General features: G+C 45.3%; 1 protein-coding gene and 1 pseudogene across 3 annotated transcripts; one reads left to right on the plus strand and one right to left on the minus strand.

Annotated features, from left to right (window-relative positions):
- Positions 1 to 20,135: 20,135 nt before the first annotated feature.
- Positions 20,136 to 26,028, minus strand: LOC146805487 (vesicle-fusing ATPase pseudogene; annotated as a pseudogene). Its single transcript, XR_014967847.1, has one exon. The product of XR_014967847.1 is annotated as a vesicle-fusing ATPase pseudogene (transcript).
- Positions 26,029 to 26,409: 381 nt separating this feature from the next.
- Positions 26,410 to 117,660, plus strand: RNF149 (ring finger protein 149). Of its 2 annotated transcripts, XM_085622757.1 has the most exons (8): positions 26,410 to 27,218; positions 37,095 to 37,229; positions 67,073 to 67,323; positions 77,254 to 77,322; positions 81,395 to 81,477; positions 93,054 to 93,150; positions 97,329 to 97,521; positions 116,902 to 117,660. In XM_085622757.1, exons 1-8 carry the CDS (start codon positions 26,414 to 26,416, stop codon positions 116,967 to 116,969), a joined length of 1,701 nt encoding a protein of 566 aa, XP_085478883.1. In that variant the 5' UTR covers positions 26,410 to 26,413; the 3' UTR covers positions 116,970 to 117,660. The 2 variants fall into 2 exon arrangements, with proteins under 2 accessions (XP_085478883.1, XP_085478884.1); XM_085622758.1 differs by lacking the exon at positions 37,095 to 37,229 and having other exon boundaries at positions 26,418 to 27,218.
- The last annotated feature ends 26,519 nt before the right edge of the window (positions 117,661 to 144,179 follow it).

The raw sequence follows: 144,179 nt of genomic DNA on the forward strand, positions 1-144,179 counted from the left end.
ATTCTTTTCTTTGCCTCTGTGTAGGAGTTCCAGACTTTTCACCTTCAGGTTTCACAGCTGGGCTCACATTATCAAATAACCAACTACCTTCAGTACTAAGACTATTGTACAAGAGTGCAGTTTTACGTTCAGCACTGTATTCCAGTCCATCTATTGCCACCTAAAAAATCTCAAAACTTGTAATCCATTGGTCCCATCTCGCTCTAGGAGCACCCAGTATTTCCAGGAAATGAGCTTGCTTATAAATGGCATTCATTATCCCTGCCATCTAGATGAACTGGGTACAAGGTGTAGTAATAATAAGAAACCAGAGGCAAAAATCATTGGTGGGATTCCTACACCTTACTTTAATGAACTTAGTACTGCAATTTTAACATGTCTATCTACAATTATAACATGCTCCTGCAACTTTCTCAATTGGAAAAATGTGTGGGACATACGTAGATTATATAAAGTATTTTGTTTAAGCCAGAATGGTCATGAAACGCTAATATTAGGTGCTTTGTTTTATACTTGCAGGCAATTCGAAGTCTATTGCTGCATTAGCACTGTGCAGTAATATAAGGTGCCAGGAGGGGGTGAAGCTTGTAGCCGAACAACCAGGGATGGCAGGCCAATGCAGAAACTTTGTGCATTGTTGGGCGGGGAAAACCCACTGAAAACACATGTCAGACTCCGCTCTGACGGGACAGCTGACTGTCATGCTTCATCGCCGCCGAAGAGAGCCACCCTCTGGCCAGGCCGCGTTACTGCATTAAAGAACAGTTACACTGACCAGGACTACGTCTCCCACAACTCCCTGGGAGAAGGACCTGGTAGTCAAACGGGAACACGGGCTATAAAGGCCCCGCCTTCCCGTCCTCAGGTGCTTGGCAATCCAGATCAAGCACGGACTTCGTGTTGGACTCTCTTCCTGTTTTCCTCAGTTTATCGCGCTATACGCACTGCGCTATCCTCACCTTGTTCCCGCTGAGGTTCCGCGGGACAGGGCGAGAAAGGCGCTACAAGACCGTTGGTTTCACGAACTACCTCAACGCCTGACGAGCGGCTCCCCCGCACCCTAGACTTCCGAGCTGGGATGCGGAGCGACGCCTGAACAACACCCAGTAAGGACCCGCCTGAAGCGAGCCACAACCTTGGGGGCAATTCTTTTGTTTTCCAAACTTCTGCCTGCTGAGTGACAGGGACTCCTGCCAGGGTTCCTTCCTGAGGCACACCGAGATTACGGTGTGGTCACCAAGACGCACACAACGTCCTGGTTGGACATTTGTTTTCCTTTACGTTGTTATGGCTGCAGAGTACTAGGGGCTTCCTGGAGCTGCCACGGAAGGGCCCTTGCTGGACCCGCCCTATCCTCTCCGCGGAACGCTTGGAGCCGCCTGAAAGGCTCGGAGAGCGTACCCGCGTCCTCAGCACCAGAAGCTTGGAGCCGGTTGAAAGGCTCGGAGAGCAACGCTATCTAGCCTCATGGGATGCGACTAGTTCTCCCCTGAACTTCGTCGAGGTGATTCACCGCAAGGGCAACCACGACATCAAGTGCCTGTAAGGGGAGACATCGTCTACTTCTCAGGAACGGAACGGCGGCAGGACCTCGCCTGTAGTTTACATGAGTGTTGCTGAAGTACTAGACACCGCGCCTCCTCTTTCCGTGTGTTAGCTTAGGGAACGACACTACAATGCGCTGTGCTCTTCTCTTCCAGGGCTCTCGAGGGATACGCAACTAGAGTGGGGCTTAAACTCTAGACTCGCTCTGCTAAGGGTCCGCAGCTACATCCTCCTGAGTTCTTCTGTTCCCTTTCCCCTGTAGTGGTGTTGCCCGCTGAGCGCTATTTGGCGGCTCTCGAGTGTTTCCATCAAGGGGGAGAGTGTGACCGAGCAACCAGCATCGCTCCTGCTGTATCCGGCTTATGAGGTTAGTGACTAACCTATCTGTACCTGACACCGACAGAGCGCTGAATGTGGAAACTTCTTGTAGCGATGAGTGGGGAAAACTCACTAGAACATGCGTCAGACTCCAGTCTGACGGGACACACCCAGCTGACAGGGTGTCGAAGGCGGAGTTGCATGCAGCGCTGGATGGCAAAAACCCAACAGTCCGCTTTCTTTCCGGTCGGAGTCTTAAAGGTAATTAGACATTTCACACTTTACTTGTGTAGTGATGACAGGACGCAATGTAGAGGAACCCAAGTTTACTCTTCATACATGCACATACTTCCACAGAATAACCTCCACCTGTTCCCCAACTATTAAATCCTCCCCCAACATTCCACTCATGGGGCGTGATCCCACACGCTTAACAATAGGGGTGGAAAGAGAAAAGGGACATGATAATGACTACAACATTTCTACTAATGAGTAATCTTTATATTAACTTATCAGACACTAAACTCAAGCCAGTGCTTATTTTGTGTTAATGGGTGGGAAGGCACTCATTTTGTGGCCTGGGATTTATTTTTCATGATCAGGCTTTGACTTAGCGCAAGAAAGGGCAAGAAAAAAAACTGGAGAATGAAGGAGGAAGAGAAACATAGAAAAGGAGGGGCAAGGGGAAAACGCAGTAATAAAATATACCCAAGAGTGAGATAAAGCAACAGGAAGTGTAGAATGGTGGGAAAAAAGATGCATGAACGTCAAATCAAGACCAGGCATCGGGGTATTTGCGAACCCTGGCATAAAAAAAATAATACAGAAACATTGGCAAGCAGTCTCCTTCTTAAATCCTCTCAAATATATGCCACTGTTTGCTTTGAAGAGGAATGAAAACCTTAGAGACAAATTGGTTCATTCGAACACAGAGATGCAATGTCTACAGAGAAATGTGCGAACTCTTCTCGGTCTACCACCCATAGTGGGTCATCATAAATGTGCAACATGCTTGGCATGTGTGTTCACAATAGAAGGTTCTACAATTAAATACAATACCATTTCAATACAACACAATGAATTTACTAACTGTAAATAATAAAATGTAATTTATGGAATCGTATGTCCATGTGGGAAAGCATATGTAGGCAAAACAAGCCAAGAGGTTCGACAGCAAATTTGCCAACATAAATCGCGCATACATTGTCGAAACATGTCAGCACCACTAGTCCAACATGTTTTTTACAAATGAATCATAATATTGGAAATCTAAAATGGACTGTTTTAAGACAGGTAATTTCAAAATATGGTGATGACTCTCAATTGATATGTCAGGAGGCCCTATTGATACTGAAATTAAAAACTGCAGAAACAGGTCTGAATGAACTATCAGAGATTTCGAATGTCTTTACACGCACAGAAGGATACTCTAACATCTAGATGTTTATGGTATAAGAACTGTATAGAGGCCTAATAGTTTTGGTCATCTATGAGATCTTGCTATACGTTTCTTGAGTAGTTATTCTACAATGAGCAGGAACTCAATAACATTGTGTATCTTACATTAGGTACGCCCTCATATAACTGGTTTGACACCTTAAGATCAATCTTAAGGGTACTATAAATTGGGGACGTTGCATCTCACGCTTGAATAAATACATTTCTCTACCAACATTAGGGTGATCGAGTAATATGCTCCTGTTGCTTTATTTTTTATTTTTTAATATTATGCGTATAACTTTTTGTTGACAATCGAGTGTTATATCTTGAATCAGATTACGTGACCCACCCAGCTTTTCTTCCAATTGGTTTTACGACCTAGGAAGCCATTTCACTTTCCGAAGCCGTTTCATATATTACTGATTTTATATAGAAGAACATGAATACTCCAGGCCACTATATATATATATATATATATATTTAAACTCTGGATTGCTTTAGTAAGCCGTCATCTGTACAATACTTACATGATATATGAGCAAACTACATCTCCCACTTCGCAACGCTACGAATTAGACATTTGATCTAAGAAGTAGTTATCTTCCGTGTTGAACAGTTTGTTTTTGTTTAAAATAACAAACTTATAGAGCACACAACAGGTAAAATATGTATTACCACTTTTTAGAACCAAGATTCGTAAAGACGCTAGTTGGGCAATTTATGCACAAGCGCTTTTCAAACTACATTTACCACTAAGCACTGCCACCAACCAGCAATACGATTTAGGAAGTCACTTCCTGTGTAACATACACTTACGAAAAAAATCGGCCCCAGGATTGAGGAATAGGTTAGCTATACACCAGAGGTACTTGACATTTTAGTGAACCGGGAGGGCTTTCATTTTTCGACTGCAGAAAAAACGCTTTTCATGTACATTTCTTTATAAGAGCGAGATGTTAAGTTTAAATTTTTAGTTTATCTCCTAGCGATTCCTCAACCCTGAAACTTGTTTTATCTTGCTTCTTTTTTCAATAGTTGAAGAGTATATTTGGGAATTGAACAAAACTTTGTTTGGCTTCGTGTTACCTGGGTGAGAGTCTTGAATATATTTTTACAGCAAGCGTCACTTTGTTTTAACATCGACGCATGACTTTGTTCACTTTTATATAAAATCACCAAGCCACACTAATTAGGGAGATGTTCAACCTTCCAGCTTAACATGCGCACACATCCGCAATTTTTTTTTTAAACGCATGCATATCTTCACTATCACTCTTGTGAATAATGAACAATGGACCTTTTTTAACTGAATGGGAGCGAAGAGGCACTAATGCAGCAGGCACTGCCCCATTAGATGGGTATAATATAGCGTGCTCGCTTTAGATATAGTTAAACTAAACAATCATAAAGAGACTTTTTATCCATTTCTTTGCTTTGCTTTTGTGTTTTGATTGAATGTAGCACCCTGATGATGACCTCTTAATAAGTCCATGTATACCCCACAAAGATAGAGGTTGAAACGCGTTGGCATTTATTCTGGGGAAGAAGACTGGGAATCTTCTCTATATGTAAACTAAGTGTATCATGTGGTGATACTTAAGAGCTGTTCATGTGAACTAAACATAAATACTTAGTTAGGTCAAATAGAGAAGGAACCACAGAAATGCATCTCTATCCCCAGAGGGATAACACATTGATCGTAGCATTTCAAAATTATTGCTTGGATGCTGTATAACCCCACGAACCTTAAGCATCCTTGGATTTTGTATAAAAAGCTACTTGAATTGTTGTGAAATTTCCTTTTCAATGATCGTTTATGTGTATGTAGTGTTGTCATTTGTGATGAATGTCCTGTCTGTTGTACTATATGTTGTTTATATTCGTAATGTATTTTGGACTGCAGACGAAGAGACTGATATAAAATGAACACACCTTTGTAAAAAAGTATATAAAATAAAACATGAGATAAATACTCGAACACAATAGATTAAAGTGGATGTTGTGTTTTGAAAATTGTTGCATATTGATGGCCATATGAGGTTTATAAACATTATATTACAACACAGACAATGTGCAGGAGGGGGCAAGCAACAACACAAACAGCAGGAGGGGGAGGAGTACATGAGAGAGCCAGCTAAAAAAGACCCACTCCAGTAGAGTGCTTAAACCTAGAGAAAAAAGTAGCACCAAATAAAATGAGCAGTGGAAAGACACAAGTAATGTATCAATACTCCAGGGGAGGGACATACACACGAAGTGGAAGGAAACCTACGCCGGATGACCAATGTCATGCAAGCAAATGAGAGTGACAATGAAGCCAACCATTGGTAAGTAATAGGTGGCCTTCAAGCCCACTTTATATAAAAATTAAAGATCTTGCATGCGCTGTCTTAGGCAAGACCTAAAAAAGGGTAACATTTTCTGGTGCTTATATAAAGTGCTCCAAGGCCCTTGGACCAGGTTGATACTTTATAAAATTGATGAACGAAAAATGTTTCCAAGTGTCTTAGCTCAAATGATCAACCCATGTAAACCAAGACCACAAATCCTAGACTGCACAGGGTTGTTAAATGCAAATCCAACTTTCAGCATATTAATGGGATCTACAGAATTTGGAAACTGTGGTCATGGAAGCCAGAAAGGGCTAACAAGAACAAGAACCTTATATGCAAAGGCATTTTGTTTTCACAAAATGTCTGACTCGCAATATTGGGCTGTTTGCGACCTAAAAAATGCTCTTTGGAATGTAACAAACCTAATATATAGTAAACGTTACTAAATCGCAATTTTGGTTTGCAACTAAATACCAAATGCGCAGTTGTAATAACCTTCCAAATACCAATTTAGACAGGAATGCTATAATGTTTTGTGATAGAAAGCAGGTTGCAAAACATTAATATTTTACAGACTACACAAATGTTGCTATAACCCCTTCCCCTTTGTGAATGTTGACAAAACACAGTGATCCCATCCCTACTCTTGAAAAAATGTTACACAAACTATAGATTTTTTTTTGTTAAACGTGTCCCATTTTCCTTCAGGTAAATGGGCTGCATTAAAAAAAATTGCTTTATTCAAAAGCAATCACAGGCATAGTGAACTTCTGACCCCTGCAGACCACTATCCCTGTGATGGCTGTGAATCATAGTGGCTCGCATTTTGTGACCTACCTTATTAGTATTCATGAGGTGGGTTGAATTGTGACCCACTACCATTTCTTATTTTGCGGACCGACCTATTAGTACATAGGTGGGTTCTCAAAATACCACACTGGTTGTAAAAATACTGGTCGCAAAATGCTACCAGTATTTTGTGACCAGTGCGTTGTACATCTGGACCAAGATTTTTTGTGAAAGTACTTTTTGGTGTAATTTTACTGCCATCAGTTGTGCGTGGCGCATTGTTTCCCAAACCTTTTAGAACCATGACCCACTTTTTAGTATGACACAGTTTTGTGACCCTCCTAGCTTTAATGGGCATGCGGCGGGCGATTTTCTTAATGTAACAAAAGCATGGTGTGTTAGTGCATTGTCATATACCGAGAGCACATCTCCATTGAAACGGTCACTACATTTTTATAGACATACAATTTTAAACTTAATTGCACACAAATGATAATGTGTGGAAATCAGGTGGGGAAAGGATGTAGCCTAACGGCCAGGGCAGTTGACTTCAAACCTGGGAAACCGGGTTTGAGTCTCGGCAGTGGCGCTCAACATCCTGTGATTCTGTGCAAATCACTTAATCTCCCTGTGCCTAAAAAAAATGAATGTGTCCTCATGTAATGCAACTGATGCTCATGTAATGCGCTCTGATACCAGATCTCGGGCCAAGTTTGCGCTATATAAAACTTCGGGGGAAAGAAAAGGTTTCAATTAATATTTATTATTTGTGCATCACCGAGTAAAGTGTCTTGATTTGTTCTGATCCTATTAAAATCTTTGTTTCAGTCACACTTCATAATTATATAGACATGTGCTTCGTTTTTGCTTTCCTAACTGCTGAATTTGTACACTTTATTTACAAGTAATTACATTTTGTTGGATTTTACTAGAAAATGGCATCCTACAGCCTTTCCTTTTTCCACACTTGATATACCCCAGCAAGTTTGGCATTTAATTCACTATAATTTCCTTTCGTCGACTGCAAAGTGGGAAGGATTTGTGAACTTAATTCCTGTTTAAAAAAAAAAAGCAGCAGAAGTCATAGGCTGACTTTTGACCTATGTGTTTGAAGCTCACATCAAACGTGACAAGATAAATACAGAATTTAAAGGCATCTTTATTTATAGCTTGGATATACTATCTTTTGGGAAACACTAGTATAGTGCTAAAATTAAAGGAGTGTCTGTAAACTGTAAAAGGTAGAAACAGAATACAATGTATGCTGAAAAAGATGCCTCTCTTTGAGATGTGTTTATACTTTAGATTTACAGTACTCTGATTATTGGATTCTAGACTTATCTGTAGCACAAAAGATAATTGCCACAAAAGTAGCATCCCACAGTAATCTGCCTCCAAAAGGGTGAAATTGGTCTATTATGCTTTGCTCTAACTAATGAGAGACAGTTAACCCTGCCCTGTGTTGTTCTTTTTATTGCTGGTGACCCTGTCTTTGTTGGTTTTCAGATGCCTGTAAAGAGCTCTCTTGCTGATCAGCAGAAGGACCCTTTGTTATGCACGCTCTGGAGAGCCCTCTGCGTGGCCATAAATGACCATGTGCACGGCCGCCCAGACTCCCACTCTAGAGGGAACAGTGGCTGCTGTTCCACCTGAGCCTTTTCAGACCTGCCCATACTGAGGGTCTCTAAGTCATCTGTATAGGGTAACTTGTTACCTCCATGTCATTCGGACACTTTGCTCTCTTCTTTGTCATCCATGTAACAAGTCACTGCATTCTGGAAATTGTGGGCTTGGCCAATTCAATTGAATTGATAGGACCAATACACATGAAAACAATTTTAAAAAATAGCCTTGGAGTGGAAAATCTGTGTCCCAGTAAAGCTTTGGTGCGGTAAGGTGATGCTGGGAAATGTCTTTGACCACCTGTTTGCTTACAGTCTATATGAGGTAGAACAGCTTCAGACTGGTGAGTGAAAGTGCATGCAATAAGTGATTCCTAATGGCTTGGCAGGAGTCTCCGGTCCTTCTCTCAAGTAAATATTCTGGAGACATCTGTGTTACTTAGACGTATAATCAGCTTGTGCAAGGCATACCTTTCAGTTCAGGGTGGGATCCAAGGTTTCCAGGTGTATTGTTAACCTAACACAGAATGGTCCTTGTCAGAATATATCCATGAGCAAACAGGTGATATTGGGCCCAACCGTGGCGGTTGAGGTCATTTGCTATTGGTGTGTCGGGGCCTGCCCTACTACGGCTCTGCAGACTGGGCCAAGTACAGACCTTTCTGGGCTTCTCAGAGTGGAACTCAAAAATCAACCAACAGCTGCAATAATTTCACTGTCAAGCATAGTGCTTGTCTCTTTAGGAGACGAAAGTACTTTTTAATCTCACAGCACTCCTAATGCACATTTCAAGCCAGTATAGAGGGCAGTGATCCTGACTATGATTCTCCCTACACCCACTGATTTACCTCATGCTAATCCTGAATTTGTTTTCAGGTACTCTAGTTGTCTGGGTGTCTCTTAGTCCATGGAACCATCTGGACCTTTCTCTCTGGATAGTCACTCCCCCTGCAGGGCCCAGCAGACTCCGTCCCTCTCTCACCAGATAGGCAGGCTTCTAGACACCATGCAGCTCCTCTTCTCTTCTAGCAGAAAATTCAGACTTCAGGTGATCCGGCCCTCACATCTGGGAGACTTGCTGTCAGGTAAACACAAGCCCTGGTCACACAGCAGTCCTTTGGGTACTCTCCAGAGCACTCCCATCCATGGTTATAAAGGACTTGTAAATGGAACAAAGTGGGGCAGTTTGGATCAGCAAACGGAAGATGTTTCCCTGGTTCAGATTTTTGGGGAATTCTGCTGAAGCCTCCAATACACCATACTCAAGTGGTGACACATGTAGGAGGTTGAGGGACTTTCCAATCCCTGTTGTACAATCAGCCAGTCCCACTGGTATTTCATACATTGTAGATTTAGAAGCCATGTGCTGTTGAAACATTTTGTATAAGCCTCTTCGCGAACGGTCTTGCCTCAGAAACATTTTGATTTGTTTCAAGCTCACGGAAAAGAAGGGACACTTGTTCCTTGATTTACTGTTTCCCATCCTATCTTCTATCTGCTTCTTTTTTCTGAAAACCAAAGTGGCAAAGCTGGGTTTGAGTGTAATGCAGTTGTCAGAAGACTTGGATCTGTAGTTCACATAAGTGGCAGTGCCTCCTGTGGGGAGTCTACAATTAATATCCAGCCATTGGGGTTCCAGCAGAATTGATTCTCTGATTTATCTGTCACGTTTTAGCTCTTTGCCCCCCACACCTGCTCCTCTGCCCATAGCCACTCCTTATCTCCTTTCTTTCCCATCCATCTTCCCATGCCCTCATGTCCTTCTTCTATCGTCTAAATTTCCTTATCTGCCCACATCCCCTCATAATCCTTTCTCACCCATATAAATAAAAGAACCAGTATCTGTAGAACACACGTTCACTCCAAAAGAGGTCTCTTGCTTCTAATGATATAAGGGATATTTAAAGTTACTCAGTTCAATGCTACTCATTATATCAACCTCAAATGTATAAAAGGGTAAAATGCTGAGTAACCTGCCAGGGAGTCAAACCTCTGGACATGGGGTCAAACATGAATCCCTGGAGTGGATGCATTAGTACATCAGACACCAGACCCATCTCTCTCCAATACACTGTGCATCCAAAACACTTCACCTCTCATCATCTGCACATATGTATATCCTCCCTCTCTTCAGCGGCGGCTCCTCCGTTATGGCCAAGGAGCGCCACCTCACTGCCAGCAGATGAAAACATGTCACATGTAAAATAAAATGATAATAAAGTAGTTCATAAAACTGCTTTATTATCATTTTATTTTCTAATAGGAGCTGGGCCAGAGTCTTGATGGCGGGGCCAGAGTCTTGATGGCGGGGCCATCCTCTGACAGCAGCAGGGGTAGTGGTGGGCACAGGGCACTGCAAGTGCGCATGACGGTTTGGCTGACTGTCGAAGGATGGCCAACCGTCATGCGCACTTAACTATTTGCATGCTGGTGCATGGGAAGCAGGAGGCTCCTTGTTGGAGTGTAAAACCAGCCTGCTCTGCCCAATCCTGGCACATCTCTAATGCTGGGTAATTCCAGCATGAGAGGAGTGTCTGGATTGGTACAGGGAAGTCTGGGAGCCTGTGCATTGGGAGCTGCAGAACAGCGAGGCGGTGAGGCGGCAGGTACGTTTTCTTTTCAGTTTTTTAATTCTTATCTCCCATGCAGGCTCACCACTTTTCTATGCTAGCAGCCGCCACTGCTTCTCTTCCTCACATATCTGATCACTTGCCAGCAGATATACATACTCTGTATCAGCTGACTGAGAGAATGGCATCTTTTATCACAGACTCACTCCTTGCTAGTCTCAGTGGCCCAGTTGAAAGGGTTTATATTTTACATGTGGATTCTCTGCCAGTCCACCCCTTTATACAGCGCCAGGACAAAATACACTTTTATTCTATCAAAAGCTTTAGAAACTTAAATGAATTGCTGTCTTTCAGGTTGGAAATGGTCTGTTCTCTTCCAGGGGTATGAAACTGGCTGTGTATTGTCAATGGAAACAGAGATTTCTTACCAAAAGTCCCTTTTTATAAGGTTTCCCAAAATGCACGGTAGTACGATAGTGATGTCTCCTTTCATTTTTGCATATAGTACTTTTTAATTCCAAAATGCAGACCAAAGAACCCTTTTTTGCCGCTGAGTCCGTCTAGTTAAGCAACGCCGAAAAAATATAACTAAACACAAGAAAGAAAGGCAATGTGCATAAAAATCCCATTAGAATGTTGAATGCTTTTAACCATAATAATGGTATTTTTTTATCACTTGCTGAGAATTCTAACCTGAACAATGCTAGAAAATATTCTTTTGATCACATTTGCTATGAAACCTAGGCATCATACATTTTTTTTAAACTTTTTTTCGGTTGTGTGGCCTGACAGTTCCAGTTACTCTAATTTTTGACACAGCCGCCTCTCTTGACACAGCCGACTATGTCAAGAGATCTCGGATGTGGCCTAAATTGTTATAACTATGAACCCTCACAATCTTATCTTCAATCTTGTCACAATCTTATTCAGCAATCTTAATTGCTGAATCATATTCTGAGTCCTTGCAAGTCATATTGTCAAGCGATCTGTTCCCAGCTGAGGTGTTGTCGATCATGGGCCTGCCATTGACTGGTCCTTGCACTTAACTTGTTTAATGTAGCTCTGAATGGAGTTGAGACATCCCTTGCATTGGCGTCAATGGATCCACCTATGTTAAGCTATCATCAGATATGAGCCCTTTATTAAAAAACCCATCTCCTGATCCTCAATTAAACTGCAGTCGGCATGAAGGAGGCCCTCAATGCTCTCGTCACCTATACACCAGCTTGTGATCTCCAGGTTCATATTAGAAAAACATCAGATGTTATCATTCAATATAACTCGATTTAAGGGTCAATTGTTTATGTCCTATGGACGACAATTGCCTGAAGTCAATTTAAAGTTATTGTTAGAAAGGAATGTAATTCTATTACACATTCTTCTGGAACTCAATATGGCAGTTTACATGGAAATCTGTGGGTATAATTTCTGGTGGTTTATCAAGATTTCAGGGTGTTTTAACGTCTGTTCCTATGGATTAGAGTTTACAAACCAGGAGCAGCTTCTATACTAATTTTCAGTAGCTGTAATTGGTCCCCTGGCATTAAATTTCCATTTGCCCGATTTGAAGGATATATATGGCATAGATTCTTAGGCATCAGAAATTTGAAGACTCTTGAAGTGATATACCCAGATACTGGCCAATGGTCCTCCTGGGCTTTACCCTAGAAGTGACCTGCATTTGGTATTTTCCTCTACTGCATGCTTCAAGTTTATTTGTTCTGCTTGGTTGCTTGCAGGTTTAAAAAATTCACTTGTGGCTACATTTTACGAATTTATGCCATTTTGTATTACCGTACTGAAGTTTCCAGGCCTTTTTGAGGTCTTTATTGATCGTGCAACCACTGCTAATTGAGTAACGATCAAATTGTGTCATGTAATTAACACAAAGGACATCTCGTCCGACCAGATCAATTTGCAAAGAATGTCTTCCTAGACTTTGTATTGTGCATTGTACATTGCATCATATGAAATCCTTTCGTTTTAAGGTTTATTTCATAGCAGCAGAATTATCGCATTCGTGTGCAGTCTACTCCGGCATGTCCGCACACTAGACAGACTTTTCAAATTGGGGCCTTGGATATATACACATGTATTGAGCCACTTCTGCAAGGTTGATATCCTTCACAAATAATTTTCTACAGTGCAAGTCGCTTGCCACTATGCTCAGCAAGCAGTTGGCTAATATTTGTTTATTTTTAATGGTTTTCCTTGTTGTTAAATTATGAGAATCACACTATTCTTAACTCTTAATCTTGCTACGCACAATTCTTTAATTGGTTTTTTTTCTCCGGCAAAGTCAAAAATCTTTATTTTTTTAATTAAATGAATTAATGTATTGTTCTATTTGGATTCATTTAATTATGTTAATTGTATGAGTGGGCCAAAAAGCATTGATTGTTTTAATGGTTTTGTACATGAACCAAATTTAAAAAGCTATCTCTTGGCCACATAACAAGTCGCCAATCAGCGTCCTGTGAATATTGCGTGCCTCCAACCCACACTGTCCGAGGAACTGCGCTCCTCCTCAGTCCAGCTGCATAGATAAGACTTGGCCAAACAGGGTTGGAGAGGACAGCAAAGACTGGAGAAACTCTCATTGTAGGTCTTTCTTACTGGTCTTTCTATTGGCAGCACAGCGCCTTTGTTTGAGTTCATGATATAGAGATCTGTGTAAGAACGTGAACGCCCAATTCGACCTTGGGCTGAGATGGCTCTACCTTTCATCCTTGCCTGGTGGCTAGAATTAAGTTCAATAGAGCCATGAATGTATCTCTTGTCCTCTTTCTTATCTCTCGTCCCCGCCCTCGAGCTCACTTAAGAGTAGTGCTTTGAAGAAGCCTAACATTAGCGTTAAGTGGTATATATAAGCAGCCAACTAACCAACTAAGCAATAAAGGATGAGTGATTGAGCATTGAAATCCCAGGCAACACAGGAATAGGTGAATGCCTTGGCCAGCCTTTAGCACCCTGTGCTGGGTCCCTATGACCTCTGGATTCTGAGATTTGAATACCTCCCTCCCAGCTCTCCATCTGCCTCTTCGGCAGTGGGGTTATAAGTAAAGGTATTTATCATGGAGAGGCTTGCATGCGACGTTTGACCTTTGACATTCTGAAGTGGGCAGAGGAAGCAGTGTCTCACAATACACTTTTCCGCTGACTGTTGATATACCAATGTTATGGAAAGGTCACGTACACAAGGCACATCCCTCCTTCTCTCTCTCTTGTCCCATCTGTTTCACTCACTTGGGCTTTTCTTTATATCTCTCCTGTCAGGCCTATAGGGCAACCTCAGGATAGCTTAAAGTGCCATTCAATTAATGAACACAACATAACAGATATGCAGGGCCTTTGCAATCTGTTTCCTGATAGGCTGTTCCCCACCTTGTGTGCTTGCTCCACCTCTCTTACTTCTGCACATCTACTGAATAGCAATATATATTCTTGTTACTTCTCTTAAGAGTGCCTGTGCCGCACCGTGATGCATTTTGGAAAGTAGTGTTGTGGCTGAACTGCGCCGGAAACCAAAGAGAGCACACGAAATGCCTACATTTCAAAGTCATCCTTTTCCAGAATCCTGCTTTTGATATGTACCTCAAGTAAAACAGTATACTTTAATGTTATACTTACACAGTGCATGTAACTGTTTTACAGATAATCTTACACAGATTATAAAATGGACGTCACCCAAGCCAGGAAGCAGAACTGATGACATCGCTTAAGCAAACTTTAAGAAAATTTAAAGATAAGATGTTACTGCATATGCCGTGTTGGCACGAGGGGACCTAATTCGAGGACAGAGCACTCTGATGCATCCGAAACAGGAGGAGCGGCGCAGGTAATACCACATCCACTGGGGCCTTGGTGATCACCGATACGCTGAGCTTTGATCCGTCAGAATCCAGGAATCTTGGTCCCAGCCGGGACAGATGGGTCAAAGAATTTGATTTTTTTTTACCCTGAAAAGGCATTGACTGCTCTGCATCCTGCCCATGGGGGTACCTTGGGCCTAAATTAGGGGTGCCTTACATGTAAGAAAAAGGAAGGTTTGGGCCTGGCAAGTGGGTGCACTTGTCAGGACAACATGGCAGTTTAGAACTGCGTGAGCAGACACTACAGTGGTAGGTCTGAGATACATTTACAGGGCTACTCATGTGGGTGGCACAACCCACTAGTAGCATTTGATTTAAAGGCCCTGTCACACACTGTGCACTTTACTAAGGACTTACCAGTAAAACAAATATGCCAATTATGGATAACCAATCATTGTCACAATTTATACAGAGAGCATATGCACTTTAGCACTGATTAGCAGTGGTAAATTGCTCAGAATCCTATAGCCAATGAAAACAGGGTCAGGAAATAGGAGGCAAACGGCAAAAGTTTAGGGATAAACCTGTAAAAAAGGGCCAGGTCTAACATGAAGTATTGTGAAATTCACATAAACAAAAACTATTCCCTCAAGTCCCAAGCCATTGAAGGCTGTGAGTGTCTTCTTTCCACCAGATGTGTCAAACCGCTGGGGTAAGATTTAGCAAATTGAGACCTACCAAATTGGTGTTATGCTGTTGTCGTAGCCAAAATAATAGATGTGGGGTGAATTTCCTTTCGCAACATAGTCTCTTTTTTACCCTGAAATGGCACGTCTAGGTCAGGAAGATGCCTCATTATGTAAACTATAAAGAACACAGATCTCTTGCATCGACAGAAAGTAATAGGCGTGCGGGGGGGGGGTGAGGACAGCAAGGTAACACAAGGCAAGCTGATTCTCTCCTGCACTGCCAGGGCAGTGCCTATCTATCCCTTCATCTCTCATCGACACATGTGCAGGGTGCCTCTCTAGCTGGGGTCTGACCTACGAACCTACTATGGCTCCTCCGACTGGGGCTTGTCCACCTTTGAGAGCCATCAAGAGCCTGAGAGGGGCTTGGGGAGTGAAACCCTGCTCAGCTTTTGGCTTCCTTAGTCCTTGCAGGGGTATTGGAACCTGGGTCTTTCAAGGTCTGTGTTGTTGTTATTCAATTTTCCAGAGTTGACAGCTCTTCCACATCTTTCCCCCTTCAAGGGTTGTACCTTGTACAGCAGTAGATAGTTTCAAATAAAATGGAATGGTGCACAGCTACGGCTTTTGCCACCAATTCCCATTCTTGCACTTTTGGTATCATTTTACTCAGTTGACAGTCTGTTTAGCACATGTCACTGAATTGAAAAACAAAAAAGTATTTATATTCAATTTTCGTTGGTGGGTCAACAGGCAGTACAGCAATCAAGAACACCACATGATACATGAAAAAATGGAATACAAGTGTTGTTAGTTTACAGACATATAGCCCAAATACCCTTCCATTCCCCTTGTCCGGTCTCCAGAAGCATACCGCCCTCAGACATTGAACTGCCCTACACATAGTTCAACTACAAACTCATAATGATAAAACAACACCCCCACATTACATTATCAATAAACAAGGATACAGATTCATTAAGGTCTCAATACACTCTGGAGAGACATTCAAGCACCAGCAGCCCCAGCTGGGCCAAGGATGGGTGACCGTCCACCCCCACCCGCTCAGACCACAGTGTCTGATGCGCTATCCTCCTCCAGAGGTTCTACAAATAATGATGAAATGCCTCCCCAGGCTAACAGAGCCCCAGCAGTCCTCTCATCTTGGCCTATCTTTTTCATGTGCGCCTCTTCAGAACCAGACCACTTGATGAGGTCTGTTTTCCAGGCAGTGGTCTCCGATGGCCGATGACCAGACAAGTCAACGCCGTCTCCTCATCGTGCTTCAACACCCTACGCATGCTCCGCAAGATCTTCCGATGGATCCCGACCGAGACCAGGAAGACGATCACCCAGGCACTCGTCACCAGCCGACTGGACTACGGAAACGCCCTCTACGCCGGAACTACAGCCAAGATACAGAAAAGACTCCAACGCATCCAGAACGCCTCCGCCCGTCTCATCCTGAACATCCCCCGACGCAGCCACATCTCCGGCCACCTGAAGGACCTGCACTGGCTCCCCGTCAGCAAGAGGATCACGTTCAGGCTCCTCACACATGCACACAAATCTCTCCACAACCTGGGACCCAAGTACCTCAACGACCGCCTGACCTTCTACACGCCCACCCGCCAGCTACGTTCGACAAGCCTCGCCTTCGTCGCCATACCACGCATCCGAAGAGCCACCGCTGGTGGCAGATCCTTCTCCTACCTGGTGGCCAAGACATGGAACTCCCTCCCCATCCATCTTCAGCTGACCCAGGACCATCTCGCCTTCAGGAGACAACTCAAGACCTGGCTGTTCGAGCAATAGCAGACCCCTTCCCCCAAGCGCCTTGAGACCCTGCCGGGTGAGTAGCGCGCTATACAAGTGTTATGATTGATTGATTGATTGATGGCCGGGGACTAATCCAACTGATTGCAATGCGTCTCCAGGCCACTATGAGACCCAGGACAATGTGTACCTCCAACTCAGGGTTTTCCTTGGAAAATCAGGAAGCTGCTCCATTATGCACTAGAGAATCTGCCTAGGGACATCCCACCCCGTGAAATATTGAATAGTGGAAAGAAACTTCATCCAGAAAGGCACAATGACAGCACAGAACCATAACAAGTGTAGGAACTCTGTAGACAAGCTCCCGCAACGCGGTCACCCAGGCTCCCTAGCTGGATATACGGAATGCAATCTCTGTCACTAAATGCATTACTAGGCATTCTCTGATTACCCACATTTTTGATGTAGGGGAAACAGCACCCCACTGCCCCTGTGGCTAAGCGGGTTAGTCCTTATTATAACTACAATTTGCAGGTCTGTCTCTCACATACCCTCACCCATCACACTGCCAGGCACTACGTCCCATGGTACGATAACCACACCTCGGTTGTCATCATATACTGACAACATTTCCCATATAGGCTCAAAACAAAAACAACATCCTCCCAAGCACACACCCAACAGCTTTCTATACATGTGGGTAGGTGCTTCAGCGCCCTATATCGGGGCAGTAAGTACTGTACAAAATTCTAAAATACAAAATAAAAGCAAATATCAGAGTAATAGCATATACGACTCACCTTGAAGAGGAGAGGCAATATCAACTTTAAAAGAAACACGTCAAGGCCTACTCTCCCAGGAGGAGAAAGATAACTTTATCTAGTCTTTGCCAGAGAAACTTAGTTGTTGTGAGTCAAAAATGTTACATTCGAACCCATGTGACCCACGCGTTTAAAAAGTGACCGAGGGTAATGGGACTGTGATTATTGGTTTTAAACAGTACATCCCAAGAAACTGTTTCTTGAGAGTTGTATATAGCGACTGTACAGCAGTGTAGATGTAGATGAACTGCAGAAGGAAAGTTCCCGTGCTAGTGAGCTGGGAGAGACATTGACGTCACTTCCCAGGTTATGAAAGGTCCTGCATTTTAAATGTATTGCTTTCTCCGACCGCTCCTGCCTTTTCAGACACTTTAGTTAAACAATACATGTTGACAGTTTTCTGAGGGCGCGTTTTTTTTTTTTGCATTTATCTGTTCTTCTTTTATTGCAACCAATCAGCTCCAGTAATCCAGATATGTATACATATGTCAGAATAGCTTTGGACCAAAATACAATAAAAAGTTTTACATCATTATATCCAAAGAGATACATTAATACAATGTTGTATTGCATTCTGTGTTGGTGTCACTTTTGCAGACTGGGAAAGAAATTTGCAGTTACATACACAATTGAGGAAAGAATAAGAGCACTAGTCACTTAAAAAACAACGCACGTCACTTACAACATCAAAGAAAAACCTTTCAAACTGGAACAAAGGAGAATGAAACCACAGTTGTGACACGTCAGCTCAACACGCGTGGCAAAGATAGGAGCAGCTTTTGCGTTTTGGGCTCACAGGAGGGGTGAGACTCGCCAATGGGGCTCCCATCAGCTTGTGGCTCCGAGTTCGTGGAGATGGCTTTAGATCCTCTCGGCCAAGAGGTGATCAGGAGGCTTGGAAAGTGGAGGTATACATGAGGACCTTTGCAGCAAAGCAAGTGAGCTGGGTTAGCAGGTGAGTAACATTCACACTTGGTTACTAGCAGCTAGGAACGCATTCCCCTCATCTGGGAATTTCGGCCCATAGAATTTGAAAAAGCGTGTGCACATATGTGGATCTGTTGAGCAGAACCAACAATGCATTTAGTAGCCATGCTCTTCTAAATGAAAGCCAAGCCATCTGCGATTGTCTTTACTGAGCATGTGGGGTACATCTTCAGAAAGAGTACACTGAAGCAAAAGCAGAGCACAGGAGTTTTGCTGTAGTGCAGTTCTCCAGCTCTCATTAGTCGAAAGCTGTAACTATATTGGTCAGCAGATCACAAGTGACTTGAGAGAGGGCCAGGCTACACTTGTAACTATCTACATAGCGACGTAGCACCTGATAATGGAAAAAGTACTGTCTATGCTAAATCCATGCGTGTTTACAATGGGCTACCTCCGAATATAGGTTGCATTTAGTGATCAAAGAGTTTATGTAGCAGATTTCCTATATGTGATCTTTTCTTCATAAAACACTTTCCATAGTCTTTGTAATAATATTCGCAGGTGTGATAGATTCTTCTAATCTGTATCAAAACACACTTGCATCGTTTAAGTAATAAAAGAAACCCTGAAAGTCTCCTGTTCAGTTTTTCAATACCCTTTTATAGACAGCTGATGATGATGTGACTTGTTCACTGCTACGCAACAACTCATTCAAAATAAGTTGACATAAAACGTGTGATGGAAATTACATTTTCAAAGAATAAGAAATAAACCATACTAGAAATCCATTGAAATCCTCGCACTCAGGCCATGTGCCAACAGCCCCGAAACAGTTTGCAAGAGTAAAAGTAAGGAAGGCAAGGAAAAAAATAAAACAGATTTAAAAAGATTAATTCCCCAAACAATCCTTGAGACTCGAAGCTAAACTACAGTTGGCTAGAGGCGCTGAAAACAGAAGGACTAAAATCAGACAGGAATACATACACCTAAAGATAGCATCTCGTGCCATACTGTTGGGGAGATAATTACATAGGCGGGCTCACACAGGGCGCTAAGCAGGCAGCTCGCATCCTGTGGAACACACCAGGTATTTAAGAACAGAGGGGAAAGACCCCTGCCTTTGGATGGCAGGGAAGGGTGAAGGATATCCTAAACAATACAACTCTACCAACAATGAAATGCTGCTCTAAAGCTCTCCTAAGTAATGCCGCTTCCTCTGCGAATCTGGTGTTTTGTAATCTTCATCAGAGGTCGTTTTGGGCCAGAACTTCACTGCAGCTGGTCTGCCTTTTCATTGGACATGCAATAATACATCAACGACAGGGATAATACCATGGGGGTCCTCTAGCACCACATAAACACCACACACTGTGGAACATTAGAGCCAACACTTTAACACCACTTTGTCCCGACTGTAGCCGCAGATCACGTTAGTACCCACAGGACCCATCAAATGAAGCACTGCCCAGGCGCCCAAGCCTGGAGAGAAGAAATTAACACACAATATAACCTTTATTTTACTTTATAAAATCTAGTAAAGGACACGACTAGTGTAAACTTCATTGGTATGGACATTTTTCTTAAACATAAAAAGAACCACCTAAGCCACGATTAAAAGGAGCGGACACCAACACTGCTCTTCTGGTCCTGGATAGGAGCCGCCCCCCTGCTCATATCGGAAGCAGAAATACACAAACTTAAAGGGAGGTGTAGAGCAGCATTTGTTTGAGACCTTCTTTAGGATAAGTGAGTGTAGGGTGGGAATGGATACTAGCTGTGTGGGTCCTGCCAACACCACACATTGAGGCACACTGCCGAGATTGCCCATGGCACTGCATGCGAATACCAATCTACCCCACTGGAGGCAAAGCATGGCATGATTTCTCCCAGCCGAGTGAAGGTGTGAAGATGTCTCTGCTGCAAGAGAACGGGCACTGGTGGTTTAGGAGAAACCTTTGAGTGACGTATGGTACCCCCCCCCCCGCCCCCCAAACTTGTTTCAAGTCGACAGGATGAAGGGGTTCCCTCATCCTCTACTAAACTGTAACCAAGTGAGAATGTCCATTGTGTGCCAAACAAGCAAAAGATTTTACAGAAGAACATCTGTCAGACAACACCAGAATATTACAGACATGAGTAAACGAGGGGCTGGGCTATAGCACTAAACATTATGATAATCAATGAGGAGGGAGAAGGAAGAGGTTTCGATCCACTCGACTTCCTTGTTTCAAGTATTCAAAAATCAATGGGGAGTGGATCACTAGTCCCAAAGAACCAGGGTGTGCACGGACAGTATAAGGTACTGTAAAAAACCCTCAATCACGTTATTCTGGGATCGATGTTAGCGGTATATTTTCGTTCTCCGCTTCGTTATATGTAACGTGACAGCATCATCATTGGGTTTTGCTGTAATGCTTTCTCCACCTGGAGAACATACCACTGGTTATACTGGTAGTGATCGTAAATGAAAAAATAGGAGGAGAGGGTGAGTCTTAGTGAAGTGATTAGTGGTGAAAAGATTGTACTTTAAAAACCCACAGCGCCAGTAAAAAAAATGTTTAATCGTACTGGATGTTGGGGGATTCGTAGGTCGTTGGTGTGCACTCATGGGTGAGTTAGGACCCTGTGCATGCTAAAAAAGTGTCCATAAAAAGGTTGACATGTTTCAGCCCTTGTTCTGCCCCTGTCTTGTAGGTCTACGAATAGATAACACATGACAATGTGGTAGAATACCTTCTCCATCATATGATCTATCGTGCACTGTCAACAACCATGAGACACACAAGAGACACTGATCAAGTACTCTATCAACAACGATATGGTTAAAATGAGGTAACACACCTCCACACGTGGACTTAACCTCCTTTTTTGCCAAACTTCAATTTTTTCTATTTTTCTATTTACAAAACGAGGCACTGCAGTTTACTCCACACTTTAATGTTTGGTCAGTCCACCTTTTATCTCTATGCCTTGCTCACCCCTTATAACGTCAGCGCCGAGACTCCCCGCCCAGTACCGGGTCATCGAGGGCAGAGTCAGCACAGAACCGAAGTTCGGCGCCGAAGAGGTCAGCGAGACGACGCTTAACACCACGGAGCAACCGTAACGTATTACAAGAAACTATACCTGTTAAATCTTCCCTCCCTTTGTCTCTTTTTATGTTTAAAGAGCGCTTGCGACCGCCCAAACAAAACCCGCTGTTGCCCGCAATCAAGGGAAACAGGTACGGTCTTTCTTCGTTGTTTCAGGTATTATGAAAACGCTTTAGAGTACCGTGTTTGTTTTGCTCCAGTCCTTTCTGCATAGCCACCCAACAGTTGGCACTCATGTTGAAATTTCATGTTATTTACCTTGTATAACATCTTTTTCCGGCACCAAATGTTTAGAGCCTTCTAACAATAATTGTGTCATGTATTAATTTGTTATAAGCACACTGAAGTTCCCGTGTGACACTACATTTACCTGATCTGCGCGACTACTTATATGGGCTGTTTAAGACAATTTTTCGATAATTTTTTCAACAGCCACATGTGAACTGACACATTTCCACATAGCCTGGAGCTTTTCACCTTAACTCCGGTTTGATTTACGCCACTAACACTCTTGGCACGTATACCGTTTGATCTACCTACCCCGTACAGCCTCCATCTTAGCACCACAACAACTCGAGGTTGCCTGATAACAACTTGTGCCATACAAAGAACCATGAACAAGCACGATAGAGCTTACCTCGTGCGACCTCCCTCTTAGCACCAAAACGACTCGAGGTTGTGCGACAATAACACGTGCAATGTATAGAACTGTGAACAAACGCGAAAAAGTCCCCCTGTGACACAACATTTCTGTACAAGAAATTACTTATATGGGTTGTTCTACACATATATTTTTTAACATCAAAATGTGAATCAGCATGTTGTCCCATATCGTGGGGATTATCGCCTTAACTTCAGATGAACTCATGCCACCCACATTCTAAACCCTACTGCGTGTTGTCTTGTTTACGCTTCCAATACAATAGAATAGCACTATTGCAACAACTACTAAGTGCACAACGTATGACAAGATGGAATGTCTTTACTCTTACTAGTACTGAAAGGAGGGACGAATTTTGCCATAGAGAGTGTAGAAACCTCAGCGTTTCACCTCAAAACAAAAGAATTGCCATTTTTTAGTTGTTATAGATGAAAATACATCTAAGGTAAAATTAGCAATGTCCTTTTTGCCTGCTTTCTATAGAGTAATTCCTATTTTAACTTTTAACTTTTAATTTTTCACTTTGTTCTAATAAGGTCTGTTTTCTTTCCCCATCACAACTTTTTTTCCAATACTGTTCGGAACAATAAATTATAGGTTCTATGGAACGGTTACTTTCTGGGACCATTTAACCCAACTATTTTCACCATAGAGACCTTGTGAATATACAGGTCTTTCACCACCTAGGTCCTGAAGAAAGCCCACCTGCCCCCCCGGGGCAGAACAAGGGCTGAAACATGTCGACCTTTTTATGGACACTTTTTTAGCATGCACAGGGTCCTAACTCACCCATGAGTGCACACCAACGACCTACGAATCCCCCAACATCCAGTACGATTAAAAATTTTTTTACTGGCGCTGTGGGTTTTTAAAGTACAATCTTTTCACCACTAATCACTTCACTAAGACTCACCCTCTCCTATTTTTTCATTTACGATCACTACCAGTATAACCAGTGGTATGTTCTCCAGGTGGAGAAAGCATTACAGCAAAACCCAATGATGATGCTGTCACGTTACATATAACGAAGCGGAGAACGAAAATATACTGCTAACATCGATCCCAGAATAACGTGATTGAGGGTTTTTTACAGTACCTTATACTAGTGATCCACTCCCCATTGATTTTTGTATAGCACTAAACATGCACAAGTCCGAGTGCTTGTTAACAGTAGATGAGAGTTTCACTTTGTCCTCTGAGGGGCGCCCACAGGCAAAGATCTTCCCACGTTCTGCGCATCAGTCACCACCTCCTTCTGCCACTGGGAGGCTCCCAACTATGGCAGCAATGGCTTTACCCTCAATCATAGCCACGGCGACTCGCGCCCTCTTCTTTCAGCAGTGCCAGGAACTTGCTCACACGATACTCAGGATCCATCTGCAGGGACATCTCGATGAGCATCAGCAGCTTCTTGATCCCAATGTTAACCTTGGTGTCTTTGACATGCTGTGCGATCACAGCACGCTCTTTGTCCTTGAAGTTACCCAGGAGCTCCAATGCCTCCATGAGTTGCTCGCCAGTGGAGATGTTATTCACAGTGATGGTGGTGCTGAATGCATCCAGCATTTCCATCTCTTGCAGGACATCCTTGCGGCTGGTGGTCCCAATTATCAGCAGCTTGCGACCCTGTGGGGGTGCTTTTTTCAACAACACCAAAAGAGCCTGCAGAACCAGGTTCGAGAAGCGAGGTCCGATAGGAACATAATCTAAGAGCCGTTCTATGTCATCCACCACCACACAACTGAGCTGGGATTTGTATGCATCTTCAAAGATCTTCTTTATGGCCTGACACTTGGCTGTCTCAGAAAATCCAATCATCTTCTCAGGTGAGCAGATCTTGATGAATGGAAAGTTGGATTCTTCAGAAATCTTTGCTGCCAGGGCAGTTTTTCCACTGTGTGGAGGGCCTTCCAGAAGGACGCTGACCAGTGGAGTACGGTCGCTGTTCTTGGTCTGCTGCACCAGCAGCTCCCCATCCTCCATGACACGGGTAACAGGGTCTCCCCACATGATGATGCCATTCATGATGTAAGAAGCGTAGTCCTCCTGGTTTGTACCGAAGGCAGGTTTAATATCATTCTCCAGTGATGTTAGGAAGTCACCTCTTGTGACCTGCAGACTCTGTGCCTTCTCTGTGTCCACTTCCACTTTGACGCTAGCCTTAATGTGCCGGTTCATGGCCGTAGACTGGGCTGCTCGGACCAAGCCCTCCAGCTCAGCACCACTGAAGTTCTTCGTCTCCGTGGCCAGTTCATTAATATCTACTTCTGGGGCTAACAATTTGTGATCTCTCATCTTTGTTGTGTGAATATTAAGGATCTGAAAACGGCCCTTTTCATCCGGTAAACCTATTTCCATTTTCACCTCCAACCTTCCAGGTCTGAGTAAGGCTTCATCTATCAAGTCTGGCCTATTGGTCATGCCAATAACAAGGATGTTGTTGAGCTGCTCCACTCCATCGATTTTGGAAAGCAACTGGTTGACAACAGTGTCATGGACGCCGGTGCTTCCTGCCATGCTACCTCTCTGCTTGCAAATGGCATCAATTTCATCAAATATAATGATGTGAAGTCCACTGTTTGCTCCAAGCCTCTTCTGCTCATCCTCTGCGTCTGCAAAGAGCTTGCGGATGTTGGCCTCAGACTCACCAACATATTTGTTAAGGATTTCGGGCCCATTTACCACCTTGGGCTCTCGAGCATTCAGCATCTTTCCAATCTGACGAGCCATCAGCGTCTTACCACATCCAGGGGGTCCAAAGAGTAGGATACCTTTTACATGCTTGCACCCCATCTGTTCCACGATATCTGGGGGGAAAACACGGGAGGCAAATGCACGCCGAAAGATGTCAGAAAACTCCTTGTCCAGACCACCTATGCCCATCCGCTCAAAGTTCCAGTCTGGGTTGATGATTGATTGTCGACCTTGCTTGGTCTTTGATTTACCAATTAAGGTGAGGGAAGAGCTGTCTACCTTTTCAAACACAACTTGGCTGTTTCCAACGACAAGGCCTGCTTCAATCTTAGGTTGCTTGCCAGTGGCGCTCTCTCCTTTCAGGATGCTAGGATCCATACCCTCAATGTCCTTTACCACCAGACCGAAAAGCTTATCACAGAAGTGGAAGACGAACTGCTGCCCCACGGAGAAGGCCTGGTTGTTGAACTGCTGAATAAATTCTCCCGCCATCTTGTCCGAGTCATAGGGGTTGGAATCAACACTTTTCTTCTGCAGGAAGTCTATCTCGATGGTCATGGTGCCGATGCACTGCTTGGTCTTGTCAAAATTATACAGGCAGACTTCAACCTCCTGCCCGATGGAGAGCCCGGCCCATTTCCGCTGTGGAAGGCTGAAGGCGATACTGCCAGGAAGCACAGAGAGATGGGTTTTTAAAGTGAATATGAATTTGTGGTTGCCAGCGGTTCGCACTGTAACATGCAGGCCTGACTGGAATTCCTTCTCGTTGACTACTGCACAGTTGCTTAAGGATAGTTCATCTGTAGGACACCTCGCCGCTTGCATAGACCGCGCCGCCATCTTTCACTCCCGATCTGACCGGTCCGCTTCTGATTCTGAGCCTGCCCTGCACTGACAGAGCGCGTTCTCGAATCAGCCGCTCGCCCGTTTCTCCGCGCACCCGCGTCCCAGACTGCGCATTGAGGCGTGATTAGTATGACCCATCCACTGCCATCTTACAGTCAGGCAGACGTCAGCGTGTCGCGCGTTTGTATCTTAATGACAAATTTACACCGTGTGACACAAGAAAGCTTTACTGGAATTACTAAATATGTTTTCTGACGGATGGGTTACATAGTAGATGATTCATTTATAATTAGTTATAATTTGCATACAAAGCAAGCTATGCATGTGATGAACTCGGTTAAGACACAAGGTAGATTATTTTATGTTCGATCTGTCAGGCCATTTTAGGTCTATTTTCTGTGTGCCTTAAATGTTCCCTTATGCCAGATAGTCCACAGCTTGTTCTACTTATCAGTGAAAACGTTCAGGCCCCCCTTGCATGTCTCCTCCTCCCCTCTGCTCCCCCTCCCTCTCAGCCCGTGCAAGCCTGCTTCCAGGCCTGTACACCGGCCTCCCCCTCTTCACGTCTCCTCCCCCTGCGCGCTGTGTGTTTGTTCTGACAGCAGGAAGCTTCCTGTTCAGGCTTTCAGTTTGGGCTGCCGGTGCCCGGCTTCTGCGGTGCTTGGCTGTGTCTCCTGCTCCCTTTCGACCTGTACTGCTCTCCCTGTGCCTCACAGTTCCGGCGGTTTCCTCCCACCATCGTCTGCCTGTTACCCGGCTCGCCGCTTCTCTTCACCCCGAGCCCCGGCCCTTCACCGAGGCCATGACGGGGGTGCGGGCTGCCCTGGCCGCTGTGCTGCTTATACTGGGCTGCTCGGCGCCCTGTCTGGGCCGCTCCCTGGAGTGGTACACGGCGCTGGTGAACACGGCCTACACGGACCCGGTCAGTAACCTGACGGTGCTGGGGAGCACGGAGAGCGGCCGCTACGGGGACAGCTCGCCCAAGGAGAGCGTGCAGGGCCTGGTGGGGGTCCCGAGGGCCGCGCTGGCCCCAGAGGCGCCCCCCGAAGCCCTGGAGGGCTGTGCTGCAGACACGGAGTACTATGTGCCGGGGGCCGCCGCCTGGCCGCATCCCCCCGGCGATGGAGAGGAGGGCGTCGCCGGGTCGTGGATCGCGCTGGTGGCCCGAGGGGGCTGCACTTTTAAGGAAAAGGTCTTCAACGCCGCCCGCAGGAACGCCGCCGCTGTGGTCATCTACAACGAGCCCAAGGCGGGCAACGCCACCGTGTCCATGTCTCACATAGGTAAGTCTTCCGTCGCCCCCTCATACACACGTAACCCCCACATGCAAAACCCTTGCCGTACCCATGACCCACATCTCTATGCGCCCCTCACCACCCAGTTCGACGTGTGTAAAGAGGTTCACTACCAACAAAGGCAAAAGACATCTCGCCAACTAGGAGTGCCGCCTCTCTCCCCCCCCCCCCCCCCCAACCTCCACAGCCCCAGGTACCACCCTGTTCATCTAGAAGAGGTTGCCAACCAACGTAAGAATGGGTACCTCACCAACTAGGCTGGCACCATAGTCGGCCTCCATACCACGTCCACACACGCCCTCCCCCATACCACCGTGTTTACTTTTACCTCTCTGTAAGAGGCTTTTTCACGAACATAGATACCTCGTCAACAAGAAGTGCCCATCCCTGAAATCCTGTCTCCAGCCCACCTACACACACAGCTCCTGGTATCACCGTGTTCTACCTCTGTGAGAGACTCCCTCCCAACAGGAACATAGACATGGCTCCAGCGAGCAGTGCCCCAAGCTTTACATATTCTATCAGGATCAGCTCAACACGCAGCCCTTCCCCAGAGTCCCTTCCCCACAACTGCCTACTGACCCCCGCCCCCTCAACACACCATCTCCTTAGAGAAGCCACCCCACATTACTGATGTCTCTCAGCTCTAGAGTAGGCGCGCACACTACCTTTCACACCAAGCTACCCACAATGATCCACACAATATGCAGGCCAACTACCGTCCCTGTCAACACCGCTTATTGCTTTTGAGTAAAACCTCTAACACCAGCTCGGGGGCCCTTTGTGTTCTAATTTCCTACTGCAGACACACTCGTGTTGTTAACACTCTAACACCAGCAGGCATTAGGGACTCAAAGATCCATGTGTCGGTGGAAAAAAACCAAGGTCTTAATAATACAGTCTGTTTTTTGGGGTGTTTTTTTTAAATCTACTTCATCTTGGGGCAAAGAGGGTTATTAAAGCGCTAGTAACATTAGAGACTTCTTGAAAGCACGAACATGTAATGCAAGATAGGGTTCGCATGGCACAGGCAAGAATTCTGATGTTGGTGAAGCACTGTCATTTCTTTTTTTTATTATAATATCTTAATTGGTTATAACGCGCTGGCCTAATTACTGTGGGCGTTCAGCCTACCTACGGTAACATCATCTGTTTCCTCCACGTTGGAATACAGGAGGTTAAATCGGATAAAATACTCTCTTGTGGACAGAGTTTGGAGAGTGTTTTTTAACTTAAACTTGGTTGGTCGAGTGGCATTAGGTTGTGTTTGGCCGGCCTTGGGTCCCTGTCATGATCTTTGTGCCCCCCTAAGGGGACTGTTTCGCACACAAATCTTCCTGAAGCACACTTGTACCCCCGACAGCCACAATACCACACAATCCATACCCACATAAAGCCTGCGCCTTGACCACCTGTGATGGAACTAGGCTACCATTAAAGAAGTATCCTACATGAACCAATGGACCCCTGTACTTCTTTATAACACAACACAATCGTAGAGCTCGGTAGTAAACTCTGGCAAAGACCCCAAGGCCACATTCACAAACGGCAACAGACTCCTACCTCCCCCACCCCGCTATTATCCCTACGTCTGCATCTTCTTGTTCTTTAGCTACATTTGCATACCTATACAACATTTAATTGACCTCGGTGACCTTATTTCCACCCTTCCCCATTCATCATCCAGTTACCACAAAGAGCACCTGCCCAGAATGTTAAAAGGTGCCGACCCCGTACTTTGAAGTTTATACCTGTACCAGTCAACCATAATGGCCTCTAATGCTCTCTTAATGGCCTCAGTTGGTTTGACTCATTTGACGTGTCTTTCTTTCCCCCGAAATAGCCCCCCCCCGAACTCTGACACCAACAAGAAGCATGCGCGAGCTAACCATTGTTGGGGACCAGGAAGGAGCATACAGAGAGGGCGTTTCTTTGTCTTTCAGAGGCATCGGTTCCCTAAGGAGGGGCACTTTAGGGGGTCCATCCCAGAACTGCCACTATCCTTACCCGAAGGGGTGGGGAGGACGACTCCTAATTATTGCTTTGACTCGTAGCCCCCCCCGTTGTAGCCGGTGACTTTAAATGTGTATTTATGGCCACCAATCACCCACCTCCTCTCGATAATTAGGAATGTAATTATGCAGCAGCCAGAGGCGGGACCACCGAGGGCTTGCCCCCACCCTGGGCAAGATTTGGGTCTGCATGCACTATACAAACCGCCGCACCCCGTGACTGTGATTGAGGTGAAGTGATTAAGTGTACTGATTAAGTCGTCTTTATGCAGGTAAACGTGTTTGCGTGTTGCAGCCGAGTAGAGAGCTCTGACCCAACGAATTCAACTGTGTCCCATGTTCTCTACTTATAAGTAATGCCAGCGAAAAAACGCAGTTTATGACTGATCTTTTATTTTTGTGAAACGTTCTGCAAAACAAAGGCCTGGCTGTTGCTCTTAAGTGTATATCTTCTGCTTTTATCCTGGGGCAAAACCGCAACGGCTCAGAAGGGCCTATTCTTGTGCAGTTGCCAAGTACACCCTGAGGTGCCTAGAAATGTGCGATATCTTCAGAACTTTTTGTTTGACACGTGAGTTTGACCTTGAGGCTGCAGCTAAAGTATTGTGTGCTCTGCCCATCTGCCCTCACCATGCAATTGAAGGGGAATAATCCTGTCGGTATGCAGTGCCCACCTCACGCTCTCTTGGCAGTGTTCATTTGTCGGTCTCGTTGCTTGATGTTGGCACAAGAATTTCGCGTGAACATGCATGCCAGTGTTGAATGCAGAGAGTTTCCCTGGCTTGAACTACTTTTCCCGGAAACCTCCTTATTTTTTCCGTTGACACTATAGCGGCGTTTTTTTGGTAGCATGGCATTGAGAAACAATGCGTTTTTATGGATGCTTTCCAGCCCTCTGTGTGTGTGTGTGTGTGTGTGTGTGTGTGTGTGTGTGTGTGTGTTCTTGGGCGGGGGGGGGAACAATTCCAGTGGAATGCAATGCGCACCTGGGACAGTTTTGTGAATCGATGTTTAGTCGCCCATCTCACCCCCCCCCCCCCTGCAGACGAAACGTAAGTCATTTTTAAAGGCAAGCATACGTACAGCCCCCCCCCCCCCCAAAAAAAAGCTTTAGCATCTGCGTCGCCTTTTAAATTCAGCAATCACAGATGGGTATGCTGGCCGTCGCACAGACGCTACTTTAATTTCAGCAGCTCTGAATGTAACCATGCTCACGGAAATATGAAGAAAGGTCAAAATATAAATAATGCGTGGTAATATTCGCTTATCTGCCTCACATACGCTTGGTGGAAGGCGGGCAATTTTGTTTAAGGGTTAGACCCAGAAAAGTTTCAATTGAAATTTTGATTCTGCGTGTTTCAGAGCTGGTTCTTGGGCGACATTATGTTAATGGTAAAAGAACAAAGAAACCTTTGGCTTCTAAGAGCCATCTCCGCCTGATCACGATGGAATCACTGCTGACTGAACTGCCTTAGCCCTCTCGGAAGTAGAGGTGGGCGAGACAAAAAATTAACACGGCGAGCCAAGGATCTGACTTGGCTCTTAAAGTCGTGTACGAGCCGAGCCCTGAGAATGTTTGCCCTGTAAACCATACAACAAACATCACGTACAATATGATAAAGTCGCTTCAGTATAAAAAAAAAAGTTTATTTCTTTTAACCTGTTGAAGCTGTGACATTAGCACATCACGTTACATCACTGCACCGAGAAGTGCTTATTAAAAGTGGTAGTTTTTAAACATGAACTTAAACTATTCTTGCCCCGGCGACACTAATATTAGTGAACTAGCAGGCAGACAATTGTCAGGTGAATCCTGTGTGTGGCTAGATTCTTATAAACAGAGCAACTTTATAGTCTATTAAATCAAACACAATAGGGTTTGTACAGCTGGTATTCTGAATTTACATATTTGAAGATGCTTTAATATGCAGTAGTGAAAAAGAGAGGATTGATAAAAATAAAACGTTTGCCTAAGATCACACAATTTGGTTAAGTAGGGCACTCTAGAATAATCCAGATTTTCTAGTTTCACTATATACAAATCAGCCACTAACTGTCTATTTGTCCCTCGTTTTTTACCTCAAATGTTAATGATGTGTTTTTACCACTGTGCATGAGGGTGACAGGCAGAAGCCACATGATAGCTCTGCCCCAGGTTTCAACAGGCTCTCGAACTGACCCAGAGCCAGGCTTCAGCATCAAGCCTGGCTCCAGCGTTCATCGGCTGGCCCATCTCTACCAGGAAGTTCTCTGTATTGAATGATTTCTGGCTAGTGTGGTATGGCTGACCGGCCTCTTCAGCAGTTGGTAATGATTATTTTCTGTTCTACGTGCTCTCTGGAAGCATTGTGGAGGTAGTTGCTAGGTTTTATAGAAAGTGGAAACTGAAAATCGGGGTGAAAGTGGTGCAGTCCTAGGCTAGGCACTCCTATTAGAAACAAAAGTGGGACTAGTTGAAAACCACCGTTCTCTATTCAGTATTACACTTCCACTTACCATATGCTACATGGTCCCTGTCTTAACCACTGCCACACATATGTGTCCCATGTATTTTGAATTGTTATTTTATTGATAGAATTTGTTAGGCTCATTATAAATGAATCTCCAGGCATCTACAAAAAACTGAGAAATAGCCTAGAATAAGGCAATTGTTGGGATAGTTAATGTCTTCGCTTTTTATGGAAGAGTAGCAGATCTTGGATTTCTTACAGAAGATAAGGGCTCCAGAAGATTGCACCTGTGTCTGTAAATCCTTTATGGAGTGTAGCAAAGGTTGTTAAGATAGGGTTCAGAGTTAACATTTAGTACTTGATTGTTTTGTTTTTGTTTGTTTTTTAGCTGTGTAGTGCCCTTGTCCGGTGCTGCAATGGTTCTGTGTTGGTGTGAGCAGTATTTGAGTGACAGTTCTGGCGCTGAAAATTAAACATTTCATGGAAATTTCCTGTTTAATTCTGTATGCTGATATGGGGTTAGAAGAAGAATTGAAGGTCATGAGTAACTGTAAGACTTTTTTTTTATCGAAGAAAACGTGACTTATAATTGTGGAGCGGTACAGGAGAGGAGGATTGAAAAGAGAATATCGATCCGGTGATCCAATAGTTACTGTTTTTATGACGTTGAAGCAAAGTGATGTTTGAGATCGTCCAAGCTTTGGTGCATTTCACAGTCTGTGAATTGGATAGTTTGATGTTTTGTTTATGTCCTGGTAGGCCTACATGGGCTTGAGTGCCAGCAACATAGATGTGGAACACAACAATTGACGGTTAGCGTATCTCCTGGGGTTAGATGCAGATTTTGAAGCTACAGTCCATCTGGCAGGATGCAGTATTCCACATAAGCCTCACGAATGGCATGTATTTCACAAGCTCTATTTTCTGCTCAAAATATTTATCTATGAGCACTTACACATTTTTTCTGCTTTCTCCCTATGCCCTCGTCAAATTGTTTGCCCATTTTACATTTTTTATCTTTGCTCACCAATATATGTTCTCTATTTGATGGAGTTAAGACCCTTGCATCCTTAAATCGTTTGATTAAGTAGATGTGCTTATAGTGTAAGTTATTTGTAAGTTCTCTTCAAGTGCAAAAAGGACCATAGCTTGTATAGTGTCATTGTATCTGAGCTACACAGACAATTGCGCTGCAATCCTCTCGAACTTTATAACGTTTTTTGTTTGTGTTTGTTTGATCTGGCCCAGAATCAGCTTTTGCAGTCTAATCGGCCTCATTTCATAAAAGAAAAATACATATATTGATTAGTCTGTTCAACTGCCATCCACATTTTACTCCCACCAGCTGCAACATACAAGATAGTATAACGGTCAGTGCTTCAGCCTTTGGCTCTCTTGCACAGAATGTGACAACATTGTGTCTGATCTGATGTGCACATCTGCCTAAAAAGAAGTGCCCTTCGCAACCAGGACTGGTGAAGTAGTAATTTTTTTCTGTGATTTTCTTTATTCCTTTTTAGGTTTCAACCACAGACAGTTGTCAAGACCTATTATTTCTAGTACATTACTCATTAATTTTTAATTTCAGCTCTTAGCTTATGATTGAATGGTTTTGTTTTCTGTCTTACATCCCTGTTCCTGATTCAACGGCTTTCCTCCGTACTGGTGTTTATTTTGAGCACTCCATCCGAGTGCATCTTTTCTTGCTCTCTACCTGTTTTTCTGGTCTTACATATACCTGTCTTCCACTCTTCCTTGCTCCCAATGCTACCACCACGTGGCCACCCTGCTCTACATGTTCAATGTAAATTTATTTTATCTTTATCTTTATTTTTTAATTTCTTTTTACCACTCCAACAGAGTGCATGTTTCCTTGCTCTGTCCCCCTGGTTTGTCTACCCCTGTGCGCTCTTTCCCTTCTCTCACCAATAGTCCCTGCTCCCCTCCTAGTCCTCATGTTAATGGATCAATTTTACAGGAGTCTGGTGGCTTGAAAGAGCTGCTATGCCACTTGCATCCCTTTTCACGCTTTGCGTGTATTATTTGTTTTCATATTTTAATTTATCTTTCCAACGTGGCCACTTACTATATTGGAAATGTTCACATGCTACGCAACATATGCTTCATGAAGCATTGCTTCGTTGTGACACATATATGCATATCAGTGGCCATCTTGGAATGGATGGTGGTAAATGCAAAACGCACTTCAAGAATGCTAGCCAGGCGAAGCGATGCACCTTGATGCATGCACACTTGTGCAAGCTGCAAAAATCATTTGCAAAGCAAATAGCTCAGCCAAGACCCATTTGCTTTGCCAGTGCTTGTGACTGTTTAGACATCTGTTTGTGTTTAAACTGTGAATTTAGGTGTGTTACGCATCAGCCGAACTACTTAGTATGAAACTATGTATTGAGAATTGCTGCTATCTCCTATTTAGTAGGACGAGAGGATGAGATGAGTCTGCGCTCAAGCGTGGAAGACGTAAACCTTATCGGAAGCAAGCATTCTGGAGTCACACAATTTTTGGAAATGTCTTCAGACAGTTGATGAATTTGGGGAGCATTGAAATGTTTTTTTCACCGTATTTCTGGCTTATGAAGTGGTGCTTGTTAATACACCGGCCACATTGAGGGAGTTTCACCTCCTCTTGTTTTTCTTTTTAAATCATTCCTGTCATCTTAATGCCACACAGGTGTCTTCAATGGATTCCATCAATAGTTATCTGGACTATTGGTCAAGATGGAGACAATGCCCTTCAGTAGAAGGGCAGTAAATACATTTTGCTCCCATTCAGCAGAGCTGATGGGGTCAAAGCAAGGAACACTATCTCAAGCCTTGAACAAAAGAGAGTGATGGGTGCAGTGACTGCAAGAACCAGTGAGACTGAATGAGTTTAAGTGCCAGTGGTATTGCAGCTGGAGGAGAAATCGGTAGACTGAATGGCCCTGCCAGCATTCGCACTTCCATCAGTGTCTATACATAGACCAACTTCCAAGTAGTGTGAACTTTTCGGAGAGGACTTTTCACAGAAGAATAAGTCATGTAGGCTTTAATTTGAGACCGATTGTACAGCGAATGGAGAAAGGACTCTGGATTGTCAAACCACTGTGATTCTTTTGTTTTTAAATAGGGATGTAAAACCAGCTTCATTCAGTTTTAGAATTAAAGTGTGTGCAGAACCAAGCTTGCAGACCATTTGTTTATGATTATTCATCTCACTTTTCAGACCCTTTATTGACAGTCATTTTGTGGATGTAGTAAGGAACCTAGAATTTAAAGTTCCATCATAAACCGCTTCCCCCGCCAGTACCCTCCCATTCCTCAAGGAACCTGCATTTGCCATTGCTCAGTCTTGCCTCTGTGTGGGATTTTTTTTCAAAATTGTTTTTGTTAATTCAACAATTTTACTTGGAATTTGTTATTTGCCACTGAACTGAAGCCCGAGCACCAAAGCTAGATGCCCACAATGCACCACTCCTTTATCTGGCTAACGTTTTGAGAAAGATGACTCCATCCATATTCCCTTTCACCCTTTCCCCCTGACCTGGTTCCTAATTTACATGTCATCAGTGAACTGTTCGACTTTACGGTTGTCTAAAGCTTCATACCACTAACAAACCATCCCTTTCTTCTTTTTAATCACATATCATGTCTTCTAAGTATCGCAGATCAGCTGAAAATAACAGTAACCGACTGGATTGTTTATTTTTACCCTTTGCATTTAATTGTCTCGCACTTCCTCCCTCACTGCGTATTCTCCAGAGAACGCATGCTTTAATTCCTAACCTTGTGCTAATATTCATGTGGTATAAACCATTTACCTTTTTGTAGACTCTAGTTCTCCTTGTCAACCCTTTTTATGATCATTACACACTCTTATCTTACGGTAACCTGATGTAATTTACTATTCTGAGCATCCCTTGATAGAACCTTTTGGGATTGGAAGGTGTTTGAGTAAGAAGACCAGCTAAAATTAGTTTTGTTAGTTTAAACAAAACATTATAACACGGTACTTCATAATTGCAACAACTGGGTATATATTTAATTTATCTTTAAGTAGTGCTCTCATAAATAATTTCACCCATCTGTCAGTTTTAGAAGACCTAGTTCTTAATGTCAGTTAAACATGTTTACATTTTTTTTTTTAAATTAATATAACTAGATGCATCCCCTTACGATCGGGGTTAAAAACTACATTGCACTGGCATACAAATTGCACAAGAGTTCCCAGATAGAAAAACTGACTAAATAGAGAGAGACCTGTTAGATATGTGGAAGATGTGATATTAAGAACGTTTGGAAAGAAGGTTGCAGAAGCCTGTGCTTGAAAGTGGTTTAGTATAGGACAGTGTGTGAACGACTACTAGGTTGGGGACTGTGATAACTTTACTAATAGTTTGCGAGCTGGTGTGGATAGGGAAGGACCTCTAGCTTGCAGCGCTTCGTTCGGGCTCAGATTGTTTTCCAGTCTTGTATGAGGAGGGCCTGATGGGATTGGTATATTGATGCCCTTTTGTTGTAGAGCATGAAAAAAAGGACTGTTAAGATGGAAACATGCACAGTGCTGGAGCCTCGTAATCTTTACCATAAAGTCTCCGTGATAATGTTGGTGTTGAGCAAGATCCAATCTGTACATATTTTCACTAACCACGTTCACATTCATTTTAACATTTGTGGTTTAAAAAATAGCTAAGTGAGATCAGATGCAGTTGTTTCCTTCAAAGTATTTCTTTTGCTGAGTACTAGCATTTTATCTTGTACTCAATGTGGAGCAATAGAACTGCCTGTTTAGAGTAGCTGTATTAGTATTTTCAGGCGGATTGTGTGGATACCTGAAGGATTTTGTATTTATTACAAAAAATATAAAGCACAAGATGTTCTTTGGATTATCTTAGAGCGCATCAGAATGTAGTAAATTTACAGATTGATGAAAGAGTAGGGAAGATGGAGTCCGATGTGATGGGTGAGTACACATGTCTGATATTTTTCCATCACGTCCTCTATCAGTAGTTCAATTAGAAAGCAAGCTTAAATTGTTTAGCTTTCAGGAGTTTGCTGAATCTCTTGTGATTTTGTCAAGATTTCAATGATTGGCCGGTCCGTAACACCTGATTGAGTGTTTGAGTGTACAGTGTGATGGAAAGTAGGCAGGTCAGGGGGCTCAAGTATGCGTTCCAGTTACATAACCTCTGTATTCAACCTAATGACTAGTTGCATGTGAAGAGTATTTTTTTGGGATTTGAATGACATGGTGGGAATAGTCGTGCTAAGGTTATCTAGAATTCAAAGGCTTTATTAAATTACGGGTAATACCTCTGCTGTTATCGCAATACTGGGTTGAGCATTCAAGTCAATGGCCATATACCCTAATTTTCTTATATCCCTTTTTTGTTTAAATAAAGGACAAATGCAGCAACTTAAACAAATGATGAGTTGGCATATCTCCCTGGTCTGTAGTGCCCCCCTGACTGGATACTCCGGTACACGCCTGTGGCTAAAAGTCAGAAAATGCAGAGAGAAAAAATACCCTTCCCGAGGTAGGAAAATATGCCCATCACTTTTGAATTTAAATAGGTGCAGTTGAGTAAATAGGTCTTCTTCATTTCTGAAGTTTATGCCTCTTTCTATTTCCTTGTTTTTTTTCCCCCATTTGTCAACTGAATTTAAAGTAGTCGGAGATTTGAAAGAGGTGCATGAGTGTAAGTTTTAAAACGGCATGTACATATGAAATTGGCAAACTGGGTCTTACTGATGTCGAGGAGGCACGATCCTTTGGCAATGTCTTGGAGATTTCTGCATTGTAGCATGAAGTCCTAACACTGAGAATGCTCTGAAATCTACGCATCAACTGTGATAGAATAGCATTTGCTGCAAGGCTGGAAATTAAGTGGAATACAAATTAAAAATGCCCTGATGGCAGTAATATTCACATTGAAGTTCTATCTGGAAAGAAGCATATCTACCATACAGTAAGCGAGAAAACGCCTTTGATGAAGCCAGAAATTTGCTAAGATTAGTAGTTTTATTGCAGTTCTCACTGAACCATCTTGTATTGTCACTGTATGGATAGTGAGTCTGGATATGCTACACAATTTAATTTTGGATCTCTCTGGTCATCAAAAGGTGTTGTTCTGTGAGGAATTTAAAACCCAGTTCACCAAGTCCCACTCTAATTGGATCTAGATTAATAAGAACTCTGTACAAGTCATCAAAATGTGAGCTTTGTGCATTAGTATGAGACTAAGTGTTAATTTTTCGCTCATGAGAGTGAAGATAAGACTATAAAGCAATAAATTACACCAAAATAGATAATGCATTTCCCTAGCAAATAAATAATAAGAATGTATTAAAAGAAAGCCTGGTTAACACTCTTAGCTAGATTCCAATAATTAAAATAGAAACAAATTAATTCCAGAATTGACAACATTTTCCTCTTGGACAGTGCTTCCTGCTGGGGTTGAAATGTACATATTTTGCCTAAATTAGCCAAAACACAATACATTTTCCTGATTGGCTTTTCTTGCCCAAAACAGTATCCAAAGGCCCTCTGATGGGGTTTCCTCTCATAGGACCTAGAAATGCTCTTGGGTATTCATTGTTTATACTCCCTCAACCGGTCTTTTCTAGGGGGCAGTCGATTGGTGATCTCTCGGCTGCAGACTGACCACTTTTCACACAGTTTCTCTCTTGCTTGCAACCAGAGGTAGGTAAATGTGATGAAAAACAGTAACAGCACGTGTGGCTTAGGTGAGACCTAAAAAGGAAGTTGTAGCACAAGGTTAAGTTGGGAACCCAAGACCCAGCTCCTTGTGGAGTATGTTGAGCTTCTTTAAGTTACTGATGCCCATCTTCCCTTTCAATAAATTTAGAAAGGGTTTCATCAGTAACTGAAATACTATTGGCAGTGGGGCAGAGGAAGCGTACACTTATTTATTATTATTATTATTATTATTATTATTATTATATTTGGGTTTGTAAAGCGCACAGATACCCAGGGGTTTCCCGGCGCTGACAGAGGAAAAGAAGCAGGGAGACAAAAGATGGGAGAAGATTAAGCAGAGAAAAGCCAGGTTTTCAGGCCTTTCCTGAATTTCAGGTAGCAAGTTTCAAAGCGCAAAGAAATGGGGAGTGTGTTCCAGAGTGATGGCGCCAGATAGGAGAAGGAGCGACCACCAACTCTGGTGCGTTTGAAACGGGGCACGGAGAAGGTGCCAAAAGAGGAGGATCTGAGGGTGCGCACTGGACAGTACGGTTGAACCAAAATGGAAAGGTAGGGGGGGGGGGTTGCCTGTTTTAATCCGGTGCATATAGCAGAGGGCTTTGAATTTTGCTCTTGATTCGATGCGCAGCCAGTGAAGGCTGCGCAGGGAAACGGTGGCAGAGGCAGTTCTGGGCAGGTTGCAGAGCAGGCGAGCTGCCATGTTTTGCACCACCTGTAATTTACGTGTTACCTCCTTGCTAGCCCCAAGGAGGAGCACGTTACCGTAGTCTAACCTGGAGGTTACTAAAGCCTGGACCACAGTTCTTTGGGTGTCTGGCGGAAGCATCCATGCTATTTTTCTCAGCCACCGCATGATATTAGTACAGGTGGCTGAGACTTTCACAACATGCTGCTTCATGGACAGTTGGTTGTCAAATGTAACTCCCAGGTTGCGAGCCTTGGTGGATGGAACCGGCAGGGGACCCATTTGCTGAGGCCAATGCTTAGGGCCCCAGAGAGAGGTGTCAGGACCGAATAGAAGGAGTTCGCTTTTGTCGCCGTTAAGTTTTAGTTTATTGGTCTGCATCCAGTTGGCAATATTAATGAGCCCAGATCGGAGAGATGAAATGGGGGCGTGTTTATTAGAAGAGAGAGAAAAAATGATTTAGGTGTCGTCCGCGTATGAAAATATAGAGAGACCAGATTGTTCTGCCAGAGAGGCGAGAGGACTGACATAAATATTGAAGAAAAGGGGGCTCAAGATAGAGCCCTGGGGTACACCGTGTGGGGACGGGAGGGCAGTGGAGGCAGAAGTGGAGGAAAAGACCTGAAAAGTGCGTGCGGACAGAAAACTGGCGATCCAGGCTAGAGCAGTGCCATGGATACCAGCGGCCTTTAGGGTGGAGAGGAGGATGTCATGGGAGACTGTGTCGAACGCAGCGCTTAAGTCCAACAGGATAAGCGCCACCGTCTCCCCTCTGTCCACCTGCTGTCTGATAGCCTCTGTGACACCTAGGAGGGTGGATTCGGTGGAGAATCCAGCCCTGAAGCCAGACTGGGATGGGTGTAGGAATTTCGTGTCCTCAATGTGAGAGGAGAGGCAGAGGTTGATGTGTTTTTCTAATACCTTGGACAGGCAAGGGAGTAGAGATATGGGTCGGAAATTAGAAGGGTTGTTGGGATCGGCGTTAGTTTTTTTGAGAAGGGGAACCACCATGGCGTGTTTCCAAACTGCAGGAACGGTGGCTTCCGACAGAGATGCGTTCAGGAGGGCTAGGATAGGTAAAAGAGCGGGAGTGTCAAGGGTGCTTAGAATTTGAGGGGGCATGGCATCAAGTGGGGAGCCAGATTTGATTTTAGCCATGAGTTTAAAGAAGAGTTCTAGAGAGATCGGATCCCATTTGTCAATGGAAGTGTGAGGGGCAAGGGTAGTAGTATCCTGGGGGAAGGTGGTGTCAGGATCTGTACTGGGGGGGGTTGTCCAATGCTCGTGGGGAGGCATCAAAACCGGCATAGATGCGGTCTATTTTCTCCGTGAAAAATTCAGCAAGTGTATTGCATTGGACTGTGTCCAAACAGGGGGCTTTTGGCAAGTTTGATTGTCCAGAAAGTTCTTGGGCTACTCTAAAAAGAGCTTTTGGACGGTGTTGGGCTGATAGAATAGAGGTGTTTACATAGTTTGCCCTGGCAAATTTGCACAGGGAGTGGTAGTATCGAAGTTCCGTTTTATAAATTTCTTTATCATTGGGGGAATACTCAGATCTCCATATGCGTTCAAGTTTCTTGCACTTGGATTTGGCGCATTTGAGTTGGTCATTAAACCAGGGGGCAGGGGGGTGGGTAAAGTTTTGTTTTCCGTTTCGGGCCGGGAGACAGATGTCAATGGCTGAAGAAAGCCATGTGTTAATTAAACTTTCATCTTTGGTAGTGATATTGTTGGGTAGAGAGGGTAGGGTTGTGACAAGCTGGCGATTCGGTTGTGGCAGATTGAGTTTTTTCCAGTTTCTATTCGGTCTGAGGGTCTGAATGTGAACTGGTGGACCGACAATAGCACTAGTCAAGATGTTAAATTCGACAATGTAGTGGTCGGACCAGGTAATAGGTTTGGAAGGGAGGCAGGTGATGACGTCAAGGTTCGAAAAGATGGGGTCAAGTAGATTACCTGCCTTGTGTGTAGGGCCAGTGTTGTGTAGATTAAGAGCGGCCAAATCTTTTTTTTTTTTTTTTTTTTTTTTTTTTTTTGAAAAACCTTTATTGATGTTTCAATCATTTACACGTGTGGGCCTACAACCCCCCGGGGCCGGCCGCTAAATAAGCAGGATAATAAAAGCAAATGTCAACACAGGCGGCACCTCGGAGAGCAAAGTCTTCAATCCAATATAGTCCGGCCAATGAGCCGCGCAGGTAGGACACCAGGAGAGAAAGGGTTTTTCATTTTATGATAAGACAAAACAGTAGGATCAGGTGCCAAACAATTTCCCAACAGCGAGAAGGGGCAAGGATAAGAGACGTAAACAATAAGCAGCAATATATTGAAACAATGGCGCAGGCGCGAAAAAGTACGGATGTGGAAAAATATCAAAAATAATTGCGCCTGCAGGTCCCCGTACCTAGAGCCCAGCGAACCCCCCGGAAACTGTGGCACACATGAAGAGCAAACGATTCACAATCAGGGTAGTGTATCGCACTGATCCCAGAAAAAATAAGCAAAAAGGAACAGAGAAAAAAGAGGAGGCCATGGAAAAAGAGATAAAGACTAAAGAGTCCCCTCCCCCATCCCCCCACCCTGCACCTCTGCGAATGAGTATGGCCCCACCCCCCAGCAGTGTGCCTGTCGCCCTGGAACTAGACCCGAAATATAGAAGAGACAGGGAAAAAAGAGAGTGAGAAAGAGCCCCCCCAGACGGGGGGGCGGAAAGAATATAATAAACTGGAGGAGGGCCTTAAAAAACATACCCCCGGCTTCTCCCTCCCGCACGGTGAAATCTCCCCCCAGCAAGCAATTAGCAGCACCAAGTCGACATATCAAAAAAAAGGGGGGGGGGGGGATGGGGAGCATTATACACCAATTATGCGAATAACCACGAGAGCGCGCAACCATGAGTCCGCCTGTCTACTAGGTGACCACCCCCGAAGGATCGGCCTCAGCCTTGACCGCTTTTTGCGATTCTGCCCATGCCTGCCCCTCGACCCAGCACCATGTCCGATGTCCCAAGGTACAGGAGTGTCCAAAAACAGTCGGGAAGCGCCGCACACGGGTGGGGTGGAAGTCTCTGAGCATCCGCACAGACCGCTTTATGGAGGGGTGTCTTTTCCAGTGCCGCCCCAGGATCTGCGCTGCACACAAGGTCCAGACAGGCTGAATCAGCCAAATGAGACACACGTTGCCGGAATTGTCCCCGGGCCGCCGGAGACCGCGCACGGGACAAGGCCACCATCTTCCGCTCAGGTCCAATACCTCCGGAACAGATCAAGTCCACAGTTAGCCGACCACACGGTAGCATACCGTCCGGAGTGTCCGGCTGTACACTAATCGCGGGGGGGGCCGCAACATCTTCCTCTTGTGTGCAGTGTAAAAAGCCACTGTGTACCTGTGGACCAGCATGCCGCCACTGTCCCAACGCTGTCACCACATCATCTAGCTTCCCCCCCAGGATCCCGGCGCCATGAGCCAAGGAGTAATGAAGGGCACCAAGGGCCTCCAGGAGGTCGCCGTACCCCAGAGCAGCTCCCTCCGATCGCTCCGCCACACTCCCGAAAGTCACACACCCCCTGTCTCGCTGCGTCCCAGCGGAGAGGATAGTAGGCTGCATCGTGACAAAATGGCCGCTGGGAAGGCCCGACTCGTATTGGGGCCAGGACCCCGGGAACAACGCCTCAAGGTCCACGTCGCTGAAGACAGGGATCCTGGGGCAGGCACAGATTCAGCCGTTGCGCGGGCACGGGCAACAGTAGTCTCCGCCACGGACCAGCTCCCGCAGAAAGCCGGGAGCAGCCCCCAAGGATCAGGGCTAGCCAGGGACGGCGTCCGGGCAGCTCACCGTCAAAGGCAGGGGCAATCGCCACAGAATCCGAGAATTGTACACCCGGGCATGTCATCAGTCCGCAACAGCACACAGGCCGAGGGGAGCTTCGCTTCGGTGGACCGACTCCACCCAGTCACCACAGGCCGCTGTTGTTCAACTGACACCCGGCGAAGGCGTCCTCTCGAGGTCCCGGCTTCGGGACCGCACGGGCCGCAAAGTTCAACCGCTGATTTCTCCGGTTGTACGGCAGTCAGAAACCTCGGAGTCACACGATCGGTTGCCACTTTCGTTCACGAACACGATTTCGTAGCGCAGAGTAAGGATCTCATGCAGGACAGCCGTGCGGGATGCGGAGGTTCACGGAGCCGGGAATCTACGCTGCCGTCCCGGTCGCCATCTTGGCTCCTCCCCCAAGAGCGGCCAAATCTTGAAGAAGGTGTGTACAGATAGGACAGAGTGTGTTGTTAAAGTGGATATTAAGATCGCCAAGGAGAAGAAAGTTCGAGGTTTGCATCAATGGAGGAGCTATATTTTCCGATAAAGAAGAGGCCCATGTGCCAGCAGCGCCCGGAGGACGATAGAGTAAAACGCCCGACAGGGTGTAGTTAGGATTCAATAATAGTTTGAAGCAACCAGCTTCGCAGTTGGGTATGGCTAAATCTTCCCACTTACATGAGTAAGTCCGTTTGTATATAATGGCAATGCCACCTCCCTCCTTGCCCGGTCTGTTACGGCTCACATAGGTGTAGTTGTTAGGGAGAGCTGTGGCAATGTCAGGTCCCGTGCAGTCGTTCAGCCAGGTTTCTGTCAAGAACAGGGCCGCCGGACTGTCGGAAACCAAAAGATCAAAAATGTCCCTCTTATGCTTAGGCAGGGACCTGCAATTCAAGCTCAGAAAAGTAAAATCGGTGGAATGATGTGTGGGGGAGGGGATGACTTGACATGGGGAGGGCTTCCAAAACGTAGAACTGGGGATATGGGTAAGTGAGGGTACTGAGATTAGAGCCAGGGAGCAAACCTGGCAAGATGTAGGGGCGTCCATAGCCCGTAGACAGGGGCAAGTGTTGTTTATAGGGGGACGAAGAGATCGCAAGGCATGGCTAGAGTAGTAAAGCCTGGGGTTAGTGGGGTGCGGAGCAGGGGGGGTGGCCCCTGGTCGCGGACGGGCGCAGACGGGCTTAACTTAGGCGCAACTTCGGCGCGAAGTCGGCGCCCCCGCTCCGCCCGTTCGCTGCGCCTCCGCCACTCCCCCATATTAAATAGTCCGCTGTAGAGGGTGGCTAGTCCAATCACCTTCCCCGTAGCGCTGAGGGCGGAAGTGCCGCTTCCAGGGACTCGCCGCTCTAGCGGCACAAAGCCGAGGCGGATCGAGTCCGAGCGGGATGAAGAACACAGACAAGTAATCTCTTAATCAGATTTTCAGTAAAAACACAGTATGCAATTTTAAAATATCAGCTTAAAATGTCAGCTTCCTAGGAGCGAAGTAGCATGGCAGCCTGCGCTGCTTCTTAATCTCTAGATGTGCCCGGTCACGATCACGTGACTTAAATAGCCTATGGGAAGCCACGAGGCGAGGGCGGCTAGTCCAATCACCTTCCCCGTAGCGCTGAGGGCGGAAGTGCCGCTTCCAGGGACTCGCCGCTCTAACGGCACAAAGCCAAGGCGGATCGAGTCCGAGCGGGATGAAGAACACAGACAAGTAATCTCTTAATCAGATTTTCAGTAAAAACACAGTATGCAATTTTAAAATATCAGCTTCCTAGGAGCGAAGTAGCATGGCAGCCTGCGCTGCTTCTTAATCTCTTGAAATGGTGGCTTTGTGGAGCAGGTACCATTTTGATGGCCTTAATGTACGTTGCTAGGTTAGCTGCAATGGGTCTGCGATTTACCGAAGTCTGGGCAGGAAAAGGATGACACTCTTAGACAAGCACGTTTATTACCTTAATGGGCAACTATTTAAGAGCCACCATCGATGTTAATTTAGGTTCCAGAAATGCCAAGTGCCACCAGGAGGACTCGTTGAGTAGGCCAACCTGCAAAGGTATCCAGTAGGCAGACTCACAAAAATAAACCCATATCTTGAGAATGACTATTGGGCTCGGCACTTTAAAATCCTCTATTATTTGTACAGCTTATAAAACCAATACCCTGGCAAAATTCAATAAACAAATATTAAAAAAAAATATATATCCCGTTAATAAAAATGAAAGCACTTTTGAATTCTTATTTTAAAAACATAAAATGCAGTGGTGTTGCAAACAAAGTTAAGCAGCGTAACCAATTTGATGCGTTCCTAGATGTCTTGTTATAACTTTTAAACCTGGAGCACAAACATGTTGAATTGTTTGCAAGAGAAACCATTCCTATCAATCAAACCTTGGTTAAATGGGACTTTAAGCTGAAGGAACCAGAGTAGTTGCTTATAAGTTTTGTAAGAAATATATTGGGTGTTTATATTCTGTTAATACAACCCATCTTCAGGGTAGTATGGTATTGTATTTTAACATTTGTACAGTGTTTCAGACCCCTGTCAATCCCTGGTGGAAAGCTAACTTGTTTTGTTGTGCATGGTTGGTGGTGTGTGTGCACTATTGTAACGTGGCCTTCATGGAACGTGCTGTTATCCGTGAGGTTCTGAGGCAGTGTATTGCATGAGTTTTGAAGGTACCTTCTATTTTAATCTAGTTAAATCTGTAGCTGTGTTTAGACATGTTGTGTAGCAGAAAGGAGTACGATGGAGTCAAGACTTGTGGCCACACAACCTCTTCCTATATTCTGCCCTGCTACAAAGCTGGTGATGTATTTAGAAATAACTTGAGTTTTACCATTGTCTGGAATTCAAGGTGGTTATAGGTGATGGTTATTCTGGCTATGAGAGTGATCCAAAGACTCGCCATCTGAACAGAATAAAAAAAAATATATATATTGCAAACACTGGACTTTCTGAAGGATGTGGTTATTAGGAGTAAGGCCTTTGTGCATCGGACCTCCCTATTTTGCCAGCAAGTGCAGTGTTTGAGCTGAAGGAAGATCTGTCCTGTGCCATGGATGGCTTGGTAAGAGGTGCAGTGAGCTTTGAATACAGTGGTGTAATATTAGCCCACGGTGCGAGGGATGCCCGAGCGCCAGGCCCCCAACACTGTCCACAGGTGGTTGGCCCTTGCTCTGAGCTCCTGACTGGGTCGGGAGGTCAGTCTCTGTGTTCTTTGCAGAGGGGCCCCCCTCCCTCAAGTTTTGTTATGCCACTGCTTGAATTAGCTATATATCCCCCCTGCAATCCAGTATAACTTATTCTTTACATGCAAAAGTGGCTTCGCACAAGTGAAGGGTGTAATGAATCATCTTAGCCTTTTGGATTGCGTTTTTGTAGATTGTTTTGCGAATTTTGAGACAACCTCATGTAAAGGATATTTGTATTTTACATGGATTTCCTACTTTTCTGTTAACTACTGTCTATCTTCACATCTATGTAGGATCAGCGGTCTTCTATTGATTTTGTGGGTATAAGTTTGGCGAAGGAGAGGCAGGTGTAGAACTGCTGAACTAACATCACAGAGTTGCTAGGCATCAAGCCCACTAACTCTAGTTTCTTCCATGGTCTGCTGAAGATCTTGTTTTTTTTAAGGATGGCGATGTGAAGGAAGCAGAAGAGAGGTTAAGGTCTCATTGAATGGCTGAAGGAGGGACTCCATAAAATGGACTGATTTCTTGTCATGTTGAAATGTCCTGGTAGGGTGAATATTATATTGAAGGAGTGTCGGGCTGAATGCGGGGGACCATAGATATTGAATAGAAGTTCTAGGTTTGAAATAGATCATGATTTGTGGCCCGCCTGGTTGGCGGAACCAGGTTTTTAAGTTTTCCAGCATACAAAGGTTGGTATACTTGATGGCAATGTTAACTATGACCTCTGAGAAGGCTGAGAGTTATTATGAGGTGTTTTGTAGATCAGCAGTTACTAAACTGATGACAGCAGGTTAGTAGCAATTGAAATTTTGAAGATGAGAAATCTTAGAAGCTGTCAGGGGTAAGAAGTTCTTAAATGCCTGCTTCTAGCCTGTATTTCCGAAAGGACTGGCAGTCTCTAATCAGGGTGTAATAGTCTGGTGGAATGGCCTCCTGTAGTGTCAGGGCTGCATCATTGCCTAACCAGGTTTCTGTCATGAAGGAAACGTCCAGGAATTTTTTTTGTTCATTGATCTTCCATTATTGAGGGTACAGGACTGTGGTTAGGGGAGTGAAGTTGGGTATTGGTTAATGGTAAGGAGACAGTCGAAGGAGAAGGGGGGGTATACGTGATAGGCTCACCCTTGTACCACAGAAAGATGAGTGATTTGGTTGTGTTTGAACAAACCAAAGGAGTAAGTATTCTTACTTAAGTTGGGAAGAGCAGACAGGCACTTGGAGTAAGAGGGTAACAAGTGAAGCGTGCAAAAAGGCATTGTATTGTGGCGGCGAAGAACAAGAACTGGTGAAGGGACCAAGCTGGAATGTCCTAGATAGATGAAAAAGTATTCCTAGTTTTTTTTTGCCCTGAGCTGCGCCCTTAGAGCAGCACTTTATGCAATTTAGAATTGCTGATTTTCAACCCTTCCTAAAAACACTTGGGAAATATATAACTTTCCCAAAAATATGCCAGTATTGGCGATCGAATATTAAATAAGCCTCCAGGAATATTTGAGGAAAAGTTGCTCTTTCCTCGAATATTATAGGACTAGAGTTAGAATAGTAAATTTGACCTTCTAGTGTCTTCCATGACACTGCTGCTCTGAGGGCATAGTTTGGGGCAAGAAACACGAATGAGCTATTAAAAATGGGGAGGAGAGGGAGATGATTTTTGTCTCTTGTGGCTTAGTTCCTGAGATTGTGCAGTGGCAAGCAGAGATGAGCTAGCTTCAACTTGGGTATGAAATGAGTGGGGGAAAAGTAGCACGAGTAGAGCAAGCCAGGAGAGGGCTCATGGTTCAGAGGGTAACAGGACGAATAAGGAGTAGAAGAAATGATCTGGTGAGAAGAATATGGTTTGGTTAATGTAGGAGCAAAGAGTGAATATGAGGAAGGAAGAGATTTATTAGAAATTTAGCGAAGAGAGTCATCCCGTGAGGTCAAGCAGAATGGTTTAAGCCATTGGTCAGAATATCACACAACGTTAAGTTCCAAATGTGTTATAACTTGGGGTGTTACAGAGAGGTAGGAGTACATCTTTGGATATGTGTAGGATTGGCTTTACTTGTGTGAGGGGTGGAAACAGCGGACACCTCAAACATAGGTTCCAAGATCTCCAGGTCTCATAATTCAGAAAATATCATATGGAAAGGAGGGTATTCTTCTCACAGCAGGAAAACTGCTCTCATAGCAGTACTGTGGCTGGCTCCGAGTTGGAGCATTCACAGCATGGGCAAACTGTAGTGCGAAATCTCTGGACCTGGCTGGGTCATCCTTTCTAATGCAGCAATGGGGGACAGAAAACAGGATGGGCCTGACCTAGGAATTTCCTCACCTTGAAAAACAGAAAATACAGTCCAGGCCCTTACCCCTGTCATCTACCACATGGCGGTATTCAAGAAGACTAATCTGCATCTCATTGTTAAACAAAAGGACGAATGGAATTTCTGACATTAAGTCTCTCCGTCTCTACATCAGTCCCCGGGACGACTCCTTCCAGCTACAGGCATGCCGGCAAGACACTTTCACTGTCTGGGAAGATATTTCCACCTCACCCACCCCCATGTAGACCGGAGGTATTCAAATGTGCTTAACTTTGCTTTGGTAATTAATACTGTGAGACTTCAAAAAAAGATCCGCTTCAGCATTCACAGGATCTCCTTTTCGCTGTTTGCATTAGATATTTGCTTAGCTTACCCTGCATAGTCTCTAATGTTGCTTTGATCATGTGATTACTACTTCAGACAAGCACAGCCTAAATTTCAGAATATTTCCCCCATATGTATGGCCGGCCATACAATTGTTAAACATTGGCTTTGCTAATGCCTAAATTTATTATCGGTGTTGATCTCTATTACATTTGCAACATTCTTCAGCCACAGCTTACTGTTGTAAATGAATTAGCCCTCTGCCATTTTCTTTTGTTGCTCCGATAGGATTTTACTGTAAATAAATGAAAATACAAGAGGCATTTGGCAAAACAGGAAGAAGTTGGTTTAATTAAATGCAGCGGTTAGGTGAGTCCCGACAGAGTGCGTCTGAGGAATGTCTCCCTTTGTACAGGGTTCGGCTAACAATATGTACATCTCGTGAGGTAGAATGAAACCATTTCTACATTCTTGAAAAAGCATCTCAGTCATAAATTAATAAGTGTGGGCATCTGATAAGGACACAGATGGCTTTCAACCTCGGGGAGAGCGTGTGTGTCTGTCTGTCCCGCATAATCACTACGTGTGATGTGCATGTTGTCTCTTGATTGGCTGAGCGTAACTGAAAATAAAAGGGCAGTCATTGATATCATTTTTACCGACATTCTCAACATCGTGCGTACAGTTGTCACAGCGCACATCGATATTATGTATGCTTATATTGACATAGTTATGCTGGCCTAGATCATGGCGTACGTACATCAGCATTGTTTCACGTATGCGTAACAGTGTTATACATGACTGCGTTATTGCATACATTGACATTGTTACTGTTGGTATCGGCACTGTTGTGTGGGCATAGATTAAACATTGAGATTGCATTTATGGGTTTTGACGTTTCTATGGGAGCACAGGTTATGGCATACATTGACTTAGCTTTTATTGGTATTGACGTTGTCGGGTCTGCACATATCATGGTATTCATTGACATTGTGTTCACCCATTCCAACACTTTTCTGCAAATGTCTGGCTAACTTGTTATACACATGATCGGCAAATATTTGCTCAGCAATTCCTCCATTTAATTTCTGCACATTTTTCCGCCGTCATTCAGCTTTGCACATCTTTCCCTTTAAGATATCCTGATGCTGCCATTTCTAATTCATCTTATATCATCAGCTATCGTTTTTATTTTGTTTGTACCCCGACCCCTTCCCAAATCTATTTTGTCGCACCCCTTTCTTTTGCAATTATATTGTTTTTACCCTTGACGTTTGTACCACCTCTGGTATTCATGGTCATTTTTTTTGCTCTTTCTTTCTCTCTGTATTGACTCCTACTGCAGAAAATACCCTTATCTTTATACAGATAATCTGTTTTTCTCTCTGATGGCGGTGCCGGCTCAGACGTCGTATCGCTGGCTCATAATGAAATAGAAGAAAGCTCTCTTTGAGAGTGTTTGTTTCGAGCCTGAAAGGTCACCTCTAAGTATTCAGGAGTTGCTGGGGATTAGCCGTCCATTGTTTCAGAGAGTGGATGTTCCATTCTTTTGGTTTGTAGGAGTCTGAACTGATGTTTACTGGAGGCGAGCCGTGACTGGCTGTGCCTCCGTTAGGGTGAAAGGTCAGGCCTACCATAGCACCAACACATATCCAATTCAGCCTTTTCACCGGCGTTTAGTGGTGTTGCAATAGTGTGAGTCCATTATTTGTGTTTCTATGGTGACCCGAACACTGTTTCATCAGTACCCCTTTTCAGTTGTTACGGACAGGGAAGATGTGGTGGCTGTGGGTAAGGGGCTACTCATTATTTATACAGCATCTGGTACAAACGAAATCAAAGTATTTCCAAGCATATGGAAAGCATTGTACGCTGTAGACAAAATCAGTAAAGTGAAAATGAGGGCTGATTTCACCTCACCCCTCAAGCATATTAGAGGCATAGTTTGGGTAAAGAGATGAAATGCTGGAATATATGGGAATGACTGAATTCAAATATTACTACTCATTCACGTCTTCTGCACTGTATATATTTGTTGCCCTGTTAAAGTATTTTTGGGGGATTGTGTTCCCAAGGGTGTGCATTTTTTTTTAACTTTTGATTTGATTGCAAACAATATAAAATTGATTTTTAGTTACCACAGCAACAAACACACAAACGCACTGATAGTTTTCTCTAGATAATGCTTCATGATTCACAGTCTTGGTCCCGGTCAGTACATTGAAAAGCATACCCAGGCGATGCACACCCCCAAAGACCCTTGGATCCTTTCACACACGTAAATAAAGTGTAACAATATTGCAGTCAGTAAATGCAGATACCGCCTATGTTTTAAATATAGCTTATCCTCGTACTGCGTGTCCCATTTTAAGAACAGTGTTAGCAAAATGTGGGGTGGGCTCCCACCTCTCTTAAGGTCTCACTCCGTCTTTCAGGGGGTCACACAAGATGAGGGTGGAAATCCTCCACAGAGCCATATTACAAGTTCATGGATACATTTGGATTCCTGTGTTCAGTGATGGTAATTATCACACCCTTGCAGTTTTCCCTGATAACTTTCGCCACATTTGACCTGCCAGAATCCATCAGTAGTATGGGCCCAGGAAAAAGACAAATCTACAGAATTTCGTGTTATTCCCGGGGGAAAACGCGTAATAGCTGTTTACCAAACCTTGGTAAATGCCTTCACCTGAGATAATGATAATTACCGTGTGTGGTAAATACCTCCCCCCCCCCCCTCCCCCCCCGTAATGCAGGCCCTTTTGAGTTCCTGAAATAACGTTGAACAAAATATACCTCCCTGTGATTACAAAGGAGGGACGACAAGGTACTGGACTGGTTAAAAGGAATAAATCCCAGAATGGAACTCCATACACTAATGTGATTATTTAAATAAGTACAGACCTACACAATAAATGCTTGTTTTCCCCTTGCTAGCGTGTTTCCCCCACCTTTTCAGGGAAGCATTGGTCACCTGAATCCCTGATAGGGTGACCAGACGTCCCGGAATCCCCCTGACAGTCCAGATTTCCAAAGGACTGTCCCGGTGCCGCAACACTTTTGTTAATTTTAAATAAAATGCCCCAGTTTTTGGGACAAAAGTCAGGTCAGCCTGCGAATCAGAAGTGAAAGGTATGCTCTCCTTTCACATGCACCTCTAAAGTCTTAAATAATTGAAGAATGTTATTGGTTTATGCCCAGCAGCATACACACATTTACAAGGCTTTGAAAAAAACGGGCAGGCCAAATATAAAAGTGAGACCAAAGTCTTTAGTCCTACTTTTTATGTCAGACTTGGCCTGGTTTTTGCTTCTGTAAATCTGGTCACCCTAATCTCTAACCTAGAGAAAACGGAAATTGCGAAGCTCCACCACGAAGTCCCTAGCTACAAGGTTGTTGCCTTCTTAAACCACAGTCAGTAAAGCTAAGTGGCATTTGTTGCAACAAAAACCAAATGTCTCTATTCTCTGGAAAGTAGAAACCATGAAGCTCCAACCTTTACGTCAAATTGACAATAGCCTCTTTATACCAATGATTCAAGGCATGGAAGTCCCACTTTCCCACCTCCAGTTTTTGGATGGGTACCATCGGGCAATTTGAGTAGATGAGGAATAGTTACTGTCAGACAGGCTGAACCCGAAAAAAAGAACAGGAGCAGGCCTAGAGAGCCTGTCTCGGCAGACTAAAATACTACAGCTCTTGTCTAGAACTTCATCCGCTCAGGCAGTGGGTCAAAAACAGAATCCCATTTTCCTCTTCTCAGATACTCCTGTGATTATCATTTGCTAAAAAAACCTTGCTCCGGACGGTTCTTGGGAGTATACTGAATGCACAAATGATCCTTCAGGAGGCCCCTCTCATAGCATCTTGGACACTTGGATACACCAGGTGGCAGGGAGCATATAATCCATATGCATTTTGAAACATTTCATCATGTGCCGTCTTTCTTCTAGACAGAGTACAAAAACCAGGACATACGGTGTGATACTATAATGCTTTATAGAGCATTCCTGGTCCATGGCCACGCGTAATCCATTACCCATGCGCTACCTGTGCCTTTCATACCCTCCGAATGTCAACATTTAAAATTGTATTCACACCCCTTCATTCACCCATGACTTATTAGTCACTGATTTGCTTATAGGGGTTTTGTAAGCCTAGAAACAAAAATATTAGTATACAGCTTTGAAATACTTTACAATTTTTAACATTAGTCATGCATGACTACAAAGCAACACTGTATCTAGTTATCTGGGGTGTTTGAAAGTGTTAACCTCTGAGTCCATATAAAATTGATTGTACTGCCATTATGAATGCGTAAAGTACATTTTTAAATTTCCGCAAGGATATTCCATTGAGGTGACTTGAACGCCACAGTTTCTTAGATTAATGATTTGTTTGATAGGAGGGCTGATTTCAGGTAACATGGAGTTGACGGTGTAGCATTAAATGTAATTTATGTCTTCACCACGCAAGTCATTTGTGTGGAAGTCTGACTCCTCTGAGCGTGCTTCTTCCAAGCAAATATAAATAAAATCACATGAAATAAATATCCCATTACTTCTTTCCCACGTCATAGTTATTCTTTTCAGCTTTGTGTACAAAATGTATTTTCTTGCTTTGCTTTTTTTTTTTCTCTTTCTTGCTATTTTGTTCAATTAATTTTTTAGACCATGATTGGTGACTTTGTTAAAATTTCCCGTAGGCCATCAGATTTAGTTAACTTTTTGACGCTCGAACGAAGTGGTGATTTCTTTCAGACTGTTCTAGAAAAATGAGATGGTATTGTTCTGTTAATATACCCCAGGGTTGGATTAGCACCATCTCTTTTACGCTTTGTGTTTTTTTTGTTGTTGTTTTTTTTTAGGTTTTTTTTTTACTTCAAGTTTACTTAACCATAACCTGAGTGAGAGAGTATATTTCATATTGATTTCTCAAGAAAACCGCTCCAAGCGAATGTTTTAAAGATGTATTGTATATATGAAGTTGAACAAAGTACAGTTTGCTTTTTGTTACCGTTGTTGAGTGTGGGGAGCTACCATGGCTCAGACGGCAAAGACTTGAGTGGGTCATAACGCCCACCTCAAGAATGGTATTAAATGTCATATTACAGTCTGCATATCTACAGTGATTTATGCCCTGCCGTGTTGTGTAGTAGTCCTAAACGCATTTATTCAGCTAGAGTAGGATACAATAGGTTAAACCTGTACATTGACCTAAAATCACACTGAATAGTCTCTTGACCACTAACCGAGTTGTTTTCCTCAGTCAGGTCTTTGTGACATGCTTTCCGTAAGTAGTTTTGTAATGTCCATATTATTGCTGACCTGGCTTGGCAGTTCAGGGTAGACTGGTCCTATGAGGAACTGGGTCAGCACTAATTTGCATATGGCTGGGTCTGAATTTGGGTGGCGAAGTTAGCTAAAAAACGATCATGGATTCAACCCAGATCTGTGACTGGGGGTGAGTGTCTGAAAAGTTTCAGCGCTCCATCTATCATCTCCTTGTGTTTGCTTCATATCTTTGCTGTTCCGATCTTGCTTTGGTATTTGCACCCTCAAGGCTTCCATAAAAGTTTCCGTCTGGACTTCTTTACAAGTGCTCTGAGTTAGGCATCATTTGATCTGAATGAGGTACAGTGGTGAAAAAAAAAAACCTGAATGGACATCTGTCCTTATTTTATTAGTCCTTGAAGGCATAAATGTTCTTTCCAACTCTGTGTTGAATTTGCGTTTTTTTTTTTAGTAGTATGGTCTTGAATCTGAAGTTAGTGAGGATGCACTGTTAACAGACTTCGTCATCCTCAGCAGTTAAGATTGAGTCTTGCACTTCCTCAGTCTTCGGATGAGCCTAGTAAATGCAGTCCCTTTTAACAACTCCCAGTGGAGTTAGGATCATTTTCTTTAATGAGAGGAAAACTACATTTCCTGTGTGATGCACCGCAGTCCGTACAGCTCCTGCAATGAATCTATCTCAACCAAGAGATACTGAGTTCAAAGTGCTAATTGTGATAAATAAGGCTTTGTGGCTTCCTGTGGATGCCACCCTGACCATACCAACATCACAGTACCTTGTGGTGGGGAAATGTCCTCTGGTTTAGTTACAGGATGACTTTGAGTGCTGTGCTACTGCTGCAGATCAAGTGTCATGTCTTGATGCGTTGGACTTTCAGACTAAAATATCCAATGCTTGCCTCGAGAAGGTTCCGTCCTAGTTTTTGCTTGTTCCTTCCTTTGAGGTGGGACTGCATTATATGGCAGAGTCTATGTTGAGTGCCTACTAGTATTGACCCTTGTAGAAGCTAAGCTTTTTGGATCTGCATTTATGAAATATGATGGTTAATTTGTTACTTCTCATCAGTTCAGCCTGTATGGTTGAAGAATTCGGGATATAATGAACATCGTCAGTTTTTATAAATAAGACTTTTCCCATGTGTCTGCGGCTAGGCCCTGACAAACTGCTTGTCTTACGTGATAAATGGATGACTGTGCTCATCCTTGCAGTGGATGGCTTTTAATCATGGCTGTTTTTCCTCAACTTACAATGAACACCACTGTCAAACTGTCTTAACCACTTGTGGCGTCCAGTTTCTACATAAACCATCTCAGTAAAAACTCAACGAGCCAAAATCCCAGGAGGTTCCAGTACTAAGATAGGACATTCACTGTCCCAGTAAAATCAGACAATGCCACCTTCCACCACTTCCCCCACTTCCTCAAATTCGAGGAGCTCCCTTCTCCGCAAATGACGAACTGATAATAGTGAGGTTGTGTCACCACTCTTAATGTGAGAAATCCTGTCTCCATCCTATGTAGAATGATGCAGCTAGACTGGTACCCAGAATGAAAATCCCATGACACCATTGGACTCGGGACACTAAATTGGCACTCAGTGAACATCCAGTTCATCTGAGAATTCTGCCTCCGCATATAAGGATCCATGAACAAGCACCCAAATCTCTCAGTGAAATTAGACGCTTGCCCACTCACAACATACAAATCTGCTGTATGTCCTTCAGCATGTTGTAGCTCAGAAGGCTGACGCCTCTTTGCAGTTTAAAGGTGCAAACTTTGAAAGCCCTCCCTGCCAACATCTGTTTTTAGCAGAACCAACTGGTCTTCAGAAAGAGGCTGAGAATACATTGCTTGTAACTCATTTGTCCCACATCTTTCAGGAAGTATCATTTAGAAGTCAGTTGAGTTTCCTACATCTTCAATGTCATTCACTCATACGGTGACCAGATTAACAAGGTCCATTGGGTAGGTACCATAGATCATAATTGTGTTTTCTATGACTGGATGCTGACGGTGCAGACAAGCACAAAAAAGAGAAACGTGCCGAGTACTTGTGGTTAGGACTTTCACTAAGGATGTCGCAACCCAGTTTCAGCTGAACTGGCGAACCAGGTGAATTTCTTACATAAAGTGTATGATAAAGTGGTCATTTTATCAAACAAAGTTTGCCGTTAACAACTCTTCCAATACAAACATTTTCTCCTGTGGAATGTTTGCTCGAGTACAGTGTTTCAGACATCAGCTTTTTAGCTTTGGATTGAAGGTTCTCAGTAGCTTCATATGATTAAACGAAATCCTAAATAAACACTGCATGGAGGTGCTTTGCAACACCCCATTTGATCCATTGGTCTGTTCAGCTGTCCTTCACATTTTGCCTCTGCCCACAACAGCATAGAGTGTAGGGCAGTGGGACCGCCTCCTTGAGCCACTGGCCCTCTTGCACAGTGAGTAACCGCATTTTCCCACCTCATAAGTGCACATCTGACTGTCAAGAAGGGCACTTAAGTGGTGTCCAGCGGGAGGTGGGTGGCAGGGTTCCAATACTTTTACTATGACTTACTTTTTATCCTGTTTTTAGTGCACTTATGATACGTCTTCTCGTTGCAGGAATACAAAGCTTTTCGTACCTTTTTTGTGGTAATATGAATCGTACTCTCCTATGTGCATTAAAATTAAAAACCTTTTCTATACCTGTTCTTTGTACACTTTCCTGCTAATAAGCAGCCCTACTGTTCAGTTAAAGTTCTATGTGATTTTTCATTTTTCTTTTTAATGTATTTAATTACAAGGCTATGCAGCTAGGTTTTTGCTTATTTTGGTGCATAGTCTTGCAATGAAACAATTTAACATCTCTATTGCACCAGCCTGCAAGACCAGACGTAGTTGCTTCACCAATGCTTGTTAACAAATAGTTATTTTTCATCAGCGTGTTAGCTTGTGCAAGGTGATCTTTAGCTCAGAGTTTGATTGCATTTCCTGAAAACTGGTTATACAATGTTTTCCTCTGTGTCTTGGGAAATGTCTTTGTCTGCATTTGGTAATTGAGTGTTTGGTCTGACTTGCACCCATTAATTTAGGTAAACCTTAGCAAGCTGTCAAGAGAAGTTTTAGGTGCTATGTGTTTGATGCTTGGTAATTTATGACTGTTATCTGTTCGACAGGCAGTAGTGCATTGGGAGTTTGGTACATTCCTTAGTTTGTAGAAAACTGGAATGTGCTTTTGAATGTACATATGTATGTTTTGTGCCATTTTTAATAATTATTTTGAAAAATGTCCTCCACAATCGACTATGGTTAAGTGTTCTTCCTCAGGCGTGCTTTGAAATGGGTAAGTGCGTCCCACGTCTTTCTGTTGACTCTACATTGATTGTCCATCCGCAAACAAATTGAAGCAACTTCGCTTCTTAGCGATTAGCGAAATATGTGCAATATATTGGGTTGCTTTGTGCACGACAAGCTGTCCTTAAGCCTACGCCTTACTCTGTTCTTTTAGCTTCTTCGCGTTAATTTGAGATGAAGAGGCTGCTGTTCTGAAGTCTGTCGCTGTCTGGGCCTATCAAGAAAGGCGCCTGGATGAGAGGAACTGGTTATCAGGCCAAGCCTTTTATCTCTGCATACCTTGAAGCTTTGAGAGTTCTGCAGGTGCCAAAGATAACACGGAGCTAAATAGCAATCCCAGAAGCACTTGGAGCTCTGTGAAAGAGCCTGTGATTTGTGTTTGCAGTGTAGCTGCCACGTCACTCTATTTAGCTACTCCCTGCTGCTGTTTTTAGTGCGGAAAATGGAATCTTCCAAGTTTTTTGTGCCTCCCTGTTTTTTTTTAGATCTACTCATTTCTTATAATACCCTCCTCTCCCTTCAAAGTGTACCATTAGTTGTTTTGGAATTTGTATTCTAAGATATTGCCCCATCCTCCAGTACCACCAATAAGTGTTCTGTTTGGTCAGCGTATGCTTATATTTCCCCCATTTCTGTTTATGCATTGCCAATCAACGCCCATAATTATGCACACCTAGATAACCTTCCTATTTAAACTATATAAGATGCAGTTGTTTGAATCCATAATATTTAATGTTCACCATGTTGCTTTATATTTATGGGTTACATATCCTGTTATACAGAGCGCTCAAGGTCAGTGCTATAATAAACAAAATTGAAATAAAGACTAGAAAGTTCAAAATTTGGCGTTCTTATGGATTATAGTGACACTTAAGATCACAACAGGTAAAAGGCAGTTATCGTGAGCAGCCAAAGTGAGACCGTTAAAAGTGGGATAGAACTTAAAGGTTGAACTCTCGAGTTTCCCATAAGTAAAGCATTCATGGTTCTAAGTAAAGAAGACTAACAGTCTGGATCTCAATCTGCCATGGAGACTTATTAACTGCACTGATGAGACCCTGAATACCCCCCCAAAAAAGACCATAGCACTCAGCAAGGTCGTCTACTAGGAAGCCCGTGCTGAGAGGCTTACCAGGAATTTCAGGCATTTGTTATGCAACAAAACCCACCAATAGTGCAAATGCCCCCAGTTGCAGTCTCTTTGCAATGGGTTCCTAGCATACATCTTTTGGCATCAAACCTCTATATCCAAGTGCTGCTGAAAATGGCTTGCTCATTCCAGGATTCCATGTGCTCCAACCACCAGTGAATCTGGTCTTCCCCAATAGACTAAGCAACTCTAAATGAACAGCTTAGAAGCTTGGGGAACTGGAGCCTTTTCAAGTGCTGGATGTTGGTGCTGTGCTGCAAGAGACTGTAGAAGATTATTTGGATTATCTATACCAGGAGGAATATTACCTGACCAACACCCAGACAGAAACCCTGTGGTTCTTCAGAATCTGTTTCAGCTCAGTGTTGATCTCCTGAGTCTTTGAGCTAGATGGGTGCCACTGTAGAGTCTGATGTGAAGGCCAAAAAGATCCATGGGAACAGCGCCCAATTTACAAGGAAGTCCAGGTTCCCGAGGAGATTCACTCCCAGTCTGACCTGCAAATGTACCCCTCTCCTTTCTGCAATGTTAATACGGTGTTGTCTTGGTACTCGATAATCATAACATGAGCTCTCAGTGCCACCACCAGGGGCTTCAGTGACTTGGTGAAGTACCACAGGGCAAATAGTAAACCAAACATTCATACTTCAAACTCGTGTACCAGCCCCATGCCAAGCAAAACTGCAGCAATTTCCTATCTGGGTTGATGACGGAAACTGCTTATTGGGGAATCCTTTATGTCGACCTACGCAGCCCAGTCCTCGAGGAGGTGAATTCCCTCCATTCTGAAATTCTGTGTGTCTGAAACCTAAAACAATATCTGGGGAAACTTCTCTGATGAAGAAAATGTATGGCAGCTTTCTGTTCAAGCTGGTGAGCATTGGGCCAGTTCAGCATTGTAACCTTATCTAAAACATGCTCTCATCAGATGTCGGTTTCAAATGGACAGTATTATTGTGCAGTCACAGTCTTCGGCATGCCAGTAAACCCCGCTGTGCGTGGGCAGGCAGCATTCTGAATTACACCCCAGCAAATTCCTTTCAATACATAAAAGCTTTATTTATGCACTTTTTGTAACAGACCCTTCTCTTTGAACATAGACTGTCCCCTAACGCATTGGAGCAAGAACCTGTGGGGTGAACAGCTGACGGGTAATTTTTTAGTTCAATCCCACAAAGATCAGAAATTCTCCCCCCTTTTTTTGTTGCATTTTGAGCATTTTCTAGAAACGTTGACTTTTGGCAAGTTCCGAATAGGGCCAGCCTTGTGGGACTGCCCAGTGTCAACATTTCTGTGTATGTATTCATAGAACTAATTGCCTGGATTCACTCCCATTATTGCGCTTCTCCACCTTACTGTATGTGACACCTTGCTGGGTAATCCATAAATTAAATTTGTTGTGTTGAAAAGTAATCCCGGCAAAGGTAATATTGTCTCATTTGGAGATAAAAACGGAACAATGCGCGAGTCTAAACAGGCTACATTTGTGCCTGTCTTTCAATAAATGGAGCATTGAGGTTTTAAAGTGCGTCAGCAAATATTTTTGTCAGTCAGGCCTTGCAAACGTCACAGCTCTGAAACAAAGGGTACTGCTGTAGCCAGGGCATGTGCCGCCAGCAGATGAGTTTCATGCTTTTGAAAAGCTATTCGGCAAAACCTCTCGAGCAAATATCAAAAGATAAAAATTATAAGGCCACATAAAAAAAACTGTTAGAATCGAGCAGCCTTACTGTGGATCCAAGGTTTAAAGAAGTGGATGAACAGAGCTGTGTCACCACTTGTGGAGGGGCCATCATGAGGTCTTCTTTATGAAGATTGTTAAGGAATAGTTAACATGGGAGTGTACTGTCCCATAAGTGTGGTGACCAGAGGAGAAAGCTCAGACATTACTTTACAAGCATAGTGGTGTCACATACTCGTAATGTGCCCTCCTATAGCCTGATAACTCGCAACTTTCTCAAATAGCCTTGTTTAAAATTTGCCGTCTAATGTTGGGCATTGATGTGTTCAAGTTGCTTCTCTTTGAAGAAATCATTGATCTTAAGATGCTTTGTGACTCCTCCCTAAAATCCTCAATGTACCATTTTGGTTTGGACATTCATCTAGAGTTCTGGGGTCTTTGAGCTACAAGCAAGAACCGTTAGACTCCAGACACTTGATTTCCAACAGAGGGCATCGAAGTACTATCATTGCTTCAAATTTGACCTGGACAGGAGGACTTTGGCAAATGATCAGGTCGTATAAGAGTGACTCTTGAGGATTGGGTGATGGGGAGTATGCCCTTCCAATTCTTCTCCAAATAAGACTCCGTTCCCATGCTTAGACCATCATTGAGTGTGCAAACTCTGTTTAACCTAAGACCATGAGGAACTAAGTTACTTGACCTGTAAGGCCTTCAAGAACAAAAAGGCAATTCGACACAGGAGGCAGCTTCGTAGGGCTCATAATAGGATAGAGCGACAAGACCCACCTGAATCAATGTTGTTCTTAGACCTCGAGCATATCAAGGGACATTACTCGTTGGAGGAGAGTCCTTTTAGCGTTCTTCCAGGACAGACGGAGTCCCCAAACCCTTTCTTAGTAGGGCACTGATGTTGGGGGAAGGACATTGTGGGATAGAGAGCGAACCAAAGGCAAAGACTTTTCCTGCATACAAGGATCAACCATCCAGGGCATGACCTTAAAAAAAAAAAAAAAAAAGTTTGTCATCGGAGACAGAGCACCACTCTTGATGGAGTCGAGCATCGAAACCCAGGCAGCCCCAATAAAGGATTTTGAGACTGTGCTTTGTCATGGTCACCAAGCCTGCTCTCCACTGAATCCCCCTCTCCTCTGGAGAAACTTTGTACCTCAATTTAGACTCCATACCAGCAAAGCACAGAGGTGCTGAAATCCGTGCCAAAAATGATTGACACAGATTTCAACATCAGAGGCATCACTACAACCAATTGAGCTCTAAGAGGATGTTAAACAGAGGAAACACTATATGCAGCAAACATCATGGAAAATACGGCCCGTCCTCTACCAGCACAGAGGCCTTATCTCACAACCCACAAAAAGAAAAGGTAGACATGTGAGGAGGAAATATTTGAGGAATAACAAGAATATCCAATTCCCAAGAAAGGAAGCATGAGCACTCCGGCCCCGTATCTCGGCTCAATATCCCAGGCCACCAGCATCAAGCCCAACTACACCTTCACTGCATTCCCCACACAGGTCACCATCCCCCACAAGATTTACCTCATGCACCTTTCAACTCGGACCATGACAGCCAAGAGAATACTCTGGATTCTTACTATGACCCACTAATATCATATAATGGGGAGGTACAGTACAGGTCTTCAAGATGATACCAGCTTAGAGGTGTTCCCTGTTAAGGCCTTTCCGCCAAATGACAACAGAGCATGCCACGCTGTTATTCAGAGAGCGCCACACCTCAACACAGTGGTCAATGCTACCAGTTCCATGTGACGTTCTTTCATTTCCGTATCTGGACGATCCGCTGACCGCAATGCCTAGAACACTCTTAAGCAACAGTATCACCCCTACACTAATTAGGATTTACAGTAAATAATAAAAAGTTTCATCTCTGTCCAGAGCAGATTCATCCATTTCTGGAAGCAGTATTAAACTCCGTCAAAGGCAAAGTCTACCCGAATTGAGAGAGGTATTTAAAGGCTGCTACCTTTTTTTTCATACATCACATTCTCTACCCGTGAGTACACTAATGAAATTGTTGGGGATGGTGGTCTCATGCTTAGCCATAGTGCTTTGTGCTCGCCTGAACATGCACCTGTTTGTTACAAGAGTGTCTGTCCTGGCAATGGTCTCTAGTGATGGGTCAATTTTAAGATCTGTTGTTGATGGAACCCATGGTTCAGCACAGTCTCAAATGATGGAATAACAATTTGCCACTGGATAGACATTTCTGGTCCCTCAGCCGCAGGTGACCATTAAAGACTCCTTATAGGGTGGGAAGCATATCTGAACAACATAACTGTTCAGGGTACCTGATTCAAGAACGGTGATTAAGGTCATATCATCCTCCTCCAAGCTGACAGCAATCCATTTGGTACTCTGGGCGTTTTATACACTCATTCAGAGCAAGGCAGTCCAGGAAAGGGCAAACAACATTACGGCCATGTATTACATTAAAGAACGGGTACTCATTCACCTAAAGGTGTCCGCATTGGCCCAAATAATCGATCAGTGGACCGTTCACATTCATATCCAGCCCCTGGCAGATTATCTACCTGGAGTGGAACAGTACTAAGCAGGACTCCTCAAGTACACAAATGATTCCCCAAGTACTTCAGCATTGCTTCCAAAAATAGGCAACGCCCAGGGTCAGTCTTTGCCACCCAAGGATATGCAAATGCTTAAGCTCTGTCTCCAGCTACTCATGGTCCATGGGTAATGCACTGTGGTGAGCTGGTTGAGGTTACGCTATTCCTCCACTGCCTCGGATTACATATGTAGGGAGAAAGCTTAAGCAAGCTTCTGTGATTCACACTAGTTGTGCCTACTTGGGTAGTGCAGGCCTGGTTCCCAATGCTTCTGGATATGTCTGTTCATCAGCATGAGAAATTGCCCATCAGATCAGATAGTCTAACTCTGCATCGTGGTCAAATTAGTGATCCAAAAGTCCAGGAAAATAACTGAGCCATTTGACACCTGAGGTCACGTAATTTAACCATTTTATATTACTTTAGGATTGTAGGTTAATTCTGAGGAAGGTACATAAGCCATTCATGCATGCATCCATGCTATGCATCAAAGTTCAAGTGCTTTGTTCATTGCCTATACAAATAAGGAGAGTCACTTGGGTATTGGTGCTAGACATCATCTATTTGTTGCCCCTTCAGATGGCATGGTTGGATTACACATTCATTCTGTTGCATGCAGCAGCAGTGGCCGCTTACAGGCAAAACAGACTGCACACTTCTTTAGTTTATATTCTAGGCATCAAAGCATTCATGGAGGGACTTTAGAGAGAGTAGTCTCGAAGAACACTATTGGTTCTCACATGGGACCTTACTGTTGCACTCTGAAAGTACATTAGGACTCATTTTGACCCACTACACTTTTGTGGTATGCAATGCAGCTCGTCAAAAGTAGCATTTCTTGTGCCATTAACTTCTTTAAGAAGAGTTAATGACTTATAAATATTGACAGTAGAATAAACATTAATTCAAGTTCACAGGGATAGAGTTGTCTTGAAAACAAAACCCGTTTTCTTTCCGAAGTAGTTTCCCCTTTTCATGTGAACCAAACTATTGAGTTGCCAGTTTTCTTACTATGTTTTGAGAGAACAGTGGAAAAGGGATTACACCAAATAGATGTTAAGAGAGGATTTAAGTTTTACACGGACAGAAAAAAATACATTCGTAAAACCGAGCCACTCTTTGATGAATTTGTAAAGCCTCACTTGGAAAGCCCATTTCTAAGTCGGTTTTAGAAGGTAGGTAGGTCATTTAAGTGGGTTTTGCAAAGGCAAAACAAATTCTACATGCTATGTCAAAAGCACACTCTTATGAGGAAGAAAGGATATACATTGGCCTTTTTAGCAGACATATGTAAGACCACACACCTTCACTAGACATTACTGAGTGGGCGTCTAAGCCTGGCAAGAGGCTCAAGTTGGCCAAACTGCACTGAAATTTATTTCACATATCTGCCTCAACCATTCGCTAGCCTCTACTTCGGGGGTAGGGAAATTGTGGTGGTGGGGGGATAGGGGGTTGTACTGCTTTGTAGTTTATGCAAAACATGTAATCCACAGCAGTACATGCTACAAACGGAAAATGTTACACTGTAACTAGGGATTGAAGCTTGCAATGTCATAGATTCACATGCACCCTCCCACATCCCTGGTTGGAAGCTGACCTGAGGTGGAGTCTTTGTTCTGGTGCATTGCGGGCCTCAGGGAGGAGTCACAAGACCTCTCGGGATCAAAGACTTATTTGAAGGAAACCAACTTCTAAACATCCCCGCCCAGCTCTTGATGGTAGGAGAATGCAAAGCATGTGACAATGCAGAGCAACAAACTGATAGTTATAGATAGAGTATAGTTTTGCTTACTGTATATTAAACAGTACATTATTTTGTTTTGTTATTTTGTTTTTATATAAGTACACTTGATTGAAAGCAGTTGGTGTGGAGCTCAATTTAGAACTATTCATAAAAAAGCCATCGCGATCCATTTTATTCTACTGAAATTATATCAAACTACTATGTATCTAAAATATTATGCCTTGAAGCTGCATACAAACTACAGTTATTTATTTTGTGACTGCTTATGAGCTGCATGCCAATCGCAGCCAGTCTCTTGGCACACACAGTATAATAACCTATTTTTACATTACTGAATATGCCTATTGTGGTTATGTGAAGAAGTTTTAAATGTGAAAAGCAGTTTGTGTTTGGGCACGGAGTGATAACGTGATTTGCCCGTAATCCCAAGCGGCTGAACTGAGGCTAAGGATGTGATTCTGCTACATAAAACTCCTAAAAAATAAAATTTGGTCCCAAAGGTCTTTATGTCTATCAAAACCTGGGTGTTTTAAAGCACAATAAATTAACAACTCAGCTACGAGCCCTAGGCCAACCACACCTCCTCAAACAGCTCAACGCTTCAGATGCACACTTGTTTAGTTTGATATTGCAGTTACCATTACATTCAGAAGTCATGTATGTAGTGGTAGTATGACATGCTGATTGACACGTAATACACAAACTGGAAACAATTAAGTCTACCCAGGGACATCTTAAGGATTTTGGGGGCCCTTGGCCAAACGCATTTTGGGGACCCCTGTTTAGAACAGTTTTGATTTTATGATCCAGTTTCATCTCGTTTAATGCCCTCTTTGTCCAGGTCACTGACAGAGCTCAGGCACACACCTCCAAGTTCTGACGTGTTTTCAATATTATAACACAGCAGCAGCTCACTAATATTACTATAAATAATCTCTGTGACATCCTCCCATTTCTCATATGTGAGGTCCTGTTTTGATCCAAAAGAAACTTTTTTTTTTTTTTTATGGTTGCATAAAATATAAACATAAAATATAAACACATTTCTCTGTGTAATGTCTGTAATAGACTCACACATCATCCACAATAAAAGTAAATTAAAAGAAAACCGTATTTAAAAAATCTGTTTAAGGATTATTCAAGGTCATCAGGGCAAGACTCTGCAGAACAGAGCTGGCTCTATCTGGCTCTATCTGGGGCACCCTGAATGACAGGTGCCCCCTGAATGACAGGGGCCTTGGGCCAGAGCCCACTTTGCTCATGCCTTAAAACATCTCTGAGTCTACCTTGCACCAACTGAAACGCCTCAAAAGAACTCTGCTTGTCCTCTAAACAAGCACCCTATCCCTCTATTGAAATCCTACCTACACTATGGCATTGCCCTTTAGCGTGGTCTAGCAACGAGCAACAAGAAGAAAACTAAATGCAGCAGTACGCCTCACTTTTTGGAGGAAATAACTATTCTACTTCCTCACAACTTGGATCTATACGCTGAACGCTCATAGATGCCTTGATTAAATTAAAAATACTTTCCATTAACTACAAAGGCCTGGAATGCACAATAAATTAACATACCTGCAGGGAAAAAACACCCACTGCCAACTTGACAGCCTACTGTTGTGCCGGATTTCTATTTCCAGCACCAAATGTAAATCAAATCTAGAGTGGGTGGGTGGGTCATGGAATAACCTCTCCACCAACACTGGTAGCGTCCCCAACATCCTGGAATTCAGGGCAAAACTAAAAGCTCATCTGTTAACCTCAGACATGCTTGACTCAAGATGCAACGGAGGAAGTGAATGCAGTGTGGTCCCTCTTCAACAGCACACAACACAAACTTTGTTTCACCATTAAATATAATGTTTACAGAATGTTATCCTTCGAATGATGTGTAATCTGCTAATTTCCAAATCACCCCTCTCAGTAGAGCATAGAAACAATTGAGCCATGAGTGATTTACTAAAAGTAAACTTTAGCAGTACTGGAGGGGTCAGTTTTGGTGCACAGACGGCATATGTGGTCTACTTGCTGTGACAGTTTTGCACAGCTAGTGATTGATTTTGTTACCTTTACATTAAAATCGAGGAAGAGTAAATGAAGTAATAGTTTATTCTTCCAGTACCTCAAATGTATACTGCCCGACTCTACAAACTAACTCTTTATTGCATATCCACTGAAGTATTAGTAACTAAAGGTGAGGTGCTCAGATGATTATTGAGGGTTTACTAAGATTGAGGGGTGTTCCATTGGCGAGATGACTGTGATGCAGGTGCCTGGCTCCCTTATGTTGTGATTTTTACATCAACGTGTAATGGTATTACCACTTCTGGGCTGTTATCTAAAAGAACTACAGTTAAGATTGACTACATATCTTTTCTTTGTATTGCCAGTCTGATTGATTTCTTATCGCATCGCATTGCTTTGTTTTTTTTTAAAATGGAAAGAACGAAAACCCAAACAACGAAGGCAGCTGTTAACTGTTATGTACATTAATTCTTCTCTTTCTTCTTTCCTTTCTCTCGCAGGGACTGGAAGTACAGTGGTGATCATGGTAGGGTATCCAAAAGGAATGGAGATTTTTGAACCCGTACGAAGTAGAATTCCGGTGAAGATGATGATTACTGTTGGCACGCGACATGTCCAGGAGTACATCAGCGGTCAGTCAGTGGTTTTTGTAGCAATAGCCTTCATCACAATGATGATCATCTCTTTGGCCTGGCTGATATTCTACTACATCCAGCGGTTCCTCTACACTGGGGCACAGTATGGAAATCAAGTAAGGGTTTTGTGGTCGATGATTATTTTTATTTATTTTTTTTGCATACAGTGTGGGTGTGTCAGTACATGGCTCCAGTGTTGTGATTTATTTTCAGGGCTAATGCCTGCCAGTTGACTCCTTTTGAAAACTATCAATACATTCATTTGTGACAGATGTTTTCATATACCTTTGTTTCTTTGATGTTCACTGTTGTCCAGCACGTTTTGTATCGGAACATGACATTCTCAAGACAATGTTTATGAAAGACATTGCACTAACTTTACAATAAGATTATATTTTAATCATGACAGAATGACCAGAATTTCCTATTAAACGTCCTCTGCAATCCTCACAGGACTCGTGGACTGGGATACCTTCTAATATTAAAAACGCACTGTTTAATCGGGTCCATTTCGTATTTAAGAGTTTTGAGTTTACTTCGTCTACAATCATGTCAGTCTGTAAACTCTCTTCCTGTAGTCAACATGACTAGTCATCTAGTCCAGATGAGCATTCCATACCCTTCACATCTGGAGTAACCACAGATAATTACTTTTCAGTGGCGGGCTCAAATAACAATATATTTAATATATCAAGAGCTGTTCATTATTGTGAAGAATTTAAATGAGATATGCAGTTTTGCTCCCTTTTTTTTTTTTGTTTTTTTTTTTTTTAAACCGTTTATTACAATCTCGAATATATACAGGTATGGGCCTACAACCTTCCGGCCGGCCGCTAAAGTGACAGCAATTAGTGACATATATACAATCAGGCACTTGGCGTTGCAGAGACGCTAAAGCAGGAGGTATCAACAACGTGGGCCACATGACTCTGAGCCCACAATACGGTTTCGTTTTATACAACACTAACAACATAAAACCACACCCGCAAGGCAACCCGAGAGCAAGAGAGACAACATATGCTCCTCAAATGGGGGGACCCCAACCATATACTAAAATCGAAGGAGGGGAAGGGAAATAGGTCCGGGACTGGGAAAACACTGTGCCCGGGCTTGGGGGAGGGGGTCATCTAGGGGGACGGAGCTGGTGAAGCGGGAGGCAACAATGGCGGCTCGCAAATACCCCCGCGGTAGGCGTTCCAGGGGCCCCACACCTTCAGCCACGCCCCAGGCTTACCCCGCGCCACATACACAACCTTCTCTCGGAACATGCACCAATCCATGTGTTCTTTCCAGGCCGACACTGCCGGGGGCCTCTGGGATCCCCACAGTTGAGCGATGTCACGTTTAGCAATCATATAACCCAGCGTCACCCATCGCGTCTGTGGAACCGAGTAGTCGGTTGGTTCCCACACATTCAGCAGGCATCTCCTTGCTTCAGGCACCAGCACGACATGCGTAACCGCTCGCAGGACCTCATGCACACCACGCCAGAATCGCTCCACCCTCGGACATTCCCACAGAATATGTAAGAAAGTCGCCAATGCACCGCACCCACGCCTACACAGTCCATCCTCGGCATAGCCCATACGCAGAAGCCCGGGCCCCGTCATGTACACCCGGTGAAGTATCTTAAGCTGGACGAAGCGAAGGCGAGCCGGGATGGCCACCTCCTTCGGGGAGGCCACCGCGGAAATCCAGTCCTCGTCGTCCAGCTCCAACCCATCGGCAACCCAAGCCTCGCGGAGCCCAGTCAGTAAGCCCGAGCGGTCATTAATCAACTTCTTGTAGATGAGGGAGATCGTGCTGTCCGGAACGTGGCCATCTAGCACTCTATCCTCCAATGGGGAGGACTCCGGGATGGTGGCCACGTCTGGGAAGACTGAACCCAGAGCGTGACGGACCTGCAGGTATCGAAAGTATTCACTGCCCTGCAGCGGAAACTCCGCCTGCAGTGTCTCAAATGTTTTGAATCCTCCCCTCGTCCAGAGGTCCCCCACTGTACTAATGCCTATCGTGTCCCACCTATCGAAGCCCCTCGAGGTCCATAGGGAGCCCAACCTCTCAGACGCATACAACGGTGACGCCCGTGTCAAGCGGTCCTTCCATCCCATAGCTGCATTGGCCGCGTGCCATACTTGCACCATGACACGCGTGGGTCCCGTAAGGCGGGAATCGGGCACGCTAGTGTAGAGCGCTCGATTATAATCGCCACCGGGCAGGAGCATCTTGTCCATTTCAAATGCCGGGTTTAAGGCGGGCCCGTAAAGGCCATGATTAATTGCAGCTAATTGGGAGGCCCAGTAATACCGCTTAATATCCGGGAGGGCAATCCCTCCGTCATACCACGGGAGCGTCAACTTTGCCAGGGCTATACGCGGCCTCCCGTCCCAGAACAGGCGGCGCTGCAAACTCTCCACCTCACGGAAGTAACGCGCCGGGACCAGATCCATAGAGTTCTGGAGAGCATACAAAAAACGCGGCAAGGACATCATCTTGAACAATGCCGCCCGGCCGAGCGGTGAAAGCGGCAAGCGCCGCCAGCGCGCGACGTCCTCCTTCAAGCGCTGGAGGGGGGGGAAGCAAATTCCGCTCGTAGCGGGCCACCGGGTCCAGCGTAATATAGACGCCCAGGTAGCGAAACCCCTGCGAGGCAATCTGGATCGAGCAGCCCCGCGGGAGAACAGGAGCCTCCCCGGAAAGAACATAGATACAGGATTTAGCCCAGTTGATGACAAGACCTGAGTTACGGCCGAAGGAGCGCAGAACATCGACCAGGACAATCAGTGATTTACGCGGGGAGGCTAAGTACAACAGGATGTCGTCGGCGTAGAGGGACACGCGGTCCTCATACTCAGGGGTCCAACGGAGACCACGGATAGAAGGGTGCCACCGCAGCCACTCCGCCAGGGGTTCCAAGGCCAGTGCAAATAGGAGCGGTGACAGGGGGCAACCCTGTCGCGTGCCCCGTCCCAGCACGAATGGGGCCGAGACCCGACCATTCACCACCACCTGCGCCAATGGGTCGGAGTACAACAATTTGACCCAGCTGATGAATCCCGGGCCAAATCCAAATTTCGCCAACATCGCCCAGATGTACGGCCACTCGAGCGTGTCGAACGCCATGGTGGCGTCCAAGGACGCCAAGATGGCCGGCTCCCGCACGAATGGAACACGCGCGAGCACCCCGTGCAAGCGCCGCAAGTTAAGAGCCGTGTTGCGATGGGGAATGAAGCCGGACTGGTCTTGGTGGACCAGATCGCCCACCACGCCGACCAGCCGGTTGGCAAGCACCTTGGCGAGGATTTTAGGCTCCGCATTCAAGAGCGAGATCGGCCGATAGGATGTAACACGGTCTCGCGGTCTCCCCTCCTTGTGGATAACCACGATGGTAGCTAGACGTTGGTCCGGCGGGAGGGAGCCCCGCGAGTGGGCCGCAAGGAACATCGCACGAAGGTGAGGTGCCAGTACATCCGGTCGCAGCTTATACAATTCTATAGGAAGGCCATTCGGGCCCATGGCCTTGCCCGAGGCGACCGAGCGTATGGCGAGGGCGATTTCATCCGAGGTGGGAGCGGCATCCAACGAATCCCTGTCCTCCACTGAAAGCGAGGGCAGCGCGATGTCCCGCAGCAGGGCATGGGAGTCCTCCTCCGAGCAGGGAGAGACCGGAGAATATACCTCGCGGAAATAATCCGCGAAGCAAGAAACAATGCCTTCCGGCTCAGTAATTCGTACACCATCCATCCTCTCAATCAGCGGGACCACACGACTAGCTCTCTCCTTCTTATCCAACCACGCAATCAGTTTGCCAGCCTTATCACCCACATCATACAGTCGCCCCTGTTGCTCTCTGCTAAGGCCCCTGGCCGCCTCCGTGACGAGGGCCCTATAGGCCGCCTGTTTAAGGTGTAGAACATGCAGCGCCGCGTCAGTCACCCCACTCCCCAGATCCCCCTCCAATTCAGTAATTTCGGCCTCCACCCGGGTCACCTCCTCCTGTGCGCGTCTGCGGGCATGGGAGATAAAGGAGAGGGCCTCCCCTCTGAGAACTGTTTTAAAGGCTTCCCACAGGGAGATAGCCGACGGAACGGACCCCACATTCTCCTCAAAATACCGTTGCAATGATTTAATCAGGTCAGCGCGAATAGTGGGGTCACGCAGGTACCAAGCATTGATTGGGGCTACCCTGCCCTCTCCCCTCGGGAAGACACCCAAGTGCAACAGGAGCGGGGAATGATCTGAAATACCCCGCGCCAGATGGCGCACCTCTCCCACCCTCCCAGCATAGGCCGCAGGGACAAGGACATAATCAAGCCGCGAGAGGCTACCATGGGCACCCGAATGGAAGGTGTACTGCAGCTGGGTGGGATGCTTTAAACGCCAGCAGTCCACCAATCCCAGTGTGTCCAAAAGGCCCGCTAACCACGCCTGTGCCCGGGGGAGGTCCCTAGGGGGATGACGATCCATAGTCCCAGAAGCCACCGCATTGAAATCCCCCCCAACCACCAGAAGCCCCCCCGGGAGGGCAAGAAGGAGGCGTCCCAGATCTGCAAAGGTGGTGGACTGTAGCCCCGGTGGGACGTACACAGAGACAAAAACAACTACCCTGCCCTCCATCCTCCCCACCAAGACAGTGTAGCGTCCCCTCTCATCATGGCGCACCTCGTCTATTTCTAGCGGGAGCGAGGTCTTGATCATGATGCCCACCCCCCTCGAGCCTGATGTGAAGCCCGAGTGGGCCACCAAGCGAAAGCCACGGCGATTCATGGCACAAAAGGAGTTACCAATAAGGTGTGTCTCCTGCAGAAAGACCACATCAGGCGAAATCCGTTTCAAGTACTGCAGGACCACACCCCGCTTGATCCTATCACCCAGTCCGTTAACATTCCAGGACAACAAAGTCAAATCCCTACCCCCCATCACATAACGAAGCCATCATTTGTCCCCCCCAGAGCATCTCAAAAACAACAATACAATAACGGGTTTGCCTTGCGGTAGAAACGAACCACACCCCACCCAACCCAACAGAACTCCCCCCACCCTGCACCCCTGCATGAGCCCAAACAGCCCCCCCAAAGTGCAGTGTGCCTGTCGCCCCATAGATAAGAAAACTAACTAGTCCCCCAGAGGAGGAGGGAGATCCCCCAAGAAACCCCACACGACCTCCACAGGAGGGGAACTTACCCTAACAGTCAATAGTGACAACAACGCAGTCCAGAGCAAGGCCTACCATTAGTCCCTCAGTCCTGATCCGGCGGGCCCTCCCCACCAACCGCACCCCCCCACCCCCCCTGTCCCGACCTCCGGGCAAAGTGTCTAGCCAGTCCCCGGCCACATCGGGTCGATCAAAAAAGTGCGTGTGGCCATCCACCTCCACTCTCAGCTTGGCTGGAAAAAGCATCGCATATTTGAGATTCAGGTCCCTTAGGCGACGTTTAACACCGAGAAAGCTCAGTCTCTGCTTTTGGACTGCCGGAGTGAAGTCAGGATAGAAATTGATGTCCATATTGTCAAGTTTGACCGGCCCTTGTAGCCTGGAAGTCTGTAGGATAGCGTCTCTGTCCCGAAAATTGAAGATCCGGGCGATGAGAGGCCTCGGAGGGGCTCCAACCTTAGGCCTACCCCCGGGGACCCTGTGGGCACGCTCCACCGCAAAGAATTTACTCAGCCCCCGAGGCTGGAGATGGGTGAGAACCAGGTCCTCAACAAATAGATCCGCTGCCTCCGCCTCGCGTCCCTCCGGCACCCCGATAATGCGGACGTTGTTCCTCCGGGCCCGACCCTCGGAATCCTCCAGCCGACGATTCATCAGGGCGCTCGCCTGGCCAAGCCTGCGCACCTCCTGTTGGAGGGCCGCTACGTCCGTTGTGAGGCCCGTGGTAGAGTGGGCCAAAGAGTCGACCCGGTCGTTGGTTTTAGACAAATCAGCCCTCACGAGGCCCACATCCACGAGGACCGAGTCAATCTTCTGCGCCAGAGTGTCGAAGCGCTGGTCCACCGAGGCCTTCATCTCGGCGATGGCACCCATGACGTCTCGGAGGGTCAGGTCCGTGGGCAGAGCGGAAGCATCAGTCGGGCCCGTGGGGGACCTACGCGGCGCCTCTGGGGATCCCTTCTGGAGGGTGTAGCGGTCCATACTGTTGGATTGCTGGGCCGCGCCACGGCGGGTCGATTTTATCTTAGCCCGATCGCCATCTTGTTTTGTGGACATGGTTTCAATCCCCAAGACGAGTCAATCTCCTCAAGAAACGGGGGGCCGACAATCCAGTTCAGGAGGTCCAGGGGGGAGCGACCACCGCTCCGCAGGACGGACCGCAGCTGGCGGACCGGCAGGGCACCCCAGCGAGACCACACCACCGCACACCGCCCCGCAACCCAACCTCACCTGGCAGCAAGGAGGGCGGAAAAGCGAAAGTGAAAGTGCGGGGTACGCAAGTCACCCAGCCTTGCCCGCCGCTGTTGTTCACTTTGTGTCCGGATCGCCCCACAACTCCAGTACGGGGGGCCGGCGTGGAGAAGGCCGCAAACCTCAATCGATGCTTCTGACGGTGTCCGAGGTCCGATTTAAAAACGGAAAACGGGCGTCACCTCTGCTCGGGCTCACAAATACAGTCCCCTCATCTGGGACAGGATTCTGTCAGGATTTATGCAGGAGGTCGCGGAGGTCCTCGGGAGCCTCGCACCTACGCGGCCATCTTGGTTGCGCGCTAGGCTCCTCCTCCTTTGCTCCCTTTTTGATGAGTCATTTCAGCTGTTTAGAAATGCCCTAAAATGTCAGTTTAGGTGCTGTTCAAATTACAGACTTTCTGTGCAGGGAGCCCACGGAAAATGGTACTGCTGTGGTGTGGCTAGCGTGTTGTGGAATTAGAAGCGGTGAAAGGTTATTTTTTTCAAAAAGGAAAGATCTTTAGCTGTGCTTTTGAGGACCTACAAGAGAGACCAAGCTCGGATAAATTGGTGTGCATTTGAGTCATTTTGTCATTCAGGTTTGCTTTTGCTGGTATTTTTTCTTAACACTGCAGGCTTAAGAGCATTCAAGTAATGTTTGCACATTGTGATATTGCCATGTAGTGTTGCACCAAGATTAGATATTTCCTGTGAAGAAATCTGTGAAGGTTGAAAAACAGCGTGGAGTTTAAAATGACCACTTGCACGCTGTAGATTTTCAGATGGGTCTTATGTAATATCCGAACAAGTGGTTTGCCTATGAACCACCCCAGTCTGGCTTAAAATGTTTAAGTACATTGCTAGAGCTAAAATTGGTTTAAGAGTGCGGTCTCTGCCATACTTCCTTTTTTCACTAGTGTTTGGCAAAGTGTTTTTTTAGAACTGGAAATAGCCATCAACCTTGGAAGATAAACTTCACCAGAGCAAGTGCGAATTTCTGTGTCAAAAAGTATGGCCAACTGTCTTCGTTCCATTCGGACTTGACAACCGACTTTAGAGGTTTGGGCACTCATCTCACAAACCTGGAACAAGTATTGTCATGGTGTTTGCCTTTGTGTAGTTAAAATATTACTCTCTCTCTAAAGATGACTTAATTTCAACTTTCTACATCCAGTGCAGGATCACAGGTTTCTACCAGTCAAAGTTGCTAAAGTATCCTGAAAGTGTAAACACTTGAGTGAAATGAGACTTAACAGTAAATCTTGATTATTTGTGAGATGTACATTAAATATGTCAGTACCATCTGTTTCCTCATAAGAAAACTTCGACTGCTTAGGCATATGGACTAAATGTACGAGTTGCTGTTTCAGGGTACTGTGATGCCCACTTATCCTATTCCTTGCCCTGGTTGCTTCTGCGATTGGTACTGGTGGCAGGGGGCAGCCTTTTGACTGGTAGGAGGGTGGAGCCAAGCAGCAGGAGTAACTTTAGGGTGAGGAAGAGCAGATTGCGTGAAGGAAGGAATAGATGATGGAGAAGACCAAGAGACTTAGAAGAGATCTCAAGTGAGAAGGCTCAAGTGAGTGGTAGAAAGATGTTGGGGGGGGCTTCTAGGGGAAGAGCTCGTAATGGGAAGTGAAATGAGCAACGTAAGTGAATAATGCAATAGAAATCTGGTAAAGAGGAAATACTAAGAGTAATGGTATTGGAAAGAAGTGTGGGAGAAATTGAATTCAGGTAAGATGTTGCTTGCAGAGAAAATCATGGAGCTGGCAGGCACTGTCATGGCCACTTTTCCACATAGCTCTGAACTGCTGGTTTCTAAAGCAGTGGTGCACCTGGTGCTTATGGCTCTGGTTAGCATGCCAGGACTAGACATCACAATGGTGTGAGACCTGTCCATACTGTAGCTTGAATCGAAAACTAAAATGCTTATGGAATGCCACAGGGACAACCAAAGTGAGAGCACTGAGGCTCCGCCCGTTTCTAAAAGCAAACATTAGTCACAGCCGAGGTAAGTTGAGGTTCTAACCCCATACCGACTAAAGTATGAAAAATCAACAGAATAGTCAGTAGGGGTTTGAGAAGCAATCCGGTCAAAGCAAGTACCATCGCTGTAAACTGGACTCCACGAAACTAAGAAAAGAGCAGACTAGAGCTACAGCTAACAAAGAAAATATTGTCCCTGAAAAACATTAAAATACATGTCTGGTACCTTTGTAAATTGGGAGTGGAGAGGGGAAAAGACTAAACATTCTCTGGACCAGAGGCAGCTCAAGGATTTTCAAGTTGATCAAGTAATCACAGTCCCTCAACCTGAATTCTTTCATCTATGAATTGTTTCTCTGTTAAGTGATTTTTCTTATGGTTTCATGTAATTTTAGTTTCTTGTATAGCAGGGATCCCTTTGAGACTTATTTGTGAGTTATAATTAGACCCTGAAACCTACCCATACACCAGTCACCATCCACACACATTCCCTATTCTTTCCACCCCTTCCCACAATTCTCTTCTGAAAATTGAAAGGATCTAAAGGCAAGCTTTAATAGATTAGCCCTTAGTTTTCACATTGTTCACACCAGTGATGCGTTATGCAATGGGTGAGAAAATTCACATTTTAATTGGATACCGACCCGTATGTTTCTCTTTGTGCTTACACGCCACACAACAGATCAGAAGCATAGCTTGCATGCCTTAGGCCCTGGTGCAAGCAAGGAATATGACCCCATTGCTGTTGTGGTATTAAACACAGTAATTATTAGGATTCTGTGGATCCCTTAGGGCTCTGGGTTCTGCTGCCAATGCACCTGCTGCAGAAATAGTGGCTACGCCCCTGCGGCAGGTGCAAAAATGAGAGGCGCTGTTTATTTTTCTGCATTGCGTTTTGTATAGCTTGAAGTTAGTTTCGTGGATAAAAACATTGAGAAATAATGTTTGATATTCTTTATTATGGTACGTGAAAATTGGTTTGCTTCGTATTCTGAGGTCCATTGTCTTCAGACAATACTGGCAATAGTAAATTCCCCCCCCCCCTCCCCCCTCTCTCCAGTTTCACTAGATACAATGTGGGCTGCTCTGACTTTCTGCTGTTCTGTGTTTTCTAATTCTACATTCTGAAATGCCTTGTGGAATACACTTATGCATGTTTAGGGATTGTGATAAAGATACGCTGTCGTATTGATGCTAAGACCATGCCAGAGTTGAATATCCTAAATGTTTGGACACCAGTGTCCTCAACGCTCGCTAAGACTAATGTGCATTGTGACCTGTCTGACAACAGTGGAAGTGGTCTATATATGTGAAACAGTCTCTGAATTCTCCACTAAAAGCCCATTTTCTTGTAAATACCAGTGAAAAAGTTGCTTCATAGTGGTGCCAAATGCAAAACATGCAAAGGGCCTAGGAGTCGAAAACAAAGGGGAAATAAGGAGATGAAAGGATAATATGGCGCTAGGGAAACTGAGAAATTATACTTCATGACCCAAAGCTGTAATTGCAGAACATTAAGCTGTGTGTGTCAGTCCATACTTGGGGAGAGTCCCACAAAGGCAAATTGTAGTTGCTTTAATCACTGTGTCCCATCATGTGCACTGTCCTTCAGACTCTTAAGCAATATAGGCTTCTAATGGTGACACTTTTTTTTCCCCCCTCATCTAAAGAATAACCGGAAGGAAACTAAGAAGGCCATCAGCCAGCTTCAACTTCACACTGTAAAGCGAGGCGAGAAGGTAAGTGGTTACTTTGCGGAATATTTTGTGCTCTGCCCACGTTGGTTGTCATTCTAACTTTGTTTCATGAGTAAGGATTTGGGACTAAAGTGCCCCTTTACCCCTGAGGTTTAGCTCTACATGAGAAACTTAAACATTGGATTCGGGTAGGCCGGATTTGAATTGTTGGCATGTGGAAGTAGTAAGGCAGCAATATATGACAAATCATGGGTATTTAGCACGACTACTCACTCCCTGACTTAGTATATTGAATGTTGCATGATACTGCTGTCCATTTGCGTGTCGTAGAGTGACTTTGAGTCAAAGCTAGATCTTGTAGGCAAGGATCTAGATTGCTTTCGGTGCATTGATCTTTTATTTTCATCTTTAATCAATATTGATCCGTGGGTGCGTACTGCTGCTCCTGCTCCTATGTAACCGTAATATTGAAAGCTGATTTATACCACCAAGATCCCCCTCCTCTGAATATGTGGAGCCCACGCTTCTATCGCTTGTTTGAAATTACCCACATTTAACATTGTCGCACCCGCTGCTACCAGTTTACATTATCCAGTGAGTGGTTGACGCCTTCTCCTGTCTGTACTTTATTTCAGATGAAACCTCCTTTTAACCACTGAATTTTGTGAGGTTAAAGTCCTCGATTTACCAGTCAACAGCAGTCTCCATGTGTGAATTTTTCCCAAGGTGCATTTTAAACATGAACTATACTGGGTCTTGTTAGGGCAAACATAATCATTTACTTTCAAATGTTTCCAATCCCTCCTTTGCTACGAGCAGTATATGATCGATTTGTAAAGTGTTTCAAAAGTGTTGAGTTTTCAAAATTAAGGACATTGAATAAAAAATGAATGCCTCCTGTGCCTGGCTCTTACTTCACTGGCTTATGATGGGCAAGTGTTGCCTGGACTGAGAAACCCATGAAAGAATTCCTCTGAACTGATCATTTTATGCATCAGCCTGGGACGGGTTCTCAAGTGAGCATAGGACTGCAAATCGGGTTCCTTGTGTTTCCAACCCACCCGTCAACGTAAACAAGTAAAAGTGCTTTTTTGAGAAGCTCTTGGAAGGGAATGATTCTTCTGCCAAAATTCCAAACGCCGCAGTTTAAAAACATATATATATATATATATACATATGTCTCTGTCTCTGTCTCACTAGAAAATGTGTAGCTGGCACAAGGCATACGTTGGTTTAGCACCACATTCCCTGATAGTGTTTCTATAATTGGGAGGATTTGAAGTTGCTTGGAACATCATTTTTGCAGCGTGAATCTTTTCTGTATTTATATGCTGTGCATCATTCCACTGTTCACAATTGGCCTTGCTTGCTCAAAAATAAAACTTACAAAGAGAACTAGAACACTGCTGTTTGCATGGTGGACTGAGTAAAGCCGAATGCCTGTTCACAATTCCAACATTAATGATAGCAGTTGCAGTACTGTATACAGCAGGTACATGAAATAAAGGTCTGACTAAATGACGTTCAACAGACCTAGTTCAACAAGAATTTGTTCTCAACCAAGGTCGGAGCATCTATTGTATTTTAGAAATTCCATTGTAGCAAGTGAGGCTCCAAGGCTCATGTGATCTAAATCTATCATGGGGCATTCTGGAAAGCCCATAGGCTTGCACTGGTGAACTACAGCCATAGTAATGCTCTTTAGAGCTACAGCGGATTAACAGGGTATATTCCTCAATAGGGTTAGTCTCGGAGACAGTGGGGTATCCCACAGCATGCATTAGTTGGAAGCAGCTAGGATACATCTCCCACTTTACCAAATCTACCTCAGTCTACCGCACTCCAATCTACTAAACCAAACAGTGTACCCCCTATCCACCCCTCTCTGATCTATCCCAATCTTCTCTATCCCACTCTACTCAAATCGGCCTCACTTTACTCTACCCCACTCCCCTCTACCCCACCCCGCTCTACCCAACTCTGCGCCAATCTACCCCACTCCATTCCAATTTACCCCACTCCACACCAATTTACCCCACTCCACACCACTTCATCGCAATCTACAACAGTCTACCCCACTCAACTCCAATATACCCCTTTCCAATCTACCCCACTCCAATCTACCCAACTTCACACTACGCCAATCTACCCCACTCTATTCTACCTCAATCCCCCCACTCCTATGTACTCAAATCTACCCCACTCCAGTCTACCCCGCCCCTCTCCACCTCACTCCAATCTACCCCATTCCACTGTACCCCAAACTACCCCACTCTACTCTAACCCACTCTAATCCCATCTACCCCACTCATCTCCAATCTGCCCCATTCCAGTCTGCCCCACCCCCAGTCTTCCATAGTCTACCCACCTCTACCCCACTCAACTTTACCCCAATGTACCACACTCTAATTTACCCCAATCTACCGTACGCCAGTCTTCTAAACTCCACTACATATACCCCTGTTTACCCCACTCCACACTACCTCAATGTACTGTACTCTAACCCACTCTAATCCCATCTACCCCACTCTTCTCCAATATGCCCCAATCCAGTCTACCCCACCCCCATTCTTCCATAGTCTACCCACCTCTACCCCACTCAACTTTACCCCAATGTACCACACTCTAATTTACCCCAATCTACCGTACGCCAGTCTACTAAACTCCACTACATATACCCCTGTTTACCCCACTCCACACTACCTCAATGTACTGTACCCTACTCCACCCCAATCTACCCCACTCTACCTACTGTACACCCCAATTTACCACACTCTACCCCAATCTTCCCTGCTCAACTCTACCCCATCCCCACTACCTCCACCCCACTACACTACAATCTCACCCACCCCAATCTACCCCACACCACTCCGACCTACCCCACTCTGATATACTCCAATCTATCCCACCCCAATCTACTACACCCCAATCTACCCAACCCCAGTCTCATAATCTACTCCAGTCCAATGTACCCCATTCAATTTGCCCCAAACTACTGCACTCAATCTATTATGCTCAACTACAGTGTAGCCCAATCTATCACACTCCAATCTACCTAATTCCACTTTACCCCTCTCCACTCAAATCTACCCACTTTTCTCCACCCAACCGCAGTCTACTCTACCCCAATATACCCCTCTCCACTCAATCTACCCCACTCCAAGCTACTTCACTCCAATCTACCCAACCCCAGCCTATCATAATCTTCCCCTATCTATCCATTCAATTTGCCCCAAACTACTTCACTCCAAACTACTAAACTCAACTATAGTGTACCTGTCTACCCCACTCCACACTAACCCAATCTACCCTAACCCAATCTACCCTACCCCAATCTACTCCACTCTGATCTACCATACCCCAATCTACCCTACCAAATCTATCCATTCCACTCTAACACTATATACTACACTCCAGCTACCCCATTACACCCCATTCCAATCTCCCAAATTCCTCTTCCCCAATGTCCCTCACTCCAATCTGCCTCACTCCAGTCCACTCTAATCTACTCCACACTCTAGTCTACTCCACTCTGACCTCCTCCATTCTTCCCTGCTCCAATCTACCCCACTCCACCCCACTCTACCCCTCCCCACTCAATTCTACCCCAAACCTTATAGCTATGCTGAACAGCAACCACACTGATGTACAACATGGCTAACACACATTGCCAAAGCCAACAGCCCTCGCACAGGCGAGACCTATTGCTTTGCCACTACTGGTTTTATTCTTGTAGGTCGTGTCCTTTTTTTCACCCTCCTTTTTGAGACCCACTAAGCACAGTGAATGGTGCCACTTGAAGGTCTAACCTGCACTGGTTGAATGAAGCTGCTGTAGAATACCAGGAACTCTGGGTGAGAGGCCTGTGCCAGACCTGGCATGCTACATTTCTACAGCACTGCAGGCCTAATAATGGATGAAGTCTGAGCATCACTTGCCACAAGTAGGAAGTGGTTTGTTTCAAAAGATCTGCTCATATGCCCAGAACCGGTTTCTCCGGCTCTGGGATTGGATTACTTGTCAGTGGCCAAAGAGTCACACATATGAAGTGACTGTACATTACTGTTACTTCTTGCTGCTTGTTTTTGCAGTGCTGACTGTAATTTTCTTACAGGGGGTCGATGTGGATGCTGAAAACTGTGCCGTATGCATTGAGAACTACAAGCCAAAAGACGTTGTTCGAATTCTGCCATGCAAGTATGTTTTTAATGCTCCGTTTTTAAAATGTTAGCGCTGAAACAAAGCATTTCATGACTGGCTCCGTTCTTCCTAGAGTTTTTGAGCATCTAGGCTTGTTGTTCAAATCATTGTATTGTAATTGCATTTATATAGCGCCTACCACCCCTGACAAGGCATCAAAGTGCTTTTTCGGAGCATGCTACTCCGGAACACACAAAGGATTAGTGGCGAATTAGTATAGTGAAATATGAAAACAATTAGAGTGGTGGCTCATACGCTCGTGGCTCTAGGATCCTGCAATCTGCGGAAGTGACTAAGACTTTATAGGGTGCTTAGTCAAACTGACTTTACCACGAGAGCATGGGGCTGGGCCATGAATACTTCTTTTTTTTTTCTTTTTTACAAGGCTCCCTGGGATTCTTTGTTTTATAACACAGCAATACATTTATTTTCACTTTAATAGACTATCCCCACACGTCCTTGCTCCCGAGGATCTTGTTGCGGGAAGTCATAACGTCCCAGCATTCAAATGCGATTGCAAGGAGTGGTGGGGGACCTAAGCCTAGTCTAGACCCGTGCTTTAGAGTCTGAAGGCCAGAATTCTGACTGTTGTTTTGTCTTTATGCTGGATAGGCTCCATCCGGTGCGTTTTGCTTGGTACGTTGTATTTCTGTTTCCTCGCGGGGAGATGTATTCTTGCTGGTACGCGTGTTGCTTTTTAAACAGTATGTAGAGGAATTGTGTCTGTCTGGTTTGATAGCTGCCATACTAGCTAGTGGTGTTTTCTTATTCACTAACACTCTGTGTCACCCCTGCGCTGCTATTGCGGTCTGAGGAGCAGGTTGTGCATGGGTGAGGAAAAAGGGCAGCATGACCGCAAGCTTCATGCGCACAGATGTTGGTTTTTCCCCCTCATTCATGGACCTGAGATGGGCAAAAGTGACTGGAAACCGAAAGAGCAGCATACAAGGCTGATATTATCCTATAGGCCTCGCCGCTCATCCGGTATGACCTGCTGTTCTGTGAGTGATTTGCACCAGTCTTTCCACCTATGACTGCAGACCATTTTAGGATTGAGGAGTTCAGGCTTATGCAGCCTTTGCTTCCTTCATTACCATAGAAGATGGGTATGTGAAAGGCATTGTTTAAGCATCTTTAGTTGTTCTTTCCCATCTCCGCAGCCAGCGAGACTGGTCAGGGTGACTGCGTTATTTATCAAGCTATGCCAGCAGGGCCGGTGCTACCCACACACAGGTAAACTGGTAATTCCATTAGGGCCCGTGGAAGAGTGGATCTTAACACAATAGGTCCTATTTTTTCACACCTACAGGACAGCAGAGTCCTCTTATCTATCATTTTCAAATTCGGCTTCATTACTGAACAAGTTGCATTAGTGGTCTGCTACCAGAGCAGCATGATATGTTTACTCCAGGAATTAGATGAAGCTTAAGGTATTTGCTTTGCAATGTCACCCCTTGCATTATATTGCTTCTGTTCTTGCAAGCTAGGACACCCCCTCGCCACCCATTTCTCTAAGCTAATATTGTCCTTGTAGGGGAGGGCGGGCACCAGAGCACTTTCTCACTTCACCAGGCAGAAGTCCACTGTAAGCATTGTCCATCCCCTCCCTGGACCCCATCTTCTTTCTAGCCCCCTCGCTATCTTCTTCCAGCTTTACTACTTTCTTGGGACCAGGGATGTCAGACACAAACTGCCAAGGCCCCTGCATTTTATTGTATTCACAGTTTCTTACTCCTGTTGCTCTCTTAAATTTCAAAGCAGCTTCTTATGCCGTTGAGTCAAAGTCCTCGTGTGCCAATGAACATTTACTGTTTTTAACCAAAGTGTTGGATGTAGTAATCAAAGTACGTGCCGTCTAACCACTCGATGCTCTTATACGTGCGGTTTCTTTTCTGCCAAGACTCTGCTCTGCCAGTGGTGTCGGCGAATAGAATTTGATGGAATTCGCAACTCTTTGGGAGTTGCGGAGCAACGTTTATTTAAAAGTACAACACGAGTAGACCTCTTTACACCACCCCCGGTGGTCATTTGTTCTCTGGGTGGTTGGGTCTGCGGATACTACACCGTGGGGTCCCTCTAAGGAATGACACCTATCTTGGTCTGAATACTTCCAGAGAGCCTTGCATCAGACAGCGATGGGCCTGTGGTGCTCCTCATCAAACTGGGTTCCCTAGGAGGCATCTTTGCAACCAAACTCTGACCCTTCTGAGGTGTTTATATTGGAAGACAAGTCCTTCGACTTCTGGGGCTAATTCATCTAATGGTACCCGGTACTGAGACCCCAAGTCTGTACCAAGGTAGTTGAAGTTTCTAACCCTGTTGCCTACCCTTGGACCCAGACTGATCTCTAGCAGAAAGACGGGCTAAAAAAAATACCTTTTTTATTTATGTTTTTTAGATGCGTGTTGGAATGCCATGATAGTATATTAGTTTGTCCTCAAAACAGGCAGGCTGTTTTTGGTAGCCTCTAAAAGTATGTGTTTTTGAAGGTGAACCGCAGGTTTATTGTTGTGCTCCACCTTTTTGGGAGGTTTTGCAGAGATGTGTTTGTTTGCCCCGCACCACAAACGGTTGAAGCATCCTAAAAGAAAAGACTCCTTCAGAAAACCACTGTTGGTATAAACAGAAATTGTTTTGTAAAGCATGTTTTGTAAATTGCCAAAGAGCCTCGGGGAAGGCACCCAACATAAGCAGTGATAAAGAGGAGGCGACCTGCTCTGTGCCAACAAAAAAGACCAGCCCAAAAGAGGAATGTCGACTGACTGTTGCTCGCAGGACTGCAGATAATGCTTCAAATAAATTGATAAAATCATGTTGCTGTTTTAGTGTAACACCTAATTACAGGAGAGGAAAACAGACACTATCTTTAAATCTGCCGCAGTTGTACTGTGAGACTCGACATAATCACTGTGCAGGTCTTTGGAAAAATGGTTTAACCCTCTTCGTACCGACTATTTCTGTTGCTAGTAGAGACTCATGGCAAATAAAATATATCCGCTTGTAGTGGGTTTAAATGAGTTACACATTCGATGTTCTGTTTCCAGTAAAGCACCACGGCAAACTGTAACCGCGAAAGTGTGGGGGTGAACTTGGGTTTAAAGTGATAACCTGTTTGGAAAACACACTTTCTTAAAATAATAATTGCGAGCCCTTCAAAAGATTGCACCTTATGAAGTAAAAACCTTTGGAACCCAAGTATAACAAACAAGTTCGTTACATCTGTCCTTTCTGTGCTGCTTCCAGTTCCCAAACTGTTATTAGGTCTGGCCTTTGAGACCGCTTTAAATTGTCTCACCTTATTGTTTTTCCAAGAATTTCCTACGCAGCATACATACAAGGAGGGTGTTTGTCTGCTCGCTTTATCTATTTGCCCGTTAAATTGCCATTCACGTTTTGCTTCCGTCCACCACAGCATATGACAAAAGGCCGTGGGTTACCCTGCTTTACCCATTGGCTCCCTTCGTTTTGAGTGACAGCACAAACCCCGTGCATATTGTTATTAAACGCCAAAAGAATACTTTATCTAAAATGTCCATGCAGGGGTAAAGTGTACTTTAAAAAAATATATATATTCTTTTATATAGCTAACGTTCTGACTGTTTATTTTTCCTGCACTTCGAGTGCCGAAGGCTAAGGGTAGGGTTTTTAGTAAAGTCAGGAAGAAATGGCGCTCAGACTAATGCGTGCTGTGTTGTCAATAGACCTGAGTGGGTACGGTGCTGCTGGGTCGGGGGAATTACCCAACCCACGGCAGCCGTAAGATACCATTACCCTCCGGCATCAGCTTTACCCGGCAGGCGCACCCGCCTACCCGCTGGCCTCAGCTTCGTGGATAGCACCGCTCCACTCCTACCGACGGGCTCCCATCCTTCCGCCAAGACCCGGCGTCCGTGCCAGCCACTGGACGTCTGTTTTCACAACACCCAGACATACTCGCGCTCACGCACCGATCAGCATACCCGCCTCGGCTTCACCTTTTACTCCACGGCCTCCTGCTCCTCACTCGCCCGGGGCTTTAAGCTCCGAACCCGCATCTCCTCAATCACGCGGCGCTCACACCGTGCCCGTGTGCTTTTGGGAGCTCCCACTTCTGGATTTCTTCGTTCCTCTCGCACGGCAACCCGGACCGGGTTGGAATTATCACCGGTTCCCTGGGGCCTACCATCTCCATCCTCGCAAACGCTATATAGCCCTGAAGAGCCACAGGACCACTTCTTGTGACGAAACACGTGTCGGCTGGCTGTTTGTGTTCAAATTCAGTTATGTTATTAAATAACTTCTCAAAATTCAAACTGCTGTCGACCAATAGCAATTGTAAACTTTCACTGAGACTTTAATAACAATTTTGATACCACCACTAGGTGTGCTCGGGACTTTGCTCAACTTCGAGTGCCGACTTTATTGGTGATTTATTTACTTTCTGTTTTCTTAGGTGTTGAAATTGTAGCTAACTGGGATTAGAGTGCATGGTTAATTCCTTTTTGTCTAATTCACTAGTAATAAAATGCATGGCACAACTTTAGGAGAACGCTAGGAAAATGGCCACTTAAGTGAATGTGTTTTTAATTCTTTTTTTTTTTTATTGAAACCCTATGGTGGCCACATATTGGTGTAAATGCAACAAATGATGGCCGGAATGCTGAATGAGTCAAACATTCTCCCACAGTCAAGAGATCTGGGTTAAATCCATTGTTCTTTTGCCCACTACGCCACCCCAGTTTGGCTGATGAGTGAAATTCCGAAACCGGTCCTAGGATGCTTTGTTCCAGTCCAGGGAGGACCTGGCCTGGCAGTTCGGGCTGGACTGTTCCCATTGGGCACAGGGTCAAGACTGATTTGCATATGGCTGGGTTCAAACTGGAAGGGCATGTTGAGCAAAAAAAGATGGATTTAGGCCCAGATCTCTGTACTGGGGTGAATGTATGACTTTGTTCTGCATTCTGTCCATCAATTGTTCTTTTTGCACATATTGGTAGCATTTTTTTCTTTTTGTGGTACATATTTCAGTAAAAATGTGTGTTAAACGTTTTATGTAATTAAAGTAACTAACTACCAGTGTTAAGAAACGTGAAAGAATCCGTGCTAGCTGCGAACAAGTCCATGTACAACGTGCCCTTGCCCTGAGTTAGGCCTTTAAGCCGTTCAGCTTGGTTTGTCAGACTTTTCCCAAAAGCACAAAGTTTACTGTAGGCCGAGGCCTATCCATGAGTGTGTAGCTCCAGAATGTGTGTTGTTTGGGTTTCTAACAAGGTCAAGGTGCAGTTTGCATGCTCGTGCAGCTGTTGGTGCTGTGCTGGTCAAGAAGGAGTGCAGCAGGCACTTCTGCTGTATACTTTTGTTTTTTGCCTTGTAAAGCGGTTATTTGTCCAAATGGCTCAAGGCTAGCCACCTAGGCTGCAGACCACTGTCTTTTAATGCAGAAAGAGAGGAATAACGATAAACACAGCACCACCTTTTACAGACAAAAATATGCCTGCAGCTCAATATCTATAGGAAAGGAGGGGGAAGGACATTTGTTACAGTGATCCATTTGGTCTTATGTGAAAAACGTATGCAACACAATCTCTTGTGCGTGTACAGAGCAATAAGGCAGCAACGCGAAACATCCACTCTCACAAGATGTGGTGTAACAGGAACTTACTCATGCTGGTAGATGGCAGAATGCCCTGTACAAGTCAATTGTTGGACTTGTGTTTATCGGCATTGAAATACAGCCAGTGACCAGATTTGTAATGCCTGGGGAAATGCTGATAACACCCTACTCTTGCAGTGACCTTACGTAGGTCCCTTTCATCTCAAATGTGGATTAGTAAACAGCCTGGAGGAGAGACAGTTGGCAGGCAGTTATTCATCATTCATTTATTGTGGAAATAGCCAACAGAATCCTTGCCAAACAAAGTACAAACAATCCAGTGCATGCAGTGGGCAATTGCAAGATCTGCCTATAAACAAGGTTGCATCCTTCCTGAAGATAAATTCCCTTCCAGATGAAATTCTCACACAATTCCATTCTATATCGGCTTAATCAAAGTGCAGTTTTGCAAAACTCCGAGTCCTGTGGCAAAGATGAGCTGCTATTCTGCAGAGTCCTTACCCAGAAGGTTTGCCCAAATATTTACGCATTACACTAAAGAAACTGTGAGAGCAAAGACCGAGACCCACCAGCATTGGCAAAGGTCTCGCCTATGGGCAAGCTATTGGCTTTGGCAATTGGTTGGGGGTGGCAAACCAGAGGGCAGGTGGTTGGTGTACGGTAGGACATTACAAAAAACAATGTGCTATGAAGCGACCTGCGCAGACCACATCATAGCACTTTTCTTCCTGTTCTGCTGGGGGGGGGGGGGGGGGGGGGAGAAGTAACTGGGGCAGGGGAAATGAAGGTGGGCAGGGGAGAAGGAGTTATGGATGAAGGCAAAACAAACAGTGAGGGAGCGATAAAAGAAAAACGGATGGAGTGTGGGAGGGAGAGGAAAATAACAAATCACACAGAGGGTGGTAGGGAGGGATGATGGCAAAACTCAGAGGGTGGGAGGGATAAATCAAATAGTACCTAAATCACAGTGCAGGCAGTGGACGGACAGCGTAAGGGCACTAATAAAACTAAATTCATCTGTACTTATTCCCTGCGCCACATCAAGAAAAGGAAGTGACTCCTGGCAAGCACTGCCCAGTTAGAAGTCAGCAAAGAAGAGTGGCAGTGATGCCAATGAATGGTAAGCAGTGGGTGGGCTCCAAGCCCATTACTCAACACAAAAGTCTCGCAAGCGAGAGCGTGTGCACTATCGCATGCTCACAAATACAAGACCTAAAAACACCGGTTTACAAAGCAACATGTTTGCCTTGTGCGCATTGCTTCCTGATGCTGCAAAACTTGAACTAACCACAGTTTGGTAAGTCCTAAAATGGCTGGACAACCGAGAAGGAAAGGAGTTTCTGACTATCGGAGGTATCCTAACAAAAGCAACGGTGATCGGACGGCGCCTAGTTCCTATCTTCGGTATGTCAGATCAACATTTTACAAACGGTGAACTTGGTCTCTTGCTAAAGCTGGTTTAGCTATCCGAATATTCCAATTAGTTGCTTGTGAGGAAGTACAACCAGCTTTGGGAGTACTTCGCTTTCAGTATCCCACTGGCTACAGGAAGCTGATGATTCACTTTATGCAACATATCCGTTTCTAAATGTAGTTTTCAATGTGTTCCTCTCTTATAAAATATCTTGTCAAGGACCTGTGAAACATCTACTGAAAAATGGGGAGGAAGGCGAGGAAGAAAATATAGTTTGAGGGAGTGTCCATTTTAAACTGTGGCTCCAGCCTAGCAGTGGTCTTGAATCTTGGAAAAGGCGCGGCTGAGCAGTTTTCCATCCCTACTTCAGTTGCCCTCTTTTTTCCAAGAGAGTATCTCTCACAACCTCTATTCTATGGCATGTAAAGAATTGGGGATGTAGTGTGCAGGTTAAAAGAAACATTCATTTGACAATCTGTGAACCCCACTGTCCCCTGACCTCCTTGCATGATTCTGCCCCAGAGTCGAGGCAGCCACCAACCCCATCATCATATGTCTTGATTTGGGGGTGGACTCAGTCATGTGCTGCAGAGTTGCAGTAATGGCGTGTAGGTTGTCGTAAGGAATAAGTACTTCATCTTTGCGGAAGCACATTTTCAAACTGTCTGAGTCTGAAGAATGTTTCAGTTTTCTTGTGGGGCTCGCTTGGCCTTTCACCTGTTTTGTGCGGAAGACAGTTTAAAAAATATTTTGTTATTGTCTTTTTGCCAAACCACACATTACAACGCGACAGCAAGATTACAGCATGGGTTTGTCTCAATTACAAGCTTCGTGTTTCTGTGGCGTTCATGTACATGGCTGCAAGTCGCGACGCTCTGCGCCGCTGCAGATTTGTGAGGCGCTGTCCTGGTCTACATTCTTTTGGCTTGGACACAATACACACGCTGACACTGCTAGTGTTGGACAAACATCTGATTCTGATGCTGAAGGCAGGTTTTCTCTGCTCCCTTTATTGTTGCTTCTGTTGTCGCACATGTGCTCATCTGTGGTGAGGCTAGCATTTCAATTGTAGTTTGTTCACAGTTTAATTTTTCTCCACTGGTTGATAGTAGCTGTGTGGTGGCCCAGGTTCTCGCTTGCTCATTGCCTCATGGCAGGGAGAAGTATTTGAGACACACATGAGGCAGAGCTTGTGAAGCAGTCCCCCTTTATTGATGACAGTTCTGGTGACTTTGTGGAGAGCTGCCATTTTAAGCTTTTCACAGCCATTGATGAGGATTCTTTCTCTGTGAGATTCTTGACCCTGGGGCACTGAGAGTCCACTAAGTATCCTGATGAGAGCTCAGGACTCTGAGGGGCCATGCCAGGAGCTTGTACCATCCTGTAGGGTTTTAGCCAAACAGATCTGAGGCTCGACCAGAGGAGGTGTCAGCAAATAGCATTCACTACGAAGAAAGCCTTACAGGCCACGAGGATCTACAGAGCGAACATGAGATTTTAGAGCAGCTTGATTCTTCCAGACTGCACATCCATGTTTTGTGTGACTGAAATATGCACCAGCTCAGCTCCTAGTCTGTCTGGAGCATCACTCGCATCTCCTGTGAGAAAGCCACTCCTTTTCCAACCTTGCAGTGTTTGTGCTTAGTGCTAGAGTGGAATAGGCCGCCACATACCACGCCCACCATAGCTCTTATGGAAACTTTTGGAGCATTCGCATCCTGTTCGGTGGAGGTCATCTGCAGATTCATCTTTACGTGGGTTTTTAACATATTAATGACAATAGCAAACTACCATTTTCTCTCCAAAATCGTCTTTCTAAGGGAAGATGGATTCTTGGCTGCCACGCAGCTTTCTTTGAGACTTTGTTTTCTGTTTTGCCTCCGAGCAGGGCACTACTGCAGTCCTTGGTATCCATATTCTGCCTTCTATGATCATGAGGTGTTGCTGTGGCATTGGCTGGCCATACAGCTTTTCCGGTGACCGTTTTGAAATCGGTTGCTTAATTCTTGTGAAGCAGGACTAGTGGTTTCTTTATTTATTTACAGAGTTTTATATAGTGCAGACTTGACCCGAATCGGTTATCAGTGCTTTACATAGCACCAGTTGCATTACATGAGGACACATTCATTTTTGTTGGGCACCGGGAGATTAAGTGATTTGCCCAGAATCACAGGATGTTCAGCGTCATTGCCGAGACTCAAACCCAGTTCCCCAGATTCGAGGTCGACCGCCCTAGCCTTTAGGTCAACTCCTCTCTTTTTGCTTTATGTAGTACTATTTTAACCTCTGACGTTTAATATATGTTTTACAAAGAACACTAGACCGTCTCTGCCAAAGGCAGTCCTTTTAGTGTCTTAGTGTCTTACTCATTGGAAGAAGGGATGCGAATGTCTGAAAGGGCTGAAGGTGTATAACTGGAACAGCGAGACAACAGAAGGACATAAATGGGGTGGAGTCCATGAGCACTGGGTACTCGTGTAGCCTGTGACTGTAGCGGCTCTTTAGGTCATGAAGGGGTCTTTACTCTCACCCTTCTATTTATTGTGTAATTTATTTCACTGGGAAGGGCCATCGGGAGGCATGCTGATGACACCTTCAACGGTTTCATTCCAAGGCGAGCCTGAGATGGCCTTTTGGTTATCTGACCTTTGCTTGGCCAAAGCGGCCAATGGACTAGAGAGACTGTTTCACTTAAGTGAAGCATGGATCAAGTGCTACAAATAATTGTAGATTAGGCAAGTAACTTGGTATTGGGACCAGCGGAGGAGTGCTCCCCTCCCCCAAACAGCAGAAAAGGAAATATAAAGCAACACTAGTTTTATTTTTCCTTTCCGGACGAGTCTTGTGGGCGGGGCCTGGTAGTGACGGCACTGAGGAGTGGTACTGCACTCCCGTCACTGCACATGAAGATTTGGCCCACTGTGAGGTCAGCCAAACCATCATGCGCAGTGAAAGCTGTCCAACCCAGTAACGCAGCTGGGCTGGAGAGAGCAGGCACAGACTCAGTCTGTCCTGGAGCGCAAATCGAGGGCGCTCAGTCCAATTCTGAAGCTGCTCTCATGTGCGAGAGCAGCTTCAGGATTGGCTGCAGGGCATTCTGGGAGCCTGTTCCTTCCTGAGGAGGAGCACGACTGGGAAGGCTGAAGGTAAGTTTTTATTTTTTACCCGCGACCCTTAGTGCCCTTCCTCACCCCCTTGCCTCTATCTCCTCCAGCATACCAGCCGCTCCTGATTGGAACAACAGGAGTGTGAGTCAGTCGTTATCAAACGACTAAGTGCGGCCCTAAATTGTGACTTAGCGAGGCATCCTTTTACCACAGTTTGGGCATGGGTGCATAAAGGGCTACAGTGCCCTTTCAACTCTGACGAATTTTGGGACATCTTGTGCACTCTTCTCTGGCCCAAAAATGTAATAGTCTCAGGGGAAGATGTCTTGAATGCCAGAATTCACTAAATGCAAAGCGTCACAAGTATCAAGGAAGCTCCAGCTAAACTTTGATCACAAAACTTGTCTCTCGCTTCAAGCACACAAGCCGATCCATACTAGATGACCTTCGTGCTCTTGTAGCCAAGCATGGAACAATGGGCGCTGGGGAGCAAAGCCTATATCTTCATTTGTATGTTAGACGCTGGCATTTAAATGAAACTATAAAGTCAAGGAGGTGCAAATGAAGATTCCTCCTGACAGCCAGTTGAATTCCTCCATTCAGAATGCCAACTGCAGACCAGCACTTTTAAACAATTATTACAGATTAATGAAAAAGCCAACGACTTTGCGCAACTTGCACTGGTTTTAGTTCTTGAGCGTCTAATTCTTATTGACTTTGAAAGCTTAGCGGTATAATGGTCCTCTTTGTGCATCTGAAACTTTACCAGCATTTTCACCATAAGGCTTCTTGGGTTTTTGCAGACTTGGGGTGTCGCCCCAAACTCTGTGAGGCTGTGTGGTCCTAGGTGGCACTTCAGTTGTGAAATTCAGTTCGACCTGCTTTGAGATGGAACCACAGTCTCCCTATTTTCCAGTTCCCTACAGGGGGCTCGCAATCCTTCAAGGGGTCTTCATTCAGCCCAAGGCCAATGAATATTTGTGAGCAATGGGAGGCTCAGAGGCCCCATCATTACATTTCTGCAGGGGGCATCATTTTGCATTATGCCACTGGTGGTATATATCGCTTTTTACCTCTCCGAATGGATGGACCAGCTCGCTCACATTTGTGAGCCATGACATCTAGGTTTCTGTAGCAGGGTCCTTTAACTTGCTGGTCTGCCAATATGAACATAGTTTGAGTCTCCACAAATGTGTATGAGTCTTGTTTTACTGTAGATTCATTTCTGTTTGATTGATACAAGAGGTTCAAGCCCTCCTACATATCATAAATCTACACAAATTTGAATTTGTAGAGGACTTAAATGCTCAGCCTTCTTTGCCTACAGGTGTATCGGCACAATAGCCATCGTTTGCATGTCTGCTTCTGTTGGGTTAAACATTACGAGCTGAATATTGAACCTTATGCTGCCAGTTTTTGATTTACATTTTTTTAATGAACTGTACTTTATTTTTCCTAGGCATATATTCCATCGAGTGTGCATTGACCCGTGGCTGCTTGAGCACAGAACTTGTCCAATGTGCAAACTGGATGTTATCAAAGCACTTGGGTTTTGGGTAGGTATGGTGCATTAAAGCCGTCTTGTACAACAAAAGAGAACCACATGATTTGTGAGATTTGTGGGTTGTCAGAAAGTGCTATGGAAAGCGGAAAAAGTGATAGAAAAACTTCTCTTCCATAGCACACTGTAATCTCTTTGCATGCAGTTCTTTAAAAAAAAAAAAAAAGTATAAAGTCCGAAAGAGGTTTGTGCGTGTTCCTTTGCTGTGACGCATTTCTCATGCATCATGTGGCACAATACTGCATGACATAATAGGGAAATTCTTGGAATCCGGCCTGTCTGTGTAGTTTTTATGACTAGGTGTTACGTCATTTGGGCCTTTTTCAATGTCCTACAGCACCCAAGTATTCTAATAGTAGTGTCACTTGCATTACTACACGTTAATATCAAATACTTCAGACAAGTGAATTCCTCTGTTGTAAAATAGCTGTGCTTGTGTTGTCTGGATGTGGGCACTCACTGCTCCTAATTTATCTTTGCTACTTCCATTTCCTTTTTGCTATGGTATGCAGATTTGTAGAGTGACTATCACCCGGGAGGGTATCGTGCCACAGAGCACGTATGAGTGTGGGCACACCTAGGGCTTAGTTGATTACTCGAAATTCCAGGTCATCGGCATATTGGGTAATTCAAGAAGTGAGGAGGCGCCACTTATGTGTATCTGCAGGTTGTTACACACTTTAGGAGTTACGTAGGATAAAGGCTAGAGTGCCTGTTCTGGTTTTCCGTATGCGTGAGGTATGTCGAAGTAGGTGTCTGGACGAGCGGAGTTGTCTGGAAGGTTTGTGAAAGCAGATGTGATTGTTTAGGTATGCTGGGCCAGTGCTATGTAGTGCCTTGAATGTGTGGGTGAGGAGTTTGATTTGTGCTTGTTTATGAATGGAGAGCAAGTGTAACTCCAATTATGGTTTGATGCGAGTGTGGCATGGGAGCTTAAGAGTGATTCTGGACGCCAAGTTCTGAATAGTCTGCAGCCTTCTGGTGCGTTTTTTTTTTTGTTGATCCTGGCACAGAGGGCCTGCATGACTGTTCTCCTGGTGCTGATTTGGAGCCATTTAAAAATCTTCCACAGCATCTTAAGGGTATAGAAACATGAGGGGATGACTGCATTGACTTGACTGGTCATGTTGAGTTTGCTGTTGATGATCCAGATGTTCTTGGTGTGGGTGTCGGTCCTGTATCTGTTGGCCACCAGGTGGAGTACCACGGTGATATGATCTTCCTGAAAATCACAATTTGTCTTGTTGGTGCTCAGCTTTATACAGTTGTCTTCATCCCGTGGGAAGTAAGTCCTTGGAAATGTGCATTAATTAAAGTTCCTTGCTGTCTAAAAGTTTTTATTTCATAATTCAAGCAAAGTTGGAAACAAATCTGTTTTATGTGGGAATGTTCTGCTGCTACGCTAAAAAGCTATATAGCGGTTCAAGGCTTACACTTTTATATATATATGAAATAACGAAAGGAATAATTTCCCTTTATACAATTTACCTTAGCCTGAGCCCTCATGCAATATTCATGTTGTTTTAGGGCTAGATACCGCTAACTGTGCAAAAAACAATTTTTGACTATCAACTTCATATAATTGTACATTCCACACAATCAATAGTAATACATGGAAGCTATTGAAGCTTATGTCAGCGTTGTGATGTGAAATTGCATTATTCTCATGTCAATAAACAATGCTGACCTAAGCTGTATAGCCTTCAATTTATGAATATCGTATTATGTCCAAGCTAAAAATGGGCTGCTGATAGCAGTTTTTATAAAATATTTTTTTTAAACTGGGCTAAGCACAGTAATGAAAACACAAATATGGCAAGATTCTTTAACTGTTCATTCATGCCCATGAGCAGAGCCTGAGGTCATACTGGGTGGGCACAGCAAGGGTCACCTTCTGTGCCGAGTCGCTCTGTTCTCCAATACCCACCGTAAGCCCACGGAGCATGCCCTGCAGATGCCGGAGCGTGGCGTGGCTCGGGAGTGGATGGGCCGAGGTGGACAAGAACTGCCACTCAACTGAATGCGATTATCATCGATTCCTGGTGATTTGGCTGTTTACTTGTTGGTTTCATTTTCCCCTACTTTCCAGTTGCAAATACCAGCCATTTCTTTTATTGAGGTAGTCATTTCGAGGCCCTTACTTGCCCTCTGATCCCTGACCCCTATATTTCTTTTTCTTCTTACCCTGTGTTTGGAAACCTGGGGTGGCCAAAAGTGGAGATTCAACTGATTGGTTTTTCCTGTGTTTTTTAAGGTCTGATTTGACAGGACAACTCAGTTACCCATTGTTACTGATAATTTAAAATTTATAGAACCTGCGCTTTGGCTGCTCGAATAGGAGCATCGCGCTCTCACTTCATGCTGGTGGCTAGTTGCTGTTATCATTACGCCTTCCTGGAAGTGCTTTAATTGCAAAGAATATTTAATCTATATGATGTTTGTCATATTCAAATATTGATATCCTATACACATTTGATACCGAAAACCATTCTTTTTTTTACTACTTTTTTTCACAGCAGTCATTAGAGATGGCTTTAATGTGATTACGTGTGTTGAATGGTCAAATGTCATTTAAACAGCATCTGTCAATGTCTTTGTTTATATATTGGAGCACATTAAAGCCAGACATACTGGTTTTGCCTATGCTTGTTTTAATTACCTCAGCAGAGATTTTAGGTCTCGCCTGACCCAGCGCATGCGCTGGTCTGGCGAGACTTATTGAGAGGGCTCCAAAAAGTGCTACCAGGCCAGCCTAGAGCTACAGTGCATGTGCGCGGGCGGGCGCGCGCGCCGCGCTTTACCGCAATTACTTTCACTTTCGCGGCCGCTTTGATGTTTGATCGCAATCACTTTCATAGCCAATAGGTCTCGCTTTTGGGACCTTATAAGTATTTAGTTATGCAACTGTTGCATGGCTAAACACTTATAAGGTCCCAAAGGCGAGACCTATTGGCTATGTCAATGCTTGTTAATTCTCCCACAATTTGCATTGTGGTGTCTGAGAGTATGGTATGGTAGGTCGATGATATTCCTTCTGTCCTCTCGTCTTTATTTTTTTGTATTTATGATGCCTTGTCTTGCCTTTAATTGATGTTCTATATAGAAGTATACTGGGTAGTCTGGAGATTTACAAGGAAAAATGGAAGCAGGTGCTGGTGTTTGTATTCAGAAGCTTTTGATTTTAACCCCTTCTGTGCCACGCCCTTTCCCCCTCCTGTGCCGGGCGTTACATTAGTGGGTGGGGTTCATGACGAGATAGTCTCGTCATGGGCACAGCGCAACCTTGCTCCATGACGAGACTATCTCGTCATGGGCACAGAAGAGGTTAAGCACTGATGCTTTCAAAATACAAATTTTCATTACCTCCGCCTTACCTTGAAATTGTGTTTTTATTTCTCAGTGATTCATTTAGAATCATGACATTCGAAGCTGCTTGTTTCTTGAAAACTTTATTAATATGTAAAATATACAAAAAATTTAAACCCAAAGTAAATCACTGAAAATACTTTTGAGGAAAGTTGTTGTAGTCTTTTAAGATCTTTTACTAAATAATCATGTTATAAAATAACCCAGAAAATTTACTTAAACATGAGGAAAAGGGCTATTGTATAGGTGAGGGCATTTTTTTATTGCGCTCGCAAAATTCTCAAATTTCATGTTACATGAAATTTCGCAAACGTTCTAATTACATGATTTTGCACAATTTTTATTTTTACCCGAGAGCACATCTCGTTAAATTCTTGCGTGATACCAGTGTATACTATATTGAGTAGAAAATATCTGGCCAAGGAATATTTTCTGAAACAGTCTCCTATTGTTGTCTTACAAAATATTTGGCATAAGATAAACGTTTGGATGAAAACAATTGTGATCTACCAGATAACCACATTTGATTACCATGGTGTATTTTGTGGAAATGTTCAGGGAATTTCACGAAAATCTGAAGGAAGACATTACGCAATTTAGCCCAGCCCTATAATGTAAAATCTAAAGAACAGTTACAGGTCTCTAGTAATAGTAAGCTATCCAACCATACCACATAGTTAAAAAAATATATATGGCTGTTAAATTCTAATCCAAGATGAGCATGTATTAACCGTCTCGCATGGAGGTTGAGAATACTATGCATAAGTGGTAGTGTATATGTAATCCTTTTTTAAATTTTTTTTTAAGGTGGATGCTGAGGACACACTTGACATTGCTGTTCCCGATTCTATGGCTGGCAGCGTGTCAGCTGGCAGTTTGAGCATCACTCAAGAGGATAACCGGAGCGAAGTAAACAACTTACCATCTTCGTCTACTGAGGAATCTGTAGAGCACTGCAGCAGCCCGAAGGAGGATGCTGGAGAGACAACAGCCTTACTTGGTAAACATTCTCTAGTCTTTTAAAATGAGATCAGGGGTAACATAACATTTTATAAACATGTTTGTTATTTACCTACATAATGCTATATGTCTGAATAAGCGATGCTGGTATATGGCCTTCTAGCACAATTAAATGTTGTTGTTTTGCAAGGCATACACAGATAAAGACAACTGCTCTTTGTTTCCCTTGCTACTTCACAAACCCATATACACAAGACATTCATATCAAGTCAGGACAAGAACAATAATTATACCCTTTTCAAACAAATTATTCACTTTTATTTTAAAGCAGATGGAGGAAAGCAACAAGTTTTGGGCTCGGTTGGGTTTCCTTATTGTGGCTCGCCAGGAGAGAGTGGGTACACTTGTTTAGTGTATTATACATAAAACTGTCTCTACTGTGCACTTATGCAGGTTAAGTTATTTAAAAGAAAAGGTATTTTTAAGGTGCAAACCCAAAACGTGGTCAACTACTGTTCACTTAGATGACCTGTGAAGGACAATCCATACTAGATTACCATAGTGCTCTTGTAGCGAAGCATGGAACAGTTGGCACCTGGGAGCAGTTTCAATGTCTTCATTTGTGTGTCAGACGCTAGTATTTAAATGGAACTCTAAAGTCAATGAGGTGCCAATGAAGTATCCAACTGACTGTCAGTTGAATTTCTTCATTGTGAATGCCAACTGCAGACCAGCGCTTTTGAACAATTTGAAGGGTTATTATTTGTACTACAACCTTCACTTTGTGGCACAAAGCAGACTTCTCATCAAACAGATTTTTAATCGCCCCGGGAAATGTAACTTGTGAGCTAAACATGTTTGCTTTTTGGTTTGAAAGCCACCCAAGGGATATTGGCCAACCTAAACTTGGTTCCAAAAATGATTGACTACATCTACACGACATTCAGTTAGGGCTAATCCTGCCCATCCACCTGTCATTGTGAGCAAGTTAGGAAACGAATTGTAAGTGGCATCCTTGCAAGACTGAAATAAGTTAAAAAACAAAGAGAGAGGAACCCCAAACCAAGAGAGAGGGGTGCCAAGTAAGACCGTAGTCAAAAAGAAAGATCTCCCTTGGATCTATGAATATCAACCGTCCTTCAAACATACAGATTTCACACTAACAGGATGAGATATGGCATCAACGAAGCAAACCAATTACTTAATAGCAAATTTATTACAAATTAATCAAAAATAGTCACATTAAGTCAAATGTCATACATATACATAAAAAGGTAAACAGTTTACTAAATATTAAAACAAAGAATAAAACTTTCTTTGGAGATCAGATACACAAAAAATTGAGTCACAATAAATATACGTTCGAGGCATGTGGGCTGCTGAATTCATATCTGTGCATAGATCGCCGCCTAGTGTTGGGTCCGGATGTTTGCACGTTGTTGTCCTGGAAGAGTCTTCGAAGTATCCTTGGATAGGTGACTCCTCCCCTGGACTACAGTGCGCATGGGCATCCTCTCCATCCTCAGATTGTTTTTTTCCGCCATTGGGTTCGGATGTGCTATCTTAGCTCAAGTTAGGAAAATATTTGGTCGAGGCCAAAAGGCCTTTAGTTCGCGTCAGTACTGTTTATCGATCGGGTTTCGATAGCATTTTGTTAGTTTACTAACTTTCAGCACCGACTTCTTTCGCATTTACCTGTCCATCGACTACTTCGACGATGGAATCCAGGACGCCATTCAAAAGGTGTCCGGTATGCAATGCGAAGTACCCACACATCGGCGTCCATCCGGTGTGCAACAAATGCCTTTCGCCGGACCACGACGAATCGACATGCATGGCCTGTGCCCGGTTCCGTTCCAAGAAGACTCTAAGGAACCGAAGAGCGGCGAGACTCGAGGCGCGGCACGCGGCACCGGCCCCAACAGACATCTTCGACGAGGCCGACGTCTAAGAATTAGAAGTCATACCCTCCAGTCCCGTTTCCGAACACGACCCCGGATCGGACGAGGGCGATGAGTCACTCTTCCACAGAGGTGAAGACGACACCGAGGTAGGAGACGACGAGGAGGCCTTAGGGGCCGAAGAGAGTAGCTCCAATGATGAACAAGGCCTACCTGTTCAAACCGAAGAAACACCAGCGCCACAGCCTTTGGCTCCGGTCGAGGGATCGCCTTCGGGCCTTACCCGAGACCCATCCCGTAGTTCTTCGGCCCCGCCCTCGGGCCCGGCCTCGGACGTTCAGCAGCAGCCATTGCTGCATAAGCCAGCTGGTTTCCCTACCACAAAACCGAAACCGAAAGCTGCTCCGGTTCATACGAAACCGAAACTGAAAGTAGCGCTAGTGGGATCGAGGCCTTCGACGCCAGCGCAACGCGTCGGCACCGACCGCACCAAGAGGGACTTCGGTGCCGAACTGGAATCGGGCGACATCGGAGTCGACAAGCGGAAAAAGGCCATCGGCACCGAGAAACCTACTCGGCTACCGACGCCAACAACACCGAGGGCAATACCGCCCGCTTCGCCTCGCGTCGCTCCCTCGACGACGCAGATGCCTCACCTATCGAGGACGTCGACGGTGATCGCCACACCTCGACTCGAGGACCCGCCGGCACCGAAAAAATCCACGCCCGGCTCTACGAACCTGCCCGGTGCCAAAGCCTCAAAGACGCCCCAAGTGCGGCCTGCTGCGACGCAAAGCAACAAAACCAAGGCGGCCCTCAAAGACCCGTCGGGTTCCGGCCCGATCGGAGCTCCAGCAACCTCTACGGGGCCAGCCAACATTACCTTCGGCTTGCCTCCGTCAACAATCCCCAAGATGTTCCAACTCAGGACACGGGTTACCCAGACTCCGGTTCCACCGGACGAGACGTCTCCGTCACGGGTCATCGACGCCGACACTGGCAGGATGATTCTCCACGACCGAAGGATAACTTCGGAACCGCCATTGGACCCTTTCAGGATCCCACTAAAAAGGAAGCTGCCGGTGGAATCAGAACCTCTCCTTTATGAACCGTTCCATTCCTCCTACCAGGATCCACACCGGTTCTCCCCCACGCGCTCCGACACGGATGCATTGGAGGACTACATGGATGACCAAGCACCCTACCATGTAGACACAGACCCTGATGACCAGCAGGACCCTGATCAAACTTGGGGCGACCCTGCAGACCCCAGTGCACCTCTCGATACACAGGACCCACAACTCTATGGGGCAAAAACATCTCCCACGGAGGATACTGCGGCGTTCAACGCTCTTATTGAACGTGCTGCAAATAACCATGGGGTACAGCTTCACTCAGATACCATCGAGGATGACTTTCTAATGGACACTTTTGCATCCTCAGAAAGACATGTAAAAACTCTGCCAATGCTGAAGGGGGTCCTCAAACCAGCTAAGGACATTTTCAAGGAACCCACCAGGGCACGAGTGATAAACCCCAGGATTGATAGAAAATACAGATCAGCACCTGGGGATCCTACTTACATCAAAGGACAATTACCACTCGACTCCATCGTCGTAGCGAATGCTCGCAAGAGGGCACACTCGCAAACGACAGGTGACGCTCCTCCCCCGGACAAAGAGTCCAAGGTGCTAGAGACCTCCGGCAAGCGAGTTGCCGCCCAGGCTGCCAACATATGGCGCATAGCCAACACTCAAGCGCTCCTCGCTCGCTACGATAGAGCGCACTATGACACATTGGAGCAACTACTCCAACATCTCCCTGACCAGTTCAAAGAAGGTGCAGAAATTCTTGTCAGAGAGGGGCAGCTACTCACAAATGCTTCCATCAAATGTGCACTAGATGCTGCAGACACTGCTGCCAGGGCCATAAACACAAGCGTCATGCTGCGACGACATGCCTGGCTACGAATCTCAGGATTCAAGCCTGAGGTACAAAATAACATACTGAACCAGCCCGTCAACCCCGACTATTTATTCGGCCCAGAGGTTGACACCACCCTCAAAGATAAAAAAGGACACGGACACTGCAAAGTCCATGGGCGCCCTCCAAACTCAGTCCTTTCGGAGCGGCTCCTTTCGTCGCCCCGGAAACAAGGGGGCAGGTAGAGGACAGGGGTCACAACAAACGTATAACAAAGGCAATACACAGACCACCTACGATAAAAACACCCGAGGTGGATATCGTGGCTCCAGTACAAAGGGCAGAGGACGTGGCTACGGCAACACCAGGTCCTCCCCCAAGAACAAGCAGTGACGCCCTCACCCTTCCTCCCGACCACATAACACCTGTCGGGGGAAGACTACAAAGGTTCCTGTCCACGTGGAACTCCATCACCACGGACAGGTAGGTCAAAGATATTATAAAATACGGTTACTGTCTGGAGTTAACCTCCACTCCACCCACAATACCACCAAGAAACCGTCCTATGTCCTCAGAGCACTTAACGCTCTTACAGCAAGAGGTGCAAAGTATGCTTCTAAAAGGCGCTATAGAGGTCGTCCCCACCCACGAGCAGGGTACAGGGGTGTACTCCCTCTACTTTTTAATTCCAAAGAAGGACGGGTCGCTCAGGCCTATATTAGACCTGAGACCCCTGAACCAGTACATTCTTTCGGAGCACTTTCACATGCTCACCCTACAGCAAGTCCTTCCGCTTCTCAAGCAGGGAGACTTCCTAGCCTCACTGGACCTCAAGGATGCGTACTTTCACATACCCATCCACCCCTCACACAAAAAATACCTCAGGTTCACTGTTCAGGGGCAGCACTATCAGTTCAAAGTCCTTCCCTTCGGCGTGACAACAGCGCCCAGGGTTTTCACGAAGTGCCTAGCTACGGTGGCGGCACATTTACGGAGGCAGCATATACACGTCTACCCCCACCTAGACGACTGGCTCGTTCAAGCGAAGTCAGCCCAGCAATGTGCAAGCCACATGTCCCGCACCATTCACCTTCTTCACAGTCTGGGATTCTCACTAAATTACCCAAAGTCCCATCTCCAGCCCGCACACGTACAACAGTACCTAGGTGCGACTATAGACACTCTGGCGGCCACAGCTCAGCCAAATTTAGTGAGGATCAACAGCATACAACTGCTGATCTCCAAGTTCAAACCCTATCACTCGCTTCCAGCGCGAGTGTTTATGCAGTTGATAGGCATGATGGCCTCCTGCATCTTCATAGTCCCGCACGCGAGGTTACATATGCGCCCACTTCAGGAGTGCCTAGCACGTCAGTGGAATCAGGCTCAAGGACAGTTGAAAGACCTAGTGTTGGTGAGCGGTCGGGCATACAACTCTCTGCATTGGTGGAATCCACAAAACCTTTGTAAGGGCCGACCGTTCCAAGAGCCTGTTCCGCAAATAGTACTGACAGCGGACGCGTCTCTCCAGGGATGGGGAGCTCATGTACTCCACTACACAGTGCAGGGACTATGGACGACACAACAGAAGAAGATGCACATCAACCTTCTGGAACTGATGGCAATCTTCCTGGCCATGAAGGCATTCAAAGTACATCTGTGCAACAAAGTCGTGTTGATCCGGACGGACAACATGACTGCCATGTACTACATACAGAAGCAGGGAGGAACACACTCTCCACAGTTGTCTCATCTGGCTCAGAGCATGTGGAAGTGGGCCATTCAGAGGAACATGTTCCTCATGGCGGAACACCTCCCCGGCAAGGACAACCAGATGGCGGATCTGCTCAGCAGACACAGCCACCAGATGCACGAGTGGGAGTTACACCCATCAGTACTCCAACCGTACTTCCAGCAGTGGGGTCATCCAGAGATAGACCTATTCGCGACAAGCGAAAACGCAAAATGCCAAAGCTTCGCCGCCAGATTCCCACATCCGCAGTCGCAGGGCAATGCGATATGGATGAACTGGTCCGGCAGATTTGCGTACGCTTTTCCCCCAGCGCCGCTGATACCGCTGGTGGCTCGCAAACTACGACAACACTCCCTGACACTCGTCCTAGTTGCTCCCACGTGGGCACGCCAGCCGTGGTACACCACCTTCCTCGAACTTTCCGTGGTGCCGCATCAAAGGCTGCGGATCAAACCCGCGCATTTGACGCAGAACCATGGAGAGGTTCAGCACCCAGATCCGCAACAGCTGAACCTGGCGATCTGGCTCCTGAAGTCCTAGAGTTTGGCTATCTCAACCTGCCACCTGACTGTATGGACATCATCAAGGAGGCCAGGAGACCCACTACCAGGGCTTGCTATGCAGCCAAATGGAAAAGGTTCGTCATTTATTGCGGTAATAATGACATCAACCCGCTGGACGCATCCATCCACAACATCATCTGTTACCTCTTACACCTATACCGATGCAATCTGGCGTACACCTCTATACGTGTCCATTTGACCGCAATATCAGCCTACCTGCAAACCAGGCAGCACCTCTCTCTATTCAGAGTGCCTGCCATCAAAGCATTCTTGGAAGGGCTCAAACGAGTCATTCCACCTAGTCACCCACCGGCTCCAATGTGGAACCTCAACTTGGTCCTCACACGCCTGATGGGTCCACCCTTTGAACCTCTACACTCATGCGAGATTCAATTCCTTACCTGGAAAGTGGCCTTCCTAGTAGCGATCACTTCCCTAAGAAGAGTTAGTGAACTCCAGGCACTAACCGTTCAAGAGCCATTTATTCAGGTTCACGCCAACAGGGTCGTACTACGTACCAACCCCAAATTCATGCCCAAGGTAATATCGCAGTTCCACATGAATCAGACTATTGAACTGCCCGTTTTCTTCCAAAACCCACAAACTGTTGCAGAAAGGGCACTACATACACTAGATGTACGGAGGGCCCTCATGTACTACATCGACAGGACTAAACCATTCAGGAAGACAAAACAACTGTTCGTTGCCTTTGCCCCACACCACAAAGGTAACGCCATCTCCAAAGCAGGGATAGCCAGATGGATAGTTAAGTGTATTCAAATCTGTTATCAAAAGGCAAAACGCACATTAACTATTCCACCACGAGCCCACTCAACACGTAAGTTGGGGGCTTCCATGGCCTTCCTAGGAAATATTCCCCTGCATGATATATGCAGAGCAGCCACATGGTCCACTACACACACATTTACAAAACACTATTGTGTAGATGTGCAGTCAAAACAGCAGGCAGCTGTAGGACAGGCTGTTCTCAAGACACTTTTTCAGACCGCTGCAGCTGGCACGGGTAGCCGCCGCTAATAGAGGGCACTGCTATGTATTCTATGCACAGATATGAATTCAGCAGCCCATATGCCTCGAACTGAATATGCTACTTACCAGTATGCATCTGTTCTTGGTATGTAGGGCTGCTGACATTCATATCGCCCTCCCTCCTCCCCCGGCGCCTGTCGCAGCTGCAGCTCTCAGAATTACTGCAAGCATGGTCATCACTTTCTGTATCTACTCCATCACTGCCACAATGGCGAAAAACAATCTGAGGATGGAGAGGATGCCCATGCGCACTGTAGTCCAGGGGAGGAGTCACCTATCCAAGGATACTTCGAAGACTCTTCCAGGACAACAACGTGCAAACATCCGGACCCAACACTAGGCGGCGATCTATGCACAGATATGAATGTCAGCAGCCCTACATGCCAAGAACAGATGCATACTGGTAAGTAGCATATTCAATATGGAACAAAAAAATTGGGAAAGAGCACAGGACAAATAATCCTACTCGGACACAGGAAATCGTTAACTCGCAGATTGATCAGTTCTAACCACAATAAATTTCAGCCACAGTGTACATGGCACAGAACCATTATCATTGCAAATTTTAAACGATTTCCTTATTTAAGAGCATCAACGCGTTTCGGTAGGCCACAATATACAGCCAACACCTTCCTCAGGATTAGTTGCAGATCCCAATTTTAATAATTTTAAAATCTGAAAAAATGTATAACAGAAAAGTATAAGTGACTCCCCTAATACATTGCCACAGACAGTATTTGATATACTTTGATGACCCTAACTCATCCCTTATTCTTAGACGTATACAAACACACACATTCTCTTGTACCATCATCTGTTACTGCTAATGCTGTTTATCCGAGTAAGATTTGAAAAAATTCTCACTATCTTAGAGATGCCCAAATCTTGAAGTACATTGATATTGTTTTGGGATATAGAAATTCATTCATGTTCTTATGTGAAAAGGACACTATGACAAGCTATCCTCGCTCCACTCGTAATTTAGGACACTTGCTATATGCTAGACCATATTTATTTTATTTGTCAAACTCACAATTATAGAAATATCAGAGAGTCACAATCCCTCTTGTCCAAATTGAGTCCACTACTCAGCGCTTAAGTTTCATCACGAATCTGTTAAAGTGAAAAAATGGAGTGCTAGTGTCTTATTACAGTAACAACATTAGTTACTTATTTTATAGACATATTTGAGAATTTTACCTTATATCTTCTTTAAGTTTGTTTTTCGTAGTCATTCACACGTCTATTTTTCATAGGTACCCTCATAGGGATAGAGATTATACAGGTATATTACCTAATATGAATTACAAAAATATGTTATTCGTACTGCCTCACATGCAATTTGAAATCCTAGCGGGTTAATCAAAGTACAGAGAACATCATATTTACCGAATGCTTGTGTTTAATCCATACGGATCCTCTATCTTTTATTCGCTGTATGTGTATCAATCCAGAGAAATACCCTTTAGTCTCCCGGATGATCTCTGAAATAAAGCAATTGCTTGTTTAAACTATATCAACTTTTCGTGTCGTTGATGTCGAGCCACCTAGCATACGTTCTTAGAAATATTACCCTACATATGCTATTTAATCTGTATTTATAAGTGTCCCACATTGCATTTTAGTCAGACTATTTGGACATGTGCACCGATATTCTCTAAATAAAAAATGCACTCAAGAAAAAGCGCAACTTACGCCATATCTGTAGACACTATACTAACTCACAATAACGCACAATAGCCGATATGGAGTTAATCACAAAGGTTCCTATAACTATCATAGAAAACATTACTCGTATTGGCTAATCTTCTCACCCGAGATTTTACAGAAATCCAGACGAGTCACCATTTACCTTAGATAAGTTTCCGTTATGTAACTAAAGGTCGGTGAAGGTAAATTCGTCCCAAATCTGGGATCTGGTAACTCCCTGCAAAAAAAGAGACCGCAAACATCAATATGATGGCGCATCTCAATTGGCTCGACCACTGGATTCCTAAGTGGACTACCTGTTCACATACCTTGCTCGGGTCCGGTCAACTCCGCAAAGTGGATTCCTTCAATTCTGTTGAACAGGGGACCCACAAATCCCATCGATTTTAAATACCGGCCAGCGTCATCGAAACCGGAAGTAAAACAGTATTTCCGGGTTAGAGAGTTGGCCCTAGGTATGGTTACAAAGACCTCACGTGCGAATAATCCGCCATCTTAGAGGTGTTTGAAGCGCATACCAAGCCTCCTAGTTAAATCATGGTGTCGAACCACAACACCCTTTCGTATATAGCGGAGAGTATACCCATTGACACATCATGTTATAGCATAGCGAGTTCTGCAGTATGTAAATCCATATGGATCTCGAAATGGGCCAAAAGTCCGTCTTCGTAAAGACCGCATATGTACAACTCGTCAAAATAGCAATGTTTCAATGTTTCAATATTGATTAACCGAAACATGCTATACTAATAAAATATCTAATCCTAACACTCATGTCTATGTTTCCACGAGAGATATACCAAATTTAAATGTCAAGTTGTATAGACATCGATCGATAACTGAAACTGCCAATGGCAGTAGCATAAAAACCTTTAAGGACAATTTTTTAATAGAGGAACGGATCATTCACATCCTTAATGATTAATATTTCAGCATTCTTCCTAGTATGGCATTGATACACCCCAAGATACTAGCGCACATTTAAGCTAGTGCTGGGGTCACCATATTCCATATAACATGGATCTTTTCAGAAGCAGGAGACACCAGACTGATCACACAGCTAGACATCAGCTGGCCTCCCTTATTTATTCTGAATTTTATTGCTAACAGAGGGAACATATTTTATGAGATATATATTACAGTCAGACAACCAGAAAGCGTTCCCATTCTTCTCGTGAATTGAGGCCTTTCCGTATTGAGTTCAAGTAAGAGATGTACCATTGTTCACGTGCCTTACGTTTACTGGTAATGTTACCACCTCTCTTGTCAAGTTTGACTTTTTCCAAAATGAACCAGGTGAAATCATTTTCACCGTGCCCAAATTCGAGATAGTGCGGTACCAGCGGTGATGTCAATTTTTTTGTTTTGATGGCCGATCTATGTTCTTGAAGTCTGACTCGTATCTCTCTCCCTGTTTCTCCTACGTATCCCAGATTACACGGGCATCGTAGGAAATAAATAACATTTTTGCTTCTGCAGTTATTCAGCGTTTTGGAATGTATAGTGCAACCGTTATAGGTGATTTCTTTAGTTTGTATGCACTGCGGACATATATTGCATGTACCACATCTGACATTGCCCAATGCAGGGCTGTTGGTGATCGTCCTTTGTGTCAGGTTATTATCCTCATAGTACGTATGCACCAACTTGTCTCTCAAATTGCTGTTCTTTTTGAATGCATACAGGGGTCTTTCCAATTTCACCTCTTCATCATAGTTGATGATGTGCCAGTTCTTATTGACAATGTTTTTTATCTGGTTGCTTAAGTTGGAAAATTTGCTGACAAATACTACTTTGTTGGGGAATTCCTTTTTAACTGCAGGTTTATTAACTAGTGCATTGCGATCATAGAACCTGGCACGTTTGAGAGTGTGTCAAAAGTTTTTTGGGATAGCCTCTATCCCTAAATTTTCGTTTTAAGTCCTCTGCATGTCTGTAAAAGTCCTGTAAATCAGAGCAATTCCTTCGAAGACGAAGGAATTGGCTGAAGGGGATACTTTCCCGTTGGGATTTGGGATGAAAACTAGAGAAGTGAAAGAGTGTTTTTGGCCATGGGTTTCGTAAACAACTCAACCTCCAAACAGTTATTAGAGTTTTTGATAGAGATATCTAGGAAGTCTACCCTAGTTTTGCTATAGTGGAATGTGAACCTCAAATTTGGATCACCAAGATTAAGCCAGGCAAGGAATTCTTTCAGTTTATCAGTGTCACCCTCCCAGATGAAAAAAATGTCATCAATGTAGCGGTACCAGCCCGCTACATTTTCAAAGAAAGGGGCTACTTCGTTGTAAATGTGCTTAGTTTCAAACTGGCCTACATATAGGCAGGCCAGACTTGGAGCACAGGTAGCCCCCATGCTGGTACCTTTCAGCTGTTTAAAGTATTCATCCTTGAACAGGAAAACATTGTTCTTCAAAATGAGGCTAACACAGCTGACAATAAAGTCAGCATTGGCTCCACCAAGATCCTGATCCCTTAGCACCTCTCGAATAACCTCTACCGTATCATTGAGGGATGTTCGTGTAGAGAGACTCAATGTCCAGAGTTACTAGACACTGAGTCTCTCCACAGAACGGTCTACCTTCCACAAGTGAGATAATATGGGCCGAGTCTCTCACATATGATCGTAGGTTGGAGACAATGGGACGTAAAAAATGGTCCACATATTTGCTGACCGGTTCCAGGAGGGAGTTAATACTACTCACTATTGGTCTCATAGGTGGATCAGTGGCATTTTTGTGCATTTTTGGTAGGCCATATATAGCAGGGGTTCTAGGCTCCAAATTGTTGAGAAATTTAAATTCGTCACATATCCAGGAATTCTCTTTTGCTTCTCTCAAAAGATCAAGACACTCTCTGGCCACAGCTTCTAAGCTGTGCACATTCGTTCGCTTGTAGTGTTCTTCGACATTCAGCAGTTTATATATTCTACACTCATAGTCTCTCGTATTAAAAACAACAACACCACCTCCCTTATCTGCGGGCTTAATCGTTATACTCCTGTCTGTTTTAAGGGAATTTAAAGCCTGTCTCTCATTTCTATTAATGTTCTGGCTAAGATCTGTTCTATTCTGTCTGCTGAGAATGTTGGCAATATCACTCTCCACTGCTTTCTCAAAGACTTCAACATTTTTACCAACCATAGCCAAAGTTGGAGTAAATGATGACTTAGGTTTGAGACCCGACAGATTAATCTGTTGTCTGTTGGTTGTCTGACTGTAATATATATCTCATAAAATATGTTCCCTCTGTTAGCAATAAAATTCGGAATAAATAAGGGAGGCCAGCTGATGTCTAGCTGTGTGATCAGTCTGGTGTCTCCTGCTTCTGAAAAGATCCATGTTATATGGAATATGGTGACCCCAGCACTAGCTTAAATGTGCGCTAGTATCTTGGGGTGTATCAATGCCATACTAGGAAGAATGCTGAAATATTAATCATTAAGGATGTGAATGATCCGTTCCTCTTTTAAAAAATTGTCCTTAAAGGTTTTTATGCTACTGCCATTGGCAGTTTCAGTTATCGATCGATGTCTATACAACTTGACATTTAAATTTGGTATATCTCTCGTGGAAACATAGACATGAGTGTTAGGATTAGATATTTTATTAGTATAGCATGTTTCGGTTAATCAATATTGAAACATTGCTATTTTGACGAGTTGTACATATGCAGTCTTTACGAAGACGGACTTTTGGCCCATTTCGAGATCCATATGGATTTACATACTGCAGAACTCGCTATGCTATAACATGATGTGTCAATGGGTATACTCTCCGCTATATACGAAAGGGTGTTGTGGTTCGACACCATGATTTAACTAGGAGGCTTGGTATGCGCTTCAAACACCTCTAAGATGGCGGATTATTCGCACGTGAGGTCTTTGTAACCATACCTAGGGCCAACTCTCTAACCCGGAAATACTGTTTTACTTCCGGTTTCGATGACGCTGGCCGGTATTTAAAATCGATGGGATTTGTGGGTCCCCTGTTCAACAGAATTGAAGGAATCCACTTTGCGGAGTTGACCGGACCCGAGCAAGGTATGTGAACAGGTAGTCCACTTAGGAATCCAGTGGTCGAGCCAATTGAGATGCGGCATCATATTGATGTTTGCGGTCTCTTTTTTTGCAGGGAGTTACCAGATCCCAGATTTGGGACGAATTTACCTTCACCGACCTTTAGTTACATAACGGAAACTTATCTAAGGTAAATGGTGACTCGTCTGGATTTCTGTAAAATCTCGGGTGAGAAGATTAGCCAATACGAGTAATGTTTTCTATGATAGTTATAGGAACCTTTGTGATTAACTCCATATCGGCTATTGTGCGTTATTGTGAGTTAGTATAGTGTCTACAGATATGGCGTAAGTTGCGCTTTTTCTTGTGTGCATTTTTTATTTAGAGAATATCGGTGCACATGTCCAAATAGTCTGGCTAAAATGCAATGTGGGACACTTATAAATACAGATTAAATAGCATATGTAGGGTAATATTTCTAAGAACGTATGCTAGGTGGCTCGACATCAACGACACAAAGTTGATATAGTTTAAACAAGCAATTGCTTTATTTCAGAGATCATCCGGGAGACTAAAGGGTATTTCTCTGGATTGATACACATACAGCGAATAAAAGATAGAGGATCCGTATGGATTAAACACAAGCATTCGGTAAATATGATGTTCTCTGTACTTTGATTAACCCGCTAGGATTTCAAATTGCATGTGAGGCAGTACGAATAACATATTTTTGTAATTCATATTAGGTAATATACCTGTATAATCTCTATCCCTATGAGGGTACCTATGAAAAATAGACTTGTGAATGACTACGAAAAACAAACTTAAAGAAGATATAAGGTAAAATTCTCAAATATGTCTATAAAATAAGTAACTAATGTTGTTACTGTAATAAGACACTAGCACTCCATTTTTTCACTTTAACAGATTCGTGATGAAACTTAAGCGCTGAGTAGTGGACTCAATTTGGACAAGAGGGATTGTGACTCTCTGATATTTCTATAATTGTGAGTTTGACAAATAAAATAAATATGGTCTAGCATATAGCAAGTGTCCTAAATTACGAGTGGAGCGAGGATAGCTTGTCATGTGTCCTTTTCACATAACAACATGAATGAATTTCTATATCCCAAAACAATATCAATGTACTTCAAGATTTGGGCATCTCTAAGATATTGTGAGAATTTTTTCAAATCTTACTCGGATAAACAGCATTAGCAGTAACAGATGATGGTACAAGAGAATGTGTGTGTTTGTATATGTCTAAGAATAAGGGATGAGTTAGGGTCATCGAAGTATATCAAATACTGTCTGTGGCAATGTATTAGGGGAGTCACTTATACTTTTCTGTTATACATTTTTTCAGATTTTAAAATTATTAAAATTGGGATCTGCAACTAATCCTGAGGAAGGTGTTGGCTGTATATTGTGGCCTATCGAAACGCGTCGATGCTCTTAAATAAGGAAATCGTTTAAAATTTGCAATGATAATGGTTCTGTGCCATGTACACTGTGGCTGAAATTTATTGTGGTTAGAACTGATCAATCTGTGAGTTAACGATTTCCTGTGTCCGAGTAGGATTATTTGTCCTGTGCTCTCTTTCCCAATTTTTTTGTTCCATATGTATATTTATTGTGACTCAATTTTTTGTGTATCTGATCTCCAAAGAAAGTTTTATTCTTTGTTTTAATATTTGGTAAACTGTTTACCTTTTTATGTATATGTATGACATTTGACTTAATGTGACTATTTTTGATTAATTTGTAATAAATTTGCTATTAAGTAATTGGTTTGCTTCGTTGATGCCATATCTCATCCTGTTAGTGTGAAATCTGTATGTTTGAAGGACGGTTGATATTCATAGATCCAAGGGAGATCTTTCTTTTTGACTAAAGACTGAAATAAGGCCTTGTGTTGTCAGTTAACGTCCAGTTCATCAATGAATGGGTCTTTAAAACATTTTAAACTGAGAAAAGGCTGATCTGTGTGCCGCATGGTGTTAGAAATCCCAGGAAGATGTTGGAAGAGAAATGGGACAATGCATTCTTGCCATCTCTGAACTGTGAGGAGTAAGTTCCACCATACAGACTGAAGACCTAGCCTCAGAAAAGGATTTGGCTGCAGCCGCGTGGTATTTGTATCGTTGTCATATTAGCTGGTAAAGTCCAAATATTTTAGAGCGGCGTGAAAGGTATACAGGTTGTTGTTAGATGACTTTGAAAGTGAGGCAATCCTCCAGTGTAGATCTCTTAGAAACAGTGATGGTGGTATGGCCATACTATTTAAAGCCAGAGACACCTCTGACCACTGAATGCAACCGCTTTCATTGGTGCAAGTGAATGTTTGTGCTTCCATCAATAGCATAATTCTGTGTACACTATTTGTGCTTTTGTGGAGAATTTGGCATCGGTACAGAAGGCCAGTGGGGGCAGGCAGGGGGGAATGTACAGAACGCATACCTATCCTGAGAGATTTCGGCAAGCATGCGCTGTAGCCTGTACCATCTTCTCTCTTTACATTAAAGATGTAATTGAGACTTTGCTGGATTGTACGCATGACTCTCTCAAACTAAATGGTTTTCCTGTCTCGGGCCCTACTTTTCACAGATCATGCTTTGTTATTAACAGGAACCCATAGGGGTTTGGAGAACCTGTTGCCCACATTTGAAGTATTTTCCGATTTTAAGGCTTGAAATTAATTTACAAAAAACTAAGTATATGGCTATCAGTCCACATGTCTTGTAGGGGCAATATTAGTTATGGGTCTACCTATCGGGAAAGGGTGGAAAGATTTGACTATTTACGCATCAGACCAAATGGCAGGTTATCCTGGATTCCTCACATTGAGAAAGGAAGGTAGGGCCATACTCTAGCACAGAGCTGCGCAGTGCTAAAAATACAATGTACAACAATGTCAAAATCTGTATCTCCGGCCCTGGAGGTTTACAAAGCTAAGGCGCACACTGCTGCCCTGTACGGAGCAGAAATGTAGAGCTTTGAAAGCGCTAAGGATTACCTGTAAGAGAGAGAATGATTTTGTCAGATCTCTCCTTAGTTTACCTCAAAGTGCCCCCTTGATACCTCTATATTTTGACATTGCGCTAAAGAAAAAAGATCTTGCACCTCTAAGACCCTTATTGCTTTGGGCCCGACTATGCCGAATTAGCCCCCATATAGCGACAGTTTAATAGAACTAATACGCATTAATACACTGGTCATTCTTTCCCTGGCTCTGACATGTTAGATCCTGGATAGGTGCACAGGGATTAGGAAGATTATTGGTGGATCCAGTTTCTATTTCTCCCGCTTCCAAAGGCCTTATAAAAACATTTATTTGGGGGCCATGTAGTTAATTTGTCGCACCAGAGTGTAACTAATGGGAGCTTAATGGCAAAACTTTTTTAGAACTCCGATCCTTTCCTTTGTTTGAGAAGTTTCTGAATGAAATGCAAACTCATCAATCCAGAACACTTTTCATAAATTTTCTCTTTGGCGCCTTGCAAATCAAAATCTTCCCCCCCCAAAGTGGAAAGTCTGCTCTGTTGATAGCAGCATATGTTCTTTATGTAGTAATCATGCTGCTGAAAGCATGGAGCATTTGTATTTCTTTTGTACATTATATTATTTAGCAAGAAGTGGATTCACCCTCTGTGCTTCAGTTTAGGCTTCCAGCAGTATTTGTCTGCCTGTAAGAGTGCTTAGATCGGATACATCTGTCTGTATTTTTAGGTCTTGGCTAGCGTAGGCTGCGCATATGCGCAGTCTCGCTGGCGAGATTTTATGTTTTTGGGTAGCTTTCACTAGCGGGGTTTAAGCCCCGCCCCTCTTTTCCATTGGCTGGCGTCACCGTTTATGCTAAAAGGCGGCCAGCCATTGGAAAAGAGCTTCAAGTGACGTACACTTTTCTCTTTTAGAGCCGTCCCACGTGGACTGGCTCGTCTGACTTCCTGCTGGCGTGAAAGGTTTCTTATCTTCTTTATGGAGCGAAACAGATGGCCCCATAAAGATAATAAACCTTTTACGCCAGCAGGGCAGTCCGTCCAAGTGGGACGGTTCCAAAAGAGAAACTTTCACCCCGGTCATTTGAAAATAGCGGTGCAGTGAGGTGCGAAAGCCCACGGCTTCACTTATTCTTTTTTCTTTTTCTTTTTTGCGCATTTGGATCTCACTCACTGATTCTGCAAAAGTCGTATCTCTGTAACGTTTCCTTTCCAAACTGAAATAAGGAATGAGATGTAAAGGTGCCTTCCCCGCTCAGTGTTAAAGTTAGAAAATAAATGATTGTGGTGTCCTGCAAGAGAAACTTTAATTTCTCTGGCGCGGCGTGCTGCGGCTTGAGCTTCACAATCAAAACCCCCCACGTCTCTCCCCTTCCACTACCACAGCACCCCAGCACAAGCCTGGTAGGCCCTTCAAAGGCTCCGGAGCGGGCACCAGCCCATGGGGGTCCTACGCCATGTGCTGAAACAGCTGCTCCGAGACGGCTGGGCAGACGCAGGCCCAAACAAAGGGAGGAAAGAGGGTGTAAAGACACACACGGCCCCCTCCCAGTCCGAGCTGCTGTTCACCCCTGTCCAGGGGCGCTTCAACGCCCTTCATTGGAAACTCAAAGTTGCCCCCCTCCAACAAAACAAGCAGCAGAAAACATACAGCCCGAAAACTCAAAGCAAATATCACACGCTCCGGCGGGCCGTAATGCCCCGCTAAAGCCTGACCCGGGAATAATTATCAAGGGGCCGTTTTTAGCCTCTTTTGTAGGGGTGGGGACGTCTCTCCCCCTTTTTTTTAATTAAACAAAGTAACTTTCCCAGCGGATTAAGGGAAAGGATAAAGGTGTGATAACATTTTAGGAAAATGTTACCCTACCTGAAAAAAGACTTTTCTTCCCGGACAGTGGGGGAAACATCAAGGGGCTGTCTTCTGTAAATACCCCCCTGCGGGTGACGTGGCCTTTGCAGCTGGCTGGCTCTTTCGAGTAGTGCATGGTTCTCATAGTGCAGCATGGCCACACCCGACGTTGTAAGAAGTGTTCCCTCGGAGGACGAGGTTTCCCCTCCGACCAACAACAGAGGCGAGCGTTTGCTGGTTTGTTTCTTGTATTAGTTAGATTACCACAGTCCTTATTGAGCGTTTGATTGATTAGTAATGCCTGCCGGTCAGTCAATCGAAGGCAGCGGTAAAGCTAAACATGCGCTTGAGACCATCTAAGGCTGGGCGGCCAAAACGGGGCACTTTGTATTTAAGGTCACCGGATAACTTCATGTTCCCCACTCTTACATTGTTTTAAGATGCCGATTTGTTTCTGCTGAAATTAATCTAGTCTGAACTCCCAGAATTTGAGGATGTGGCCAGAGTTGGGGCTCAAGGATCGAGCATCTGCGTTGATTCAACATCCCGTGATTCTGGGCAAATCACTTAATCTCCCTACCAACAAGCATTAAAAATGCAATAGGTCTCGCCTTTGATTAAGTTAAAGCCATTTGCTTTGCTATAGAATACCATTAGCAAAGCAAATGGCTTTAACTTAACCCCTTCGGTGCTCATGACGGAACGGTTCCGTCATGAGCCACGGTTGAGCTGTGCTCATGACGGAACCGTTCCGTCATGACCACGCCCGCGCAAGATTCCGTCAGCACAGCGGCGGAATCTGCGCAGCATGGAAGGGGTTAATCAAAGGCGAGACCTATTGCATTTTCAATGCTTGTTTAAGAAGGCTCCTGTATTGTTTTGTTAATGAGAGCCATTTGGGCTTGATTTTTGTATTTTGTGTAATTATTGCTTTTACAATAGTCTAATTTTGAATGAGTGTTCCTATTTTTCTTTTTATTAGACACATACACTTCTGTTATGAATTTGGTGAAATTTTAGACTGGTTTTGTGTATTTTTATTGTGTTTTCGTATATGTTTTACGGCATATCACCCCGAAATAAACCTTTTTGAAGGAATTATTTAATTTCTTGAGTTACACTGGGAGAAAACATCTGTTTTTACTTTTAGTAAGCCAGTCTGTATTAAACCTTTGATGGTGTTAAAGAAAAATGAGGATCAATATAGTATTTTCTGGGTTTAGCGTGAGGTAGTTTAATGCCATACATTTTGGAATGCTCATTAGGAAGTGTTTACGAGTAAGGATGTGGCATAGGTGGTGATGATCGTGTAATTTTGATCTTCATCCACGTATTGTTGAATGTAGACACCTAACCCCTTCATCATGCCTCTCAGCTGATCCATGTACATGTTGAGCACTGATGGGGCCAAAGTAGAGTGCTGAGTTACTTAGCATGTCCCTGTCTGGATCATTGTCACTATGTCCAAGTCTCACCAGCCATTTATCATTGCTAAGGTACGAGATGAGCCAACACGCTTAAATGTGATTATGGAGGATGCTGATGGTATTTACTCGATAGTCCGAATAAATAGTCTAGTGTGGGGAATTGATCTTAAAAATTGTGTTTGCATTTTTTTTCCAAAGTATTTACCTGTTCTTTTTATTTTCTTTAGATGGCGATGGCAGCAGTAGCCGGCATGAAGAGCATGTAGCCTGCATTGGCAGTTTCAGTTCTCACTGATCGGCTTCATACACAAATAAGACATTGAAATGAACTAGAGCAATTTTATTTTTTTATTTTATTATCCTACATTAATTTCTGTGTGGTCTATACAAACACAGAAATGATGGGAGATTTTTACCTTTTGAACTTTTTTCTAGTTCCTCTCCAAAAGAGCTAACTATTAATGGGATTTTAAATGAAAAAAAAATAATTGTGCTTTGCTTGACTGTTCCTTCAACTTGTTCAAATGAAAATGTACCTTTTTGTGGCTTAAATCGCCATGATGTTGGTGCGGAGATCAGGAACTGGAGGAGTTTGCGAAATAGAAAAGGATACAGACTATGGACCTGATGATTTTGCCTGATTCGCTGGGCGAGTTGCAACAGACAGAGCATAGTTCTTGTGAGGCGCTGTGATACACCGAAGGAATGCCGCTTTGGACATGGAGCCCGGCCACCAGGCTGTAGAGCTTCTCATTTAGCACATTTGTTGGAGCACAACAGGGTATCAATAAGGCATCCTTTGACTTTATTTAACCCAACGGACTTGCCTTTTCTTGAATAGGTTGTGCAAGGTGTAAATGGATTCTAAATGGGCTAGACCCATTTGTCGCAGAAACTTGTTTTTATGTTCAAACATAGCATGTATTTAAAGCTGAAAATCCGGACTTTATTGTACATAAAAAATAAAATTAATATTTTGAACTGGTTATAATTTGCAAATACATTTAAGTCAAAACCCGTGTATACATATAATGGACACATACAAGGACAGAAATTTGAATACCTCACAACTGCATTATATTCACACCAGTTGGTTTTCAAGGATAAGTGGTGTTTATTACAGTTGGTGCTGCTTGTTCACTTTATAGGGTTCCTTCAAAACTTGGCAGTAAGGGGGGGGGGGGAAGTACTTTTTAGGTAGTACAATAATTAGCGAGTACCTATTGCCAACTGCATGAAGAATAAATTGCTTCAGGACAGCCCCTTCAGGTACTGGTTTCGTTGGGTAAGTTTTGAATACATAATAATACAATATGCCACAAATAACCTTAGAAAAATATGGCACAGTATTTCTTTGAGGACTCATTCTACAAGATTTTCTGAAGTTACCGGTCACAGTTTGGACCATTGCACAATAAATTATGCAAATTATAAGTGAAATGCCAGCCACAAGCTTAATAGCACTCAAGGGAGCACAAGTTGTATTCACAAATTAAAGGGAAGTACAAAAAAAACTTGTATGTGTTCATGGGAGATCACAGTGCACAAGTGCAAAGACAGTGAAACATGAAGTAGAAATAACAAGCATTTACAATGCAACGGTCTCGGCATTGTTAAAGTTAGAGCTATTGGCATTGCTCATGACAATGCCGTTTCTTTAAATGTTTTAAAAACAAAATACATAAGCAAAAATAATGTCATGAGCAATGCCAATAGCTCTAACTTTACCAATGCCGAGACCATTGCATTGTAAATGCTTGTTAAGAGAAGAAATGGGTTAGATGAGTCTTGATGGACAGCAAGTATCAGACCTACAGGCCTGGAATTTCGGTGACACCAGGAGGGAAGCAGGGGACGGGTCCAGCCCTCCCCGAAATCAGCAGGAGATGCAGCCCAGTTCAATGCCGGGATCCAACGCGGCAGTAGGCTCAGGGAACCAGGGCCAGCATGTAGTCCTTCCCAGTTATTTATGTTAAGTAGCTGAGCCAGTCCTTCTCGGATCTGCACCACGAAGGGTGGGTCGGACGGTGTCCTTCCTTGACCTCCTCAGAGGGTGGGTCCTGTACTTCACCTGACTCTGAGGGGCAGCCGGATGTCCCGCGTGGGGCACTCTGAGGTTACAGAGATTGCCACGAAAGCCGGCCTTGGGCACCACTTGCGAGAAGCCCAAAGTTCTGGACACAGCCGTGCATGTGTGCTTGGCTGGAGCCGAGGCTGCAGTGTGAGGTGAAGTGACTGGAAGCTCTCTCTCCTTTATAACAGCGCTGCGCTTGAGGAGGGCGGGGAAGGAGGTGCCCTGGGATGGCTCCATCACTGGCCGCAGCACACCAGGGCGATTTTTTTTCCTTAATAGTTGGAAAAACACCAATAAAATATGAATCCAAGAGTTCGTGCAGAGAAGGGAGAGGCGGAACTGAGCTGCTGATGTCCCGGAGACCCGAGGGAGAGATGAAGGCAGGGCGTGCAGAGACAGCCACGCAGCACAGAGAAGACAAGACAGAGACGGGATAAAGGCATGTAGTAAGGAGTGTGTAGACAAGACAGCCGCACTGCAGAGAGAACAGAGTAAAGAGGCAGTAATAACACAGAGACCTAGTGACGGGGAGAGAGTCATAGAGCGCAAAGGGCAGAGACATGCGACAATTACACAGGAGGAAGAACGGAAACAATAGACAGTGAAGAGATACGAGAAGGTCACACAGCAAGTAAAGCAGACATCTATAGCGCAGGTAACAAAGGCAAGTCACCAACAGGACAGCAGCATGGACAAGTGGGAGGCAGCATGGTCTACGTGCACAAACACGGAGCCACAATCGTGCACACACCAAGCCCCCCACAAAAAAATTCACATAGGAAAGGAGCAAATCAAAAGACTGTAGGAGAAGATAAATAAATGAGCTATACGCAGAAATTCCGGCACTGAAAAGGTATTCAAAACCCACCCTAAAACTTAAACCAAGGGGTTCATTATTTTTAAAATGACATATCGCTGATTCAGACTGCAGCAAAATAGGCCACGTATTTGCCAATCAACTGCATCTAAACAATTAGTCTTACAGTTTAGGGATCATGTCCATACTTCCCACAGCACGCATGATGGTACTAGGAGAGGATGGGGTTTGTCGGCTAGACTGCCGACTTTGGTGCTGGAAACCAGGGTTCGAGCCTTGGGATCGCGTCCACGTCCTGTGATTCTGTGCAAATCACTTAATCCCCCCGTGCCTGAATGTGTAACGTAACCGGTGCTCATATAAAGCTCCCCAATACTTCAGGTCGAGTTCGCGCTATATAAAATATACCAAAAAAAACAAAAACCTAGAGTTCACCTCAAGACAGCGCGGGGATACCCTTGCGGATGACAGTAAGTCGGTGATGTCAGTGCTGTATTTATACGCATACTGAGGTAAATGGGACCTCTGCAACCGTTCGAAGATGGCACTCGCTGCTCTGCTTCTCCACGTACGCCGGTAAAAGGACCCATTTCAAGAGGGACGTTTCTATTACGAACGGACACAATACTGCTCTGGCATCGACCCGCCCCCTTCAGCTAATAGATATGTCTGATTGTTGTATGACCGGCTTTCCGGATGCATGGCGATCTATTATTCGCCAAAATTCTCAGGGTTCAATGTGACGTTTCTTCCAATTGGTGGAATCGGCTTGTGAAATGAAAACAGACTGTTTCGGTTGGTGACGCCACGCCAGAGTCGACTACAGCTAGTATCTGCTGCAGGGAACCGTTCGTGGCAAATTGCCCACGGTGGCTTCACAGAAACCTGAAGTGAGCAGGTCAAGACCGTAAGTGTGGTTAACGATGGGCACCTGGGGTGCTAAAAGTGGCCGGTGAGGACGTAAAAAAGTTGGATTGGGGACCTTTTATGGTGCAAGTGCCTTTTAGAGAATGACCACTCAGCAGTTTGTACACGAATCAGTCAGCGCAGGACGAGAATATCGGGTCCCCTGATGGAACAGGCTGCAGGGAGCTACAACAGAAACACTGGTCTCGAGCACACCACTGCCTTTCTCCGAGGCGAAGGACAAATGCCTCGGAGAAAGGCAGCGGCATTTTCGGATTCGGGGGCGTGTTTGTCTTTTCTCTCCTCCATCCATTGGCTGGAGGAGATAATTAGACTTCTTGCAAAAAACACGCCCCCGATCCGAAAAGGACGGGGCTTAATCAGAATGACGGACCTCTTCTCCAATGGCTGGCCAGCATTAAAGTGGCAAGCCAATGGAGAACAGGGGAGAAGAGGGGCGGGTTCAAGCCCCTCTTCTCCAAGTCATTAAATCTCGGATCGAGACTGCGCAAGCGCAGCCTTCGAGCCGAGACCTAAAAAGGCCCCGTGCCATAATACAAAGGCGATAAATGTGATAAATTTAGTGGTTGTGAATTTTACCTCACTGCTCCACTGTATAAGCAAAGAGCGAATGTTACACAAAACACCAAAAATAACCACAACCAAACCCCTCAAAGAAAAATGAAACAGACCACCACCAACACTCAACCCACCAGGTCTGAATATTCCACATCAGCTGAAATCCGCCATTAGTGCGGCTCTGCAGCAGAGCCTATCGCAACCTCCTGAGCTGGTTATCTACCACCGGCGCTCAACCCACCATGCTATCTTAAAGTCCAAAGCGGACTGAGAGACGATCGGAGCCCTGCGTAGTTCCGCCCTGGGTCGCCCTGCCCCACGCAGCACAGACACTGCCTTGGCTGGTGTGCGTGGCGGCAGCTGCTCAGGAAAGCCCCGCTGGCCTCAGTCCACACAGGACTCCGCCTGGCACCGCGCCCGCTCACAACAAAGCAAACATGCACAGCTCTGCCCTTCCAGGCGGCAGATGGAGACCGGTAACACTGGCGAAAAAGGCCGCGTTGTCAGTTTGAAAAACAACACGTCGCGCGGTCCAAAAGTGCGAAAAATAAAAAGGGACGCGAGTCTTCTAGCGAACTGCGAGATTTGCGCAGGCGGACGCTGCGCCAGGTGCTCCCCGAGTAAGACACATGCACGCTTCCAGAGAGTGGAAAGCAAGCGTTAAATACAATCATGCACAAATACCATTGTCAGATATTTTTGTGTTGTAGTTAAGTGCCTGCCATTGATTGCTACCGTAGAGCACTGGAACCCCAACTGGAGGCGGATGGGTTCCACGGTGAAGCAACAGGGAAACACATTTCAAGGTTCTGCTGGAAAACACAGCCATAAGCATCTGACAAGGCACAGGGCCCCTCCCCAAACCCTGAAAGTGTGGGGGTCTGACTGCCACTGCATTTGAATGTGTCGCATTGAACCGGAGCAGTGGTCATGTACTGGGCTCGCGCACACGAGAAGGAAAACATTAAAACCTTCCTTACACCAGAAACAACAAAAGGCTCAAAGTTACAAACATGTACTCTCCGGTATGTACAACTCTCGCACCAGCTCCCACGTGATTTAGAGTTCGACCAGCAAAGAATGAGAATAGCATGGGGGGGGGGGGTCAAAACAGGCTGCAGGGAGCTACAACAGAAACACTGGTCTCGAGCACACCACTGCCTTTCTCCGAGGCAAAGGAGAAATGCCTCGGAGAAAGGCAGCGGCATTTTCGGATTCGGGGGCGTGTTTGTCTATTCTCGCCTCCAGCCATTGGCTGGAGGAGATAATTAGACTTCTTGTAAAAAACACGCCCCCTGATCCGAAAAGGACGGGGCCTAATCGGAATGACGGACCTCTTCTCCAATGGCTGGCCAGCATTCAAGAGGCCAGCCAATGGAGAACAGGGGAGAAGAGGGGCGGGTTCAAGCCCCTCTTCTCCAAGTCATTAAATCTCCGACTTCCGGTTCTGCCTTCGGCAGACCGGCGGTCCTCGACCTAAAAACTGTTGACTCTGGGCAAATAACGAGGTCGACCTCGACGCTGGGAAACTGGGTTCGAGTCTCGACCAGGACGCTCAGCATACTCTGATTCTGGGTTAATCACTTAATCTCCCCGTGCCAAACAAAATAAATGTGTCAGTCTGTAACACAACTGGTGCTCGCGTAAAGCGCTCTGATACCTTCAGGTCAAGTTCAGCCAGGATAGCTGATTCCAGTGGCACAGTGAGCCCAGGACCCACGGCTGGGCATACCTGGCGCACTTAGGGCGAGAAAGCAAAAGACGCACAATTGGTGGACGGGATGCAAACCGGTTTCGGGGTATGCCCAGACGTGGGTCCTGGGCTCACTGTGCCACTGGAATCAAGCTATCCTGGCTGAAGAGGGGTGAAACTCCGAAACCGGTCCTAGGATGCTTGTTTACGGTCCAGGGAGAACCTGGCTTGGCAGTTCGGGCTAGACTGTTCCCATGAGGCACAGGGTTAAGACTGATTTGCATATGGCCAGGTCTAAACTGGGGCGGCATGGTGAGCAAAAGAATGATGGATTTAACCCAGATCTCTTGACTGGGGGTGAATGTTTTGATTTGTTCTGTATTCCGTCAATCAATTGTGTATCTTTTGCTATAGTACAGCAGAGCGTAATTAATAACATTTCAGAAATGGTGGTAAAGGCTTAAGAATGTGGCTCAAGGAGGAGCCTAGCGCTTGACCAAGATGGCCGCGTGAGCTCTGAGCTCCCGAGACCCTCGCGCCCTCCGTCGACTATCCTGTCTCTAATCCTGTCGGTATGCATGGCATCGTGTGGATGACCTGTCAGGGAGGCGATTGATGCTACCCGCGGTCGGATCGCCCACCGGGAACCGGACTTATGCCTGGCGGAAGATTGCGGCCTATCTCCGAGGGATGCCAGGGGCTAGAGTTGGCAGGATGCCCGCCTTCTAGTTGAACAACAACGGCCAGGCGAGGTGTGAACTGTCGGACGGAGGTCCCCGTCCTTTCACTTTCGCTTTCTCTCCCTTTGTCAGCCCTGCCCCTGGAGAGCTCTTGGTGGCTTTATTACCCTATGGACGCTCTGCAGGCTACTCTGGTGACCCACTGCAGAACTGATCACTCCTGATTCCTTTCATTGAGAGGGACCCGTCTTATCTGAACCGACCTGCTTGGTATCAACCATGTCGGGCAAAGCAGAGGTGGATCGGCTGAAGGCTAAATCTACCAGGCGGGGAGCCTATACCCAAGTCAATAGTATGGACCGCTATGCTCTGCAGAAAGGATCACCGAGTGGGTCGAGCCAGTCGCCGGATACCCAGAAGGCGGCCTCGCCTTTGGCCCCGGAGCTCTCACTACAGGATGTCATGGGCGCGCTCGAAGGGATGCAGACTTCGATTGGGAGACAGTTTGATGCCCTGGCGCATAAGGTGGATGCCATCTTGGTGGATGTTAACCTGATCCGTGCGGACTTGGGCAAAACGAATGAACGGGTTAGGACCTCAAGACCACGGGCCTCACCGATGATGTCACGGAACTGCAGATCGAGGTTCGTAAGCTGAGGACCGAGAGTGATCTCGCCGCCCGCCGGCTGGAGGACTTTGAGAGCCGGGCCAGGCGCAACAACGTGCGCGTCATCGGGGTCCCGGAGTCCTCGGATGAGGCTTCGGTTGACCTGCTTGTCGAGGACTTGGTGCTTAATCATCTGCAGCCTAAGGGTCTTGGAAAGTTCTTTGCGGTTGAAAGGGCCCATAGAGTGCCGGGTGGGAGGCCCAAGGTGGGTGCCCCACCGAGGCCGATCGTCGCTCGGCTCTTTCATTTTCGAGATCGGGACGCTATCCTGCAAGCATCGAGGGTGACGGGCCCGGTCCCCTTCCAGAACGCGTCGGTGAATTTCTATCCGGACTTCACCCAGCAGGTGCAGAGGCAGAGACAGGGCTTTCTGGGGGTGAAGAGGCGGCTCCGGGAGAGGGATCTGAAGTATGCCATGCTCTTCCCTGCCAGACTACGTGTGGTGCACGAAGATCGGACATTCTTCTTTGACTCTCCTGTTATGGCCGATGAATGGCTGGACGCTTTGCCCCGGCGACGGACGGGGGAGGACATTGCCGAGGATGGGGACAGTGGCCGGGATGGGCAGGGCTGATTTTTCGGAGCCGGTCTGACTCGATTTGGCTATATTTGAAGACTTGAATAGAGTGCAGTCAATGCGGAGGGCTGCGGGAGGACGAGGGGTGCTCTTTTCCTCCCTTAGGGTACTTTTTGTAGATTTTGGGTTTTGTAGGGCGACAGGCACACTGCAAGTTGGGGGGGCTTTGTAAGCTGCAGCAGGGGTGCAGGGTGGGGGGGGTTTCTGGGATTTTGGGTTTGTTGTTGGGGGGTTTATTTCTGCAAGGCATGGTGATTCTTTCCAGGACTGTTCCATGGTGGCTCTTCGGGTGTGGGGTGGGCCTCTTTACGTTTGAGGATGGGGGGTAGGGGTTTAAGTGTTATAAGCTGGAATGTTAATGGTTTGGGGGATCGCATTAAGCGTGGGATTGTTTTGCAATTCTTGAAACGGTCAATGCCGGATGTCGCCCTGCTGCAGGAGACGCATCTTATAGGTAATACGTGCTATGCTCTGAATAGGAAGGGTTATAAATTCATAGCACATTCGGGATTCTCCTCTGGGTCCAGGGGTGTGGGCATCCTAGTCAGAGCCTCGCTACCATTTGAGGTGGACTCCACCATTGTTGATGATAGGGGGAGGTTTGTGGCGGTGGTGGGAAGGAAGAACTTTGGTTTTAGTTTCGGTTTATGTCCCGCCGGCCCTGCAGGCCTCCACGTTCACAGATCTGGGTAGGGCCCTGCTAGATCTCCCGGGGGGTATGCTTGTGGTGGGAGGTGATTTCAACGCTGTTGGCTCCGGCCTGCTGGATAGATACCCGCCCAGAGACACAGGGGGGGCTCAGAAGTGGCTTCCAGACTTCCTAGACACGCTTGGCCTGATAGACTGCTGGAGGCTCCGGCACCCCACACAGAGCCAATACACGTTCCACTCCGGGGCACATGGTAGTCTTTCCAGGATTGATTACCTACTCACTCTGGCTGCGCATGCCTCATTGGTCTCCGAGGCGAGGCACATGGCGCGTGGTATATCTGACCATTCGCCAGTGTGGATCCGGCTAGATCTAGGTCGGGAGGGAGGAGGAAGGGTGGCCCCTATCAACCCGTGGAATTTCCGAGACCCCAAGATGCGCAGCGCGCTGGTAAAGAAAGTAGATAATTTTTTCAAGGACAATCAGGGATCCATGGACTCGGCAGTGTCGCTGTGGGAAGCATTTAAGACCGTGCTCCGAGGGGAAGCCCTCTCCCTAGTAGTAGCTGCCAAGCGGCGGAGAGATGGCGAGGTTCTGCAGGTTGAGGAGGAGATCGCGGCTCTGTAGGGAGTGCTGGAGGAGGAGGTTACAGAGTCCTCACTGCATGAGCTTTGCTTGAAGCAAGCTGAGTAGAAGGACCTGGTGACGAACGCCGCTAAGACCCTCAGTAGGGAACAGCAGGGCCGTTTGTATGATGTTGGGGACAAGGCAGGGAAACTCCTGGCTTGGCTGGACAAAAAAGAACGGGTCAATAGAGTTGTGCCAGAGTTGACGGGAGAGAGGGGAGAGGCGATTGTGGAACCTGAGAGGATTGTAAAGTGCTTCTCGGACTATTTCTGTAGGGTTTATGCCTCAGTGTCGGATAGGCCGCCCGAGGACTCGTGTGACCTCCTCCGTGATATCGAGTTGCCCTGTCTCTCCGATATAGATAGGGACGATCTAGATGGTGACATAACGGTTGACGAGGTGGCGGGGGCTATCCGCGCGTTAAACTCGGGCAAGGCCTCGGGACCAAACGGCTTGCCGGTCGACCTGTACAAGCTATTTCCGGATAGGGTCGCCCCTCACCTGCGCGCCATGTTTGTGGAGGCGCGGGGGAGTGGGACCCTCCCGTTGGACCAGCGACTGGCGACGATCGTGGTTATACACAAAGAGGGCAAACCCCGAGATAAGTGCGCCTCATATAGGCCTATCTCACTTCTTAACGCAGAGCCGAAAATTCTGGCTAAAATCCTGGCGACCCGATTGATTAGGGTACTCGGTGACTTGGTCCACCCGGATCAATCCGGCTTCATCCCGCACCGAAACACAGCGTTAAATCTTCGGTGCCTTCATGGTGTAATCGCCAGGGCGGGCACGCTGCGTGAACCAGCTATTGTGGCGTCTCTTGACGCCACGATGGCCTTTGACACGGTGGAATGGGCATATTTGTGGGCCGTGCTGACCAAGTTCGGCTTTGGCCACGGTTTTGTGAGCTGGGTGAGGTTGCTGTATGAGGGGCCACTTGCGAGTGTGGTGGTGAATGGTCGGGCGTCGACTCCGTTTCAGCTTGGGAGGGGTACTCGGCAGGGTTGTCCCCTGTCGCCTTTGTTGTTCGCCCTCGCCCTTGAGCCGCTGGCTGCGTGGATACGTTGGCACCCGGATATACGGGGCCTTAGATGGTCGCCTGAATACGAGGACCGTATTTCGCTCTACGCCGATGATATCCTGCTGTATCTTGCCTCACCCAAGAAATCACTTATAGTGGTCTGCGACGTACTCACATCTTTTGGTAGGAACTCGGGTCTTGTTATCAACTGGAGTAAATCGTATTTGTATGTTCTTAGTGGCGAGGCTCCACCGATCCCTAGAACATGTTCGATACAGGTCGCTCAGCAGGGCTTCGTGTATTTGGGGATTTTTATCTCCATGGACTCTGCTGTGCGCTATGAGAAGAACCTGCTCCCCCCCCCCCTGGCACGCCTGAGGCGGGATGTTGAAGGCTGGCGGAGGCTGCCGCTCTCCTGCGTTGGGCGTGCGGCCCTGTTTAAAATGATGTCTCTTCCCCGCTTCCTCTACGCACTGCAGAATACTTTGGACTGGGTTCCGGCCAAATACTTTCGGGAGGTCGAAGGCCTCCAACGAACGTTGCTTTGGGATGGGCGGCCGCGAATATCTATTGCAAAGTTGACGCTTCCATGGTACGACGGGGGCATTGCGCTCCCAGACATCCGACGGTACTATTGGGCCACCCAGCTGAGCGCGATTAATCATGGGTTTTATGGCCCTGCCCTCAGCCCTGGGTATGCCATGGACAGGTGGTTGCTGCGTGGAGGTAACTACTACAGGGCGTTGTACTCGCGGTCCCTAGACTCGTCCCTCACGGGGCCCACTGGTGTGGCAGTGCGTGTGTGGAAGATGGCAACTGACTCGCTGGGCTGGAAGGATAGGCTCACCCTCGCTACCCCGCTGTTTGAATCGGAGAGACTGGGAAGGCTTTGGCACACAAAAGGGTTTGATAAATGGGACCTGATCGGCATCTCCAGGGTGGGAGATGTGCTGAATAAGGGGAAGGTGAAGTCCTTTGAAGAGTTGCAGACGGAGTATGAGCTGGGGCCCTCCGAGTGTTTCCGATATATTCTGGTGCGCCACGCCCTCCGATCAGTCCTCGTAGAGGGTGAGAAGGTGCCTGAGTCCTCTCCTTTGGAGGACCGGGTCCTTGATGGCCATATGCCCGAGAGTGCGATCTCGCTCATCTATAAGAAACTGATCAACGTCCGGGCGGACATGCTTCTGGGGCTGAGGGACCAGTGGACTAGGGATGGCCTCGAGTTGGACGATGAGGATTGGCAGTCGGCTGTCTCCTCTCCTAAGGAGGTCGCGATCCCGTCGCGTCTGAGGCTGGTGCAGCTTAAAATACTGCATCGAGTGTATGTGACGGGGCCAAGGCTGGTTCACATGGGATTCTCGGAGGACGGCCTATGCAGGAGGGGATGTGGTATGGTGGGTACTTTCCTGCATATCATTTGGGAATGTGGTGTCATTACGGAATTCTGGAGGAGAGTCCATGCAGTGATGGGGGAGGTGACGGGCATTGCTATACAGCCGGAAGCGCGGTGTTGCCTCCTGAATGTCTGGGGGCCCACTGACCACGATGAGGCACAGACCCAATGGGTGACTCTGGGTAACATGGTCGCTAAGAGAGATATCGCGCGATTGTGGGGCTCCGCGGGGCCCCCCCCACATTGACCGCATGGAAAGAAAATATGGACTGGAGTATGTTAAGGGAGAAGACGGTCTATTGCGCTAGAGGCCGCCCCCGGAAGTGGCACGCCATCTGGGGGCGGTGGAATCAATACAGGGGGGGAATATGTCTTGCCCCGGATCTGGATCCTCCCGAGGAACAGCTTTCCTCCTAACCTTCTCTCCAGCTCAGTATGGTTTATGGACTTTTTTGGCCTCTGCTGTCCCCCTTCTTCCTCTTTACACTGTACTGTAACTGGTAGATGAGTGGGGTCCGGCCTCCCCTGGGGGGCTTCACCATGGGCTTTCAGTGTTCTTGCCTTGCTGGGGTTTGTTGTGTGTTTTTGTGTTTACTTAAAATTGAACCTTTGCACTTCTCCTTTCACGGTACTGGGGACGCATCTCTGTTTCTATATATCGATGCTGCCGAACCTCCGGGTTGTCGGCTGAATAGCTGTGTCCTGACTTTTGAAAATAAAGGTTTTTATAAAAAAAAAAAGAATGTGGCTCAAGAACGTACCAAAAATAGTGGGTAAAAGGGGTACACAGAAGTCGGATCACAGTAAACTTGACAGCGCAACTGGCTGAAGCGAAATCAAAAGTGGCGCGCTGCTCCACCGTGGCGATTGAAAAATGTTCATAGCATGTGTCCAGGCATCACCATGGAGACATGGATTGTGGAAGACATAGAGGATGCAGAGGAAAAAGGGGAAAGGGTGGTGGCAGTAGCAGGGGAGGACCAGGCCACTGTGCAGCCACTTTATTGTAAAAAGGTAAATAGAATTAATCATGAGTTGCATGGAGCCAAGGTGGGTGAAAAAATAACTGTACATTTACAATTCGAACCGAGAAAGTGTTATAACGTCGATACAGTAATAAATGATAGTGAAGTTAAAACCGTGTATCGGACACTTAAGCATACAATTACAGGCTACACAGCTGCTGCATTTGTAATGGCTTGTAATAGATGGGAGATCCCAGCTGTTAGTAATCGATCGGTCTGGATGGCTGACTTTGCAAACTACGTCATTATGGTCCCGCAGATCATGGCTGCGCTTTAAGGAGAACAGATACAGGTCCAATGCAAGATCGCATGCAGTGTAAATATGCCAATGCTTTTTGCTGATCTTCACTGCCTTATTAGAACAGGGGCAGTATGCGGTGTTACAGGTATGTTTTTTCAAGTGTTTTGCTTTTATCTTGTGGGTAAGTTTATTGGAGAGTTTCTTACCGTCCATAAGCAATTCATCCTTCATTTTGCAGTTCAGGTACAATCTTGTGAACTGTCCAAATGGGCTGGGGCATCTCAGGTGTTGGCTATGATAGTCCAGTAGTAGGCTGTTTACAATGGGCGGCGTACAGATGATTGACAAGTATTTTAATGTCGATATCCAGACCAGGGATACTCTCAGAGCTGCTGTTTAAAGTGAAGCGCAAATTCGGTAGACTGCTGTTCATCCTTCCAACAAAATTGGAAAGATTCTTGACATTGCCAGGCCAAATCATAAAGATATTAATGGCTATCAAACCAAAAGATATTCTTAGTGAGGGTAATGTGGAATAAAAAGATGATAAATGTGGTTGGTACTTACAGAGTAACGGACCCTCTGGAATAGCTATACATTGTTCTTGTCATCTTAGTGATTTAATGTTCCTTCTGTTGGGACCCATTGGCCCGTAACAAGGTTTACATCCTCCTACTTTAAATTGTCTTATGCTTGACCATTGGTACTGCTAATACCATTGTTTTCTATTGACCTTTTAACTCCCTGTTGATGAAAGCTATCTTTCCTTTTCTTCTTGTACTCCTCAGAGGGCATCTCACTGGAATTAATGTGGCAGTCAAAAGAGTTAGTTCGGCTTTCAGGGAACGGATATGTTTTATTTAGAAGAGTCTGGAAAAGGGAAATGATTGCTTCCTGTTTTGTTACAGAAACTAGGACAAGCTATGCAAAATGCCAAGAATTGTGCTGAGGTTTTATTGTGGAAGTACTCATAACAATTTGCTTGCTTCAAGAGACTACGTCAGAAGACTGAGAAACAAGCTTTGCAATACCAATAGGTCTGGTTTATGAATGAAAGTGCCTTTTGTGCCATTGATGGGATTATGCACTCAATTAGTCTTGCATGCACTCGGTCACTCATCTTTGCACTCATGAATCTTCATCCATCCATTGATTCATTCTGGGATTCACCCTCTGACCCAGCTACAATAAACGTACACAAACCTGACAGCATATGCACAATAAATTAAAAGAATACAGTATAAAAAAAAGAAAATATGCTGTTGTCCAATAAACAATATGGACATATGCTTACAGTGACAAATCTGAACAGGGGTATTGCAAATAGTCGATAGTTGTTTTAAAGTTCCAGTATGGCTCCTACATTTAGAACCAACCTGTTGGCCAACTTGGAATGCTAAATCAATGATGTACTATGGACAACAGCAATCCATAATGGTCTCCTGCTTGAGCGAAAGTGGCCACGTTGGATGCAGGGCACTGCAAATGAAATGAGCATCAAGCTGCCTGTTAGCAGTGCCTGGAGAGCTGCTGTATCCTCCAGTAATTAAAGAAACATTAAAATAAAAAAATGATAACGTAACTATAAAGTAGAAAGTTGAAAACCAAAGGACTGGCCAACCAGCCCTATCACTGAAGTGCACTCATTTCAGGTGCATGTAATCAGAAAATCGTGACATTAGCATTGCAAGAAACTGAACCATTACCCCATGCAGTATGCTGTCATTGATGGGTGTAAAGTGTAAATTACACTCAAGCAGTCCAATTGCACAGCAGAGCTGACTCAAAGGCCCTCTATGTAGATAGATGGATATGGATGTATCTTTTAGTAAATTTTTATTACAAGATCGTGTCACTGTTAAAAAAAGATTTTGGCAATAATTATTGCAGTGCAGGGATTGTCAGAGGAAGTACCAACACAAATTCCTTCCCTGCAAAGGCAATCTGTGACTTTTGATGTAACCAAATACAACTTTGTAAGCTTTAATATAGAGTAATAACAATCTATCCTTAAATGATTATTGGCTTTAAATATGCTTTTCACAATCCATATTTCAGGCCTACTGCCTTTAGTGTAACTTTACATTCTAAACAATCGGGCCTACGATCCTTTATCATTGGCCTGTCGCCATAACCAACTCAGCCCTACCATGTTCGTCATAACCCTTCCTACAAGGCAACAATCAGGTATACGGTATTAAGCTTAAAAGTGTGAACAAATAACAGTTTTCAAAGCAATATAAAGTCCCTTTCAATAGATTTTAAGGATTAACATAGCGCAAATTCTCAATTCCCATGGCTTTTTCGGATGGGTCATCACCAAAACCCTTGCCTACAACAGTAATCTGCGAGATTCCATATAACCGAATACTTGCCTATTGGCTTTATCACAGTGTTCTAACAATCTACCCAGAAAAGCTTATTGCATTTAACACATGCTTTTCAGAATAAGTATGGCCTACTTGCTTTGTCATAACTTTTTACTATAACCAAATCGCACCTAAGGAATTTGACATAACTTTTCCTAGTAAACTGATAAGGCCTTTAGCAATGGTTTGTCAATTTGGGGGACCACTGAACAATTACCCCTGTGCACTCCACACACTAGACCAGTTTCCCCTCTGGTCTGAAAATATAATAGCACAATTAATAAGGTGTGGGGAGTAGTATTGTATTCAACACAACCAACAAGGTAATTCCTCTTAACCTGAATTAACGTTTATTCTTATTTAACGAGAACATCTTTTGACACAAATTTCATTAAATCGTATAGCAAAAAAATCATAATGTACAATTTTCACAAATGGTTCACAAGATCTCAGACTCCATGTGGTCTTTAAACTGCATAATTCTTGTAATTCATAGTTCAATAGAAAACCGCGCACACGTGTTTCGCGGTAAGTACACTGCCTCTTTAGGGCTGTAAAATAAGTCAACAATTCCAATTATATAACCTAATTGTACAAAATTTCAAAACACTATTCAACATCGCATTGAACATCATAATAAATGATGAGATTCAATTTTCGAAAAGAAACCATGGAGAAGTACTACTCTATTGTACACAAATATTGTAGGTCTACACATCCTAATTAGAACATGTAGGAAAGTACTCCTCAAAAGGTAGAAAAGAGACTAAGTAATTAAAAAAAAACTAGAAAAGAGAGAAATATAAAGATGCATTGAAGTTAAGGTCAATTGACTAAACAGTTCACCTCTAAAATTATCTTTAATAGCACAATTGTTCATCATTAATAAACAGCGATTAGAGGGTCAACTGTGTCATTCCCCAGTAAGATTTCTGATGATATCTGCACATCACTGGCTCGAGTTCACCCCATGCAAACATTGTAAATACTACAGATTAATTAACATGAGTTCCATAATTATCATGCTCTCAATTGAGCCAAAATGTAGGGATGATTATTCTTGAAGACTTGGCATACCTATAATCCTGACTGGGGCTATTAGAATTTGGAGTGACATTCGTAGCTACCTGGTGTTGAATGACTGAGACTTATGTGGACGAGCTGTCGGATACAAGGAGGAGAATTCAATACTTTTTCATGGGAAAGAGATTCAAAGTAGAAACAGACCATAAACTTATTAACAACATTTTTCATAACAAAGGTTTAAATAATGTTTCTACAAAAATTTCCAAATGGGTAGAGTCTCTACAGGAATACGATTTAAATGTGGTACAATTACTAGATGCAAAAAAGTATAACAGCAGATTGTTTTAATAGGTCCAGTGACAATTTAATGGACTTAGATGAGAGAGTGGATTGGTTGAGAGAAGTAAACATTTGTGAAGCAACAACCAGATAAATTTCTCAAGGAGAATGGCTCTGTGAAGTTAGAGGATAAACGACTTTTGGAAGTGAAGGAGTGGATTTATAAGTGGCAACCAACCAGAAGACAGCTTCAAGAAGAAATGTTACCTTATTGGACGTTTAGGAGGACCTGGTGGTTGCTAATGGGTTACTGTTTAAGGGAACTAGATACATTTCACCGCACATTAGTCCGATTAGTGAAAATCACTCATTAAGGTTATTTAGGGATAAACAAAATAAAGGAAAGGTTGAGATCTGATTTTTGGCGGCCAGGATGAAGAGAACCTTAAGAGACTGTATGGAGTGTCAACACAACATGGTGAAAATAATCCGAGCACATCCTTTGAAAAGCAGAGAATGCCCTTCAGAATTTGGGGAAGAGGTTCGTTTAGATATTACATCCCATACAAGGAGGTAAATATCTTAATTATGTAATAGTGGATTTATTTTCATGCTGGTCTGAATTAGAAATGGTGTCTGACCTGACCACAGGTAGAATGATTAAGTTCTTATATATATTATTAATGAACGAAGGCTGCCCAAACACAATACTCACAGATCATGGAATGCATTTAATTTTTTAATAAGTGGAGGGATTTTTGAAGCAAAGAAATATCACAGATAAAAAAGCATCTCTGTCTTTGAGAAACGAATCGGGTAGTAAGGAGACTGAACCACATTTAAAGGAAAGTATTCAATCAATACATCGGAGACTGGACTGGATTGGGAATGGTGTACCAAGGGGATGTTTACAGAGGGAGAACACGGATGTCCTTTCAAGAATTAAGGGATCAATATGCCCTGTCCCATACACAATTTTTCCACTTTCTCCAGCTGCATCATGCCTTGTGAGCTCACCTCCCACTGGACGCTCAAACTTCGAGCATAACCCGCTCGAGGCAAAAAACCTTCATAGGGTGGTTGGGTAAGGGAGCCATATCAATGATCTATCGTTCACTGATTATCAGCGCCCCAAATGGATTCCCTTCTTTTTGGTGGAAATGGGAAAGTTGGGTCAGCGAATTGGATGACTATGACTGGAGGGCGGCATGTTTGGCTCCAAGGGAGTCGACGATGTCATCGCGGCTGTGTATGATTCAAACTAACTACCTTCATGCAATCTACTTGTCCCCACATTGCATACAACAGATGAGCAAATCAACGCAGGCTACATGTACGCATTGCTCTTTCCCTGCTGCTGACTTCTATCATGTGGCATGGGACTACCCAGCTCTATGCCCTTTTTGGGGCAGTGTGGGTCATAATGTTTCGGCAGTGTTAGATTGTCCGATTGATTTAGAGCCCCAGGTGGACCTGCTGGGCCTCCTGGAGGAACTAGGGGGACTATGCTCCAAGAGAACTTTCATAAAGGGGGCTTGTTTGGTGGCAAAGAGAGACGTCGCTCACCAATGGAGGCTGTCTTCACCCTCACTGCGGCTATGGAGAAGGGGGTTGACTGGTGCACACACCAGGAGAAGCTGATAAACGAGGCATGAAGATGTCTCAAAAAACATGATAAATTATGGGGGAGTTGATAGGCATACCATGGGATGATGCCATGATGGAGATGTTGTTTGAGATAACTGTCCAGTTCAGTATTGTAATCCAGAGATGCTACGGAATTGATAATTGTATCTTCACAGAGTGTTTTGATGTAGGTGGATTGTTTACCCAAGACCTCTTCAGAGACGGTGTTTTCCTTGGAGATTTCTTATGAGTCTTTTGGTGTCTTTAAAGAAGAGTTTGATTATGCCTCTGCCCCCTTTGATTTTTGAAGCCACAATAAAAGCCTAGCCTCATTATTCTTTAAGGTTTTTGAAGAATACTGCTGCACATTTTGCAGTCTTTAGGTTTATGAGATGATTGTAGGTAATATATTCAGTCCTTATAAGGATCATGTCTCTTGCAGAACTACCTTATGTCTGACAGTGCAGACTGTCACCTCAGGCAGAGGAGGGAATAAAACCTGTGATTGAATCTCTCTTGCAACAGGGTATCATTAAAAAGACCTCCAGCCCCTGTAATAGTCCTATCATTACATTGCCCAAGGGCAATACGGGGCAGTATAGATTCATACAAGACTTACGACAGATAGATAACATTGGGGGATATTCTCAAGAACGTGCGATAATCATCGCCAAGATCTGTTAACGCAATCTTTCATATCGACGTCTATCGAAGGAAAATAACTCTGTGTTAACGTCCTATTCACAACACGGCAGTAACATGCGATAGTTCTCCGATAACGCGTCAAATGTCCGCGATGAAAGTCCCTGGATGGCGATAAAAATCCAAACCCCAACGTGAAAAAAGTTGCGATGGGCACAACTGCGCCAGCCTGCAAGTCCCACAAGTCATGCGGCCAAAATTACTATAAAAGCAGCAACCAAAACCACAAACAAGACCCAAACAAATGCGAAGCACCATGGAGGTAGCCCGAGCAAGTACAGAGGGCAACCAGAACCCCACAAGCCCCACGGGGACCAGCCTGGAACTATGATTGGGGAGACGGTGGCAGCAGTTGGGGGACCGGACACTGCACTACATGACCGGAGCCAACAGCAACAGGGTAACAGGGGCGCAATGGCACAGATGCACAGTTAAGTATAGCACATCTGCGGACAGGCCATGTCCAAGAGTCACAACTCCCACCAAGAGCCCAATTTACGCAAGTCTGCAACATCTCAGAAGTGAAAGGACACCGCCTGAAAGGGATAAGGGCCAGCCAAATCAGAGCCGAAGGGGCAACTCACCCACAATGCAGCACACAAACATAAGATGCAGAGCACCCTAACATTGACAACAATGTGGTACAAACTGCAACACTTTCACAACAGAACAGAGGACACAACTGCTGCCGCTTGTGCGTAGAAAATGGCAATTCGAATTTGGCATAGCAGGAAACTGTAAGATGACAATGTACAAGTACAAACTGACATCCCTGATGGTGTAGAAATGCCAAGTGTCCCGCTTCAAATAGGCGTCTCCTCATAAACAGGCACAATTTACATTGCCATGCAGTCTGACAGTAAACTTGTACAACGCGTGAAAATACATGTGAACACAATGTCAATCTGCATTCCCCTTCACATTGCAGAGGGAGAACCAACACCTCCTGCAGAGCAGACCCAACAATTCAGCACTGATGCTGAAGAGGCCCTCCCCAACATCTATACTGATGCTCTTCAACAGCCCATGGACAGCTTCGGCACCCCACCTCCAGGAGCAGGGAAGCCCAGCTGCATCATGGAGACCCCATCCCCTGCACAGTCCACAAGGCAGGAAGCACCCACCACCACGGCTGTCTCCCAGGACCCCCACAACCAACACATGGCCTTCCAATGCCGTGTGCTAGGGTGCCAGGAGGAGATGTCTGACCAGCTGCGGGTGGGGTTCGACCTCATGGCAGCCAAACTAGATGCCATACGTGGTGTCTTTAGTCCCATCAGGGGCCACTCACAGTTCCAAATGGACCCCCACTGTCCGCTCCTTGCTCTACAATAAGTCATGGCTGACATCGCTGGAGTCATGACTCTGAGCCAAGAACAACTGTCTAGTCAGAGTGGCCCCAGCGATGTCAGCAAGGAGTTGCGTCACATGCGAATGATCATGGAGAACATGGAGCGGATGCAAGCCTCACAAATGGATGCCACGGCTGCACACCAGCGAGATGTAGCTGTGATCTTCCATGCCCTGCAGATCCTCGTCATGGCATTGCCACCACAAGGCCTGGCGCGGATGGATGCTAGTGCTACTACTATTTCCACATCTCGCCCCCGAAGTGTCAGTGCCACACAGTGCAGCAGATTTTCCACCTCCGTCCCCTGATGTGTCGCTGCCACCTGCATGTGAGGTACCCGACACATCAGAGGACAAAGATGATGATGAATCTGGCTTTGTGGCTAGGATGAAGTGGTAGCATTCATCTCCTCCATATGGCCGGGTTCAGCTTGGTTCTGCCCTCTGCATTATGCCCTGGAATAACACCTCCCACTGCCCCCCCTATACACTGAGCGACACTCCCCCTGGACCTCGACATGGACTGCCATATTTGTTTTGGTTACCAATGACACAGCAATCACACTGCGGACTGTAGTCTGCCACTCCCTATGAACTTGTCAATCCCGAAAGGACTCTGGCTGGCCCTCCAAGGACCAACAATGTGAAGTGGGGTTTGCACGGCCCTGTACTGGTCCAACTTCAACACTCCACTGAATGTGAATAAAACAGTCCAACTCACACAGATGTGTCATGGCCATGATCAATCAAGAATGAATGTATGGATGAATGTAGGGACAGTGATTCCACAAAAAGGTACTCCCTGGGTAATGCTATCAACGCGCATGTATGGCCATGACCCAGATAGGTATTGAGACACACATTGTCATTCAAATCAACACCTCACAGTTGAATACAAGTGAAGGTGCGTAGACTTTATTAGCATATGCTTATTTATTTTAGAGTTTTTATAGAGCGCGAACTTTACCCGTTAGGGTATCAGAGCCCTTTACAGGAATCTGCAGTAGTAGACAAAAACTTGGGACGGGGGGTGGGGTTTCTGGATACAAAGAGGGATAAAAGGACAAGTAATTACATTTACAATATACGAGAAGCAAGGTCCAAAGGTCAATGGTGGGATGCCCGGAGGTGCCGGGTGGATGGTGTCTGGGTACTCCAGGGGAATGTATTAGACGGAAGTGGAGCAAGGTCACTGGATGATTAGAAGGCAGAGTTTTAGGCAAGGAATTTACCATTAGGAAGGTTTGGCATCTTTTTTGAAGCGAGCTAGAGAAGGGATTCTTCTAATGGCGGGCGGCAGTGAGCTCCATATTCTTGGTGCGGCCCCGGAGAAGGCCCAATTGTAAGTTTTCTTTTTCCGAAAACTTGCAGGTTGAGGGGGTGTGGCTTGCCGGGCAGCGGAATGGCGGCTCCCTGAGTGTGCTCCGCTGCCGAGACGGCATCCCACATTAATCCGCATATAATGTAGGACGGACTTTCGACATTTGATACCATCCGAGCATCAGGGCATCTGTGGAAACGAGCAGGGCGAATTTGGGGCGCACTGGGAGCTGGCGCGATCGCCTCCAGGGATCGCGAGGCAGGAAGCGAGATTTGGTGGAGTAGGCTGCGGACCTCGGTCACGGCCGCGTGGTCTACCTGGGGCCGCGGCTGAGGGTCAGGCCAGCGGAGGACTGCGATCGACGTCATCGGAGCGTCGGGGGGCGCTGGCCCGGAGTCCTGTGGCAGATAAAGAAGGCTGTCGCCGCGAGCTAGGAGGTACAGAGGTACATCGGAGTTGCGAAAAGTGTGCTCGGTGGCGGCCCGCACGGCGGCCGCCGCCATTTCACCTGTGGTGGAGGACTAGCTAGTAGTGGCATTGTGGCAGCGCCCAGTGAATGCAGGGAGCTGGACATCGTTGGTAATGCTACTTGCCATACTTGAAATTCAGGAAGGGGTGCCCAGTGACCGAATCTTGCCTGCAAGTAACTGTTGGCGATTGGTAGGCTGAGCTGGGGGCTTGTTGCTGCATGGCTGCCAGTTCATTGACGGCTGGGGAAGATCAGCCCTGGGGCTATATGAAGAGAGCCCCCCCTGCATTGTGCTGTCCTGCAATCCCAGCACTGCTCTACATGCTGCAACGGTGGGGTGCAATCACTTAGTGCATGAGACGAGGTAGTGCATATGCATGCCTCCTGCAGTTGGTGGCCACAAGTCTTGTGCATGTGTTGTCTGTCTGCTGAATCCTGGGACACCGGCAGTGGAGGGAATAGAAGACGGCGACCCATACCGTGGAAGGTTGGATGGACCAATCTAAGCAACCATAAGAGGACGCCTTCACTGGGGTGAAGTATGTCGCGACATTTGCAGTGCAGAGGTCCAGACCGCTGCGACTTGGGGCAGTAGTGCTATTCACCGTCATGGGGAAACAGGACGCCAAGCAGCCTAAGATTAGCTTCGAACAGCGTAGGTCGACTAGGCAAATGGAGCCGGAAGCGGAGTCAGCATCTGGAGGGGCAGCGGGGGGGCAGCAAGAAGACCGCGGCGAAGACATGCATACCCTTATGCTAGATATGCGCTCCAGTTTACGTACTATTGACGCAAAACTAGACACGCTGACCACGCAGATGGAGTTTGTGAAAACCTAGATTGGTGTGCACGAGCATAGGTTGGACGTTCTTGAAAATAAACAATCTGACTTCCACGAGTTCCAAGTCGAGACCAAGGACCAGCTGTCGCAAATGGATAGATTCTTAAGTGTGATCCGAGCGAAGAACGAGGATTTGGAAGCCAGATCGCGACGGAATAACATGCGCATCACAGGTGTCCCGGAGACGACGCCGATCACCAAGATGGAACATTATGTTGCGGACCTGCTAAAGGATTTATTCGCTGAACACTTATCACCTAAGTTTGCTGTTGAAAGAGCACATCGTACCTTGGGAGCTCGGCCGCCGGTTGGGGCTCCGCCGCGTCCTATTTTGGCGAGGATTTTAAATTATCAGGACCGAGATGTGGTGCTACGTCAAGCTCTAATCAAGGGGACTACGACGCACCAAGGAAATCAGATTGCTTTTTATCCGGACTTCACTCCGGCAGTTCAGGCGGCCAGGAGGGAATTTTTGGAAGCAAACGGATCCTACTACAAGCACAAATTCCCTATTCTCTGTTATACCCAGCCACACTTAAAGTGTCCTATAATGGCTCCGCCCACTTTTTCACAGATGCCAAATCGGCTTTGAAGTTCGCCAAACACATAGGTGGCAAGCAGAAGAAATCGGGACCTCGTTCTGAGGATGCCACTGAAAATGAGCTAAGTGATAATGACTGATGTAGATGCTATGACATTCCATTTGCTATGTTCTACCCTTCTCGGTATGATACTGGGAATATATTGTTTAGTTCTGTTGGTGGGCATAGGACTCTGACCTGGTATGTACGCTGTTCGTTATATAGCACTGTATAGATTTTGCTGGGTGTAGGTAGAAAAATGAGTAAGATGTTTCCTTGAAGTATTCTGTAGTTCTGTCTTGCACTTGCAAGTTGGTTATGGCTGAACTTCCAAATGACGGGAGGTATTTGATCATAATAACAAGAGTTGGAGGGAGGAGGAAATATTGCTCGGGCCTTGAGATAGCTCTATTCATGATTGAAACGAGGTCTTGTCCTTGCAGTTTCTTGGCCACCCCACTTCGGTAGGGATGTCGTTCGGTATTCACACGTCCCCATGGGAGAGTTCCCAGATAAATATTTGTTGTTGGTTTGCATGGGGGGGATATACTGCAACCTAATTCGGGGGTTGTTGTGGGTGGGTGGGGGTGTTTTGGGGTAGTTTCGTACTGGGTTGGTAGAGTGTGGCATTGCTGGGTTTGGTATGATGTGCGGGACAAGGTGACATTTGTATTTATGGGCGGGACACGAATTGAGATGTGTGGTCGGGCCTTGCAATGCCTGAAACTATAATAAATTGTTTAACCTGGAACATACGCGGACTCAACGACAGCAGAAAAGCCCGTATGGTGCATGCGTATCTTACGCAACACAACATTCATATGTGTATGTTGCAGGAGACCCACCTACGATTCCCGACTTCTATGAAACTTAGACATAATAGATATGGGGTTCATTGTACACCTCAGTGTACTCCAACTATTCAAGGGGGGTGGCAGTGTTGGTAAGACGGGGACTGGACTGGAGAGAGCGTGAAGCCTATACAGACCTAGAGGGATGATACATTGTTTTATTGGGGTACCTGGGTGGCACTCTGGTAACATTGGTGGCATTATATGGCCCAAATGTGGACGCACCTGAATTTTTTCAAGAAGTGTGGGCCAAGGTGCGCGCTTCCGGTTGCACCACGACCCTTTGGGGGGGGGGGATTTCAACGCCATTCTACGTCGACGAACTAGATAGACAAGGTACAGCGTGTACCCACCACCCAGCTGCAAGTCCTCCACGTTCTGCTGGTCGAAGGGGATATGGTGGATATATGGCAACTACAGAATCCGCTGACCAAGGAAGGCATGTGTTTTTCAGAACATCGTCACGCCTGGCCCAGGCTGGATTACTGGCTGATGCTTAGAGATATGGCTAGTTGAGTGGTTGGGGTGAAACATTTGGCTAGAACATTATCTGATCACTCTCCGTGTTTGTTGACTCTCTCCCTTCCCGATACCACACATAAAGCATTCTCCTGGAGGCTCTCCCCGCATGCACTATTGGACGCAGCATTCAAGGAAGAAATTCACATTGAACGTAGGATCGGTAGACACAGAGGCCTCGTTGTGGGAAGCCTTCAAAGTGATCATCAGGGGGAAATGTATATCTAGACAAGCAGGGGTCCTAAAGGCCATTAGAACCACTCTGGGTACCATAGAATCCCAAATAAAAGATCTAGAGGAGCGCATTCAATGGGAGGGAGACTCGCCTTACTGTCGGATTTGAAAAGCAAGTTGTTGGAATATGAGGAGGAAGCACAAAGGGAAGTCAAATTCTTGGGGAAATATGCAGAGGCACGCAGATATGGAGAGGGGGATAGACCAGGGCGCACGCTTGCCAGCATGCTTAGAGCTCCGCTTTCCATGGCCTTTGTTTCCGAAATAAATGATGAGTGTGGAGCCCCAATTAGAGGCTCTCCAGCTATTCTAGATACATTCTCGTCGTTCTATGCAAATTTATACACTGCAACTCAAACCGACTGCCCAGAAGGTATGGGGGAATTTTTAGACTCCGTGGCGTGGTTCAATGACCGTCATAGAGAATATATGCACATGCCCATTATCGTTGAGGACGTTGCTGACGTGATCAGAAGTATGCCACTTGACAAAGCTCCTGGGTCGGATGGGCTAACAACTGCATTTTACAAGGCATATGTTGAGGAGCTGGAGCCCAGATTATTAGCAGTGTTTGGAGAGGCACATGAAACGGGCATATTGCCTCATTCAATGCGCAAATCAATTATTATTACACTACTTAAGGCAGGGAAACCTGAGAATGAGCTAGACTCCTATAGGCCACTGTCTCTTATAAATGTTGATGTTAAGATTTTAGTTAAGCTAATAGCAAATAGACTGCAGCCTATGCTCCCTATGATTGCTTTACCTGACCAATCAGGTTTTATCCCCGGCAGATCCATCTCTTATAACCTGCGCACGGTATTTTCGGTTCTGCATTATCTCCACCCGACGTGCAGGCTGCGGTGGTGTTCCTGGATGCCACAAAGGCATTCGATTCACTCGAATGGCCATACCTGTTTAAAATTCGGGAACGAATGGGATTCGGACCATTGTTTCTCAGGTGGATAAAATTATTGTACTCCGCACCGACTGCCAGAGTTCGTGTAAAAACCTTATCTCAGACACGTTCCCGATCCCGCGTGGCAGGGATGTCCACTATCCCCACTACTTTTTGCCATAGTGATGGAACCCATAGCCACGCGTATTCGACAACACCATACAGACAAAGGTATAGGTTTTAGCGCTCGGAGTCTTTTAATATCGCTATATGCTGATGACGTCACCCTCTACATACTGAACCCCGAACGCAACCTTGATGTGGTGGTGAGGGAATTTATCAAATTTGGAGAACTATCGAGAATATCCATAAATTGGAGTAAGTCGATGATATTCCCCCTAACTGACAATACTATGGCAATCAACTCGGAATTCCCGCTAAAGTGGGAGGAGGATGCGGTGAAATATCTAGGCATATGGATTAGCTGGGATATGCAAGATCTCTGGAACCTGAACTATGGCAAGACGATTAACTGGTTGGAGGACAGGGTGGCGCTGTGGAGCAAACTCCTGTTGTCTCTGGCCGGTAGAATTGCGCTGGTCAAAATGGTACTAATTTTGCCTACGTTTTTGTACTTGTTTTTAAACTTGCCACTCATCCTCACTCAGCATTTCTTCAAGACTTTGAGATCGTTGCTTATTTCATTGGTGTGGGCGGGAGGCCAAGCTAGGGTATCATGGGAACTGCTGTCATTGCCTACCAGGATGGGAGGTTTAGGCGCCCCTGACATGAAACTATATGCACTTTGTGCGCAGGCACAATTTTTACAGTATTGGGTGCATCCAATGCTGTTTCAGCCACATGTGGCTGTGGAGGGGGATGTAGTGTCGCCTGTTCCGCTCCGCGTGGCAGTCTATCAGAAACATAGACGGCCCACCGATGGGATTGACACGGCCAAAACGCTCAGATGGGCGTGGGAGGGCATGCGGAGACGGGCGGGTATACCTATGTTGTATGCTCCCTCGATTCCCCTTGCACATAATCCTATGTTGCCTAATGTCAGCGATGAAATCGGTGGCAAGATTGCTCAAGCAATGAAACTTAAAACGTTTGCGGACCTGTACCCAGGTGGTAAATTCAGGGACCCCCCGTCGGCAGAAAAGGGTGAGAGAACTCCGTTCGGAGAGGTGTTTTTGTATCACAGACTTAGGGCGGTCTGCCGGCAGATGCATACAGATTTCCCATCCCCACCACCTACCCTAAATGCATTGGAAAACGTATTGACCTCTCCCTCGCCACGTAAATTGATTACCAGACTATACTCCCGTATGCAGTCGGATGCCCCTGGGACGACCTTGTATGTTCGTACTAAATGGGATGCCGAGTTGCCTAACCCCATGACAGATGAGGAGTGGACATACTGTTGCGCCCAGATGACTGAGCTCTCCCCTAACTATAAACACAGATTAATCCATTTTAAATTCCTACACCG

The sequence above is a fragment of the Triturus cristatus genome, chromosome 8 (genome assembly GCF_964204655.1).
Source record: "Triturus cristatus chromosome 8, aTriCri1.1, whole genome shotgun sequence".
Taxonomy (NCBI): Eukaryota; Metazoa; Chordata; class Amphibia; order Caudata; family Salamandridae; genus Triturus; species Triturus cristatus.

Excerpts from the sequence above, each read along its gene's own strand:
- RNF149 (XM_085622757.1), top strand. The coding sequence starts at position 26,414 with ATGTCTCCTCCTCCCCTCTGCTCCCCCTCCCTCTCAGCCCGTGCAAGC. Across the intron at positions 81,478-93,053 it reads GTTCGAATTCTGCCATGCAA|GCATATATTCCATCGAGTGT; the intron begins GTATGTTTTTAA and ends TATTTTTCCTAG. Across the intron at positions 97,522-116,901 it reads AGAGACAACAGCCTTACTTG|ATGGCGATGGCAGCAGTAGC; the intron begins GTAAACATTCTC and ends TATTTTCTTTAG.